The 118212-nt window shown below is 42.9% G+C and overlaps 2 protein-coding genes across 17 annotated transcripts; one reads left to right on the top strand and one right to left on the bottom strand.

The window, feature by feature from the left end:
• Positions 1-813: 813 nt before the first annotated feature.
• On the bottom strand, positions 814-1530 carry LOC128404318 (translation initiation factor IF-2-like). Its single transcript, XM_053369804.1, has one exon. The coding sequence runs from the start codon at positions 1528-1530 to the stop codon at positions 814-816; it is 717 nt and encodes a 238-aa protein (XP_053225779.1).
• On the top strand, positions 1185-117881 carry CLIP1 (CAP-Gly domain containing linker protein 1). Of its 16 annotated transcripts, none has more exons than XM_053369974.1 (28): positions 1185-1307; positions 27165-27357; positions 27777-28351; positions 35727-35851; positions 37273-37489; positions 41139-41336; positions 41665-41768; positions 45147-45207; positions 46793-46825; positions 53968-54072; positions 56151-56867; positions 58702-58818; positions 59888-59945; positions 60092-60175; positions 60964-61120; positions 67307-67472; positions 67981-68196; positions 73737-75866; positions 77190-77327; positions 80125-80231; positions 90782-90896; positions 96047-96099; positions 97855-97875; positions 102528-102645; positions 104344-104494; positions 106381-106430; positions 114726-114850; positions 116069-117881. In XM_053369974.1, the coding sequence occupies exons 2-28, from the start codon at positions 27264-27266 to the stop codon at positions 116289-116291; spliced, it is 6258 nt and encodes a 2085-aa protein (XP_053225949.1). In that variant the 5' UTR covers positions 1185-1307; positions 27165-27263; the 3' UTR covers positions 116292-117881. The 16 variants fall into 16 exon arrangements, with proteins under 16 accessions (XP_053225949.1, XP_053225943.1, XP_053225938.1 ...); XM_053369968.1 differs by having other exon boundaries at positions 56151-57095; XM_053369963.1 differs by having other exon boundaries at positions 56151-57095; positions 73737-76022.
• The last annotated feature ends 331 nt before the right edge of the window (positions 117882-118212 follow it).

The following is a 118212-nucleotide window of genomic DNA, read 5'->3' as shown; positions in this document are numbered from 1 at the left end:
TATGTGTCAGATTCCACTTGTTAGCCAGCCTGTCTGCGGTGAAAATATTCCATTCAAATCAATAGGATGTACATATGGCTTGCTGATTCGTTGTGAGAAAAGCAGGAATGGATGCTTTACAAAAAGAGGTTGTAGGGAAACAGAAGCCTTACTGAAATCAATAGGATGGCCAGGGTTGGTTGTTTCCCTATGAAGGAAAGTGAAAATGAAGGAATTTTTAAAGGGGAAGAGAGAAAGGGTGGGGAAGAAGTTATATTGATATAGCTAATTAATTTATGTTTAGGATTGGGTGGGCCTATGAGGAAACAAAGTGGGAAAAAGAAGGGGATTTTTAAAAAATAGAACTTCTACTGAAAGAGGATGTAAGCATAAGTAGCGAAAGGGGCGCTACTCTGAGGAAACAGGAAAGCGAGAGAAGGAAGGCCGGCCTCTGGCTCTGTGGGAGAGGCTGAAGCCCAATGGTGCAATCCTGGCGTCTCCAGGTGGGGCTTGCTGCCAGTTGGTGTAGACAATCCTGGACTAGATCTGACTTGGCATAAGGAAAGAAGATCAGGCAGATGGCATCCTGTCCCCCCAGTGGCCAACCAGACCTCACTTCTGGGAAAGCCGCAAGCGGGGCCGGGTGCATCCAGAAGCATCCCTGGCTCCTTCGCCATGAACTAGCCGAATCCTCTTTTCAAGCCACCCAAGTTCCTGGCCATCTCCAGGGCCGGCCCGAAACATTTTGGCACCTGAGGCGAGCCCCGAAAACGCCCCCGCCAGCCAGGCAAGAGGAGAGAGGGAGGGCAAAACACCCTTGGGGGGAAGATCAGACTAAAAGGGCGCCGGCCGGCTGGAAGATCTGCTGTCCTTCCGGGGGTCGGGATCCGCGGCCCGAGGGGGCGGCTGGCGCTGGCCCCGTCCCCGCTTCCCTCCTGGCGGAGGGAGTTCCGAGGCAGAACGAGGCCCCGCCGCCCGGCAGGCCGAGTCCCCGGGGCGCTTTCCCCCGCCGGCCGGCCCTCGTCTCTCGCAGGGAGAAGGGGCGTGGGAAGGGGGGCCTGGCGCGCCTGCGGCAGAGAGCGGCGGAGCCGTCGGGGAGGAGAATCCGAAGGAAGGAAGGAAGGAAGGGCGGAGAAGGGGGCCAAGAGCCGCGCAGAGCGGCGCGCGCAGCACGTGAGGAGGCGGCGGCGGCGGCGGCGGGGCTGGCCTGGCTCCGCGTCTCCGCCCGCCCGCCCGCCCGCCTTGCGGAGCCCAGGCAGGAAGGCGGAAGAGCCAGGAGGCGCCGCTGCCGGGAGGGAGACGAGGGCGCTGCCGGCGCGTCTGGCGGGGTGAGGCCGGGGGGGGGTCCAGGCTCGCCGCTCTGTTCCCTCTCCGATGCGCGGGCGCGGGGGGGGGGTCCCCTGCTTTGTCTCGGCTTCGAGGACGGGGCCCCCCGCCGCCTCCCCGCCTGCTCCCCGCCTGCTTCGCCCGCAGAGGGACCGCGGCGTTTGCGGGGGGGGGGGTCTGTTGCTCTGCCGTCTGGTAGCTGTGCCCCCCCCCCCGCAGCAGCATCGCTCGCCTTCTTTCTTCCTTGGTTCTTGGGGCGGGGGAGACCTGGCTGCTCTCGCCTCCTCTTGAAGGCGTGGTGGGTGGGAGCAGGAGGGGGCTCTCCCTTTCGGCGCAAGGGCTCCTCTCCGTCCCGGTGGGCGAGGGAGGCGCTGCGCGAGACTCTTTGTCAGGAGTGGCGGGGGGGGGCTTGGGGGATCCTCGCCCCCCTTCTGGGGTAGCAGCCTGTATCGCTTTTGCCAGGCGTCGCTGGAAGGGCTAACCTCATTTTGCAGCCCCGGGGGTTGATTGCTTTGTGGGGTAAAATATGATTTTTGAGGCGCGGGGAGGGGGCAGACTCTGCTTTCCAGCTCGGACTCTTATTTGTCCTGGGAGGATCGGGATGAGAAGCTTTATTTGCCCCCCAGGTAGCAGCTGAAGCCGATCTCAGCCTTCACTAAAGGGTTAATTGGTAGGTGTTGAAGGCTCCTTTGCAAGCTTGGGGGAGTGGGGGGTGTTTTGTATTTGGAGCCCCTGATGTTTTAATACTCTTAGGTTAAATTTTTAGTTCGTAAATGGGGGGTCTATTTATGTTTTTCAGTTGGCATGGAGGCTTGCGTCTATGGCTGTTGAGCTAATAGGATTGTAAAAGGAGTGTGGCAGAGGTTGAGCATAGGTCGGGCTCTGCATCTGCTCCTCCAGACTGGAGTTGGAAAGGCCCTGCCTTGCCCCTTCGCCAGCCTTGTTCTCCATGCAGACTTTAGGAATGTGTGTCTGGAGGGGTGTGGGCTTCAAAGCTGTCAAGTTCTCACTCTCAGCTTGCCATAAGGAGGGTGGGAGAAGCAGGGCCAGCCCAAAGCATTTTGGGACCTGCCGTGGACCCCAAAATGGAGCCTCCCTCCCTGCCAAGGAAGAAGGGGCGAGGGAAGAGCTACATCAGAAACAAGGGGTGGGAGATCAACATCGAGATCTGCTGCCCCGTGGATCCTGCCACCTAAGGCGCTTGCCTGGCCTGGCCTCATGGTTGGGCTGGCTCTGAGAAGAAGCATTCCTGAGCTCTGCCTGTCAGTCTGCTAATGGAGTCACACAGACTGTGCTCCGTCATCTGATCTGCTCTTGCCTCAGGTGACAGCAGCAGGTTTCTCTGGTACCCAGGCAGCGATCTGGCCTGAGAGAGGGAGACGACGGAGGTAGACCAGCATTGGGAGGTGGAGGCCATCTGCTTTGTGCTGGAGACCCTGTAAGGGTTCCAGATTACTGCTGTAAGCAAGGAAGGTGCTTCCTCCTTGATCCCCTTCCTTCCAACACAAAAGCTCTTGTAAGCCGAGAGGCAGGCAGTTTCATTTGAACTGGGTGGAGAGATGCAGCAGTCAACTGGTGAGCAGTCTGCTGCATGACATCACTGGTTGGGTGGAAGTGCCATTGGCCAAAGGAGAAGAGTAAGTACAGAACTTCCTGCCACGAGTGTTGAGATTATAGATTTCCTTATAGAGCAGCTAGGAATGTATGCTTTTACAATTGGAAATACCTTGATTGCAAGGAACAGCATGTTTAGAATGCTATATTACCCTTAAGTTGTTTCTCAGAGACAATGTTTATTACCAGAGACTGATTTTTCAATTTTCAGATTCATTTTAAGCGATTAATCACCTTTGCTTGGTGTGTGAGAGAGATGTGTGTAAAGTGAAATTAGCACATGACCAGGACTTTGTTGCATGGACAGCTGGCTAGAATAGTTATCCTTGCCAAGCATTTGGTGGTTTAAGAATCTTTCCATTGCTGATATGCATCTAGAGCTTAAATATCCCGTGATTAAAAAAATTAAAAGTGGCATGCTTCTCCCTCACTCTTGTGCATGGTGCAAATAAGTTTCTTCATGCCTCCGTATATATAGCTTTTGTGCAAGGGGAAAATATCAAATAACTCTGATTAAGTTCAAGTACGTCTTGTAACTTCTGCTTTTTGAGGTTTTGTGTTTTAACATCTTTGTGACTTTTAAAACTACAATATGACTGTGAATCCACATTTTAGTAATAAATGTAGGAGAACTAGATTCTGTAGTAAATAAAAGCAGGTAAAACATACCGTATCCTGCCATCATGTAAATTTAGCCTTGTAAAAAATAATCTAGCAAATTATAATCCTGTGTGTGAATGTGAGAGAAGTCAAAACAAAATAAAAAAATTCTTTATTTTGTTTCGACTACGGCAGACCAACACGGCTACCTACCTGTGAGAGAGAGTGCACATGAGAGCATGCACATGTCTAGTACAATGAAAGGGTTGTGTTTTGTTTCTGTTCAAGTTTGAAATGGAATTGTAGGTTACGTAAATGGGAGCATATTAAATGTCCCTTTCATATTGCCCTTAATCCTATAGTATCTTAATCTTTAAAATCTGTAAATACTTAACTGCTGTCATACCTCTGACTACGTGAATGTACCAGAAATGTGCAGTGACCCAGAGTTGGAAAGTAAGTAAGGGGACTTAATTTCCTTTAAGATAGTATTGTTTTCCTACTGTTGGAAGGGCTTCCTCTATTTGTACAGTGGAACCCTGGGTTGCGTACTGTCCTCCTTACAAATGCTTTGGGTAATAAGCTCCGCTAACCCGGAAGTAGATGCTCCTCGTTGCAAACTTTGCCCCAGGATGAGAACAGAAATTGCGCGCTGGTGGCAGCGGGAGGCCCTGTTAGCTAAAGTGGTACCTCAGGTTAAGAATAGTTACTGCTTAAGAACAGACCTCTGGAACGAATTAAGTTCGTAACCGGAGGTACCACTGTACTTCTTAAAGTAACAGTAAAATGGCAGCTCATGCAGCCTGTCAAAATTGTTTTTAGTGTCCCAGGCAGCATCAGATGTGTAATAGCTTTTCATTTTAAAAACAAACAAGGGCCACATTTTTGTTCTACTGAGGGTTGCTGGATCTATTATTGAAAATTAAAGTGTGGAAATAAGGGGATAAGCATGATATCCATGGGACTGTGATGCTGTAAAGGGTCAGTCCTAACCAGGCTTATGATCAAGGCCTGCTTTGGTATGCCTGTATCTGGGGCCAAGAGATACCATACTCATAACCGGCTCTTCTAATTTTATGTTTTGATACTTGAGTCCAATTGAATAAAGGAAGGATGCATAGTTGACTTAGTACAGTATTTCTAAATTGCCCAACTAGAATAACTGGAAGAGAAACACATCTAAATAAAATAATTGCACACTGTTTTCAAAGTAGGGTTAATGTAACCAAAGGCATTCAAAGCTTTGTATTTTACATATAATTTAACTAGTAATTTTAGGTAAGGGAAGCTGATTAGGGTTCTATCTAGTCAGTCTGTTTCTCCCTCTTCCTCCTCCCAGTTTACTCCTCCATGCCATGGAATAACTAGCATTGTTTAATCCTTGAGCTGGTGAAATCATGAGTGTAGAGTTTTCTTAATAAGCTGAATCCCTGATGACGGTGTGTGTCATGTTTTCATGAATGGTATTAAAAATATATAGGGCAAATGGGCATTGACACATAGACCCACCGCTGAGTACCAGTTAATTTTCACCCCACCCCACTAATGAAGGTCTTGTAACTCCTGATGATCCCATTATGCTACATGAAAGGGGGATGGAATTCAAATTTAAATCCCCTTTATTGTACAAACAAGAAAAGTATGATCAATAAATACTAAGGTATGATTCCAAGTTCATCAGGACAAGGGAAGGCAGACTTTGAAACATACAAGGCTTGCTTTTTACTAGAAAACTGTGTTCAGCAATACATTTTTAATTTATCAAAATGAATGTCTAAAAGATCAGGATCTCTTAATAGTTGAGGAGAGACTACAGTACATTTTCTTACCTAAGTCAGAAGTGGGTGGCTTGCTGGACCATACCAAGGCCCACTCAGTCCTACCTCCTTTGCAAGAATCCCAGTAACCAGCTGCTGTTAGGTAGTCCACTAACAAACTGTGGGCTACCTCCTGACCCCTCTGCATTAAGAGTTCTTGGAGATTTCTAACATCCTAAAGGCCATGAATAAGTTGCCAAGAAATACAAGATGCCTTACAAACATCTCCTATCGTTCTTCGTCTTAACTTTAAATAGTCTATATCTGGCCGATCATATCTCCTCTCAGTCTTCTCTTTTCCAGGCTAAACATACCCAATTGCCTTGTAGCGCTTGCTTGTGAATAAACCTGTGTAGACATGGGTTAGCTGCTCTGGAGTCTTTCCGCATCTGCAAGTGGACCCTAAAAAGCTAGATACTGAAAGTGTGTGGGGGTTAAACTATAGGTATATTTTGGGACTTCATTTGTGTCTAATTTACTTCAGTCTTCTTTGGGGGGTTTCATTGGAAGCAGTGATCTAACACAATTAGAGGGCTTGGCACACAAGCCAAAAAATGTCAAAATGGCCAGGCTTCCCTTCCCTAAACTGAAGTGTTCACCAGCCAAAGAGTTTGTCTCCTCTTATGCTATTCCTTTCATCCTGCTTGGTTGTGGCTGAGGAAAAAGCATCGTCTTGGTTCCCCGTCAATAAACTTGCCTTGCCCCTTATTTTGCTCTCCTTTCCTTGTATATCCTGCTTGAAAGGATGAACAACCTTCAGTTCAGTTTAGTTGTTAAAACGAGGGTGCAAGTTCTCTAGTGCCTGGGAATTGGCAGAGGGAGGTGTGCGACTCATGAAAGCCACCTTTGTTTATACCCTTGGCGCTCCTGTGGGGAGTATTTCCTAAGTTGTTGGGTTAACATGTTTCCAGCTGCCTCAGCTGGAAAAGGTTCTTTTGGGTATTTAAATGAAGTGTTTGCTTGCAGCACATGGGCGATGATCTCAGCTTCTCTGAGGCATTTTTTTGGCTAGTGGGGGAGTTAACTGTGAATAGCACTCAGCTTGCCTGATAGTGGTGTCTCTGGAGCATGGCAGCCACCCCTGTTTCTGGCACCAGCTCCACACAGGTTTCTGCTCAAGGCGCTGGGATGCAGAGCAGGAGAATATTGAAAGGCAGTAGAACACAGATCTCCTTCATCCCCCCCCCTTCTCGTTCTTCACCCTTATTAGCTGTTTCAAGTTCTAATTAAATTGGTTGCTTGCTCTGCATCTTGAGTGGTTCCTGACGTGTTCCAAACTCTTCAAAAATTGTGCTGGAATATTAAATTAGAAACAGACATTATAGATGCAAAGGAAGCCTGAAGAATTAGAAATTTTCTTTTAATCTTTAAGGGACTTATTCTTCCCTGTTGTTCATAACCTGAGAAATCTGGATCTAATGTGAGGGGGTAGGTGCTGTTCTGGCACTTTGCAGAGTGTTTTCTCAGGGAGGAAATGGGAAATGAATTTAAAAATTCACCCTAACTAATGGAGCTCTTTAGCTATTTTTATTAATAGAATATGTTCTTAAAATCACCTAGGAGAAGGCTTTGGATTCATCCGGAAATCAGTATGTTAGGGTTAATTTGATGCAGGGGGCCTGAGGACTTAGTTCAGCCTTCTTGACCCTGCTCTCTGGGAGCTGCAGGTCAATGGTCAGTGTGGCCACATCCAACTCTTTTTCTCACATGCACATGCACACACCTCCTGAGCTAATGCATATGCAGATCAGATCAGGTGGCGAGGTTATGGAAACATATAATTTTATTTGAATGTAACCTTTCCACAATTCAAACCATAGTCAAGGTGGCTTACAACAAGAAGAAAATAAATAACTACCACATAATGAAAGTAGTCAGACAGTAAATAAAACATTAAAAAATACCCAACCAAACTGAACAATTTCCACATAAATCACAAAAAGGTCTAAAAGAAAGATACAGAAAAGCAACCGCAACAACGCCACCCCCCCACAAAACCCCAGCCCAAGAATCTGTTCAGCAGCCTCTGCTTTTTTTTAGATAGATAGATAGATAGATAGATAGATTCTTTATTGTCATTACACACGTGCAACATTGCACAAGTGCAACGAAATTGGATGCCATCCCTTAAAAACAACAAAAGCAAAACAACAACAACAACCAACAAACCACATTCCAGCCACACCCACACCCATCAATCTCCCAGGTCACACTATCGAGTTACAGCATTCAAAAGGGCCACAGCTCTCGGGTAATAAAAACTGTTTTTCAGTCTATTTGTCCTTGACTTGATGTTTCTATATCTCCTGCCAGAAGGCAGTAGTGCAAACAGACTGTATCCCGGGTGAGATGAATCCTGCAGGATGTTGTTTGCTTTCCTAAGACAACGGGAACCGTACAATTCTTCCAAAGATGGGAGAGGTTGACCAATAATCCTTTGTGCTGTGGTTATGACCTTCTGGAGCACCTTCCTCTCCCTAGCTGTACAACTGGAGAACCAAGCACAAATACAGTATGTAAGAATGCTCTCTATGGAGCCTCGGTAGAAGGACACCAGCAGTCTCTCACTCAGATTGTTCTTCTTTAAAAGTCTGAGGAAATAAATTCTCTGCTGGGCCTTCTTCACCAGAGCAGTGGTATTTGCGCTCCAAGTCATGCCCTGATCGATAGTTACTCCCAAAAACCTGAATTTTGTAGCTGGAGTCAGTCCCAGGCCAGGCAGAAAAAGACCTGCAAGGCAGGGAACAAGCAGGTTTTCCAGGACTCACAGCCAGGATGCCATGTCCTCCCTCCTGGCTCATCAAATGATTGATTTTATGACTGATAGGGATGAGATATGCATTCCTATCAGGGTTGGGAATTCATATCCTCAACACTGTGTCTACTTTTATCTTTTTGCCATGCCACCAAAATGAGAGGGCAGGAGCTTGTTGTTGTTTAGTCGTGGCCGACTCCATGGACCAGAGCACGCCAGGCCCTCCTGTCTTCCACTGCCTCCCACAGTTTGATCAAACTCATGCTGGTAGCTTCGAGAACACTGTCCAATCATCTCATCCTCTGTCATCCCCTTCTCCTTGTGCCCTCCATCTTTCCCAACATCAGGGTCTTTTCCAGGGAGTCTTCTCTTCTCATGAGGTGGCCAAAGTCTTGGAGCCTCAGCTTCACGATCTGTCCTTCCAGTGAGCACTCAGGGCTGAATTCCTTAAGTATGGAGAGGTTTGATCTTCTTGCAGTCCATGGGACTCTCAAGAGTCTCCTCCAGCACCAGAATTCAAAAGCATCAATTCTTCAGCAATCAGCCTTCTTTATGGTCCAGCTCTCACTTCCATACATCACTACTGGGAAAACCATAGCTTTAACTTATACGGACCTTTATTGGCAAGGTGATGTCTCTGCTTTTTAAGATGCTGTCGAGGTTTGTCATTTTCCCTTCATGGTTCACTGCCTTGCTGTGGTGAAGGGGCTTGAATAACCCAGAGAAGCTATCAGCTATGCCATGCAGGGCCACCCAAGAACTCCAGTATCCTTGCCAAGAAAACTCCATGGACAAAGGCGGGAGCTTGGGCCCCATTAAAAATTGCACATGGACCAAGGGTTCACTACCCCTGCCCTGATTTAGTGTCTTGAGAAATTCCACGTGGGGTAGTCACATTAGTCTCTTACAGCAAACATGATGTCTCGTCTTGTAGCAGTATGCCTTTGATGAAGTGGATTGGGGGGCCTGTGAGCCTCCAAGTGGTGCTGGACCACCTCCCTTCAATTCTAACCATTGGGCAGGTTGGCTCGGTTTGATGGAAGTTGAGATCTGACAACATTTGGAGGGTCCACAGATCCCCCATCCCTGAAGGAGACTCCGCTTTGTACAAGCTTGTGTCACAACAAATGTGTTGGACTGTTCTTTTGTACTGTCTTGCCAGCAGTCTTCTCCATATACTAGGTAAGTTGTCTCTGACAAGTTGAAGGTTACCTGATTCAAATTTACACCCCTGATTTACATAAGCCTGATAGGCCTTATCCCAGAGAAAATATCTGAATGCAATGGTAATACTGGGAGGACTTCCTGAATAAAGTAAATGTTCTGAGGGCCACAGGCCTTGTTTGTGGCAAACCATGGCTTCCTATATATGAGCAGCATTCTGGTTTCATGCTGCTGAAATTGCACCTGAGCTGGGAGGGAACAAACTATAGTGCTGGCTTAGAGTTATGTACAAACCAACACTTGTTTCTTCCAAAACTCACAAGCAATAAGCCAAGAATTAGCCTTGGCTTCCACTCATGGCTTGTTTCAGGGTTATGGCGATGTGCAGACTGTGATCTAGTGGCTAGAGGGCTGAGCTTGGTTATGAGAAACTTGAATTTAACTCAAGGGTGTGGAACTTGTGGCCCTCCAGATTTTGGACTCTTATCTCCCATCAGCCCCAGGCAGCATGACCAGTGGTTGGGGAGGACGGGCATTATAGTCTAAGAACCTCTGGAGGAGCACAGGTTTCCCATTGCTGCTTTAAATTCTCACTCAACAGTGAAGCTTACTAGGTGGTCCTGAGCTAATTGCTACCCCAGAGGACTGTGGTGTGTTTGAAATGCCACACTTGCGTTCTTTGGAGGAAGGTTTGGATAGGAGCATAACAAATATATAGGTTGTAGGACCTGCGGACAAAAACCATGCAGGGGTGGCCCAGCCTGTTTCGCCTCCGGAGGCTGAAGCCCCCCACGCCTCCCTTAACTGGGTTGTGTGACAGCATCCACAAAGCAGCAACAGATTCTGTCAAATTGAACTGGTGTTAGCAGCTCACACTTTACTTTCTGCAAGTCTTAGACTTTTAAAAACATCTGCTGTTTTACCTCCCCTGTTAATAAAAGGTGGGAATTTTCTCAAGTTGCTGTTTTGAAATAGCACAAAGATTACTTTACAGACCCATCATCAACCATCTACAGCAGTCCAGAATGTTTTTTAAAAAACCACACAAAGTGGTTTTTTTAAAAAAAACACAAAGTGGAGGCCTGCAGAAGTCAGGCAGCCTTCAAACGTGTCACAGCTTACAGCTCCTGCATATACTGTAGATATTTTTGGAGGCTCACACCAGGGCTGGGCAACACTCATAACTCAATGAGATTTAAAATCTTTTCTCATTGATTTTATCCATGTCCATGGGCTTCCAAACCCATTACTCTTTAGAGAAAAAGAATATATGTCATTAGCTTCCCAGTCCTGAGAATCAGAGAAAAAACACACGTTGTTGCCTTCATTGCTGCAAAATTGAAGATGGAAAGACGGGACCAAAAAGCAAACCTTAGTATTTGGGGATGATACAAGGAAGACTATTTCTTAAATGACTTACAGGCTGACTGGTACCTTTGCACATGTTTAATCTATTCAGATGTGCACATGGTTGTGCCTGCGGGTGTTTTCCATGTCCACTTGTTTTTTAAAGTGCTCAAGGATACAACAGTGTCTTTAGAGAGATGTCCCCCCCCCACATGTATGTTTGTTAATATCAACTTCAAAAGTTGTTGATGAATAAAGTTCAAACTACCCAGTCTTTGTGTTTATGTGCATGGGCAAAGAGAGAGCCATCCTGACTGGGCTAAATTACCTCACAGGGTTATTGTGAGGATAAAATAAGAGCCACGAACACTGTCTTCAGCAGTAAATAAATATAATAATTATAGAGACTTCATATTGTTGTTAAAGCAAGCACAATAGGCAGATTGTGCCGGATTTCTCCCGGATTTTGCCGGGAGGAGGAACTGTTTTCATATTCTTGTTGGAATGAATTAAATGCTGCTATGATTAGGCAAGGGACTAAAATATAAAAACATTAAAAAGTCAAACAATAATAATCTGATCCAATAAAAAAAGTCACAATAACTTTAAAATAAATCACTTATATCAAATAAAGCAATATTCAGTAATCCCTGTATCGGGAAGTTTTTAATGTTTGATGTTTTACAATGTTTTATATATGCTGTAAGCTGCCTAGAGTGGCTGGGAAAACCCAGCCAGACGGGCAGGATATAAATAATAAAAGTATTATTATCCATTAGAATTTAATAGTAAACAGTAAATTAAATATCAGCAAATAATAATCAAACAGTTTACGATTATCAATTACAAAAAATTACTAAACTATAATCAATAAAAATAATGGCAAGTCACAGATGACAACCTTGAGTTAGATTAAGAACTTTGAGAACTTAAAAAAGAAAAGTCACTTTATCCAGAGCCAGTCTACATATATATTAGCCTATTTTGACCTCTTTTTCTTAATGGTGACATGGACCATTCATAATTTAGGGATATTCTTGACAACTGTGAGCAGGGCAGTGGGGTGGGGTAAGTGAAGACAAGCTACAACAATTAACTATAACGTTCACTGCTCCTGCTCAGGTGGCACAGAAAAAGCATTTTGGTTTCTAAAATTCATTCTGATTGTGCAGATAAAATACAACTGATAAAATCATACAGAATGGGGCATTAGTGTGTGAAAATAGTCAATCTCCAATGATCCCCCAGGCATGCACCTCTAGATGGTGGGGATGTCTTCACTTGGTTGCAAGTGGCCAATAATGCACCTGGCACCTGCCTAATTCGAACACTGGTTGTAATAACAGTATCAGCATCCCTCTCTGCCGCCTCTCTTGCTCTGCAGCATACATCCCAGCTAAACCCTTCATCCCTGCTTCCTGGTTAGATCACTCCCAACTCTTAACTTCATAACTTCCAAGATCTCCTTTTCTAACACGTGGAGAGGCCTCACATTTGCATTCTCACACCCATTTCCTTTGATCCTGTGTAGTGGGAACACACACTGCACTCCCTCTGCTCTGAGCTCCCTTGTTGTTTATTTCCCCCATGTGGTCATCTCACAAAGAAGTCTGTCTGACTTCATTAACACTTGCTGATTGGGTTAGGATTATAATGTCCAATATACAACCCAGGAAGTGTGCCTGCTTAACTTGCTTTTCTCAAGTCTCAAGTCAAGTTTTATTACGGCAAAAGCCAGTGACACTAAACACCACAAGATCAAACAAAAAGAAATCAACAACAACATCAGAAAAAAAAAAAGAATTACACAAGGGAACTTCGCAGTGTGCCATTCACCAGAGGAGATTTACGCTTCCTGATTACTAAAGTGCAAAATTTGGCCACCTCATATGATATTGAGCTTGAGGAATCTTCCAGAAGGTATTTTCGTAGAATTTCGGGGGAGGATTCCAAATAATGTTGTAGGGGTATAAATTTTGATAAAAGCGGCAAAATAAGTTGAACTCGCTCTTCACTATAAAATTCGCAAAATAGAAGGATGTGTGTGACAGATTCTACCTTATTAGACATACAGGGGCAGAGACGCGCATGCATTGGTACCCGCGTGAATTTGCCGTACAGCACTGCTGAGGGCATTGTCTCAAAGCGGGCTCTAGAGAAAGCCCATCTATAAGCTTCGTTAGTGATGTTAGTTAAGTAAGGGGCAGCTGCAAAATTAGGCCAAGCTTTTAAACATCTATACGTCTCCAGGAGTAGGGCGTCTTCTTGTTGTAATTCGACATCGTAAAGTCTCTGAGTGATAATTGCTTTTGCCTTGTTCAGAGTTTCAATAAAAAGGTTTTCAGGGTTTAGGCCAATTTGTTTGATCTTATTAGTTATTTGCATAAGCCAAGGAGGATATGGAACTGCGGCCAGGAAGCAAGGTAACAGTCCCTTAGGATTGTAATGGATTTTCAGCCAGAGGGATATTGCTTGCTCCCAGACTTTTAGAATCATAGAATCATAGAGTTGGAAGAGACCACAAGGGCCATCGAGCCAAGCAGGAAACACCATCAGAGCACTCCTGACATATGGTTGTCAAGCCTCTGCTTAAAGACCTCCAAAGAAGGAGACTCCACCACACTCCTTGGCAGCAAATTCCACTGTCGAACAGCTCTTACTGTCAGGAAGTTTTTGTGCCTCTCATTTTTTTTGCCCAAGTGCAATACTTTACATTTCTCCCTGTTAAAATTCATCTTGTTTGTTTTGGCCCAGTTCTCTAATCTGTCAAGTTCGTTTTGAAGTGTGATCCTGTCCTCTGGGGTGTTAGCCACCCCTCCCAGTTTGGTGTCATCTGCAAATTTGATCAGGATGCCCTTGTGTCCATCATCCAAGTCGTTGATAAAGATGTTGAATAAGACCGGGCCCAAGACAGAACCCTGTGGCACCCCACTAGTCACTCTTCTCCAGGATGAAGAGGAACCATTGATGAGCACCCTTTGGGTTCGGTCAGTCAGCCAGTTACAAATCCATTGAGTGGTAGCATAGTCAAGACCGCATTTTACCAGCTTCTTTACAAGAATATCATGGGGCACCTTGTCAAATGCCTTGCTGAAATCAAGGTAGGCTACATCCACTGCATTCCCTTCATCTACCAGGCTTGTAATTCTGTCAAAAAACGAGATCAGGTTAGTCTGACACGACTTATTTTTCAGAAATCCATGCTGACTATTGGTGATCACAGCATTCCTTTCTAGGTGCTCACAGACTGTTTGCTTAATGATCTGCTCCAGAATCTTCCCCTGGTATTGATGTCAGACTGACTGGGCGGTAATTATTTGGGTCCTCTCTTTTCCCCTTTTTGAAAATAGGGACAACATTTGCCCTCCTCCAGTCTGCCGGGACTTCGCCTGTTCTCCAGGAATTCTCAAAGATGACTGCCAGTGGTTCTGAAATCACCTCTTGCCTTAAGACTGCATTAGGTGTACACTTTGAGGTAGCAAATAATGATCTTAAGAATTTTGATTGTACTGTTTCAAGGGTCTTAAGGTTGGCAGAGGGGCTAATTTGAGATCCATACAGGAGTTGGGCTAAAGATTTTGCCTGAAAAACTTTTAGGGCCATCGGGAGGAAGCCAGCTTCTTTCCTTCTGAATAATCTAAGGATGGCATTTGCACTTCTTCCTGCTGATATAGCTGATGTGGTCAGGTGTGTTGACAATTTGGCATTATAAGAGAAGGTAATGCCTAAGTATTGGAAGGTCTTAGTCTGTTCAATGGCGTTTCCCTTTACGCTCCAATTATCTTTCCTGAAGGAGCGGTTAAAATGTAAAATTTTGGTTTTGGCAAAATTAATTGTTAACAGTTCAGTGTTACATTGGTCACTAAACTTTCCTAAGGCACGTTTCAGACCCACTTTGGTTTGAGAGAGAAGAACAGCGTCATCTGCATACATTAAAACTGGTACTTTTCTGCCGTTAGAGAACACGGGGGGGTGGGTTTCGATTTCACGGCAACATGTGACCAGGGAGTTAACATAGATGTTAAATAAAAATGGGGCTAATAGGCATCCTTGTCTAACTCCTCTTTGGACTGGGATTTCTCTAGAGAGTCTGCCGTCCTGTGCGAGTCTTATCTGGAGGGTATTGTTCTCATGAAGCTTAATCATCAGAAGTAATAACCTTCTGTTAATACCCATATTGGCCAGTTTGGCCCAGAGCCTACCCCTGGATACAGAATCAAATGCTGCCTTTAACTTGCTTTTACATGTGGTGTTACAGAGGATGATGAGTGGTTCTATCACACCTTATTACCCCGATACCACACTTGGGTCTAGCTATTCCACATACCGGTCCTAATTAAATCCTAACATTAATCAGACACAAGAATTTAGCACCCATGGATATGTTCTATTGAGGAATAGTTAATGGCAAAGTTTTGCAAACAAGTAAGTTTTGAGCATGCTGTGTTCTGCATATTCTTGCACTGTGTGTCTGTATCTGTTGCCAAGATCAAGTTTTATTCGTCTCTGGTTTGCACATACCTAACCCAGAATGCCATATTGTGGACCCATGCACCTTGTATCTGGGAGGGGTGTGGGAAGAAGTATTAATAGAAGACAAGCACAACCTGAGTTGGATAAAAGTAGGCCACAGCTTTCTTAGGATAGGCATTGGGCATGAATCCATGTTATCTACCAGCCTGCCTGCTGGCTGATGAGCTTTTTCAACAGCCAGGTTGACGGTTGCTGAGGTCTACCACAGCAAGGATATGATGAACCTCCCCTGGCTGCTGGTGGGAGGCACGGCCTATCCGACTCTGGGCTTCAGGACAGAAAATGCCACCCACCAAGAGGGTATCCTATATATTGGGAAGGGCACTAGCTCAGTGGTAGAGCAGAAGGGTCCACTTCAGTCCACGGCGAGGCTGATTGGCTCCCTTCAGTTGCCAGCCTGGCGGCAAGGCATGCTAAGCGCTTCACACCAGCCATAAGTTCCCCTTGTAGCTGTTTGGGGCTACAATGGCTGCTCCTGGGTGCAAAGCAATTGTGTGCCACTGGGCTCTCCATGTATGGTGTAATAGTAGTCCTAGATGGGTAGCTGAAAGGCAAGCAGGAGGTTCATAACCTCAAAGTTAATTTTTCAAAATTAATTTAATACCAGTATCAAAAATTAAGTTAAAACAACAGATCAGGAGAATAGTTCCTACATGTGTAAAAGTGCATTTTATTATTATTTCATAATTTTTCAAGTGCTGTTAAAATTAATATTCTACTTTAACTTTCTGATTCTTTTTTCATATCGTGTATAAAAAAGAAAAGTATTTGTTCAATGCTCAGTTTTTGGTTTTCCAGATACTTGTATTACGATGTGTGTTCTAAAATGTGCCCAAATAGGAATGCACATTTCGATGAAAAAATTGTTCATCTCATGGAAGGCAGTGGTGTCCATGTGCATTCCAGTAACCATCTCCTGATCCATCCGGTGATATGAGAACAAATCTGTTTAATTTAATTGGGGTTGTAAATGTAAGACATAGGCTGCCATCAAATGATGGTACATTTTAAAGAGTTTGCCTCTTTGAGATGTTGCACAGAGATTTAACACATAGCAATTTGAACATAGGGACGCGGGTGGCGCTGTGGGTTAAACCACAGAGTCTAGGGCTTGCCGATCAGAAGGTCGGCGGTTCAAATCCCCGCGACAGGGTGAGTTCCCGTTGCTTGGTCCCTGTTCCTGCCAATCTAGCAGTTCGAAAGCACGTCAAAGTGCAAGTAGATAAATAGGTACCACTCCAGTGGGAAGGTAAACGGCGTTTCCTTGCGCTGCTCTAATTCGCCAGAACCGGCTTAGTCATGCTGGCCACATGACCCAGAAGCTGTATGCCGGCTCCCTCGGCCAATAAAGCGAGATGAGCACCGCAACCCCGGAGTCGGCCACAACTGGACCTAATGGTCAGGGGTCCCTTTACCTTTACCTATTTGAATATTTATGTACTGTATCTTTGTTTGTCCCAAAAAATAGTTCTTGTACAAGCAGGCCTAGGGTGACCTATGGTGGCATAAAAGAGCTTCAGTATTAAGACCCCCCCCCCATCTTTAGCAGACAGAAGATTGTACAGTAAGCGGAATATTTAAGACTGTGGCTTTGTCTGCTCAGAATTCCCATTTGGAGGCAACATGCTGGGTGGATTCAGCGTATGACTATTTTCTTTGTTGTCCTGGCTCCACATACATTTTTACGTTATATGTAAATCCTCCAGTTACTCTGTGGTTTATATATAATGAACTACAGTTCTAGCAAGAATCTGGAGGTTCCTGCTTTGGAATAATAGCAGAAGACATATAATAAATGGAAACCCTAACTTACTAACAAGCATCTTAATTAGTTGTGGTATTATTACTGGCTGTTGCTATATCAGCTGTTAAAAATTTGAGTTTTAAAAATGGAGAAGTCTGATCTTTTCTCCTGACTTCATTTTTTCCCCCTGTGCTGGTGCTCAAAAGCCTGCTCTTCACTCCTTTCCTGCTTCTGTTGCTGCTGCTGCAATGGGGAGGAAACAATCCAGAGTCTGGCTTGTTGTTTCATGGAATTTGGACTCGTGGTTTTTTCCTGTCCAGATAAACCGTGGCTTTCATTTGTGGTTTGTTCGGAGAGAAACAAACCACAAGCCCATGTTCCACATAACAACAAATATAACATGCAGTTTGGGGCACCAGCATGCTGCTTGATCACATTGTACCATTATTTTAACTGTAGTTTAATGTAATGCATAAACCAAGTTATCTGCATGCCATAACTCAGGATATAACAGGGTGTTGTGAGCTGTTGGCTAATGGAGTGTGCAAATTTTACTGCCTTAGACCAGTGATCTCCTAAACTATCTACCGCCATGGAATTCTTTCCACATCAGTTTGCTCGCGTACATCTGTTGCAGCATTTCTGCAAACAGCAGGGATTTCAAGACATGTTCTGTCTGAGCTGTGTTCGTCTTAGAACATGCTCAGGATCCTGTTTGCAGCTATTTGCTGCAGGGGGGCTATTTTTAAGAGGAGCTTTTAACCATGACTGAGAAACCCCTGGTAAGCTTCCGAGGAGCTCTTGGATCCGCTTAGAGGGATAAAATCTGTAGCTTGTGTAGCTTGTATGAAAGATTCATGTTATAAAACCATCCAAATGCCGTTTATTTGTGTTGCACTAAGAAAATTAATTTTGTAAAGTTCTTTGAGGATTTATTACAAAAATGTTTATCAAATTTGTTTTTTTAAAAATAAACATTTTAATTTCAGTTACATCTTTTTAAATTTCTGACTGCATAAAAACTTTTATGTTAGTTACTGAACCAGTAAATAATAACTTTATATTGTGAATTATCCTGCTGTCACGCTGGTTATGTTGGGATTTTAAAAAAAATGTTTTAGTGTAAAGGGAAAAGGTTTTGAAAAGCACTCAGTTTTTCTTTGATAAACTTAGGAAACTGCACGCCACTCCTCCAGTGAGGAGCAAAGAGGAACAGAAAAGGGCAAGCACTGCTTGCAAATAAAGGAAGTGAGCTGATGTTAATTCATTTTTAAGTAGCAGAAGAGTTGACAGCATCAAATGGGGGGAACTATTCAGAACCTAAGGGCAGATGCTGAAATATCAAGTCACCTTTAATATTGGGGAAAGAACACCTAAACTGTCTCTAAAGGGCAAGATCTGATAAAAGTGCAGTGAGGGTGGCAGCTCAGGTATGTAGATAGCTGAGTATAGATGGCTTACAGGTGAAACTCGGAGAATTAGAATATTGTGGAAAAGTTCATTTATTTCAGAAATTCAACTTAAAAGATGAAACTAATATATGAGATAGACTCATGACATGCAAAGCAAGATATGTCAAGCCTTTATTTGTTATAATTGTGATGATCATGGCGTACAGCCGATGACAACCCCAAATTAACCATCTCAGAAAATTAGAATCTTAAATGAAATCAGCAAAACAAGGATTGAAAAAAGAGCAATATTGGACCTCTGAGAAGTAGAAGCATGCATATGTACTCAGTACTTGGTTTGGGCCCCTTTTGCATCGATTACTGCCTCAATGCAGTGTGGCATGGATGCTATCAGCCTGTGGCACTGCTGAGGCGTTATGGAAGACCAGGATGCTTCAATAGCAGCCTTCAGCTCTTCTGCATTCCTCAGTCTCATGTCTCTCATCTTTCCCTTGGCAGTGCCCCATAGATTCTCTATGGGGTTCAGGTCAGGCGAGTTTCCTGGCCAATCAAGCACAGTAATTCCATGGGCATTGAACCAGGTTTTGGTACTTTTGGCAGTGTGGGCAGGTGACAAAGTCCTGCTGGAAAATGAAATCAGCATCCCCATAAAGCTCGTCTGTGGAAGGAAGCATGAAGTGCTCCAGAATCTCCTGGTAGATGGCTGCGTTGACCCTGGACTTAATGAAGCACAGTGGACCAACACCAGCTGATGACATGGCTCCCCAAATCAACACAGACTGTGGAAACTTCACATTGGACTTCAAGCATCTGGCATTGTGTGCCTCCCTATTCTTCCTCCAGACTCTGGGTCCTTGGTTTCCAAATGAGATGCAAAAGCTGCTCTCATCAGAAAAGAGATTTGGGGAGCCATGTCATCAGCTGGTGTTGGTCCACTGTGCTCAGGCTTCTGTCAGTCATTCAGTTGTCACTGTCTACAGGTGCACACCTCCTTGGGCCCACTGACCCCTCCCTCTGTTCCCTCCCCTCACCCTCCCCACTCCACCCATCGGAACTTCTTCAACCTTCCTCTTTCTGCCACTCCTGCGGATTCTGAGGCCAAGTGGCCACCACTTTTGGAGGCCTCCTCCTCTCCATGCAGCTCCTCTTTCTGCCCTTGCCAACTCCTCATGCTAATTGGTGGTGGCAGTGGATCCCTAGGTTGGCTGAGAAAGGAAGAAGGTAGCCAATAGAGGCACTGGCCAGTCTGTGGATCTGGATCCCAGGGACAGGGCCCCTGCGGCTGGCAGGGGAAAGAGCCAGCAGACTGCTGCAGCCACCACTTTTCACACTGTAGTTCACACTCACGTGAATTACTGTGTGACGACAGGCAAGAGCAAATATATCGACATCATTATTGCAGAAGTTATAGTAGAAGCGCAGTAGATTTGTTGTTTTGACTTGTTTCCCTCTGTCAGGAAAAAATACTTTCCTGTGTTATAACCATACACAACAATATTGTATAACCATTTATTTATTTTAAACATTTATATCCTGCTTTTTAGTCAACAGGCCCCAGACTAGCTTTCATTAATACTGCCTTTCTGTCAAGCACTCAAGACATAACACACTTTAAAAACACTTATGTAGAACAACAGAGTCCTCTCAGGCCAGCTAATGATCTTCAGGAGCTGATGACACAAACTCACCTGGGCTTCCTATCTTCTGCCTTCCCTTAGGGCACGCAGGTTTCAAGTTGCCCCTGGGAAGGTAGGGGAGGGACTTCTGCTCTGGAGGCTAGGACCCAAACCAATGGATTCAAGTTACAAGAAAGGAGATTCTAACGGAATCCCTTGGGACGGTCTCCTTTGGGACGTTGTGGACTCTCCATCTTTGGAGGTTTTTAAGCAGAGGTTGGATGGCCACCAGTCATGTATGATCTGTTTGAGATTTCTGCATTGCAGGGGCGTCAGGCTGGATGACCCTGGGGTCCCTTCCAACTCTACAAGTCTATGATTCTATGAATATATAAGTAATATATTGGGAATTATAGCCCCTGTTCTTCTAAAGAAAGCAGTAACAAGGCTAGCATCGAGGAGCTTTTCCTTCCTTTCCCTGGAATGGCAGAAGCTGGAGAAACATTCCCCCTCTTGTCTCTACTGAGCCTGACCAGCAGTGGCATTCCAAGGCATGTTCTTGCAGACATTCCTGAATGCTTGGCTATGAGGTCAGAGACAATGAAGTCATAATACAAAAGGCCGGAGTGAGGAGAGAGCCCACCCCCTCATGGACTTGACTGTGCACTCTGGTGCTGCTAATTAAAGAGCACAAGCTGAGGGAATTTCAGGCTGCAGCACTTGAAGCTTTCCCAAGCCACTCAAGGATTTGATCCCCTGGAAGCTGTCTTAGATATTAGTGTTGTGAATAACAGAAATAAAGCAACCATATCTCAGTTTGGGTAGGTAACTTATAGAATGACCAGAACTTCAGGCTTTAAATAGACTTTTTGTTATTTCATATCCCTGCATATGGTTCAACTGTTACTTCCACAAAACATCACCTTGTGGCAGAAATCCTTAAAGGTTGCAACTTTTTAGCTGAATATGACCTGCTGCAATAATTCCACTTCTGCTCTTTTGACACCCTGGACTCTCTACTGCTTTCTGTATCAGAGAAGTTCCATCTGTCTTATATTTTCCTGTGCATGTAATATGTTGCTGGGCTTAAAATTTAATTTCCCAATAGTTTGCTTCCACTTAGCATTGCTTTTGAGTGCCAACCTTACTGTATTAAGACTGACAAAAATTAGATGCTCACATATTAATGTACAAGCCCACCAAGCAGTTAAGTTCTGGCGACGGCCTGTTTCATGCACCTCTTCTGCCTGGCGTAAGAAGGGATGGGGAAGCAGAATATGACCTGCCTGCTTTTTGAAAATAGTATGAGAACCTCAATGGGGAGTGGACCCCTTTCCCCTAAAAGCAGCACCTGGTGGGCATTTGATACCTTGGACTTGACAGACTTGTGGGGAGAGGAAGCTGAATTATTTTCTAAGCGAAGTCGAAGCTGGCTTGTATGGCTGTAGTTTTTATTGGTGTTCCTGTCTTCTTTCAGACATGTTAGGTGACCTAACATGCATTTGTGAAAGTGTATTTCACATTTTTCCCACCTTTTTAATCCCTCTTTTTCGTATTAAATCAGTTTTACTCTCAATGCATTGTTTAAATGAGCTTCATGCAATTCTTTTTCCTAATTGCCTAGGAGATGTTGAGCTATCCTACAGTTTATGGAGTTGATGACTCCTTTGAGAAGACAATACACGGAGTTGGTTTAGCTCCTGGACTAGTTACCATTCAATACTAGCATTTGAATGAAGAAAGAGTGGGTGAAGGGAAAATTGGTGAGTGGGAAAATCCCTAGTATTCTGCTGGCATGGAAGGAAATCTGTTCCAAGGCTAAGGAGATGAGACATTCTAAAAAACAAACCACCCACTTCTTATCACCACAAAGAAATCAGCTGAATCTGAACAGCAGCATTACTTCCTCTGACCCCAGGTATCATGGTCAACATAAGTGTTCAAGGTACCTGAATCAAGCTGTTTTCAGTGATCCATTTGGTGCATTATGTTCTTGTGGGTTTGATAAGCAAAACTGAGATGCATAATTCTATAATTCTGTGAAGCTGAAAAAGCTAATGAAAGTGACTTCAGCTCGTAGCCATCTGCACCCTTATCTGGACAGGAATAGCCTAACTCAGGCTTCCTCAACCTCAGCCCTCCAGATGTTTTGTGACTACAATTCCCATCATCCCTGACCACTGGTCCTGCTAGCTAGGGATCATGGGAGTTGTAGGCCAAAAACATCTGGAGGGCCGAGGTTGAGGAAGCCTGGCCTAACTGCTGTTATCTTATGCTCTGGTGATCTCTAGGTTAGATTACTGCAATGTGTTATATGTAGGGCTGCCTCTGAAGATGGTTTAGAAACTTCAGCTAATGCAGAATTCAGTGGCCAAGTTGCTCACTGGCGCAAGATGGCTTGAGCATCTTACATTGATCCTGGCCTGACTGCATTGGCTACCAATTAGTTTCTGGGCCCAATTCAAAGTGCTGGTTTTGACCTATAAAGCCTTAAATGGCTCAGGACCACAATACCTCTCTCCATATGAACTACCCAGACCCTGAGATCACCCTATGAAGCCCTTCTTTGTGTGCGCCCACATGAAAGGTCTGGAGGGTGGCAGCATGAGAACAGGCCTTCTCTGCAGTGGCGCCCAAGGAATGCTCTCCCCGTGCAGGTGAAAACATTCTTCATCAGCCAGGCCTTTGGCTGATTGACATCCGATGCCCTTTTAAATGTGTTGTGGAAGGGGGAATTACTGGGTTGTCTTCGTTCTTACTTTTGTTATGTATTTTGTGTTTTTTGTATTATACTTTTATGTTGTGAACCATGCTGAGACCTATGGGTGTAGGTTGGTATACAAATTTATTAAAGAACAACAACAGCCTAACCCCTACACCAGGCAGCCTGCTGAAAGATTTTCTTGGCGTTTTGCTTGCTGTGCTGATCTATATGTTCAGCAAGATCACTTGACTAAGCTCTCCTTAGACTGCATCATTCCGGACTGCCAGGACAGGGTGGCATTTCTAAATGTTGCCTTGTGTTTAAACAAAAAAGCAGGATTATTGCATGTGAGAAAACTAGCAGCTTAGGGAAAGTGAGATGGTGAGGGAGAGAAGGGAAACATATGAAAAGAAAATAGAAAAGCAAACGGGCAGTTTGGCGAAATGATGCAAAAGCAAAGCTTTTGGCAAAATGGCTTTGATTCTCTTGCTTGTTTTGGATGGTATAGTAAGGTCATCTTTGCAGGCAGTGTGTTGTAGTGGTTAGAATATTGGACTAGGTAGGGGTCAGCAAACTTTTTCAGCAGGGGGCCGGTCCCTCAGACCTTGTGGGGGGCCAGACTATATTCTTTTTTGGGGGGGAATGAATTCCTGTGCCCCACAAATAACCCAGAGATGCATTTTAAATAAAAGGACACATTCTACTCATGTAAAAGCATGCTGATTCCCGGACTGTCTGTGGGCCGGATTGAGAAGGCAATTGGGCCGGATCCAGCCCCTGGGCCTTAGTTTGCCTACCCATGGACTAGGACATGAGAGGCTCAAGTTTGAATCTTGGGCCAGTTATTGTCTACTGCCACTGGGCAGCTGTGAGGACAGGAAGGAGGAGAACCATGTACACCTCCTTGGGCTCACTGAAGTGAAAGGTGGGATATAAATGTATTAATAATCAGTCCCTGGTCTTGGAGCTTATGTTAACCTTTGCTCCTTTTAATATGAAATAATACTGAGGATGTGAGGTAATGTGTAAAAGGGCTGCAAGGAAGGGTCATGAGAAATGGGACAGTGCATAGAGATTTATGTCCAGGGTTGGATCCTCTTCAGACCTTTGATTCTGTTATGCTTAAACAAGGATTACTGGGTTTGTTCAACATGTCCCTGAACTTTGGATTTCTCAAAGCTGCAAGGAAAGTGTATGGAGACTTTTTGTTTGTATCTGGTGCTTTTTGTTTGTATCTGGTGCTGGCTGCTGATTGTCAGATGGCCTAGAGAGACCTTTGGCCTGACTCCATAGGATTGCTGCTGTGCTCTTAGAATTAATGAGATAGTGCGGGGCATTTATCCTGAACACTGACATTCAATTAAAATAATGCTGTAGAATGCGGGTTACCATGCAGAACATCTAAAGTTTGGACCCTCTAAAGGGAATTTGCGGGGAAAACCTGAGATTCTGAATATAAGGTTTCATTTTAGCCCTGTAATTTCCTTGATAGCCATATAAGCATCAATGGAAATCAATTGCTGCTTAAGTTCCTCCCCTTTCCTTGTGACTGGGCTATGGTTTATTCTCTTGTTGATTTCCCTAGCAGATGAACTGTTAATGCTCTGCATGCCAGTTATTCTCCTCACCCCATAAGCACTTCTTGTGGTCAATCTGCTGGAATTATCATTTGAAGGGTTTCAGGGGGTGTTTTAGCTGAAGGGATTTACACTGCTGGCATTAGACTAAATGAATTGTGGCTTTTAAGGGCCTGTGAAATACCAGGGAATAGAAGTGCTTCCCCTTCCTTCCACATGGAGAATCTGTTCTTGGGGACCATCTGTAAATTCTTTTATGCTTTTAAAGGCCTTTTTCATCCATTTTCCCTTGTCACTCTATGCACTCTATTAACAAGTGGCCGATCTCACAACTCACCCATTGACTGCCTTCTTGCAGCAGGGCAAGCCAGGGCTGCAGGATTGTTGGAGCTTAATGGGCAATGTGCTGGTGCTTGTTGCTTGAGTGCGCCCCTGGTGTGAGGGGGAGAAATGGACCAGAGAGCTGCCATTAAAACTAGGCTACCTACCTGTGATGGCCAGATCCAGTACCCTGGTTTGTAGCTCCCTAGCAAGCCAGCATTCATAAACCAAGAACACACTATGGTCAGAGGCGGGGGCAGCACAGTCCATTTTGCCACTGTAGGTGAAATAGGAAGCTGCCCCTCTCTCTCCCCCAACCGCCCCACCAAAGCTGGGGTCCTGGCTGCTGCTACCTTTCCTCACTTCTTGTTGTGGTGGGGTAGGAGGCACTTGTGGAACTCTGGCGCCACCGTAAACATCTCCTGCCCCCCTGCTCATCACCAGGTCATCCATGCACACCCAAGCCCTGACTTTAATATTATTTTGTATAGGGCTTTCTCGGTATATGTGTCACTTCACAGAATAACATAAGCAAAAGAAGATGGGTCCCTGCCTCAAAGAGCATACAATTCAATACTAAGGGAAAGCACAAAGCAGGGTTGGGGCGGGGAGGCCTGTCCTTCAAACTCTGCTAACATACTTATTTTTGGTATATAAATTCCATTATAATTTATCTCAGGATGATTTTACAGCATACTTAAAGCAAAAAAATACAGTAAACCTATTAAAAGTACCAAATAACAATCAATTCAACACACAAGTAAAGTAGCAAAGTTAAACACTTCATTTCCAATGTTTCAAAATACAAAATGCCTTGGGGAATAAAGAGGTTGGGCACCAGGCAAGCCTCCGCAAGGTGAGCCCACAGCCCCCTCCTTTGCTGCCCCCTGAATTGCACCGAGTCAGGATGGCTAGCCTGCCTTGCTAGCAGCCAAACCACGGGTGGCTAAAGCTGTCTAGTTTTTTAGTTTTTAATGTGCTGTCTCCTGATGTCTTACTTTCTGAATTTCTTACTTTAACTCCTATCGTAAGCTGCCTCAGGCATCTTAATGGAAAGGCAGGAACTAAATGTTTTAAATAAAATAAATGATAAGAGAGGTAGCAAGTTACAGTTAGCTTTTGGCGGTGGGCATATTGCTATGGAGGACAGCAAAGAAGAACAGGGTCATCTTAAGAGAATAGGGCAGCTGAAGGCCACAGTTGATGGAGTGAGGGTCATGCAGACAGATATATTGGGAAATAAGGGTGCCGAAAGAGGAGGGGAAAAGTCCCAGGACAGTTTGGGAGGCTCTGATCCAGATTTTGTGCTTAACAGCAGCAAGTCCCTGAACATTGCACAAAATGGTAAAAGAAGCTGCCTGTTTTTGTTTCCCAATAAATATTCAAACAAAAGTTTGAAACCCATCTGGGGGCAAGAGGAGTGGAAGATGTGTGCAGAGTTTGCTTCTGTTCCTATTGAGGAGCATTCTGTCCTCTTATAATACATTTCCATGCCAGGCCAGAATATTGCTAGCAGTCCTAGAGGATGACCTAAAAATGCTGCAAGCTCAGAGACTTGTGCTGCTGCCAGGACACTCTGTGCACACTGTAGACCAGGATCTGCATTCCATAACCTGTATGTCAAGTTCTGAGAAAACAGTTGAGCAACCAAGTTGCTTTTTCGAAACCATTTCAAAACTTCTCTGCCTCCTCTAAGTGCTCCTTGTAGGTGATTTAATTGTTCTCACCTCCACCACCTGTAACCACTAGCACACAAATGATGCCTCTCTCAAGGTCCTTTTGGCGTAAGTTGTGTGTTGACAAACAGCCAAAGATACATTTAGATCACCAGTGCGTTGTAAGTTTTTAAAAGAAACAATCCGCTGCCTTCTTGTTGCAGTTAAAGGAAGCCAGTCCTCAACACGTAGTGAGGAATGCTTGATTAAAATTGATTTAGGAAAAATAATATTGCCACTTGTTTCCTTCTGTAAAGCCTTAGTGGGCCTCTAAATCAAAGCCATTCACTTTTCCTAGAAACGGGGAAGGAGGAAGAGCCTCTTTTATAACTCTGGCTGCAGTGCTGGGGGACTGCATGGGGGCCTGTAGAATGTCTTGTGATCTTCAGCCAGGAATTCCCGTAGAGAAGAGGTGGGTGTCTCTTCATTAGCTGCCAAGGGATAATGCTCTGCTGAGTTTTGTTGTTGCTTTTGTTCAGCTCTTTAAAAGCCATGGTTCCTCTACAGGCCTCATGTGCCATCTCCCTCCCCACCCCACCCCCCTCCACTCTTTTACTCCCCTTTGCTTGCTGGTGCGTTTTGCTCTGCAATGTCACAGCACTTTATAAATACATAGAATTGTCTGAACATCTCACATAGCTGAATATTTTCTATGGTAATGTTAGTAATGTCATAAAGGGCTCTGTTCTCTCTCTCCCCCCCCCCAGCAACCTTTAGATGAAATGTGGAAATTAAGTTTCAAAAAAATCAACTTGTTTTTAATATGAAATAGGCTTCCAATGTGGCAATAGCCAGCCTTGCCCTGCAAATGTTCCTTTATTCTTTTGAGGCTTGTGGGCTTTGTGCCCAGAAGTTTCTTTACAAGTCCTTTGCAAAATGTACTTTAAGAGCAAAAAGTACATTTTATCTTTAATTTTTTGTTTCTCTAATATATACACAGGTATAACTTGGAGGCAAACGGCGTAGAAACCCATATTGCATCCATGTTTGGGAAAAGATAGTTACTGCAGACAAGAGGGGATCAAACGCTGACAAGAAGATGAGTATGTTAAAACCGAGTGGGCTTAAGGCCCCCACCAAAATCAGCAAGCCTGGAGGCACATTACTGAAAATAGCTGCATCAGCTGCTCCTGGTAAGGAAGATGAGGGATGTGGCTTTTCCTTTTTTAACATTTTCTGATAAAAATGTAGTGGTGCACATTTCTGACGCATGCTTATTTTTAATAGCTGCCATGTAGTGGGGTGAATTTCTGAAGATGTTTTGCAAAAACAGGAGTCAGTTGGATGTTTGGTTGTGTCTTTGTGTGTGTGTGTTCTCCCAGCTCCCCTCCAAACCTTTGGGACATGATATCCTCTCATTTCACAGGGAGGTGGGGGGTTGACCTCCAGCCAACACTGCATTATACTGACCTGACTATATAACCTGGTCCTTATTGGTCTGTCGGGACTAGAAACTCTGATTAGGTGATGTGACTGAAGTGTGGATACAAAAGCAGACATACATAGCTTCAGAATAAATATGTCTGACTCTCTCTGCTGTGTTTGGTTCTAGCCCCATCAGAAAAGACAGCAGCCTGTGAGAAGACACCAACTGCACCCACTTCAGAAGCACAGGAGGAGTTTGTGGATGACTTCAGAATCGGGGAGCGTGTTTGGGTCAATGGGAATAAGCCTGGTTTTATCCAATTCCTGGGAGAAACACAATTTGCTCCTGGACAGTGGGCAGGGATTGTTTTGGACGAACCCATTGGCAAGAACGATGGCTCTGTGGCTGGAGTTCGCTATTTCCAGTGCGAGCCTCTAAGGGGAATTTTTACGAGACCCTCTAAGCTAACACGGAAAGTAGTGACTGAGGATGAAGCCAATGGTACGCAGGCCTCTTCTGCTTCCCGGGCAACTTCGCCAACCTCTGTGTCAGCTGCTAGCCTCGTGTCTTCACCTTCTGCAGCAGCGCACCTGCCCCCCACAGGTATTCCCCACAAGACATCGCCTCCTACTGCTAAGGAACTCCCCACATCTCAAATTACCAATCTTTCCAAAACGGCAAGCGAATCCATATCAAACCTTTCTGAAGCTGGCTCTCTGAAGAAAGGAGAAAGAGAACTCAAAATGGGGGACAGAGTTTTGGTAAGTTTGTTTTATTTCCACTAACCAACTAACTGTGCCTCCATGTCAACCTGCCTATTCACTGCCATCATTGTTAGAAGCTTTCCACTGTAGGCCATCAAGAGCTGAGGCAGGTGGCTGCTGCGCGGAGAGACTTCTGGGTGGCGGAGGCTGCAGGTGAATTGCTGTGTTCCCTACCCAGAGTGGATTTCCGGGGGCCAGCTCTGTTGTTTAGGACTCACGTGAAGATTTTTTAATTTATGGAAGATTTTTCTCATATATAAATGAAACGGCCATCTGTGGCCTTTTAGCAGTGGGTGGGATAAGTAGGCAGCCTCCACAAAGGGCAGGCAATTAAGCAACATCTCTTTGTCAGGAGAGACTGCATGATCCAGGCTTACCAAATGCAGATATGGCAGGACCACCTGCCTGTCCAGCAGAGGCTGGTTGGAAGGAAGTAGGGTCATGCAGCAGGCAGCCTCGGCGTTGGGCAAAATCTTTGGGTTGTATCTGTTGTGCCTCCTGCTCAGAGTAGATCAGTTGAAATTAATGGAGATGACTAACAGGTCCATTAACATCCGTGAAACTGCTTTGCGTAGGTCCAAGCATTGGATACAACCCTTTGGGCTCACAGGGACCTTTTGATAGTTGAAACAACTTATTTGCAGCAGCACAGTTTGAGAATTGCAATCTTGTTCCTCCCCAGCATTTCACATCTTGTAGCTAAGAAGTCGAGTTCAGGTGATTCTGTGGCTAAATTGCAGGGATTTAATCAAACCATAGAAGTCCCTAGAATTAAACCAAAGGTAGAAGGACCATAAATCTATGGCGTGTAACCCGCTAGTTCAGAAACTTGTCAGAGCAAAGTCTTCTCCTGGGTCTTAAAAGTTTTCCCCGCTCTCATTCAGTATCCTGTGACCCAGACATTCTCCAGCTGCGTTTGCTGTTCATGCTTGTGGGCAGTTAAGGCCAATTGGAGTTGGCAGTTGCTGGGGAAGACCAGCCCATGACCTGCTGCTGCAAGTCTGAATGACGTTCTTCCTCAAGGCAACATAAATGCTGTTGGGCTTGCCCACTTCAAGGAAGAAGCTCATTTACCTTGCACACACTGAGAGCAGGAACATTACATGAAGTCTGTCTACAGTACTTCTTGTTACTTTCTTGGACAAGTTAAGTGACTCTGTTTGCCTGCTTGTCACAGCTCTGCAGACCTGCCAGCTTCTCCCCAAAAGGCACAACTTAATCTGAGACCTGTTAGATACAAGTAGATGTTTTGACTGGGCTGTCCATGGGAAATCTGGAAAGCCTTTCAGGGCCCGTCATTTGGGAATCATTTTGGTTATCATTCTCATCATGGCCTTGGCCTGTCAAAAGCAGTAAGGATCCATCCTGTCTAGAATTATGGCTTTTGTTTATATAGGCTCTTGCGATGGCACCATATTTTAGAATGGAAGTAAGTGGGTTTGAAATGAGAATTTTAATGTCTGAATTTTAACACATGTATAACCTGAGCAAGAAAAAATCCAGTTTAATCATTGAAAGTGATCCTATACATATCTGGTCTCAAGTAAGCCCCATAATGGTCAGTAAGATTGTCTGCTACCAGGTAAAAGTGTGTAGGATTGCAGCCTTAAGCCCAGTTTCCCACTGATACTACTACATAGATATCTTAACCAGTGGTGTAAATCTGATCATTTTAATTTGCAGTTAAATTGCTACATTATTTAGAATAGGATACTTTGTTTAATTTTTTGAGATAACATGATTTCTTTATTAGTTTTCAGTGCTTTGATAGATAAGTTTGCTGGTTAGCTTTATTATTTGAGCTCCCTCCCCACCAGAGCAAGTGTTTCATCTCCTATTTGTAACCTTTAACTTGTAGTAGCTGTACTCTCTCTCTCTCTCTCTCTCGGTGATCCTGCATGGTCGAGGAAGATGGTCTTCCATGAACACAATCTTAGTGGTGTGTCCATAAATGACTGTGGAGGACGGTTCTGGATCCGCACATCCTTTCATAGTGTGGACATAGTTTACGGGTGGGAGTTGATCATGAAGACGATTTGTCAAATGTGCCTTCCTTTTTGCTTGTTTCTCCCTTTTGTCCTGAATTTGTGCTTCTTCAAAATCTATCACACCTTTTGTACAGGCTATTCTCCATGAGACTTTTTTTTTTTTTGATGGGTTTTGGAAGACGCCTGTGCGCTAATTTGTTTTATGTGTGGAGATCAGTGCACACTGATCCATGCACAGTCTTTGCAGAAAGGCTCTTTTCCGATAGCATGAGTATCACAACGGTTGGTATTCTCTTACTGCTGCAGCCTTCATGCACCTTCACAGCCGTCATAACATATCGCTAGTTATCTTTCACCTGTTTTGCCATTGAGGGCTTTTGGGATACTTTGGGGGGACTACTTGTTGCCCACACCTCTCTCCCCTGTTCATTATAACACAGAGCAAACAGCCCAATGAGATGGTTCTCATTATCAGTTTCCATTAAGGAGGATATTTGATGACAGATGTGAGCCTAAGCATTTGTGGCTTTCCTTCAGAATTGGTTCTTGTCAAAGGAAGAGGGATGCTTCTGACCCAATTTGGTGAATGTACTTAAGTTCTCTTAACGTGTGCTTCTGTAGTAAAAATATAGCTCACCTGAGAGGACCTTGCCTTAAATGGTCACACTGAATATTGTGTAACAAGAGCTATCTTAAATGATCCTGGTACACAAAGGCTGAATCTGCTTTTTAAAAGTCCGTGGAGGTTGTGGCTTTCCTTGTACAGTAAAAGGGTTCTGAGAATATTGTTGCTTCAGGGTGTATGGAGTTCCAGCCAAGTGATACTCTTCTAGAAGATAAGGAGCATAGAAAAGTCAGTGATATGTCTGCTTTTGCATTCAGCAACCAGATGGAGCGTTTGTCCTTCTTAGAAGACAATGGACACCCATATTTGATTAAAGCATGTCCAAATGGGAACAGTCTAAAACATTTGCCTTTCCTGCCATTGTATCATAAGCACGTCAGAGCTTTTGGAAGGAATAACTCTTAATACTGTGTGTTTTTCAACATCTTGTTCATATGAAGTTTCTGTAGTTTGCAGAAAGAAATGGAACTGGTTTTATTTATGCCTGGGGGAGGGGCATCCAAGAAGGGTAATCATGCGCGGCTCAGAAGATGGTGGGATGGTCCAGAGCAGAAGTTTCCACTTAGGGATGAAAGAGGGATAAGGAAAGTGTGCAGCTATGCACAGGCATTTGATTCCCAAATATATTTTTGGGTAGACCAACTAAAATTTCTTAATATTTTGAAAGGAATGTCTAGCCCTTGTGGTTGCATCTATAAGTTAAGAATAAAGGCAATAAAGGAGCAAGTCAAAGGATCACAACTGGAATTAAGAGCCTAAGAAGAAATCTACTGGATCAAGACAAAGGCATCCTGTGGCAAACCAAGTGCATTGGCTACCTCACTGCTATCCCTGAATTCTAGACTAAGGAACTGCTTTTCACTTAAAATGTTATTTCAAGCTCTTATATCACTGTATGAAGACTGAACTGAACACATTAAATCTGCAACCAGGCCATAGTGCATGTGTACTTCACATAAGGTCTTGTTGCAGAAGCTGGCAGGGCAACAGGGAAATGAACAGTTAAATCATTTTGTGGCTTGTTGGATTTGGATACAGTTCTGTGGTCTCTAAACAAGATTGCTCCTGATGTAGGATTTACAGTTGGGTCTTGTATGGCTTTGACATAGCTTGATAAAATCGGCCATTGCTACAGATGAGTTCTAAAGCAGAAACTTGTGCTGCCAGATGTTCACAAAATGTTGCAAAGCAGATTTCCTTGCTTGGGTGGGGCTTAAAAGGAGGCAGCTTTTGGTTTTATTGTGAATTGTTCAGCTCATCTCTCATTTTATTGATCTTCCTCAGAGTATGGATAGATAAGGCAAAGTCCACATTAAATTTCACAGTTGTCGTGCACAGCAAAAAAGGTGGTTTATGTACAGATTAAAATATAATGGAGGTTTGGTGATAGTAACTAAACAGCAGTAACATTTGTACTATAGTATCACATCAAGCATATAATTTTTAGATCAGTAATATAGAAAAAAATAGCTGTTACAGGATAATTTTGGTAATGTTGAGATTGATGAGTGACGTTTTCTGTTGTTACATTGATTGATTGATTGATTGTTAAATTTGTATAATGCCCTTCACCTGCAGAACTCAGGACAGATCACAACATACAAATACAGTACAAGATAAACACTCTGGAGGCTTAAACCACTGGTGTGTGTGAGTCCACCCATCCATTCGCTAGTGCTCTAGTATTTACGCATTCATTCGTCATTCTCAGCTCAGTCCATTTTGTGCTATAGATAAAGTTGGTTCTTGTCTGTGAAATGCATCATGCCCCAATAAACCCATCTGTAAATCTAGCATTTTCTTGGTTTAGATGTTTTACCTGTGCCCTGTTTTCGTGCATGGGACTATTCGAAAAGCCTAGGACATAGGCTTCAAATTTCTGAGCTCCCTGGATGCCTGGGATATAGGGCCAGCCCAAGACATTTTGGCATCTCAAGCAAACTACAAAATGTTGTCTCCTTCCCTGCCAGAGAAGATTTGGTGAGTGAAGATCTACATCAGGAAACAGAGGGAATAAAGATCTACATTGGAATCTGCTGACCAAACTGCAGGAAAGAAGATTCCACCTAAACATTAGGAAGAACTTCCTGACAGTAAGAGCTGTTCGACAGTGGAATTTGCTGCCAAGGAGTGTGGTGGAGTCTCCTTCTTTGGAGGTCTTTAAGCAGAGGCTTGACAACCATATGTCAGGAGTGCTCTGATGGTGTTTCCTGCTTGGCTGGGGGTTGGACTCGATGGCCCTTGTGGTCTCTTCCAACTCTATGATTCTGTGATTCTATGATTCTACGATTCTATGATTCTATGACCCTGTGGATCCTGTCACCTGAGATGGTTGCCTCACCTTGCCTCATGAGTGGGCCGGCCCTGCTAGGATAGTTCTTCTCTCTCAGCCTTGTTCACTCTGAGCCAGCGTTTGAAATTTGGCAGGTGCCAGGCACATTTGGCACCTGACTGTCATCCACTTGCAACCAAGATGGCACCTGACGTCTCCACCACCAGAAAGTGCATCCCTGGAGATCCCTGGATCTGGACTGTTTTCATTGCCTTCTTGCATTCTGCATACCACACAGTCAGTTTTGTGTTCTGCAGGTGAAGAATTTTAAAGACACTTGTTTACATTGCTAGGCTTGTTCATGCCATCTGTTCTCCTCAGGAAGCCTTTTATGTGCTTGTAGAAAAGAGAGATCGAGTCCACATTGTGGAAAATAATGCTACTTTTGAATTTGACAAATGAAGTTTAATCATGGTGTTATCCATGCTTGTGATTAAAAACACGACTGAATACCAAACTAAACTCTTCCTCTCGTCACCCCAGGCTGCAAAATAGTCCCAGTGATTTGCCAGATCAGCTGCTTTGGCTCATTACTATTTTATATCACCCTTTCTGAATTATATGGGGTTGTCATGCTCTGCTAAAAAAAGATTTGGCAGTTCTTCTTATGCTCTTCAATTTTTTAGCACACTCCCTTCATTTGAGTGAAGGACACTAGTGCAGCTATTTTAATCATGTTGCAACATTGCCCTTGTTTTTGCTAAATTTGTCAAGTGGACTTTCTAGAAAAGGGGAATAATACCAGTAACAATAATAATACTTTAATTGTTTATACCCCACCCATCTGGCTGCCTTTCCCTGCCACTCTGGGCAGCTTATGACACATATAAAAACATAGCAAAACATCAAACATTTAAACTTCCTGATACAGGGCTATGTGGTCCGGAACTAAGTTTTCCCATTCAGCAAAACTAAAGCATAGTAGCATGTCAACCAACTATACTATTTTTGAGCTAAGTACTAGCAATAGATTATGTTTCGTCATTTTTTCTGCAAAAACTGTTGAAATTTAATTGACATATTTCTCCAGGGCATGCTGCAGTCTGAATGCAGGCTCCTGTGGTTTGGGCTCCGGCCTATTCTTCTAGGGAACAGGCAGCAATGTTGTGCTGAAGTGTAGACAGGACTCTTGAATTTTCACAAGATTATCAAATCCTCTTTCCCCCTCCCTGGCCGGTTTGTCTTCAGGTTTGTCATAAATTCCTGTTCCATACATTGACCACTTCTGCCTTATTATTTCTTAAGGTTTAGAGCATAAATTATACCACCCGTATCAAGGGTGAGAAAGCCACAACAACAACAACAACAAGAACAACAACAACAACAACAACAACAACAACAACAGCTTATTAAATAAATAAATTTGAGGATTCATCTGAGGATCACATGGCAGTTTATAACATAAAAACACAAAAATACATAACATAGCAGCAAACAAAAACAATACTTGCCCCCCCCCCAGCTTAAAAGGCCATAGATTGTTTAATTATCCAAAGGCCTGGGAGAAGTTGTAACCTGAATCAAATTGTGCATATAGTAGGTGCTGTGAACACAAAGTGCTCCTGGCACCTTAATTTTTTTAAAAATATTTTATTAAGGGTTTTCTTGTTTTTTGACACCTTAATTTATTAAAAATAAAACTTAATTTATATTTTTGTGTATAAATTTATTAGAAGCTCTTAGTATTAGGAAAGTTTGTATTGGTGGGTTGGCCTTCAAATTTCCTGTCAAGGTTAAAAGGGCCATTTCTGGTCTATTGTGCTTGTTGGCAGTTGTAACAGGTAGCTTCCTCTGCCAAAAAGAAAGAAAGAAATGAAATGTCCAAAATAACTAAGCTGAATGAAATATATTTCTTTGAGGAACTAGTTACTATTTTGAATTTGACATGTGCTGAGAATGGCAGTTCCTGACAATTTGTTGTGGGTGCATCTGCAGTGGTTCAGTCTTGTCTCAGTTGTGCAAATGTACAATGGAAGCTTCCAAATATGCGAGTGGGCATTTTGCTTCCATCCCTGCTACAGTTTTGTTTCTATGGCACAACAGCTTCTGGAGGCCAAACAATGGTTTACAAAACTTGAATGTAAGCCATGCTTTGCAAACCCACTTCAAACCATGGTTTCTAATTCTGGTTGCTGGTTGATTGAAAACCTGGTTTGCCAGTTTGGTCGTCTTGCCAAACCAAGATGCCTAATCTGTTGTCAAAGTCTCTGAGGAGTTGTGTGAGGAACAAAGTAACCAATTTGGAAGAATTGTTGGGTGTGCATTGGCGAATGCATGGTAGTAGGTTAAAAATTAGCTAAATATGAAAATGCAATGAAAATGATTAGATATGCAAAGTAAATCTTGTGCTTCCAATTTAGTTTTGGTACTTCTTTTTTAAAAGGAAATTTCTTTTGTTAAAAAATCCTTCTTTCTCCTTGCAATCAGGTTGGTGGAACAAAAGCTGGCGTAGTCCGTTTCCTGGGGGAGACTGACTTTGCGAAGGGAGAATGGTGTGGCGTTGAATTAGATGAACCCCTAGGGAAGAACGATGGTGCAGTAGCTGGAACAAGGTTAGTTCAAAATCCAGGAAGCCCTGGGAGGGCATATCACTGTCTCTGTGCTTTCACACAAGGCCTCTGCACCTGTGCTGAGCCAACTTCTGTCTGTTCCAGCATCTTAGCCAGGGAGCTTGCACTCACTCCACGTCCTACTCAAGAGAAATCTCTTTTTAATCTCAACTGCACATGCATCAAGGAGCGTAATGAGCAGCTACCCACATGGTACTGCTCCAGCTGCAGCTTAGGGAACTTGCTTTCTGTGAGTCACCTTCAAACTCCTATTTTGTTAGTGAGCCTTTCCTTTTTCCTTAGTTTTCTTGTTAGTAGGCCCCCCCTCTTTTTCCACCTTTCCCGTTTCGCATCTTGTGTATCTTGTGTCCCACATTCCCCCCATGACACAGCAAGTAACTTTTTCCATAGATGCGAGGCAGGGGGAGTGTCAAGGGAACATCACCATAGGTGAAAGCTGCCATTTCAGACCATTTGATGGCTTCCCATGCGACAAAAATATATGGCACCCCTTTGGAATAAGCATGCATAAGATGTAGCAGCACATTCAATGGATACCAAAGTAAACAGGAACTGATATTTGGCCCAGTTCCTAAAGGAGGTAATACTAGAAACTGTGGGGTTAACAGAATTTTCACAAGGTTTCCCAACTCCTTCCACTGTACAACCATTCCACCTGCCTCCTGCATAGGGGCCATCTGCCCCAGGTGGAAGCATGGGCACTTACCCCTTACCCGTTTTCCCCACTCCCCTTTTCTGGTACAAATGGCTTCTTCAGATTGTCTGCATTTCTGTGGCCACACACCATCCCCAAAACTTGGCTCCTGCATGCAGGCCGCTCAGAAGGGTCTCTTAAAACAGAAGTGTATGAGAGGTTATGGAAAGTGAAGGAAGGAGAGTGCAAACTGTTCACTAAACATCTCTGGAAATGCTGAATAGTGAGCATCAAGGTGATGCTAATTTTCAAGCTCTCCCCCTAAGTCGTGCAACGTGGAGTCGCTCTTATGTAGACAAGGAGGACCTATTACAACAACAACACTTTATTACGATCGTAGACCAGCATAAGGAGGGGTACAATAATTTAAAACCTTTTTTAAAAAACAACAACCTAAAATGAGTTAAAACAGAATATATATATAAAATCTGCTGAATTAAAAAAATAGTCTCTCCAAGCCATAACAGAGCAATTGCATTTCTTCATATACTGCTGTAGTCCTGTTGACTGTATGGCAATTTAACATGTAAGCATCTCACTGAATTGCTTCTGACCCAAGGTATTTATGACTAGTGCTGACGTGTGTGTGTCTTTGTGAATGTTTGCATGCGCAACATATTTTTACATACTTGAATAGAACTATACATTAGCAATTATGTTTGTCTGTGGAGTATGGCTTTCATTAATGGTGTTCTCTCCTCCCCCACAGGTACTTCCAGTGCCAGCCCAAATATGGTTTGTTTGCTCCTGTCCATAAAGTTACCAAGATTGGCTTCCCATCAACTACACCGGCAAAAGCCAAGGCAGCGGTCAGGAAAGCCATCCCAATGCCCTCCAGCTTGAAACGCAGCCCAAGTGCCTCTTCCGTCAGCTCACTGAGTTCTGTGGCCTCATCAGTAAGCAGCAAGCCGAGCCGTACAGGACTAGTAAGCTTACTTTCTGACTGCATGCTTTACAGAGATTGGCATTGCATGTGGCCTGTGCTTGGCTCCTTGGGAAAGACACGGCCCATTTTCCATGGTCCATTTTCTTCTGTTTTGTCTTCGCTTAAAGCATGCATGAAAAGAATCTTAGCTAGCCCTGGAGAATAGAAGAGTTAGATTATTTTTAAACTCGTAGACTTAAGGTTTAGCTCAAACTAACAGTTGCTACTTAAAATAAGAAAGAGGCATATGCTTTAATTATGAAACAAATGGGTTTCTAAATAACCTGCCTGGGATCTACACCATAACTTCCCCTGGAATGCATTTTGTGGTAAAACTGGGCGGAAAGCCTGAATGCACCTACTTGGAAGCAGTTCCTGCTGGAGCCAGTAGGGCTTACTTCCAAGTAACAGACCTAGGCTTCAGTCTTGAATGCACTTATGAGCCAGTTAAGTCCTTTTGGACAACTGGACTCAGATGCGCAATGGGGCTGCACTGTTAAAATGGTACCATGGCTTCATTCATTCCTTTTTTCAGTTCTGGCCCTCCTTACTTTAAAGAGAAATTATTGGTGGGTGGGTGTGGGTGTATATATATATATATGTGTGTGTGGGTGTATGTGTGTGTGAATGGTGTGTCTTTTTCTTTTTTGTATTTCCACACACTTATTTTCAACACTGTTTTGAAAACAGTTTTTTCCACCTCTTTGTTACAGTAATCATGGTTATATGTAACTTCCTAGTTGCTGAGTACGTATTCAAGTCAGAAGTATTTTTGTGGGCTGAAGCCTCTTTCTTTAGTTTCTAAACCATGTTATCTTATAAGATCTGGACACAAGAAAAGTGTAGAGTTTGTATTATGTTAAAATCTTATATGCTGTAGATAAAATGCTTAACCTTAATATCTAACTTTTAATATTCTAACCTTTGGTCACCTGCAGCAAATGGAAATTTGCAGCTCTGCCAATTAGTTTATACTGATGGATTAAAATTAGGCCAAACATCACAGAAAGTTTTGTTTTTGTTTCATATGACCATTCTTAATAACTTGGTAACAATGATCTATTGCAGTTTGTTATTCCATGCACTATTCCATGCCAGCTATTAGAACAGATGGCATTGACAACATGCGGTTTTTAAAAAATCATTAGAACCAATATATTTTGGTTAATAAGATGGGTAGAATTGTTAATAGAACTAGCATTTAGCCATTCGGCAAAGTGAATGTGACAAAAAATGTGAGTTTTTAATAAAAGCGTAAGTGCTGCCTAATCATAAATAATTCCTTGCTTCTCTGATTCACTATCTTGTGGGATTTGTGGTGATGGAATCCCTCTTTGCAGTGTCTTCTGAGCAAGGGGCAACTGTTAACTAATCACAGAGCCTACTGAGTCAATTTGAGCAGGTTAATTCCAATTTCCACCAGGATCTTAAAAATGGCACTCCCAAAAATTCTGTTCATTAGTCCATTTAAGATTCCTTCCAATTTTGGTAGGGTAGATGCTTCAACAAAGACAGCAAGAACTGGTGATGCATATTTTCTACCCAGAAGTGGGACCCAAGAATATTTTTTTCCACAAGGCCTTGGCAAACTGCTTTTTGCTGCATGTGATCCTAGGTTGACTTGAATAAGTGAGAGAATTCTTTGGCTTAACAGGAGGACGCTCTTTATATTTAGCCAGCAGCCAGGCCAAAGAATGCTTAGCAGCTTAACAAGCTAATCTGCTCTTGAGGCTCGCATCTTAGGTTGAGGCCAGCCCTTTGCTTCCCTTTGAACCCTCTGCTTCCTATCTTCCCCTTGCTGCATTAAGAGTCTAGCTGCACAGGTATGTTTGCTTCCTTTCTTGAGCTACTAAAATGAAAAACTGAACAGGAAAGTAAATACTAGCTTTCTCAGGCAAAAATCTCCCTATAAGGTATACCTCACTGAAGCTGGTGAGCTGGTGCCAGGTATCTTCTTCCCCCCACTGTCTGGTTACACGGAGTAGGCACACCCTGTCCCAGATCTGCTACTGGGAGCTATAGCAGTTTCGTAGAGCTGGTTCCACTGGGTGCCAACAGCATGCCTGGCCGCCTTGTGTGGCTGTTATGACATCACTCGCAGAAGACTGGTGCCAGTGTCACATCTCTCCACTCCGTCAGCCTCCATCCCAGGGCCACCACAGCACATTCATACTATGTTATGTTTACACAGAACAGAAATCTGGGACAGATACTAAGGGCCATTTCCCACAGCCCGTCCTGCCCCTATGAAGAGTTTGGCTGTATGATATATATATTTTTCCATACTTTGTTTTCAGCCCCACCCACCCCCAAAACTATATGCTATACCTGTTAACACTTCATGCATCTGGTAAAGTGGACTTTGGTTCACAGAAGCTTTTGATATAATAAAATTGTTGATGTTCAGGGTGTAGCAAAACTTGTCATTTCTTCTGCAACAGACTAAGACTCTTCTGAGAAATGGCGTACCCCTAAAAAAGTAGTCACAAGAGAGCTGCAGCTCTCAATTTTCTCTGTGTTCTAGATATACTTGTTTGATGCAGCAAAGTCCCAGTGGTCAGAAGCCATCTATGCAAACTCAAGCTTGATTGTTTCTCTTTCCAACATGCCACACCCACCACGTCCACACAGCATTGATGTTGATGATGATGATAATTTATTTGAACCCCGTCCATTTGATTGGGTTGACCCAGGCACTCTGGGCGGCTTCCAACATATATAAAAACATAATAAAACATTGAACCTTAAAAAGCTTCCCTATACATGGCTGCCTTCTGGTGTTTCCTAAAAGTTACATAATTACTCATCTCCTTAACATCTGATGGAAGGGCGTTCCACAGGGTCGATGCCACTACCAAGAAGGCCCTCTGTGATGGAAATCATGTGCTGATTGGACAAAGAGAGGCAGTGATGTTGGCCCCACGGCCGCTGCTCCAATGCAGACTTCTTTGCTGCTGGTAATCTATCAAACAAAGCACATACCAAAAGCCAGGGAAGCATCCTGTATAGCATGCACTTAGGACTGCTAATTAAGCTGTCCACTTCTTTGGACTAAAGTGGTACCCATTGCAGAATGTGCTATCTACCCTCTCGCTTCAGACCAAATCAGTCCATTTGTACTGTGGTGGTCTTGAATGACAAACATACACATGGGTTGGATCCTGTGAACTGTTTATAATCTAAGGGTGGTTCTCCTATCCCTCACTTCACCTCCCCATTGCCTGTTTTTGCCCCATGATGGAAGATCTGCCTGTAAACGTATGCATACTCATGCTGCTTATAGAGGCTGGTGCCCCTCCTTGCGTTGCTTGCCAGTCCCACCTGCCCCCACCTCACTTACCTTTACTCACTCAAGCCCCACATCCTCACAGCTCCTCTGTCTCTCTCCATTCCTGTTTTATACAAACCTCTGCTATTGTTTAAAACTGACATTCTAAAACATGCCTTTTCTTTTGCTCCCCTCCTCTTCCGCATTTAAGATTGTGGTGAAGCACTACAAACCCTCCAATTGGGGCTGCATGATGACAGTCTTACATTTTTATGTATATAAGAAGAAATGATAGATTGACTCTGTATGCTGAGTTAGTGTGCTTTTAATGCTTTTTAAGGTGGTAGCTAGGCTCTTAAAGATGCATGTCTTATCCTTGAAGTTGACAGAAACATCTTCACGATATGCAAGGAAGATTTCAGGCACCACTGCTCTGCAGGAAGCACTGAAAGAGAAACAGCAGCACATTGAGCAGCTCCTGGCTGAGAGGGACCTGGAGAGAGCAGAGGTTGCTAAGGCCACCAGCCATGTTGGGGAAGTAGAGCAGCAGCTGGCATTGGCCCGAGATGGCCATGATCAGGTAGGCCCTTTACCCATTGAAATGTGGATTGTTCTCTTTCCTAGTGCAAGAGGATGGATAAGTAAAAAGACTCTGCCAAAAACTGAGGGAGAAGTTTTGCTTGGGTCTGTTAAAGAGACTCCTTCATTAACATGGAAAAAATGACCCGAACCATCCAACCTCAAACACTTTCTGCACTGGCCAGGATAAACACATTAATTCTGCATTAGCTCAATTTTGATAAGGCATGTTGTTACTTTCTTGATGCAGGCAAATTTAAGGCGTTAAACCACATAAACTGATTTTAGGTAAATGGGTGGCTTATCTAATATGCATCTTTGTTCATCAGCGAATACTGGAAATGGAGGCTAAGATGGACCAGTTGAGGGCTTTGGTTGAAGCCGCTGACAGAGAAAAGGTGGAACTGCTTAACCAACTGGAGGAAGAAAGAAGGTATGCTAAATTTGTAATTTGAATGTATGCAGAAAGATGTATTTTGACATTTTAGAACAAACAAATAATTTAGAACATAATTCTTGGTACTCATTGTGTGGCATTGAGTAAATCATCCTTATAAGTACTTGATGGTGATGCTGATGGAGAACAAAAAGATTGTGGTGCTGGTGAGGAAGAAGAGAAGAAACGAGGCTGGCTAGGTTCCTTTTCCATCTTTGCTGTTGATTTAGTGTGTAACCTCCAGAAATTTCCCCTCTCTGTATCTGTACTACAGGCTCAAATCAGTTTTATTCCACTTTTAGCTGTGAAGGCCTTCCTCAGATCATCTTGGGAATTGCAGTTAGGTTAGGATGATTATTTCTTGAGAAATCTCTTGTCTGTCTTCCTTGGGAGGAGGGAATATGTTGTCTAATCTCTGTTCCTCATTTCTGTAAAAACAGGGAATATTAGCATAGCTAATTTTGCAGGGTTGTAGAGATGAACCAGATAAAGGTGGGAGGTAATTTTGCATCTGAAAACAGTTTTGTAAATGTACTAATACTCTTCAGAAAGTTTTTGAGCAGACTTACTGCTTTATATTTATATTGTACAGCAGTAAGGCATAAACTATTGCAAGTCATGGAAATTCCAGTTCAGTGACTGCTTTAACTTTGTCCCTGGTTGGCCTTGAGCAAGTTGCCAAGCAACCTAATAGTACGAGTGTACTTGGCTGGTACACATTCACTGAACTGGCATTTTGCAGCTCAAGAAATACCCAGGGCTTCGGACGTCTAGTATTTCCTCCACTTCCACGTACCCTTGTAACTTGTAACTGAGCAGCCTCAGAAGCAGAAAAACTATGGAGTCATCAGAAACTGCTGATAAGTGCAGATTTGAAATTGAGTCTCTCTGCATCCCACTGACAAACTAGCTGAGATTCCTGCATTGCAGGGGGTTGGACTAGATGACCCTTGGGTCCCTTCCAACTCTATGATTCTATGAAACCTCTAGAATTCTGCTCCTGCTATGGGTCTTCTTCACACCTTGTGTTTACTGTAGAATTTTGAGTAACTTCAGAGAAATGTCATGCAATGCTCACACACGATGTAGTAAATAGGATTTTCATCACATGCAAGGGCTTTCCTGTGGGAAGCTGTGGGAGGTATTTTGGTGCCCAGCGCAAGAAGTTCATATGGCTAATTAATATAGAGAACAATCTACTGTGAACTCCTGTGAAAGACAGTTTGAAATGAATGAGTTGATTGTTAGTGTTTTTGCATGGCCTTTGCTTGTTTCCATTATGGTTCCACAAGAAAACTTCCCGGTGGGTTAACATAACAGTCTAGGGGGCCATCCATTCTAGCATTCTGCTCTCACACTGGCCTTGGGAAGCCCACAAGGAGGACATAAGAACGATAGCAAACCCCCCCCCCCCCACTTCTGATTCCCAGCAGTTGGTATTCAGAGGTGTAATGCATCCAAAAGTGGAGACAGAACACACCCATTCCAGTAGGTTGTCAGTTCTCCATGTGACTAATCTCTGCTCATAAAGGTAAAGGTAAAGGGACCCCTGACCATTAGGTCCAGTCGTGGCCGACTCTGGGGTTGCGGCGCTTATCTCGCTTTATTGGCCGAGGGAGCTGGCGTACAGCTTCTGGGTCATGTGGCCAGCAGGACTAAGCCGCTTCTGGCGAACCAGAGCAGCGCACAGAAACACCGTTTGCCTTCCCACCGGAGCGGTACCTATTGATCTACTTGCACTTTGACGTGCTTTCGAACTGCTAGGTTGGCGGGAGCAGGGACCGAGCAACGGGAGCTCACCCCGTCGCGGGGATTCGAACCGCCGACCTTCTGATCGGCAAGTCCTAGGCTCTGTGGTTTAACCCACAGCACCACCTGCGTCCCAATCTCTGCTCATAATGGCACCCAAAATGCGGTCTCCGCCAGTCAGCAGCAGCTTACCTCTTTTCACCCACTTCACCCTTTGTTGAGGCTGCAGCAATGAAGAGCGGTGTTCTCATCGGAACTGCTCCTTTCCTCTGGAAATGTGTTGGCTACGAATTTCACTGTGGTTAAGGTAAAGAAGATATATTTTCCCTGTGAACTCCCACATGCTTCCAGGGATTGCCAAAGACATAGATAAACATTTCTCTATATTTAAATGACTTTGAGTTGTATAAATTTCCAGAGGTGTAACAACAAAGATGTGCTGTGTATAGACCAGCTGTGTAATACAATCCACTTGTTTGCCTCAATGGCCTGTTTTGGAAGATGTAACATATACCAAGGGAAGAATTATCTCTAGAACAGTTGAAAGAACTGACACACCTTTTAAACATAGCATGGTCTCAGGCACTTGGATGTGTAAACTGGCAAGTCCTTTGAGCAGTTAGGTGGACACCTGGCATCCAAGTGGTGAAGAGGAAGTACTAGATGTTCTCCTTCAGCAACAACCTGTGTTTGAAGAGGCCATTGACTGTTCATAGAATCATCTAGTCCAACCTCCTAAAATGCAGGAATCTCAACTAAAGCACCCATGACAGATGGCCATCCACCCTCTGCTTAAAAACCTCCAAGGACGGAGAGCCGGCACCCTCCCGAGGGAGACTGTTCCATTGTCAATCAACTCTTACCGTCAGAAGGTTTTTCCAAATGTTTAGTTGGAATCTCCTTTCTTGTAACTTGAAGCCATGGGTTCGAGTCTTAGCTCCCAAAGCAGGAGAAAACAAGCTTGCTCCATCTGACATGTGACAGCCCTTAAGATACTTGAAGATAGCTATCATATCTCCTAGTCTCCTCTTTTCCAGGCCAAACATACCCAGCTCCTTCAAACATTCCTCATAAGGCTTGGTGTTATGAGACAGTGGAAGAGGATTGGCCCTCTGATGTCACCTGACATCAGATGTCCCCCTGAGGCTGCAGAAGTAATGGATGCTGTATGCTGTCTGCATGCCCCAGCTGGAATTGCCTTTGTTTTCCATAGTGGGAACAGGGATCCATTGCCTCCTTCTAATTTTATAGTACTGCTAGTCTGTACCTTTCCATGGCCAGGAGACTGTTACTTGGTAATGACAATATAGAAGTGACTTTCTTGGTGGTAGCACCTATTCTTTGGATTGTGCCCCTCCCCCTCAGTAGCTCTAATTCTTAATTGACTTCTTTCTTTTGTGTAGTGCTCAGTTTTAATCTATGCTATATAGTTTTATTCTTTTTTTACTTAGTTTCTTTTGATAGTTTTTTAAAAATTTGATAGTTGTATACATTATGTTGACCACCTAGAGCTATTTTATTACATGGTATATAAATTTGAATAAGTAAAATAAAGTAGCTGTGATGCTTTATTACCTCCCCCTCAAAAAAGTGAGCCGATCTTTTTCCTTCTCTTCTTCCTTGCAGGAAGGTTGAAGACCTCCAATTCCGTGTAGAAGAGGAATCCATTACAAAAGGCGATTTAGAGGTAAAATGCCTCCAGCTCTGCAAAGCTGATTGTATGGGTTAGGATTATTCTAGCTACTACTATTGCAGATTATAAACAGATGAAAATTACAGGATTTTATGCTCTGTGGTTGACAGTCCAGAAATACACAAGACAAATAGAGATACTATCATATTCGTTACTGGAATATATTCTAAAGTTGTGTAGCTTGTAGGAGTACTGATGGGTTTTTTTCCTAATTCTTCATCCTGCATCTGAACAAGTAACTTAGTTTCATCCATATATTTTTAGTTCCATCATTTATATATTTTGCAGGCACCACTCCAAAATATTTATTACAATTGCAAACTAAAAATCCAATGCTAAAGTTTTTAAAAGTTGCAGTGTATAGCTATATCCTTACTGAAATGAATGCTGAAGTTGGTATATTTTGGTATGTACATTAAGGCGCCAGTAAATAGCCCAGTCCACCATTTATAGTAGATATCACTCTGCACTTCTAGACAATGGCTTTAGTTTCTTAGACTATGTTCTATTCAAGTATTGGATAAAATGTGGATGCTGAGCATCTTCTTGCTTCATTGCCAATACACGTATTTTACCAAAATCTGTAGGCACGTTGATTTGCATGTTGGGCTTAAGCAGAAAAGCTCTGTGCTTACATTGCTGTTTTGGCTCTTAATTTATAACCTTGGCTATCTTGAAGCTTCTTTAACATGTTCTTGCTTAGTCTGAAAAAAACAGAATGTTTAGTCACTACCTTTTCCCCTGTAATATGTGCAATGCAAAATTCAAAACTGACTTGCAGAGCTGCAAGTAGTTTCAATCTGGAAATACTAGCCTTGTATTGAGATGTCCATTTCAATTCTTCTTTAGTTCAACTTTTACATTAGTCTTTCATACACTTTATCTGGAATTCATGGAACACTCATTTACTCTTTTCAGCCTATAGTCTTGTGTCCTTTTTGTGTTATCAGTATATACAAAACCCCCCAATAATTTTATTATTTATTTCAATAACTTCTACCCACCCTTACTTTTTGTGGACTTAGGTTAATAAAGGGTGGAAATGTATTAACTTTCTCCCATTGAAAAGTGGCTGTTCCCTCCCCATCATCGCCACAGTGAGAAGTTTTAAGTACAGTGTTATATGAAGTTGACCTTGGAAAAATCTTAGAAATCAGTTTTGCTGGAAAACACTTCAGCTACATGCCCACTTTGTATTCTGGACATAGCATACAATTCCTGTTGATGTATAAGTTCTAAGAAAAGATCACACTGTGAACCTAGCCCCCCCCTCTTGTGCATGTGTTCACATTTGCACGCAGGCACACACACCCCTGCAACAGCCTTTGGCAACCTGTGGAACTTCCGTATCCAACAGTTTCCATGGGTGGGTGTGCTTGTGGACAGTCCCTCAATTTCAGGTAATTCTTGTATTATGGGGTCACTGGGAGAAGAGGGAAATCATTTCAGAGAGAAAGAGGTGCAATTCTATAAATCCATCCCAGTTTGAAGTGTCTTAATGTACCAACTTTTTTCACTGTATTTAAACTGTAGTGTTAAGCATTCCCATGAATTCTCTTTGTTTTAATTTTGCTGATAGCAAAAGAGGCAGATTTCTGAAGATCCTGAGAATGTAAGAGGACATCTGAATGTGTGGAGATATTCCCCCCAACCCATTTTAACACAGACAGTTTACCAGTAAAACTTCTTTTTGATGATGATGTATTTAAACCACTAATGAAATAATCTGCTGTTGGGGCCTAAGCTTCCCTGTTTGTGTGCATGTAGTTGTGAGAACCACGGCAGCATTCTAAATGTAGGATGTTGTGTAATTCTTGTTAAAAAATAATGCTGTATTCATAGATTTGGTTTGTGTTTTATACCCAGTCCTTAAGCTTCACACAGTGCCCTTAATTCTAAAGCCTTGTGATCTTTTTTTGTAAGCAGTTAATCCTGGGTTCTGTTTAAAACCAGCAGAATGCTCAGCCTCTACCAAAATTCTGTTGGCCAGCCTAGGAGCTCTGACATATGTTCAGTGGATGGCAGTTCAGGAGATGAGACTCCCATGTTCCATGAGAAGAGAGAAAGGCAAAAAGGAGAAGATAAAAAATTTAACCTTCATTTAGCATATCTCCCACCTGTTCAGTTTTAAATGTTTTAGAGAAATAGTTTCACTTCATTACATGGAAGATTCTCTTCCCTCCTTGACTTGTTTTGCTTGTTGCAAAAGGAAAAAAGTTAGTGGCTTTTCTAAGATCCCCAGGGACGCAACCGAAACAAAATAGAAATATGAAGCTTGTTTTCAGCTGTGCGTTCTTCCATGTTCCATTTGCACAGAGCTAAGTGTAGCAAACTTGGTCTCTTCTGTTCTTCAAAATCAGGCCATAGTGTGTTCACATAAATCTGCATGCAATCTGTCCCTTTCCCCCTTTTCTTTTTTGTTTTTTTTAAAAGATTTTTATTGAAGTTTTACAGAAAAGAAAAATAGAAATTCACAGAATAAAAAACCCTAGGTTACAAAAAAAAAGAAAAAAACACAAGAAATACAGAAAGAAAGCACAACTAATTAAGAAAAATTAAATTTAAACAAAGAAGATATAAAACCAATCCATTTTCCCAATAACCTCAATTTCATATGCTTATGTTCTTGACCTCCTCACACCTCCCCCCTTTTGTATTCCCATTCAGATATTTAATTCAGCAAATTCTTACCCTTTTTCAAATGTTTAAACTTTATACCATAACATATACTATATCCATATTTTCAAGCATATCAATACCTTTTTTTGCATAATCTTATTAACTTTTATCACTAATTACCACTTATTGCCAATCCAAGCACAGTTTTAGCATTCATTAATTTTATAGTATTTCTGAAGATAGTCTTTGAATTTCTTCCAGTCTTCTTCCACCAACTCTTCTCCCAGGTCTCGGATTCTGCCAGTCATTTCCACCAGTTCCATATACTCTATCAGCTTCATCTGCCACTCTTCCAGGGTGGGTAGCTCTTGTGTCTTCCAATACTTTGTGATGAGGATTCTTGCTGCTGTTGTTGCGTACATAAAGAAATTTCTGTCTTTCTTTGGCACCAATTGGCCCACCATGCCCAAGAGAAAGGCCTCTGGCTTCTTAAGGAATGTATATTTAAATATTTTTTTCATTTCATTATATATCATCTCCCAGAAAGCCTTAATCTTTGGGCATGTCCACCAAAGGTGAAAGAATGTTCCTTCACTTTCTTTACACTTCCAACATTTATTGTCAGGCAAGTGGTAGATTTTTGCAAGCTTGACTGGTGTCATGTACCACCTGTATATCATTTTCATAATATTCTCTCTTAGGGCATTACATGCCGTAAATTTCATACCTGTGGTCCACAACCATTCCCAGTCAGCAAACATGATGTTATGACCAACATCTTGTGCCCATTTAATCATAGCAGATTTAACTGTTTCATCCTGCGTATTCCATTTTAGCAGCAAGTTATACATTCTTGAGAGTGTTTTAGTTTTGGATTCTAACAACTCAGTTTCCAATTTAGATTTTTCCACCTGGAAGCCTATTTTTTTATCCAAGTTATAGGCTTCTCTTATTTGAAAATAGTGCAGCCAATCTCGCACCTTATCTTTTAATTTCTCAAAACTCTGCAGTTTCAGTTTATCTCCTTCTTGTTCCAATATTTCCCAATATTTCGGCCATTTGGCCTCCATATTGGACTTTTTCAGTGCCTTTGCTTCCATTGGTGACAACCACCTTGGGGTTTTATTCTCCAGTAAGTCTTTATATCTTAACCAGACATTAAACAATGCTTTCCTGACAATATGATTTTTAAATGCCTTATGAGCTTTAACCTTGTCGTACCACAAATATGCATGCCACCCAAAAACATTGTTAAAACCTTCTAAATCCAAAATGTCTGTGTTTTCAAGAAGCAGCCATTCTTTCAGCCAACAAAATGCAGCCGATTCATAATAAAGTTTCAGGTCTGGCAGGGCAAAACCACCTCTTTCTTTAACATCAGTTAGTATTTTAAATTTTATTCTGGGCTTCTTGCCCTGCCAGACAAATCTAGAAATATCTCTCTGCCACTTCTTGAAACAGTCCATCTTGTCCAAAATTTGCAAAGATTGAAACAGAAATAACATCCTTGGCAATACATTCATCTTTATAGCCGCAATTCTACCCAACAAGGAAAGCTTCAACCCTTTTCTTTTTTTGGATACTTTGTGCTTTCCTCATGCTCTGATATGCTGGTTGCCTCCTTTCACTTTTAATGTATGGTAGCAGGCATCTTGCCGCATAGGCGTCTTTGTTTTTCAGGGAAGCTTGCTGAAGTGCTAGCTGTTGGCTTTTTATCTGAGCGTTTGCTAAAAGGTTGATGCCACATCTTATAGGGTTCTCAGCCTCCCAGGACAGGGAATTTGGAATGATCACCACCCCATTTATTCCAGTTTGTACCTGTAGAAAGGTGCTAGAGCAGAAATATTTTTCCTAGTTGTCTGATGCTCCTTTGCATTTACAACACCATAATTGTATACATTTAGGGTATGAAGGTTTTCATGGTATTGAAAGGAAAAACTGCCTTGTTGACTTACAGTGTCTGAAGGCCAAACTGCTATGAGAAGCACAAGGCAACAGCTAGTAAAAAGCTTGTCAACTCTACGCAGAAAGAAGAAAGAGTCCTGGAGTCCACTTTGCATGATGAAACCTTATTCCAAAATAAATTAGTTAAGTTTTTAAGGTGCTAAAGGACACTGATTTTTCCCCCTGCAACCGACTAACGCAACTGCCCCTCTGGGAGTTTTTATGCAGAAATAAAGTTATAGATTTTTATACTGAGGGCCCAAAATAGTGGGTGAGGTATTTTTTGTAACTGCAGAGATGCAGGCCTCACACTTCAAAACTAGAGTGTATTTTTAAAAATTATTTTCTTCCATATTCCCAATTTTGTGTATGTCCATATTACTTGCAACAAGTAAGATACAAGGGCAGCTGCTTTTCTTCTAGAGATTTCATCCCTGCCTCTTTCTGATTTGTATCAGATCTCAAGAAATGGGAGCCATTGATGTAAAACTGAAAACAACACCTCAAAAAATTAGCTGTCTTGAGAAACATCCCTTGGTGGAAAGCATAATTCAGCATAATCTCACATTTTCGTGAGTAAAATAAAAACATTGTACAGCTATCATTTGCCTACAGACAATTTTAAAACAGAATTTAGAAGAGAATGCCATACATGGGACCAAATCCCCCCCCCCAAAAAAACCCCCCAGTAGAACAAGGTAATTTCTTATTAACAGTTCTTCTTGGTAACTAATTTTTGGATTTTTACCATGGAATAATTTGATTTTCCCAGGGTGCTTTTGTGCCTGTCTGCAGGGTTGCCTTACAAGCTCAGCAGTATGCGTATGAAGAAGGAGAACAGGGACTGATCCAGTGACTCGTTTAGATCCCGTTTTTCTTGCTCCTTTCTTTATCTGGGAAACTGAAGAGTCAGACACTGCAATGATTTACATCTAGTCCAGTGATGGTCCTATCGAGAGGACCATCTTTTTCAAGGGGACACTGTTGAAGGAGGGATCCCGGACCAGGTTACCTGAAGGGCTATGTTTGCCCATACGAACTTGCCTGAGTCCTTAAGCAGCTTCAGAGGCACTCTTTGGGTCCCCTCCGTGGGCCATACCATTGGCACATACTAAGCACAGGGCATTATCAGCAGTGGCACCGCAATTATGGAATTCTCTTTGGAGAGCTCAAGTCAGCCACTTTATTTCCTTTCCTGCCTTTAGATCAGGGTTGAGTAATCTGTGGCCCTCCATATCTTGTTGGAGTCCAAGCCCCACCAACAGTGGGAGTTATAGCTCAGCACCCTCTGGAGAATCATGGGTCAGCCACCCCTACTTTAAGTGAGCTGTTAAGAAGTATTTATTTTAGTAGGCATTTAGAATTTTAAAAAACTTGCCTTAATTGTTCTGTTTCTACCTCCTCTTTAGTATAACTGGTTGTAATCTTGTTTAAATTAATTGATTTTAAGGATATGTGGCTTCTTCATTAGTTATACACAGCTGTAGAAAAGTGCTATTTAAATGGCAGGTAATAAAAAGAAATACGTCTCATCCAATTTTTGGGGTATACTTGGAATGGGTTGAGACTGACTGATCTTTTCCAGTTGGTATACTAGAGATGGTGGCTGCTGGTTACCATGGCTGTTATTGTCCCATCACCGCAAATGTATCTTGTACTGAGCTATGGCTGCTTTCCGGTGAAACTTTTCAGAGATGCTCCGCCAACACCGTGTTTTACTCACTTTCTAACTTCCGTTGGTTGAAATATTCTGTGCTGCAAGTGGTAAAAAGTTAGCCATACCTCATTGTTAGCCATTCCTCATTTGTTTTTTACACATAAAAAACAAGTTCTCTATTAATTAATTGAGCTCTTCAAATCAATTTATTTGAAACATTTATACCTTGCGCTTCTGGTGTAAAAATACCACTCAGGGCAGCTTATAAAATAAAATACTGCTGTTTCATAAAATAATTGCAAAAAAGGGACAGTGTCAGCTGTTGAAAAACCAAAGAAACATTGTCTGCCTCATCAACAAAAAAGCCTGTTTAAGAAAAATGGCATTTGGTAAGTGGTGAAGAGCAGGAGGGGACCGACTGCCCATTACAGGACCTGCTGTTCCATAATCTGGGTGCAGCCACTGGGAATGGCCCCCTTTTGTCTCACCCAGCTGTGCCTTCAACAGCACGACACCCCCTTAGCCCCCCTCGGGACCTGTCCCCCAATCCCTACATCATTAGCTGCATGTTCAGGACCGGCCTTAGGTGCTCACAGCGAAGGCACCTTTGAACAAGCAGCTTCTCTTGGATCTGGCTAAGCCTGCCAGGCCTTCAGGGAGGGCAAAATCCAACCAGACCTTCCAGATTCACACCCAGTAATTAATTCTGGAGGTGACTCCTCTACCTGGCATGCTAGTCATGAGGTAAATAACTACTAAATACTTTTGTCATCTATATATAATGCAGGGCTTCCTTGGAGAGCTCTCTTATGTGCCTGTACTAAAAGCAGATATTGCTTACAAGTATTCTGAGTTAAATGTCAGCAACTGAAGGCTTCAGGGCTTCTTAGGATGCAGTCCAGCCATTCATTTGTCCACCTTGCAGCAAAAGAGGTGAGCAGAAAATGGCTTCTATAGGCAAAAATAACTTCTCAATGTTCAACAAGGAGTTTGGTACTTGTTTTGACCCAGCAACTAGGTTTTCCTTGCAGTCCACTTCAAGGATGGTTATTGATGCCCTAGTACATCACCCCTCGCTGGTGCTGGTTCCAGGTTTGGAGGGGCCCTTGGACAAGGTGCCGTGTAGTGCTCCCCTCCCCAAATGAGCCTGCCTCCTCCTGCTCACGGCTGCTGCCACTATGCACTCCCATGTGCCTCTCTGGGCCCAGAAGGAAAGGAGAAGGCATGTGGGGGTTGCAAGACCCTCCTGGAGGGAACCTGGGACTTATAGTGTCAGTGTGAATGTTTTGATCTTCCACAGAGGGCAGCACCTGTTTATGGTCAGGATTCATAGGCATGTCACATGATACATGTTCAAGGCAATTGTGTCTCTTCACATCACAAAATCCCCAAATCCTCCTGCATCACTTTTTGGTTTGAAGCAATTTCCAGCTCTCTGCCTTGGGGAAGGGGGCCCTACCTTTTACCACTTCTGATCAATTTTGTAGTAGTTCTTTTTGGTGGGCATCCTGTGGTAATTCACTAATAAGATGCCCCGAGAAACCCTAGATCAATCTTTGGAAGGAATCCAAGTTACCTTTAGTCACCCCCCCCCACACACACACTTAGATAAATCTGGAACTTAATGCCAATTCATACAATTTCTGCGTTTTGGGTGACAAGTGAATCTCTAATCTTCTACTCTTCTCTTAATAGTAGAAACTATTAAGTACAGGAAGACCTTAAGCAGAAAAGCTTGTAAGTCTCTAGGGATGCATTCAGACTTGTCCATAAGCAGAAAGTGAGTGGATATTTTGCCTGCTACCACAAGCCTTTATTTATTTTTTAAAGCCAGTCAACATTTCACAGTGAGCACCAGCAGTCTTGCAGTGGTGAAGGAGGACTTCAGAGAGTTGTAGGGCCATCAAGTCCCCTGCTTGATGTAGGAAATCCAGAGCGAAAGCATCCCCAGCAGATGGCTGCCTAGCCTTGTCTTGAAGAGGTCCAGCGAGGGAGAACCCCACGTAGTTCATTAGTTCCATTGCCCAACTACTCCTGCTGTTAGAAGTCCAGCCAAAATCTCTTCTCCAATAATTTAGTGGATCTAGTCCTGCCCTCTGGAACAGCACAGAACAAGTCTTTGCCCTCAGGTATTTGAATCGCATCTTACAAAGCATTAACTATTCTAATTTGTGCTGATAATTGTCACACTGATAAATAACTTTGGCTGCATGACTTTACCTTGCCATTTCTTCTTCTTTTTCTTTTTCTTCTTCTTCTTCTTCTCCATGCTCCTTTGTCTCTCTGTGTGCACATCTTTTCTCTCAACATATCAGCCATTTGTCGTCACACACTTTCAAGTCGGTCTTTCTCATCTGCAACATCACGTTGTTTGTTTTTTCTTTTTTGGTTTTGTTACCCACGTGCCTCTTTTGCTGCTCATCACTGGTAGAAGACAACTGGTGGCACATCCTGCATGTAGCTCCTCTTTCCTCTTGTGCTGGCATGTGATGGTGGCACTGTTGTGTTCTCTTCCTTTCCCTTTTTACTAACAGACGCAGACCAAACTGGAGCATGCGCGCATTAAGGAGCTTGAACAGAGCCTGCTCTTTGAAAAGACCAAAGCTGAGAAACTCCAGAGGGAGTTAGAAGACACTAGGGTAATGAACTTCACTGTTTTAAATGAACAAGACCTGATTTTGGTTTTGGGTTTTTTCGTGATGGGGAAGGTTCCTGAGGCTGAAGCTGAATGGGCATAAGATGTCTGGGGAGAAGATCGGATATGTCACCCTGTCTTCTACTGCCATTACACTGTTAAGAGTACAGTGGTGTTGGGTACAATTAAACATACAATTAATTTCTTAAAATGGCTTTCTTACTGTAACAAAATCCAGGTAAGATACTTTCAAATGAAAGAGTAGAGAATAACACATCCAAAAGCACATCCACAGTGAGTGAAGACCTTGCAATTCTACACAGTCGTTCCTCAGCTGATGATAAAATAGTTTGTTGTGAAGACTAATTTTGATGTTTTGGTTCAGTTTGGTGGTGATTCTTCCTGCAGTGATTGATGTTGTAAGGAAAGGGCTTTAAAAGTTCTTGGGTAGCTCAGTGCCGCTTTGCTTACTTGTGGGGCTTGTACGGAAACGTGACCTTTTGTGAAGAACCTGAGGGGATGGAGTTGTATCGTTATGCATTTCTACACACGCTGCCATTTGTCTTGGTTAGAAGCAGCAGCCCCAGTCCTTAAGCTGTTTCCAGTAAGAGCTCTGCTGAAGACAGTAAAGTTAGATGAGGCAAACTTTCCCCCTACACCCTTGGTGCTTCATCTGAATCTGGATCACTTCAGACAGTCAGAGTTTGAAAATATTTGTAGCTATACCCTGAACTTCTGTTTTGTACTTTTTAGCAGACATAACACAACTTTTATTTGAATATTTTGCTTTGAAATGGAATAGTTTGTGGCTAGAACCTGAAGCATTCCTTAAACTTTGAGCCTCTGTCAGTTAGACATCTCACTTCTGGAGGTCAAAACCTGATTCTTAACTTCAGGCATGTCAACTTGCTGCGTCCTGCTCCAAAACCTACTTGCAGCTTATCAAATCATCTTTCTTTTGCATCTGAATAAGACTCTTAACCAAATGGATCATTTTCATCCCAGTCAGAAATGTGCCAGTGTCCAAATATTAGCACATGACACTTGTTCAGAGTCTCATGGGGAGAGCGGGGGGGGGGAAGACTTGGCAAAGTTTAGAGTGAGCTTGGTTTTGGATGGAGGTAGCTTAGTTTATAGGACTGGGAAGGGAAACTCTTGTCTGTCTACCACAGCCAGGATTTTATGAAAAGCTTGTTTTCATTTATTCTAGATGCTTTACATCCTTCTTCACCATCCAGGATGATTTGGACTAGAACACTTAATCAGTCCTATCCAGCACGTACAGTCATACCTCATGTTGCTTCCGCTTCAGGTTACGTCTTTTCAAGTTGCATCCCATGGCAACCCAGAAGTACCGGAACGGTTACTTCCTGGTTTTGCCACTCGCGCATGCGCAGAAGCGCTAAATCATGCCACTCATGTGCGCAGACATGGCACTTCTAGATGTGAACGCTTCGAGTTGTGGACGTGCCTCTGGGACGGATTACATCCGCAACTCAAGGTTCCACTGTATGTGTTTTTAGTATAATCCTAAAAATGTAAAGGAAATGTTAGTCTAAGGCCCCTTTTAGTACGGTTGAAAGGGCCATGACCACATTCTGCCTCCAGCTCCAGCCAGAGCTAGATCTGCCTTGTGCTTTACAAACTGTCAAGTAAAATGTGCTGCCGTTCTAAGCTTTTGACTTAACCCGTTTTGTATTATCACTAACTTCAGTCAGATAACCTACAGATCAGTTGGAGCTAAAGTGTAATTTTGAATATACCTGAGAACTATGTGCTTTTGGAGGCAAGGACTTTTTAAAAAGAACAACTAAATGATGGTCATGAAGCTGTTATAGGCACATGTTCAGTAGCTTTTAATTTATCATTCCTTGACTTCAATTTGCAATATCACCAAAGGTGGAAATTTAAAGTAGATTGCCAAGATTTAGTTAACCTTCCAGAAACCCTCCTGGGAAGTGCTAGAAAAGCCAAGTTACTGTCCTGAGGAAGTGATCCGCAAACCTCTCCACTCTTAAATGAAATCCACTGTTTTAACCATTTCTGCCCTCTTTTTGTTTTTTTTAATGCTTCTGATGCTAGGTGGCCACTGTATCAGAAAAATCTAGGATAATGGAACTGGAAAGAGATCTAGTACTGCGGCAGAAAGAAGTAACTGAGTTACGAGCAAGATTAGAGTCCAGTAAGCCAGTCAGCAACGTGGACACTTCTCTCTCACTGCTGCAAGAAATCAGCACACTGCAAGAGAAGATGGCACTGCTAAGCAAGGAGCATCAGGATGAGGTGAAGTCACTGAAAGAGAAGGTTGGAATCAGTGAAGAGTCATGCCATAAGGAAATTAAAACCTTGTTGGCATCCAATGAAAAGATGTTGAAAGAGAACGAGTCCCTGAAAATGAAGCTGGATGCTGCCCACAAGGAGAATTCAGATGTGATTGAGTTATGGAAATCCAAGCTGGAGTCTGCCATTGCTTCACATCATCAAGCAATGGAAGAGCTGAAGACCTCTTTCAGCAAAGGAGTTGGGGCTCAGACAGCTGAATTTGCAGAGCTCAAGACCCAGATTGAGAAGATGAGAGTGGAGCATCAGCGCGAAACATCAAACCTGAAACTAAAGCAAGAAAACGAGAGGCTGCATCTCCTGAAGGAGGTTGAAACGCTGAAAGAGAAGCTGCTGGAAGTCACAGAGGACAAGGAGAGAAGCTTGGAGGCCTTGAACACCAAATTAGAAAGTGCTGAAGATCAGCATTTGGTGGAAATGGAAGACACTCTGAACAAGTTACAGGAGGCCGAGATAAAGGTAAAGACGCTAGAGGGGCTCCAGGCCAAGTGCACAGAACAAGCCAAGGAGATTGATAATCTTAAAGCAAAGATCAAAGGCACTGAAACAAAGCTCTTGGAACTAGATGCTCTTCAGATGGCAAGTTCTGAAGGTAAACTGGAGCTGGAGAAGCTTAGCAAGGAGCTTGAGGCAGCTGAAAAAAAGATACAGAGTTTAGAGAATGACAGGAATAATGAAAGTAGCCAGGTTTGTACCAACATCCATCCATCCATTTATTTTTTTCATTTTTAAAAAACTTTTATTTATGCTGTTTTGTGGTAGTCTGTTCTTAGAGAAAGGGTGTTATGAAATATTATTTAGTGATGAGTTTTTAAAAATCCAGACATAAAACATATCTATCAGTGGGCAGACAGAACAAAGTCCTTCATGCAGTGCATAAACTATGTCGTTGCTGCCACAAGACGGCTATTAGGGCCACCGCTTATATGGCTTTAGATGGAGATGAGGCGATGTCTTGAAGGATAAATGTCAATGGCTACTAGTCATGATGGCTAGATGCTGCCTGCTGGTTCAGAGGTCGTGTGCCTTTGAATTCCAGTTGCTGGGAACCAACAGCAGGAAAATGCATTTATGCCCATGTTTTGCTTATGGGCCTGCTGTGGGCTTGTGGTTGGCCACTATGGAAAAATAGGATGGTGGGCTAGATGTGTTTTTATTTTGAGTACTATTTTGGTATATGTGTTAACTATTCAGGCAGCAATGAGCACACTTCCTGTTTGTATTGCAACCTACCAGAGTTTTAATCCAGTCTAGAAATCTGCTTGTTGCAACTCCAGAGTTCAGAGTCTGCCTGAACTGCTTATTGGCTCCTGGGAATTCTGCCCAGCGTGAGATGCAGAGGAAGTGTTGTGCTCCGATGCTCCCTCCATCCTCTGCCTTGACCGAGAAGCCATTTTGGCATATAAGCAATATATACAATAATAATATAGCAACAACAGAAATACTTTATCTCCCTATGAGAGAGGTGAAAGATCTTTAAGAAAGAGAGGTTGTTTTTCTTGAATTAGGAAAAAAATAGGTTTTGATTTTCCTAGTTATTTATTGTTCTTAGTTATGCAGGGCTCCTAGTGGTGTTTTGTGCAGCTACTGAGCATGTAGACCCCTGCTTAGCTTTAGCAGTGCTGTAGCACCAGGTGCTCTCAGGATTTACAAGTTCCAACTAGAGCAAATAGCTAGCAGGTTTCCTTCTTGCACAATTAAGCACTGTGATAATAACAGTGCTTGTAATGCCCTATCACAAAACCCACTCACATGATAACTTAGATACTAGCTTTTACATATTTCCTTTCAGGCATCAATTGTTTTTTAAAGTCCTGTGGAATTGCAGATTTCCTGCAAGTTGAACAGTTAGACCTTTATCATCAGAAGGCTGTTCATGACCTATGCAACTGACCATAATTTCAATCATGGGAATGAATGTATGTCCAATGTGACAAATGCTTATTGTTTCACAGTGTGATCAAAGCAAATACCTGCACAATCTTAAGATCAGAAGTAGGCCCCATTAATTTCAGTGGACTAGCCATTTAGTATTTAGTATTGGAGCCTAAAACTAAGACAATTAAAAAAATTCAGTAATCATGATTATATTCCTAATGCAAAAATGAAAATATACATGATACTTCTGAACACAATTCTAATTTAGTTTACATACCATTTTCTGTTTAGTTTATATTCATGCATTTTGTTTATTTTTACCTCCTTTTTATTATTATTTAATACTTCAACAAAATCCTTTGTTTTGTCCTTTTGTAACTCTTTTATTTTCACACAACATAATAATCCTTGCTAGGCTGTTAGTCTGGTCAAAGAACTACAAGCGAAAGAGCAAAAGATTCTTGATCTTGAAAATCACTTGGGTGAAGTAAATCAGCTTAAAGATTCTTTGGGAAAGGAGCTTGAAGATTTGGTAAGTAGCTGGTGGAAATTTCACCTGCACCCCCTGAGCTATGCTTTGCGGCTTTTATAATTGGGATTTATTGGAAATTTCAGATCTAGTCATTTTTACATCCACCTGTATCTTTGGCAAAATTGGACAGGAAACTATTAGCTCTCTTGTTGATTAAAACTCTGTGGCTTGAAATGTTGCCTTGTAGTAAATCCTAAAAACATAATGAAGTGCCTTTCTGCACCATCTATTGGATTCCACTGGTATGTTTGTGTCTGGGCAAGAGCCATGTCTTTTGTTTCCCACTCATTGCTCATGGTCCACACGTTGCTGGTCTGCCTTTCTCAGGGTCACTGCAATTTTTGGAGCTCAATATTTTATTAACCTAGGAAGCTGCATTGTATAGAGTAGGACCACTGCTCTTTCCATGCAGTCTGCAGCACAATTAGTTGCATGCAAAACATGGGTCCCAGTGCTGGGCTGCAGCCCCTATGAGCATCTGACAGAAAGCAAAGACATATCCATTAGTGGCTGACACTCCACACAGATGCTTATATCTGAAAATAGAAGCAACGATGTACTCACTCCTCGTGCCTCCCAGTCTATTGTGCACTTATTGATAGGTGTGATGTTGGACTAAGTGGCAGTTGCCACAGACCAAGAAAAGTGTTATAACAACACATGGTCCATAATGTTTTTTTTCTTTATAACAGCACACCATTCAATAGGGTACAGGCATCTGTCTGTGCAACAGCCCACATGTTACAGATTTGGGAAAACCCAAAGCTGTTGGTTTTAACATAAAATAAGGAGGAGTTCTGCTTCCCAGATGCTCTCTCAGACTCGAAATACACCAAGTCAGAGTTTTCTCCATTGGTCTGTAGCAAAGGTCATTGTGTTGTCCACAGTTTTCAGGTGACTTCATGTCCTTTTCACATGCCCTGTAAAGAAGAGTGAGGTGCTGTGAAGACCCTGTGTTGTTGGCTTAAAGGTGTATTGAACCAATTACAGTATATCTTTTAAAAAATCAGTGTAGTGCCTTACCATATTAAGCCAAATGGTTAAATGTGATTTTTTTTCTACCTCCCAGAAAGAAAAATTTACTGAGGCTGGTGATGAGGCAGAAAGTATACAAAAATCTATGCAAGGTATGGTTCCTAAGAATGCAATCAAATCTTTTTATATGAGTGTGGCAGACAGACAGAATTGCATCCTTTTATCATACATGCCTTATTCTAAATGTAATGTGACATTGTTTAAAAATCTAACCAATGCTAACATTTTATTCTCATAGAAACTGTTGAAAAACTAAACCAAAAAGAACAACAATTTGCACACATGTCATCTGAACTGGATCAGCTGAGATCTAACTTGGCAGGTAAGAGAAGGTGACTAGGTTGAAATATTGGGTTTTTTTATAGTACATTTTCATGTGATGTTCCAACCATTACATGTGGCACATTTTATTTTATTCATAAATTCTGGACAAACAACAGGAATGTTACAGGTTTATTTTTGGTAATTTTATCCTACCTTTAATGCAACCTGAAAGACAATTCTAAAAACAGCATCAAGAAATCCACCACAGGGCATGTGACATCTGGCCTCTTGAAAATGAAGCCTAGATCTTGAAGTTTAGCCTCCTTGCTGCTTAGACATTTGCCGCCACCCTAGATCTAGACAACATTGCTGGAAGGTCAGATCCTCCTCCCAGGACCCCTCGTCTCTGCCCACTTTCCTCAGCCTCTGGACTGGACTTGCTGGTACTCCTCTCCTTCCTAGGGGTCGGCTCCCATCCACCCTCTGAGACGGGGCTTTGCAAACTATCTTTCATACTAGCAGGAGAAGCTCCTCTCTGATCTGTCCTGCCTCCTTTCTTTTGCAGGATTTCTCCAGAGTTGCTTAACTCCAGATAGACTTTTGCTTTTGTGCTATTCATCCTGTTGGTCAAAGCTTTTGATGTCGTTTACATTCAATTCCAAGTTTGAAACTCCACATGTAACTTTCCATTTGAAGTCGGCTGCATTCTTGGAGATTAGATAGACCGATAGATCCTTACTTTACATTAAAGTTTATGCTTTCCATCTCTTATGTCTTCAGAGCATGTGGTTTGTTTTTGAATATACTGTTTATGTACTTGGTTGATCACTTTTCTTCCTTCTTCAGCCATGGAGAAGAAAATGAAAGAAAGAGAAGAGAGAGAGCGCCAACTGATCGAGGCTAAAGCCAAACTCCAAAACGATATAGCCGAAATAATGAAATCCTCAGGAGACAGTTCTTCACAGCTTACAAAGATGAATGATGATCTCCGGCAAAAAGAGAAGTAATTTACCTTTCCTGGCACTTTCTGCTATCCTTGACCTGGTTGCCAGGAGCTGTGCATTTTCTCTGATTTCGTTTTGAGGAGGATGAGTTCATCTTACCAAACTCTCTTTAGTTGTGCATCTGGCTCTTGGGTTATAATACTTTTAAACTGTTCCTCATGTGTGGTGCTGTTGATTTCAACCCAAGGAATGTGGGCAACATTAACTAAGGAATTTTGTTTTGTTTTGTTGCATGTATTTTGGCTAGTAAGCAAAGCAAACCTTAGAGCAAGGTGGGTGGGGATCTCAGTGGCAGATCACCTGCGGAAGTCAGTTCTTGGCATCTCAGGTTCAGAAAGCTTCCTCAAGTTGAAGGTCCTTCCCAGCCCTGCCTGGAGATCCTGGAAGCAGAACAGTCTGCATGCATGTCATTAGGGCTGGGTGATATTTCAGTTCATCGTCTGAAACTGGAATGAAATTCAGATTGCGATACTGGTTTCAGACATTTTGAGCTACCAATATATCACGGCTTCCTAGCCACTGCCAGCACAGTGCATTTAACTCCCAACTGCCTGCCTGCCTGCCTGCCTGCCTGCCTCTACTGTGCTGGCAGCGGCCGGTGAGCCGCAATTTATTGCCAGTTCAAAGTGGCTGCTCACCTGCCTGTGTGTTTGCCTTTGCCTGAGCAAGTGGGTTGCCTCTTTCCTTTCGGTTGGTTGCTCTTCCTGCAGCCAGCCAGGAGGGAAGAGGCTGCCAAATGTGCAGGCAGGCGGATGGAGCACCTTCTCAGGCTCCCCTCGGCTGAGGCCAGGCTGCAGAGGGAGGGAGCAGGAGCTCCTTCGCCCGAGCAAGCAGGCAACCTCCTTCCTTCCCTCCTGGTCGCTCCTCCCTCCACAGCCCAGCCGCTTTTTCAGCCCTTCTCAGTGTTATTTCAGACATCATGATATATCACTATATCACGATGGTTAGCTGGTGATATGTCACAATGTTGAAAACCAGATATTGCCCAGCCCAACGTGTCATGTACTCTAGTGCTGGGCTACATTCCCTCCCAAAGATGGAGTTAGAAGGATATTCAGCAGCACAGGTGGGGAAAGACCTTTGGATCAAGACCTGTAGAGCGGTATTGGGTTAAATGGACAAACGGTTTGCTTCAACAGAAGAAATATTTATCGCTCTGCCCCCAGCAAAATAGGTGTCCTTTGTGCAGACATGCTGGTTGCCAAGGAATCTAGGGTATGGCCAGGAATGATTTCTGCATGCCAAAGGGGTAAGCAGGAAAGTCTTGTTTGTTCGTTGTTTAAATCCCCACCCTCCCAATCTGAAAGCAGTCCAGAACTGCGAACTGTGTGTGCATTGGGGACAGAGAGCTGTGTGCAGGTACCACCTCGTCACCCAGCCAGGGCTGAAAATTAAACTGAAGAGAACCAAATGGCTTGTGCTTAGCCTTAGCTGAAACAATGAAATTTGCTGCCATAAGCAGTGGCGGGAGACACCAACTTAGATGGCTTTAAAAGGGGCTTGATTAGCCAGATTCATGGGTGATAAGGCTATCCATGGCTATTAATCTTGATGGAGGACCAGAGGTGGAAGCCTCTGGATACCAATTTTATGTATTTATTTATTTCATAAAATTTATACCACTTGACTGTAGGAAAAAAACCTCAAATCGGTTTACAAAAAATAACCACTAAAGTTTTTACAACCATAATTAGAAACATACAAAAGGTTAAAATACCAGCAAAGTAAAACTAATTTGAACTCATACAAACTTTCTAAACATCTGGGTAGGCTTGTCTATTCTTTAAAAAAATACTTTATTCTTTGTTTGTTTTTAAAGTATTGTTTCAATAAACAAAAAAACAAAACAATGCAATAACAACACCGAAGAACAAACAAACAAGAAAAAAAATCACATATTCCTTTGACTTCCATTCATCCCAGTATGTTTTCTAGGCTTCTTTTTCGATTTCACACTTCGTATTATCACTTCTTGATTTTAATTATCACTTAATTTATTTGTATTCCATATTGTCCTGCAAAGTTCAGTCTAGGCTCATCAAAGCATTTAAATTTTTACAATGTATCTGTAAATATTCTTTAAAGACATTCCATTCTTTATTTAATCTCTATTTTGAATCATCTCTTAAACTTCCAGTCATTTTGGCTAGTTCTATATATTCTATCATCTACACTCTGCTTTTTAAGATGCTGTCTAGGTTTGTCATTGCTTTTCTCCCAAGAAGCAGGCGTCTTTTAAAATCTCTCACTGCCTCCATTTCTTCCCCTTCTATTTGCCAGGAGGTGATGGGACCAGTGGCCGTGATCTTCGTTTTTTGATGTTGAGCTTCAGACCATATTTTGCGCTCTCCTCTTTCACCCTCAGTAAAAGGTTCTTTAATACCTCCTCACTTTCTGCCATCAAGGTTGTGTCATGTGCATATCTGAGGTTGTTGATATTTCTTCTGGCAATCTTAATTCCGGCTAGGGATTCATCCAGCCCAGCCTTTCGCATGATGAATTCTGCATATAAGTTAAATAAGCAGGGAGACAATATACAGCCTTGTCGTACTCCTTTCCCAATTTTGAACCAATCAGTTGTTCCATATCCAGTTCTAACTGTAGCTTCTTGTCCCACATAGAGATTTCTCAGGAGACAGATGAGATGATCAGGCACTCCCATTTCTTTAAGAACTTGCCATAGTTTGCTGTGGTCGACACAGTCAAAGGCTTTTGCATAGTCAATGAAGCAGAAGTAGATTTCTTTCTGGAACTCTCTAGCTTTCTCCACAATCCAGCGCATGTTTGCAATTTGGTCTCTGGTTCCTCTGCCCCTTCGAAATCCAGCTTGCACTTCTGGGCGTTCTCGGTCCACATACTGCTTAAGCCTTCCTCGTAAAATTTTAAGCATAACCTAGCTAGCGTGTGAAATGAGTGCAATTGTGCAGTAGTTGGAGCATTCTTTGGCACTGCCCTTCTTTGGGATTGGGATGTAGACTGATCTTCTCCAATCCTCTGGCCACTGCTGAGTTTTCCAAACTTGCTGGCATATTGAGTGTAGCACCTTAACAGCATCATCTTTTAAAATTTTAAATAGTTCAGCTGGAATACCATCACTTCCACTGGCCTTGTTATTTGCAGTGCTTTCTAAGGCCCATTTGACTTCACTCTCCAGGATGTCTGGCTCAAGGTCAGCAACCACACTACCTGGGGTGTACGAGACATCCATATCTTTCTGGTATAATTCCTCTGTGTATTCTTGCCACCTCTTCTTGATGTCTTCTGCTTCTGTTAGGTCCTTACCACTTTTGTCCTTTATTATGGTAATCTTTGTACGAAATGTTCCTTTCATATCTCTAATTTTCTTGATCAGATCTCTGGTTCTTCCCATTCTGTTGTTTTCCTCTATTTCTTTGCATTGCTCGTTTAAGAAGGCCTTCTTGTCTCTCCTTGCTATTTTTTGGAAATCTGCATTCAATTTCCTGTATCTTTCACTATCTCCCTCGCATTTTGCTTGCCTTCTCTCCCCTGCTATTATTAAGGCCTCGTTGGACAGCCACTTTGCTTTCTTGCGTTTCCTTTTCATTGGGATGGTTTTCATTGCTGTCTCCTGTATAATGTTGCGAGCCTCCATCCATAGTTCTTCAGGCACTGTGTCCACCAAATCTAAATCCTTAAACCTGTTCCTCACTTCCACTGTGTATTCATAAGGGATTTGATTTAGATTGTATCTTACCGGCCCAGTGGTTTTTCCTACTTTCTTCAGTTTAAGCTTGAATTTTGTTATAAGAAGCTGATGATCTGAGTCACAGTCAGCTCCAGGTCTTGTTTTTGCTGACTGTATAGAGTTTCTCCATCTTTGGCTGCAGAGAATATAATCAATCTGATTTGGATGCTGCCCATCTGGTGATGTCCATGTGTAGAGTCGTCTGTTGTGTTGTTGGAAAAGCGTTTTTGTGTTGACCAGCTTGTTCTCTTGACAGAACTCTATTAGCCTTTGCCCTGCTTCATTTTGATCTCCAAGGCCAAACTTGCCAGTTGTTCCTTTTATCTCTTTATTCCCCACTTTAGCATTCCAATCCCCTATAATGAGAAGAGCATTCTTCTTTAGTGTCACTTCTATAAGGTGTTGTAAGCCTTCATAGAATTGGTCAATTTCAGTTTCTTCAGCACCAGTAGTTGGTGCATAAAGTTGGATTACTGTGATGTTAAAAGGTCTGCCTTGGATTCGTATCGAGATCATTCTATCATTTTTGAGATTGCATCCCAGTACAGCTTTCGCCGCTCTTTTGTTGACTATGAGGGCCACTCCATTTCTTTTACGGGTTTCTTGCCCACAGTAGTAGATATGATGGTCATCCGAACTGAATTCGCCCATTCCCATCCATTTTAGTTCACTGATGCCCAGGATGTCAATATTTATTCTTGCCATCTCATTTTTGACCACATCCAACTTACCCAGGTTCATGGTTCTTACATTCCAGGTTCCTATGCAATATTTTTCTTTACAGCATTGGACTTTCCTTTCGCTTCCAGGCATATCCACAGCTGAGCGTCCTTTCGGCTTTGGCCCAGCCACTTCATCAGCTCTGAATCTACTTGTACTTGTCCTCCGCTCTTCCTCAGTAGCGTGTTGGACGCCTTCCGACCTGAGGGGCTCATCTTCCAGCATCATAACTTTTATATGCCTGTTGTCTTTGTCCATGGAGTTTTCTTGGCAGGGATACTGGAGTGGCTTGCCGGTTCCTGCTCCAGGTGGATCACGTTTGGTCAAAACTCTCCACTATGACCTGTTCATCTTGGGTGCCCTGCTCGGTATAGTTCATAGCTTCTCTGAGTTATTTAAGCCCCTTTGCCATGGCAAGGCAGTGATCCATGAAGGCGGTTTCTTTTATACATTTTGGCTGATTTGGCCGGAGTCAGGTACCATCGGTAAAACATTTTAATCAGATTTTCTTTAAGAAATTCTTCCAGAAATTCACATGCGGTGAATTTTATGTCTACCTTCCAAAGTCTTTCCCACGCCTCCATTTGGATATTATAACTGAAGTCTTGGGCCCATCGAACCATAACTGATTTTACCTCCTACTCCTTGACTTCCCACCCAATCAAGGAGGCATTTATACATTTTGGATAAAAGTTTTTCTTTCGATTGAATTAAATCTTTCTCTAATCTTGATAGCTCTGTTGCAAAACCTTTTTGTTTGTCTTTTCTAAATATTTCATTATGTTGAAAATATTGGAGCCAGTTAGTTGTGTTCAGAGCTCAAATTTCTTTAGGCTTAATTTATTATCTTTTTCTTCCCAAAAGGTTTTATTTCGTTTTTTTCCTCTGGCCCCATATTTTTAAACTAACAAATTTGTGTTTTTTTACATTTAATTTGAAAACCAGCCACTTGTCCAAATTCTTTTGTTTGATTTTTATTTATCTCAGTCACTTTTGGTAAACTTTCTTTGGGGTTTTCCGTAGTAATGATAAGGTCGGCTTGTCTAAATAAGAATGGCTGAAGAACAACAGTAGGGTGGGACTGACTTCCTGCTCGTGGGCTTCCCAGAGACATCTGGTCAGCAGCTGTGAGGACAAGATACTGGACTGAATGGGGCCCTTGGTCTGATATAGCAGCCAGGCTCTTTTATTTTGTTTGCTTCTGTTTAGCTTGAGGCTTGAAGCTTCCTTGAATTCTTTGTAAACCTGTATCTAGTTTACATCTGTAAATTACGGCAAGGGAATGCAGAGGGAGGTAGAAAATGGAAGCATATGCTCCTCTTTTCCCTACTGCTCCTCTGCAAAACATTTTCACATGTCCACTTGTATGATCAGTGGGTAGTGATACCTGCACTGTCTGCTGCCATTCGACCTGAAATTCAAAAGTGTGTAAGCAAAATTCAAATTGTTTTTGTCCTTTGCACCCTAAAAAAGCAACATGGTCACAGTATAAAAACAACAACCTGACCCTGCCCTATGGACTTTACCATCTATTCTTGGAGGGGAAGACAATGGAGGGAGGAAAGGGAAAAGCAAGGGTAAGAACAGACACATAGGGACATGCCGGGCTTTTTTGCAGCAGGAACTTGGGGGAACTCAGTTCCGGTACCTCTCAGGTTGGTGCCATTTTTTAAAGGAAGATAATGCTTTTGTGCTATGAAGCACAGGCTTCCAAGAGTTGCAGTGCTGACTCTCTCTTTTTGGTTATGATTCATTTTAGGCAGCTAGAGGAGCTTCAGCTTCAGCTCACCAAGGCAAGTGAGAGAGCTTCTCAGCTGCAGGAAGATTTGGAGCAGGCGACACGTAAAGCTGAAGAGGAGCAACAGGAAGCGCACAAGAAGCATCAGGCTGAACTGCAAAAGATGCAGGACAAATTAAGCAACCTGGTAAGAGCAGCTGCATGGGCATTTCTCCAGAGCGGCCAGGAAGCAACTATAGGCCAGCACAAGCATTCTTGCTCTCTACTGATGGCTCAAGTAAATAGTGATGCTGGGAATAAATGCATCACTGCTCCTGCTAACTCAATTTCTCTCTCTTTAAAACATTCAAACCTAATTAGCCGTTCTGTAGCTTGAGATATTTATGTTGCAAAACATTGCTGCTTTACCACTGATGCTGACTCTTCATCTCTTTGAAACCATTACACCAATGTTACTTACTTCAAGCTCTCTCTCTGTCGCGCGCACACACGCACACAACCTATTTTACACCTAATAAACCACAAGGCTTCAAAGACCCTGCTTACGCTAGATTTAGCACAGCTATTATTTCAACTCTAATTCAAGAAAAACGTGCTCTTACATGATGAGAAAGCAATTGCAGAACACCATGGCTAGCTGTATAGGAAGGGAGCAGGACACTGTGCTGAACTGTATTGGCTCTCTATATTCACAGGAGAAGAAAATTTTGACTGGCCAAAATCAGTATAAAGATCTGCAGACAACGCACAAAAAAACACATTCAGAGATGGCCGCCAAGCATGATGCAGCCATCAAGGAGCTTAAGCAACAACTTCAGGAAACGCAACAGCTATTGACAACAGCACAAAAGGTGAACAGTGACTTAGAAAAACAGACCAAGGAGCTGAAAAAGGAAGCAGAGCATGCAAAGGTGTGTATTTCTCTGAAACAGGTAGCCAAAGTTTGGACTTTTTTGGTGGCTCAATTACACTGTCCCAAACTCTCTGCATTTGCTTGATGGCTCTTTTAAGTCAATATATGTCCATAGTTGACTGGCCCATCGAGCTGACATGGGAAAGGCATCAATTTTTGAGCCACTCACCCATGAGGGAGCTGTATGACTGGTACCTTGTCAGACTGAACTTTGGCTTCCCAAGCCTAATGGAACAAGCAGGGGCGTTGCAAGGGGGGTGCAGGGGGTGCGGTCTGCCCCGGGTATCAAGCCGGGGCAGGGTGTGACAAAATCTCCCCCGGCGGATCCGCACCAGGTTGCATCTCCCGGCTGGGCCGCACCAAACGAATCATGCCTCCCGGCCAGGCCTCAACACCAGATCATGCCCCCCAGCCTGGCCGCTGCGCCGAACCGTGCCTCTCGGCCTGGCCACAGCGCCAAATTGCGCTTCCAGGCTGGGTCGCAACACCAGATCATACTCCCCAGCCAGGCATGATCGCCCTGCCCCCTGGGTTGGGCGTTGTGGGATGGCTGGAGGAGGCAGGCAAGCAAACAAGGGGGGGGATGGGCGCCATGTGCCCCATCCCGTCCGTTCCTATGGGTAGTTTGCCCTCCCCATGGGCGGTTCGCCCCACCCTCGCCCCGCACCAGGTGCCCGAGAGGCTTTCTCCGCCACTGGGAACAGGAACTCCTGTACAGTTTGCAGAGAGGCTTTGATGTTGATGCTTCCAAATTGAAGCCTGACACTGCCTTATGGGTCACTAAATCGCATAAAGGTCAGTGCTAATTAGCTAATTTATATCTCAAGAGGTGACCAGCACTTGAGCATTAGGGTTTTTGTATTTTTTCATCAGGCCAGTGTATTTATTAAATATTTATTAGCATTTTCAAATAACACACAACAAACAAAAACACAAAATAAACAAAAAAAACCCACAAAAATACATAACATTCAAAACTAAACAACAACAAAAAAAGATAAAAAAACACATAAAGTTTCTAATACTTATTATTCTTAACCTTATTTCTCAGACTTCCTCACACCTCCCCTTCTTGTATTCCAATTTAAATTGTCAGTTCAGCAAGTCCTTAACTTATTTCTTTACCTTAGCTTAAACATTTATTCTAACATACTATTGCTTTACTTTACTTCTTTTTTCCATTTCTTCAATTTATTTTTAACAGCCTTATTTTCAATTAATTTAAAAAGAAAAGAAACCAATTTTACCTTATTAAAATTACACATCAATACTTATACCTCATTAATTATTCTTAAACCTTTTTCCTAAAGTCGACCAAAATTTCCCTTCCACGATTTACCCAATTTCCTTACCACTAACAAAAAATATAAAAAGCAAATTATCCTTATGTACCCTTTGGATTCCCAACCTCCACCCACCCTTTTCCCGGTTCCAGTCCCCAACCAATATCCATCAGTCTTTATGTTATTTATTTAGCCTGGAGATCTCACATCCGAGGCCCTTATATCTCTCTCAGTTCCTTTCTGCCGGTCTCTTTGATAGTCCTTGATGTTAAACCCCAAGTCTCGGAGGGGCTCCGGCCCAACAGAATCCATGTCGCTTCCAGCCAGTCCTCCATACTTAAAGGCAAAGCCTATGGGGTGCTCCAACTCTTGTTTCAAATTTCTTTCAGATCCAGATGTCCCCAAAGCTCCAGCTTTCACCAACAAATTTGTAATCCTCAGGTCTTCAGATCTCCTCCAAAAGGGATCTCTCCATTTTCCAGACTCCCATTCAGACCAGGCTTTCCACATCCAATTTTTATTATCCTTTTTTATCATCATGTCAGGCCTCATATTGTAACTCTCCTTTGGCTCCTGCAAATCTCCTGCTCCTCCTTCATTTTCTTCAAAAACAACATATTGCTCCATCGTATCTACACTTTCAGTTTCATTTATTTGTTCAGTTGAATGGGCTTCCTGTTTCAAGTCCTTATCAGGCTCAAAACTGTTGTTTACTGTCCAGTGTAGTAGTGATACCTTTGTAGACAAAGCATTGTACTCATCTTGCAAGTTTCCCAAGAGAACGAGTGCTCTGTCCAATTCTGCTTGGATTTTACATACTCCAGCCATTTTTGTGATGTAATGTCCCTATTACCCCTCTAGGGGGATTTTAGTTCCTTGATGTTCCTTTCAGCTCAAAACCAAAAGTCCAGTTATTTTGTATCAGCCCTCCTTATTTTCAACAAGTTATACCAAGTAAACCAGCAAAAACAGCAGAAACAATGTTCTCTTTTTCCAGCTGACAACTAGCTGACTAGCAGCTCACTTGACAGCTGTCAAAATCTTCAATGCAACAGGCTTTCTCATAGGACGTTCCCGGGTCTCGGGGGGGGGGGTGAAATTTCAGCTCCCAAAATTCTTTTTATCCTCCAGTAAGTCTTCTTATAGTGTCAAAACCGTAAAGTCAGGATCTTTCATTAAAAAACAAAAAACAGATTCTCTCGACCTTAGCTGCCCAGTCCTTTGCTTTAGATTGTTTACAAAGAGGGGGGGTGAACTTCCTTTTTAGCCCCTTCCCGCTCGTTCCAAATCCAAAATTAAAAGTTTTTAAAGTTCCAATCTCCGTATTACTCACGGGTTTATATTTTAGAGTCCAATCGGTCTTGGAAGAAGTTGGCGCTCTCTGTCAATGGCTTGCGGCTTCACTCCGTAGGCGAGGGAGTACTCTCAGCACCACGCCTCACCCTGCCTCCGTTCCGAAGCCTTTAAAAAGGCTCCGTCGCGGATTGGGGGGGTGCAAATGGTGCCCGCCGAGTCTCTGTGTTCACAGGCATCCGCGCCTGTGATTTTAAGGGTCCCCGCTTCGCCGCAGCGGCCAGACCCAGACGCTACGGAGCCGATTCCCTCCGGAGCTCGGAGGGAATCCGCCATTAAACAATGGCGCCAACCCGGAAGTCGAGGCCAGTGTAATTCTCAGGTGTTGGCTACAGATTTTATGTCCTTTCTTTCCAAAGAATTAGATGCAAGAAAGGAAGTTAAGACCTGCAATCATGGGGAAAATTTATAAAATAAAAATAAAAATGATCAGATAGAAAGAGAAGCTGCTCGGAGGATGCAATATGCCCTGTATTATTACTTTTAAAATTTTCAAGAAGGACAAAGTCTTCCCAAGAAGAAATTTAAGTGCAATTAGGCCCAGTTCAATGACATAGGAAGTACAGTGGTACCTCGCAAGACGAAATTAATTCGTTCCGCGAGCTTTTTCTTCTTGCAAGTTTTTTGTCTTGCGAAGCACGGTTTCCCATAGGAATGCATTGAAAATCAATTAATGCGTTCCTATGGAAACCGCTTGCCGGGCTGGCGGTGCGGAGAAGGGCTTTTCTCCCCACCGCAAGTCTTCAGGGCAGGTCCGGGAACAGAGGGGAAGGCGCATTGCGCTTCTCCTCTGTCCCCGGACCTGTTCTGAAGGCTGGCGGTCCACCGCCAGCCTTCAGAACAGCCATCCGAAGGCTGGCGCAGGGAGAAGGGCTCTCCGCCCCACCGCCAGCCTTCGGAACAGCCATCCGAAGCCTGGCGGGGGGAGGAGGTCTCTCCGCCCCACCGCCAGCCTTCGGAGGAGCCTTCCGAAGGCTGGCGGGGGGAGGAGGTCTCTCCGCCCCACCGCCAGCCTTCGGAGCAGCCTTCCAAAGCCTGGCTGGGGGAGGAGGTCTCTCCGCCCCACCGCCAGCCTTCGGAGGAGCCTTCCGAAGGCTGGCGGGGGGAGGAGGTCTCTCCGCCCCACCGCCAGCCTTCGGAGCAGCCTTCCAAAGCCTGGCTGGGGGAGGAGGTCTCTCCGCCCCACCGCCAGCCTTCGGAGGAGGTCCGAGGACAGTGGGGAAGACGCGCTGCGCTTCCCCGCTGTCCCCGGAGATTTCCCTATGGGCTTTTGTCTTGCGAAGGAAGCCCATAGGGAAATTCGTCTCGCGAAGCACCTCGAAAAACGGAAAACTCTTTCTTCTTGCGAGTTTTCCGTCTTGCGAGGCATTCGTCTTGTGAGGTACCACTGTAAATGTATTCTAGATCCTTTGTAGCCCTGTAATTTCTCATTCCCTTATTCTGTAGGTAACTGACTTTACTTTTTTAAAAAATTCTTTTCATTGGATGCTTAAAAATCCCTTATCCCATTTGAAGTGGCAAAACAAGCTTTAGAGGTGGTTGGTTTTACTGGCATTTCTTACTGCTTGATACCCTGCAAAAAGCTGTCCGTGTTCCACATTGTCCTTAGTGTGACTTGAATAGCCTAATTTTTATTTTTTGTATTTCCTTGACATTGTTCCTTGCGTTCATCTCCTATTCATTGCCTATGTGCTTTGAGCTTTACGTTTTATTACAGTGGTAGCTGCATATGTATATGTTGACACACAGGCCAAAGGGCTATGAGCTGAGGTCCAATACTATATGGTTATTTGCATTTAATTACTACAATAAGGTACATATAAAATGCTCTCCACATAGGGGAGAAAAGCTTGAAATACAGCTGTAAATTGCCATGTTCTAAAGGATGGATTTGCATTGTCACCAAAGCTGATATAAATTAAACTTTGAGACTACTGAGCTTTTCCCCTTTATTTGACATTTCATTAATACCACCATTGTAGGACTTTAACACCTCAGAAAAAATCATTCTAAATTGGAGCTGAGTGAATGACAGCCAGCTCACAAACTGGTGAAAATGCCTTTTAAAGATGGGACACTTTTAACATTAGCTATCATAACAGAATCATAGAGTTGGAAGGGACCAAGAGGGTCATCTAGTCTGCCCCCTGCAGTGCAGGAATCTTTTGCTCAAACCCATGACCCTGAGATTAAGAGTCTCATGCTCTACCAACTGAGCTATCTGCTTCTCCTTATGGAGCAGTTCAGGGAAGTTTCCCCTGTCAGAGTGCCATCGGTCAGTGGTTGTGCCCTCGCTCATTCACCAGCTCAGCCTTGTTTCTTTGGGTTTCATGTTCATTGACAACTTGTCCAGGCACAACATGCACAGTTCTTTCCTCTCAAAATTGGAAGGGGGGTTATATTTCAGCTGCAAAGAGTAGGCCAAAGATTGTGCCATCACTACTGCTCATGCTGAAATATAAATCTCGTTTTGACATTGCAGCAGATGTTGAAACTGTGCAAAGGATCTAATCTTGCTGCCTTTAAATAAGTTAGACTTTTACCTGCCTTGGCAAACACATGATTACAGCTTTTGTCTAGCTAGAATCCCCTTCTATATTCCAGCTGCTGCATTGCCTTAAGCACTCATTTGATAGTTGGGCTGTGTGATCATTTGTGAGCTCAAAAGTTTATTAAAGACCATGCAACTTGTGAGCTTAAGACATTTCAATATAATGGCATTTGTTTAGCATTCAAAAGGATTTGGAAGTATTCAGCAGGGCTGTGTGTGTGTGTCATTATATACTTTTGTTTTTAAAAAACAACAGTAACGCTATTTGTCTTTAATCCACACTTTGCACTAGTCTGCTTGACTTCATTTTTTGTTTTTTGTTTCCCTATTCCCCATCCTTTGTTTCTTTAGTCCTTAACCTCTGTGTTAGCAGCAGCCAGAAAAGAGATTGAACTAATGTCAGAGGAGATGAGGGCTTTGATATCAGAGAAAGAAACCTTGGCACAGGAGGGGAATGCTTTAAAATTAGAAAAAGGTTCCTTGTTATCAAAACTTGTAGAGTTGGAGTCCAAGATTGGGTTATTAAAACAAGATCAGGAAAAGCTTTGGACAGTGAATGAAGAACTTAACCTGGAGAACAAAAAAATCATAAAGGAGAAACAAGAAGCTGAGAATAAAACGCAGCAGGAAAAAACTAAAAATGATGAATTAATTTCTGAGAAAGGAAAGTTGCTCTTAGAAATAGAGGCAGCCCAAGATGATCTTCTTAAAATCACTAGAGAGAATGATGCTCTACGCACCTCAAAGGTGGCTCTCCTCCGCCAGGTGGATGAGCTGCGGACCCATAGAGATGCCTTGGCGCAGGAATGTCAGAAGCATGTCTGCCAAAGGGAAGAGCTCCAGGATTGTCAGAGAAAGCTTTCTGAGGAAAATGCTGCTCTTCTCAAAGATAAGGATGACGTCATTCAGAAGCTGAAGAGTTCTTATGAAGACATGGCCAGGGATCAAAAGGAGCTGCTTGAAGAAGTCACTTCCCTGGCTGCTGAGAGGGACTTGCTTCTGGGGAAACACTTGGATCTCGAAAACCAGAATGTGGCTTTGAAAAGAGAAAGGGATAATCTATTGCAGACTAGCCAGGATCTACAGTCAGATAAGGAGGCTCTCCTGAAAAGCCAGGAAGAGCTGCATAAAAGCTTAGAGCAGGTTCTAGATGAAAAGCAGAAGCTTGATGTGAAAAGTGAAGGCCTGCGCACTGATCTAGAAGCAGCAAATAAGGAGCTGAAAAAGATTACCAAAGACAAGGTTCAACTGCAGGCTGCTCATGCCAGCCTTTCGAAGCTCCTAGAGGAGTTCAAGGCCAGTAGGGAGTCAACAGACTCTGAATGTATTCAGTTGCTGCAAGAGAAGGAAGCCTTGTTTTCTGCTGAGAGGAGACTTTCGAGTGAAAGAGAAGAGCTTTTGAATGAAAACAAGGCCCTTTCTGAAAAGCTGGCTAATGTCTCTGAAAATGCCACTCTTACCGAGAGGATGCTGAATGAAAAGTTAAGCCAGATGAGCGCAGAGAAGGAGTTGGCTTCTCAGAAGTCCTCAAAGCTCAAGAAGCAGAATGAGAACCTTCTGAAGGAAAAGGCCATTCTGGAAGCAAAATGTGCTGAGCTTCTGGCAGAGAAGCAGTCTGTGACCAAAGCCCTATGCGACTTGAAGAGGAAGCATGAATTGGACATCTCTGCAAAGAGGATGCTCACTCAAGAGAAGGCCAGACTCCAGGGCAGTGTTGAAACTTTGAAGCAAGAGCTTGACCAAAAAACGGAAGAAAACCAAGAGCTTGCCAGCTACAAGTGTGAGCTGTCCAAAATCCTGAAAGAGACCCAGAGTGCCAAAACAGTGTTAGAAAATGAGTATTCTGCTTTGCTTCATGCCAAGCAACTGTTAGCAGCTTCATTTAAAAGTAGTTCTTCTGAGAAAGAGCTACTGAGCCAAGAGAAGGTTCGGTTGCAGGAGGAATGTCAAAAGTTGAATAAAGAGTTCAAAACAGTCCATGATAATCTGATAATAGAACGGGACAGTAGGAAGCTGGAAAAAGAGTCCTTTGTGGTAGAGAACACACAGCTTCATAACAGTGTCAGCCAGTTAGAGAGTGAGAAGGAACAGCTAACATCCAAAAACAAGGAGCTGTTGGCTGAGAGGGATAAGCTGAAACAAGAGAAGTTAAAATCTGAATCTAAGCTGGAGGAAATTATGAAGGAAAAGGAGATCCTTAGGGTCGAAACAGATCAACTCGCATCCAATATTGAGAAGTTGAAGGGTGAATTTGTGGCATTGACGAAGTCCAAAGCTGAGCTCCAGGAACTGCACAGCTGCGTCTCCAAGATCCTAGAAGATCTCCGTTCCAGCCATGAAACATCTGAACTGGAACGTGTTAAACTTCTTCAGGAGAATGAGATTCTGCTTTCCGAGCAGAAACATCTGATCACAATAAAAGAAGAAATCTTGAAAGAGAAAGAAAAGTTCTCTGAAGACTACTATAAGCTTCATGAGGAGGTAACACTTCTAGCACAGGTCAACAGTGAGCTGTCAGCCAGCCTCTTGGCATCTCAGAATAAAAACCTGGTGCTCCAGAAAGAAAAGGATGAGCTTATCTTGAAACTGAAAGAATTCGAGAATCTTCAGGCACATGCGGTAATGCAAAGATTTGAGGTATCAAGACACTGATAAATCAGTCGAGTATAGTTACTAACACCCAACACTAACTTCAGTTGTTTCGGTGTCTGCGCTTAATTTTGCACGATCCAGCACCTTGGCTCAGTCTGAACACCCTCCTTAATTATCTTGCTCACAGAGAATTTACCTCTTTGTGAATATCAAAAAAACCTCTCACCTGCTGTAAGAATCAGGCAGGGGAGGAGAAAATATCACACCCAACTTTCAAGGGCCTCACAGCTATTGAATGTTGCAAGGCAATTTTTCAGTTGTGAATAAAAAGGCAGGTTTCCAGATCTGCGGGAGCTTAAAATTACACACACATGTATTGGCACATGTAACCTTCTTAAATGTATACTCAAATTGTTATCCAAAAATTAGTTGTTAAAACTTCCTCCAAAGCCTTCTTACTCTTAATTGGATAAAAGGCAGCAGGACACTCACTGTCCAAGCAGAATTGCTTCTGTGACAAAGGATTTGGCAATGTCTGTTATCTTTTTATTCACAGTAGGCTTTGCATTCTCTACCAACTGAGCACAAAATGGAATTTTGAGACCTTCCTCTCTGGGCTTCATAAACCATAAAGTTTTTATTCCAAGGACTATTTCAGATCATCTTTCTTGGGTCTGAAGCTTTTGCTTTGCTCCCCAAAAGACATCACAGTACTAAAAGTTTGCAACCATATATTTGCCCCATCTCTTAACTTCAGTGTTTTCTACCAAATTCAGATGCAGGGCTGCTGTCCTGATATCTCAGTACTATGAAAGTGCAAAGAGGACAAATGACAAATCTGTTGGTAGTGAATATTGCTGGAACTACTTTTTTTTTTTTTACAAAATTTAAAAGGATGGCATAATTAGGGCTACCAGTCTCACCTGAAGACTGACACTAGCATGGTACTGTAATTTGTGCATGGAATAAGATGACTGATAGAGTTAATTCAATATATTTTGCAAAGTTCTGGAATGCAAACACAGGTAGAAATGGAGTGCTTGTGATTACAACTAGCAAGCGGCTTGCAGTCAGTTTATGTGGCCTCTACATGCTGCTAAAGAGAAATCCCATTGGCTTGAGGAACAATCTGTGGAGTAGGCAATCTATAAATTTGTATCCAGAGTCTGGCATGGTTTTGCACAGGATTTGATGTGGCTTTTTATCTCGTAGACTGCACAAACAGCAGAAGATGCTTTGCAGATAGTTGAGCAGGTGACCAAAGAGAAGGAAGTCCTTCATAAAGAGAAGATGGAAACTTTGACATCCCTGGAGGATTCCAGGCAGGCTAATCAGAAGCTGCAGAAGGAGGTAAGCAAACCCAAATCCTGGCTGTTTGATAAAATGTGTGTCACTCAAAGCTGGAGAGCCTGGTTCTTAAATCTCTCCTGCAGATAGCTGGGTATCCAAGGGCAGGTCAGTGAAATGTTTCTGAATAGTGCATCCAGTCACCATGAGATGGAAGGGGCCGTAGCTCAGTGACAGAATGGGTGCTTTGTTTGCGGGAGGTCCCAGCCCCAATGTCTGGCATTTCCATTTTAGAAAAGGGGTCATATAGCAGATGATAAGGAAGAAGCCACTGCCATTCAGAGCAGATGTTACTGGGTGGACTGCCCCCGGGCACAAGGCAGCTTCTTCGTTATCAAATGACAAATGGGGAGCCTAAATTCTAGTAGCCTTTGGTAGAGGGAATGCCACTCCCTTTTCCCTTTTCTTGCCCCAGGGTGCTGAACATTATAGAGAATGTGTATCTTCTGGTGGTATCTGTAAATAATTTTACCTCGGAACAAATGAAGCTGGTTTATGTAGAGTCAGGCAGAGGTCTCCATTCTGTTTACTCTGAGTGGTGACAATTCTCCAAGATCTCAGGCAGTTTCCCATCCATGTCTGGTTCTGGACCCTTATCCTGGGAGCATGATGTAGGAAGCCCATAAAAAGGAAAGCAGTGCACAGCCTCCGATTATTTTATTTACAATCTGATTTCCTTCAGTATTGTTCATTGGCCACAAACAACACTTAAACTTGAAAGCCTCCCTATTACTCAGTTCACTTTCTGGACTGTGGAGGGTGTGTCAGCTGCCCTGGCGCCCCGCAGACAGTGGCGTTGCTCCTGGACGGAAGAAAGTCCTGGAGCTGCGTTTCCCCAGCCTGGTGTTCCCTGTTCCTACTGCAGCAGCCATCAATGCTACTGGAGATCATAGAGCACTCAGGACCTTGAAGTCAGCAAATGCCAATGGTTGATTGCCAGATAGCTGAAAATTAAAATTAAAATCCAGCAGCTCTGTAATTCTTACAGAGCATCTGGAGATTATCTGTTACATAATAAAACACAATGCTGAGTGCATGTGAACAGACTAGGCTTACCAGCTGCTAGCAAGCTCTTACAGGGAAAATGAAACCGCCATAAATAAAGGCTCGAGGTCAGTTTGGACCAGAAACATCAGATTCATTGAAAGGTTGGTAGTCTCAGCACCGCCAGCTCAGTGCTTCTCTCTTTGATTCCCTCTGTTTAAGGTACTGTAGCAGCTCAGGGTAGAGGGCTTTCTTTTGTCTGGGCACACTCCGTCCGTCATCTGCTGCTAAATGTGTAGGGATGTCAAATTAGGGTTGTCTGCCTTTCATCGTTGCTGCCAATTAATGTTTGATTAATATCTCTCCTTTGATGGGGCTCTTAATTCACATTAGAAGTTTTATGGTAAAACTTCTTTGCAAGATGGTTTATCTAATTATAAGCTAGCTGGTTTGCCAGTTTAGTGGAACTTGTAGCTTATTAAGCTTAATACATTTTACTTTTGGAAGGTGCCAGAAAGGATTTTACTGCCAATACTGTACTGAACCTGTTTTAAAGCAGACTCTGAGGTGTGTCACAACTTTAAAAAATGGAAAAGTAATTGAAATACCAGTGCACTTTGGGGTGTACAACCCTCTTGTTTTCTGACAAGTGTAGCTATATTAAAATGATTCCAAGCAGGCATTACTTACCTTAGATTCAGAAAGGTTCTATCTGCAAGTCAGATTAAAACTATAATTCTAAGGCAGTAATGCTTATGTGAGTTTTATCCTGCTCCCCTAGCAATGTGTTGGGACTTTGATTGCTTCACTGGATTAATATATTTCCCCATTTGCCTTTCTAGTCCTCTCCTTTGAATCATATTTAAAGCATTCAGCAACCCTAGATTTTGTTCTCCCTTACTTTTGATAGCCTGAAACCTGAAGCAGCCCTGTTCTGTACTGTTTAGTATTTACTGTTGGTTGTGCCTTAGGCAGTATACTGTTGTATGGCCAGATTGGGCAAGGTATTGAACAAGGCATTGGAAACGCATGACACAGTCTCCTGAATCTTTCAGGTTTTTAAAAAAGAAGCCACAGGGTTCCTAATTGGCTGAAGATTGTTACACTGTGGGACGCAGAATGCAGGGTTAACCTCTTTTCTTATACTAGTTCCCTAAACTAACACACACACCCTAGACTGCTATTTTCACCATTTTGAAAAACAAGTTGCTTTCTGTAATGTGGTAAATAACAACTTGCAGTTTTTTTTTTAATAATAAAAAATGCCCGCCTATTGCTACAGTCTCAGTCCAATTCATGTAATCCTCCAGCTGCTTTTAAAAGAAAGCAAAATAGATGAGAGCCCGCTCCTCTGGTGCAGAGCAAGCCAGTCTTCTGTAGAGACCTGGTGGTCGAGGGATGACCAGCAGACTGTCCTTTAGTGACAACATGAAAACAGCCCCCCTCCCCCGCAAGGCCCTCCCTCAGGTAATTCATGGCATGGAAAGAATAATGGCCTTTAAACGCCTCTTTAAAGCTTAAATGCTTACCAGTCTTTCCTGGATTCTCCCTTTTTAATTTGTTTTGTTTTGTACACAGATCAGTTTTATTTGTGCAACAATGTTGTGTTGTGTACTTTACCTTGTTTTTAGCTAAAGAAAATGATACTGTTTTTTGTATTTTTATTTTTCTGTAAACTACTTAGCAATTTTTACTATATTAAGCAGTATTAAAAATGGATAAATAAATGAAATGAAATGCCTCAGCCCCCTTGGTCCTTTCAGTCCCCCCAGAATAGGAAGCCAAGCATCCTTCTTGTTTTCTTTTCTCTTCCAAGTTGCATGCCCTTAAAGGAAGTGCCGTAAAGAGCCAGGAAGAGCTGAGCAAGTCTCAGGAGCTCCTCAAAACCGAGAGCAAGAAAATGGAAGAGATGAGAAAGGAACTGTGAGTGTTTAACTCTCTTACTCTTTATGTGAGACTCCGTTTATTACTCGTGAAAACAAAATGTTTGTTCGTGGTGTATGAGGGATGTTTTCAGTTGTTTAAAAAATAGTGGTGAAATTGTGTAGCGAGAACCATTCTTCCTTCTGAAACTTATGAGGATAACAAAGAATGACTAATATCTTTATTTAAAGGCACAAGCTTTTTTGTTTTTAACGAGGGTCCACTTCATCAGATGCATGGTAACAGTTCCTGCGTCAGGAGACAGCAGTCCACAAAAACCAATGTTGAGTCTTTAAAGTGCCACAAGACTCTTTTAAAAAAAGATACAGTGGTACGTACGCTTCAGGTTACATTCGCTTCAGGTTACGGACTCCGCTAACCCAGAAATAGTACCTTGGGTTAAGAACTTTGCTTCAGGATGAGAACAGAAATTGTGCTCCGGCGGCAGCAGGAGGCCCCATTAGCTAAAGTGCTGCTTCAGGTTAAGAACAGTTTCAGGTTAAGAACGGACCTCTGGAATGAATTAAGTACTTAACCCGAGGTACCACTGTAGTGGTAAAAATAATGCAGTTATGGGTCACTGAAAGTTACTGGGCGATACCGATTGTTAATACAAATCATGTTATGTCGACTGCTGTGTTTGTGTTTACTGATTTGAAAGTATGCGTAGTTTGGCCACCTGGGGGCATGAGCACTTTCCAGATAGGGGCTTTTCCTCTCTCCCCACATTGTGCACACACAAAGCTGATCTCTTTCTTTTTTCCATTGCTCTGCTTGTTACTAATCATGATAACAGCATTACTGGTATTGCCTTAGACTTAGAGGCACCACCCCAAGCACAGATACCAGAGAATGTGGAATGCTTAATGCTAAGTGATAAGGGATTTTGTTTGCAAAAAAGCCTTTATTTTTAATTTCCAGCAGGGTGGTGATGATTTGTTTCATTTTGTGTGGGATTTCCCGCCCCCCCCCCATATTTTGCATGAGCAGAAACAAACATGTTGGTTTTTCACAACTAGCTGTGGGAGAGATGCAGGTTCAGCCAAGTTTTGCAGTCTCTGTGGGCAGAGAGGGAGGCAGGCTCTGTCACGCAAAGCACTGTATGCTTCAAATTCAACTCACAGTGGTCCCTCGTTTCTCTTTAAAACCAAGCCAACCCCATATTTGCATATTTGAGAAGCTATTTGATGGTGGGGAGCTCTTGATTTCCAAACCAATTTATTTGCTCTCAGGAGACATCAAGAGGAGATAATTATGTCCAGGGTTGTGTATGCTTCAAAAAGAGCCAGGAATGAATGCTGCTCTGGGTTTCAGAACAGAACAAGTGTGATTGAATCAGTCAGGGTTCAAAACTGTATAGAAAAATGTTATTTAGATTTTATTGCAAGATGCTGAAGGTGGGAGATTACTATCGAGTTGGTTGATGCCTGTCCTAGAGTTATCCTTTATCTATGTGGTCAGATTTTTGGTAGAAGTGGAAAGAAACCCAGGCCACAGAATTCTCAGGAATGTACTTAGAGTGTGCTCCAGATTCTTCTTTTGCAGCAACCATCGATAGAACTTTCCCATGCTGAATGACATCTTTCAGACCCATGGATTGGAGGTTCTCCACTACCCTGTTAAAGCATCTCTAGCTGCTCTACACAGAACTCTTTTGACGTGTTAATACATGCAAGAAATATGCCTTTACAATTGCATGTTTCACACAGCTACAAGTGCCAAGGAACTGAAACTGGCCTTGGCTCCCCACCCAGTGGTAAACATGCTTGCTACCACATAACGTTTGGAGTGACTCTCCAGGTTTTTTTGGGGGGGAGGGGACACCTGTATCTGAATGCTGGTCTAGCCAAGCCAGTCTTGGCCATACTGGGCTGGATGCACAACTGGTCTGGCTCAATAGAAGGCATGGGTTTCTCAAAATCAAGTCATACCAGACGAATTTCATTCCTTTTTTTGATAGAGTTACAAACTTGGTGGATCAGGAAAATGCTGTGGATGTAGTGTATCTTGATTTCAGTAAGGCTTTTGACAAAGTCCCTCATGATATTCTTGCAGAGAAGTTGGCAAAGTGAAGGAAGTAGCTGTTAGGTAGAATTGTAGTGGGTTGATTGACAGAACCCAAAGCATGCTCACTAATGGTTCCTCATCATTCTGGAAAAAAGGGACAGGTGGGGTACTGCAGAGTTCTATCCTGGGCCCGTTGTTGTTCCATGACTTAGATGAAGAAATTGAGAGGGTGTTCATCAAATTTTGAGAGGGTGTTCATCAAATTTGCAGATGACACCAAACTACGATGTACAGCTAATGCTACAGAAGACAGAATCAGGATTCAAGATGACCTTAAAAGGTTGGAGAACTGGACCCAAACTAACAGAATGTATTTCAATAGAGACAAATGTATTCCTGCACTTGGGCAGGAATAACCACAAATATAAGATGGGGTACACCTAGCTTACTAGCAGTACATGTGAAAAGGATCTAAGGGTCTTAGTAGACCACAAGCTTCACACGTGTCAACAGTGTGATGCCACAGCAAAAGGGCTTAACAGAAGTCTCGTGTCCTGATCAAGAGAAGTAATCGTCCCATTTTATCAGACCTCACCTGGAGTCCTGTGTCTAGAAAACAATGCCCGACCTGAAGAATTTGGAGCAAATGATTCAGCAGAGGAAACACAGCCCAGAATAACTAAGGAGATAGTACAAGAATACTTGGCTAGTTTTTGTTATTGTTTAGTCGTTTAGTCGTGTCCGACTCTTCGTGACCCCATGGACCAGAGCACGCCAGGCACTTCTGTCCTCCACTGCCTCCCGCAGTTTGATCAAACTCATGCTGGTAGCTTCAAGAACACCATCCAACCATCTCATCCTCTGTCGTCCCCTTCTCCTTGTGCCCTCCATCTTCCCCAACATCAGGGTCTTTTCCAGGGAGTCTTCTCTTCTCATGAGGTGGCCAAAGTATTGGAGCCTCAGCTTCACGATCTGTCCTTCCAGTGAGCACTCAGGGCTGATTTCCTTAAGAATGGATACGTTTGATCTTCTTGCAGTCCATGGGACTCTCAAGAGTCTCCTCCAGCACCATAATTCAAAAGCATCAATTCTTCGGCGATCAGCCTTCTTTATGGTCCAGCTCTCACTTTCCATACATCACTACTGGGAAAACCTTAGCTTTAACTATACAGACCTTTTTCGGCAAGGTGATGTCTCTGCTTTTTAAGATGCTGTCTAGGTTTGCCATCGCCTTTCTCCCAAGGTGCAGGCGTCTTTTAATTTCGTGACTGCTGTCACCATCTGCAGTGATCATGGAGCCCAAGAAAGTAAAATCTCTTACTGCCTCCATTTCTTCCCCTTCTATTTCCCAGGAGGTGATGGGACCAGTGGCCATGATCTTCGTTTTTTTGATGTTGAGCTTCAGACCATATTTTGCGCTCTCCTCTTTCACCCTCAATAAAAGGTTCTTTAATTCCTCCTCACTTTCTGCCATCAAGGTTGTGTCATCTGCATATCTGAGGTTGTTGATATTTCTTCCGGCAATCTTAATTCCGGCTTCGGATTCATCCAGCCCAGCCTTTCGCATGATGAATTCTGCATATAAGTTAAATAAGCAGGGAGACATTATACAGCCTTGTCGTACGCCTTTCCCAATTTTGAACCAATCAGTTGTTCCATATCCAGTTCTAACTGTAGCTTCTTGTCCCACATAGAGATTTCTCAGGAGACAGATGAGGTGATCAGGTACTCCCATTTCTTTAAGAACTTGCCATAGTTTGCTGTGGTCGACACAGTCAAAGGCTTTTGCATAGTCAATGAAGCAGAAGTAGATGTCTTTCTGGAACTCTCTAGCTTTCTCCATAATCCAGCGCATGTTTGCAATTTGGTCTCTGGTTCCTCTGCCCCTTCGAAATCCAGCTTGCACTTCTGGGCGTTCTCGGTCCACATACTGCTTAAGCCTACCTTGTAGAATTTTAAGCATAACCTTGCTAGCGTGTGGAATGAGTGCAATTGTGCAGTAGTTGGAGCATTCTTTGGCACTTCCCTTCTTTGGGATTGGGATGTAGACTGATCTTCTCCAATCCTCTGGCCACTGCTGAGTTTTCCAAACTTGCTGGCATATTGAGTGTAGCACCTTAACAGCATCATCTTTTAAAATTTTAAATAGTTCAGCTGGAATACCATCACTTCCACTGGCCTTGTTATCTGCAGTGCTTTCTAAGGCCCATTTGACTTCACTCTCCAGGATGTCTGGCTCAAGGTCAGCAATCACACTACCTGGGGTGTATGAGACATCCATATCTTTCTGGTATAATTCCTCTGTGTATTCTTGCCATCTCTTCTTGATGTCTTCTGCTTCTGTTAGGTCCTTACCACTTTTGTCCTTTATTATGGTAATCTTTGTACGAAATGTTCCTTTCATATCTCTAATTTTCTTGAGCAGATCTCTGGTTCTTCCCATTCTGTTGTTTTCCTCTATTTCTTTGCATTGCTCATTTAAGAAGGCCTTCTTGTCTCTCCTTGCTATTCTTTGGAAATCTGCATTCAATTTCCTGTATCTTTCACTATCTCCCTCGCATTTTGCTTGCCTTCTCTCCCCCGCTATTTGTAAGGCCTCGTTGGACAGCCACTTTGCTTTCTTGCATTTCTTTTTCATGGGGATGGTTTTCGTTGCCGCCTCCTGTATAATGTTGCGAGCCTCCACCCATAGTTCTTCAGGCACTCTGTCCAGCAAATCTAAATCCTTAAACCTGTTCCTCACTTCCACTGTGTATTCATAAGGGATTTGGTTTAGATTGTATCTTACCGGCCCAGTGGTTTTTCCTACTTTCTTCAGTTTAAGCTTGAATTTTGTTATAAGAAGCTGATGATCTGAGCCACAGTCAGCTCCAGGTCTTGTTTTTGCTGACTGTATAGAGCTTCTCCATCTTTGGCTGCAGAGAATATAATCAATCTGATTTCGATACTGCCCATCTGGTGATGTCCATGTGTAGAGTCGTCTCTTATGTTGTTGGAAAAGCGTGTTTGTGATGACCAGCTTGTTCTCTTGACAGAACTCTATTAGCCTTTGCCCTGCTTCGTTTTGATCTCCAAGGCCAAACTTGCCAGTTGTTCCTTTTATCTCTTTATTCCCCACTTTATCATTCCAATCCCCTATAATGAGAAGAACATCCTTCTTTGGTGTCACTTCTATAAGGTCTTGTAAGTCTTCATAGAATTGGTCAATTTCAGTTTCTTCAGCACCAGTAGTTGGTGCATAAAGTTGGATTACTGTGATGTTAAAAGGTCTGCCTTGGATTCGTATCGAGATCATTCTATCATTTTTGAGATTGCATCCCAGTACAGCTTTCGCCACTCTTTTGTTGACTATGAGGGCCACTCCATTTCTTTTACGGGTTTCTTGCCCACAGTAGTAGATATGATAGTCATCCGAACTGAATTCGCCCATTCCCATCCATTTCAGTTCACTGATTCCCAGGATGTCAATATTTATTCTTGCCATCTCATTTTTGACCACATCCAACTTACACAGATTCATGGTTCTTACATTCCAGGTTCCTATGCAATATTTTTCTTTACAGCATTGGACTTTCCTTTCGCTTCCAGGCATATCCACAGCTGAGCGTCCTTTCGGCTTTGGCCCAGCCACTTCATCAGCTCTGAATCTACTTGTACTTGTCCTCCGCTCTTCCTCAGTAGCGTGTTGGACGCCTTCCGACCTGAGGGGCTCATCTTCCAGCATCATAACTTTTATATGCCTGTTGTCTTTGTCCATGGAGTTTTCTTGGCAGGGATACTGGAGTGGCTTGCCGGTTCCTGCTCCAGGTGGATCACGTTTGGTCAAAACTCTCCACTTGGCTAGTTTAGATGTATTCAAGTCTCCAGGGCCAGATGAACTGCATCCAAGAGTATTAAAAGAACTGGCAGGTGTGATCTCAGAACCACTGGCAGTCATCTTTGAGAATTCCTGGAGAACAGGCGAAGTCCCGGCAGACTGGAGGAGGGCAAATGTTGTCCCTATTTTCAAAAAGGGGAAAAGAGAGGACCCAAATAATTACCGCCCAGTCAGTCTGACATCAATACCAGGGAAGATTCTGGAGCAGATCATTAAGCAAACAGTCTGTGAGCACCTAGAAAGGAATGCTGTGATCACCAATAGTCAGCATGGATTTCTGAAAAATAAGTCATGTCAGAATAACCTGATCTCGTTTTTTGACAGAATTACAAGCCTGGTAGATGAAGGGAACGCAGTGGATGTAGCCTACCTTGATTTCAGCAAGGCATTTGACAAGGTGCCCCATGATATTCTTGTAAAGAAGCTGGTAAAATGCGGTCTTGACTATGCTACCACTCAGTGGATTTGTAACTGGCTGACTGACCGAACCCAAAGGGTGCTCATCAATGGTTCCTCTTCATCCTGGAGAAGAGTGACTAGTGGGGTGCCACAGGGTTCTGTCTTGGGCCCGGTCTTATTCAACATCTTTATCAACAACTTGGATGATGGACTCAAGGGCATCCTGATCAAATTTGCAGATGACACCAAACTGGGAGGGGTGGCTAACACCCCAGAGGACAGGATCACACTTCAAAACGACCTTGACAGATTGGAGAACTGGGCCAAAACAAACAAGATGAATTTTAACAGGGAGAAATGTAAAGTACTGCACTTGGGCAAAAAAAATGAGAGGCACAAATACAAGATGGGTGACACCTGGCTTGAGAGCAGTACATGTGAAAAGGATCTAGGAGTCTTGGTTGACCACAAACTTGACATGAGCCAACAGTGTGACGCGGCAGCTAAAAAAGCCAATGCAATTCTGGGCTGCATCAATAGGAGTATAGCATCTAGATCAAGGGAAGTAATAGTGCCACTGTATTCTGCTCTGGTCAGACCTCACCTGGAGTACTGTGTCCAGTTCTGGGCGCCACAGTTCAAGAAGGACACTGACAAACTGGAACGTGTCCAGAGGAGGGCAACCAAAATGGTCAAAGGCCTGGAAACGATGCCTTATGAAGAACGGCTAAGGGAGCTGGGCATGTTTAGCCTGGAGAAGAGGAGGTTAAGGGGTGATATGATAGCCATGTTCAAATATATAAAAGGATGTCACATAGAGGAGGGAGAAAGGTTGTTTTCTGCTGCTCCAGAGAAGCGGACACGGAGCAATGGATCCAAACTGCAGGAAAGAAGATTCCCCCTAAACATTAGGAAGAACTTCCTGACAGTAAGAGCTGTTCGACAGTGGAATTTGCTGCCAAGGAGTGTGGTGGAGTCTCTTTCTTTGGAGGTCTTTAAGCAGAGGCTTGACAACCATATGTCAGGAGTGCTCTGATGGTGTTTCCTGCTTGGCAGGGGGTTGGACTCGATGGCCCTTGTGGTCTCTTCCAACTCTATGATTCTATGATTCTATGATTCTAGTTCTGGGCGCCGCAGTTTAAGAAGGATATTGAGAAACCGGAACATGGAGGGCAACCAAGATGGTGAAAGGTCTGAAAACCAAGCCTTAGGAGGAGCAGTTGAAGAGGCTGGAAAAGAGGAGACTGAGAGGAGATCTGATGGACGTCTTCAAATATCTAAAGGACTGTTACATGGAAGATGGAGGAAACTTGTTTTCTCCTGCTCTGGAGGGTAGGACCAAACCAATGGATTCAAGTTACAAGACAGAAGATTCTGACTCAACAGTTGGAAAAACTATTTGACAATAAGAGTTGTTTGACAGTGGAATGGATTCTTCCACCTTCTGAGGATTTTTAATCAGAGGTTGGATGCTCATCTTTCATGGATGCTTTGGTTGAAATTCATGCATTGCAGAGGATTGGACTAGATGACCCTTGGGGTCCCTTCCAACTCTACAATTCTATTATTCTTTCTCCAAAAATGTCTATTAGTGGGCCTCATTCTTACTCTCCAGCAATCCAAGCATCACTCAAGACCACTTATAGAACAAGTGCATGGTTGCTTTTTGAGGTGACAAACCAAAACAGCTAGAAAACTCTTAGATGTTGGAACTCCTAATGCAGATGATCTCAGGGCTCTTCAGTGTTGCTGACACTGATCGTTCACCATAAAACATTTTGAATTTGAGCTGGGTGGCTGAGTCTTTTGGTTATGACCCCTCTGTGGATGGAAATTAACCCAGGAGCACACTAGATGGTGTGCTGCTTGCACTGTGCTGATTCTTGATGCTTCCTGCACTGCTTCTCTCTAGTTCAGTGGTTCCCAATTAGCTAATTACTGAGGACTCCCTATTTATCAAAAGCCAAGCCACAGACCCCCTGCTTTAGAAAATTTTGGTAACTATGGTAGTTACCTCTGCAAAGCAATTTTTTGAACAAAATATGAGGTGGCCCCTAATAAGCAAAGGATTTTAGGTACATAGTAAAAAACAAACAAACAAAACCCAGGGCTGAGCGATATCTGGTTTTCAACATCGGAATATATCAGCAACTAAACATCACGATATTCCAATATATCACAATGTCTGAAATCAGGCGTGGGGATGAGGGAGGGAGCAGCCATAGAGATCGTATGGGAGGAGAGGGGAGAGGAAGCGGAGGCACCTTCATCACGTGGTTTGAGTCGGAGGGCATAGGAATGGAGCCTTCATCGGCAGGGCAGCCAGTGAAGATGCATGTCCTCTGTGGCTGCTGCTGCTTTCCTGCTGACTGAGAAAAGCTGCTCTACCTCAGTGCTAGGGGAAGGCAGTGCCACTGTGTCTTGACGTGAGGGCGATCAGCTGTCCTGTTCTCCGTCAGCATAAGGGGAAGATAGTGCCTCGCAATCGGTTACCCTGGTCTCCCTCAGCATGAGAGAAGGCAGCTCAGATCAGCAGCGTTATCGGCTGAGATCATCATGCGATGTCGGTGGTGCCTTGAAATTGGCTGCCCTGCATTCATATTGCTGTGTCATTTTGCCGAGTCAAAATCGTTAACGCGGTGTGATTTCAAAACCAATTTTGGCCGATATATTGAAAAATTGCACAGTGCTAAAACAGACCATAAAAATCATGATTTTACCATGCAAAAATGACAAAAATGTGGTTCAGGGGGATGCAAGAGATGGAGCTGTGGTACCCCTGGGTGCGTTCCGTGGACCTCCAGGGGGCCCTGGACCTCTAATTGGGAACCGCGGCTCTAGTTGTTTGCCACTAGGGAATGATTAGCAAGCAAGCAATGTAGTAGTGCAAGCCATGAATGTTCTCATATACATGCAGAAGGCAATTTGTGGGCTTTTGCTTCTTAGCCTCCAAGGTACCTGGTTGATCTTGCAACACAACTGACTTAGTTTATTTTATTTTCATCTCCCTCTTTCTTCTGGGTGGCTGTGGAATGTTTGCCATTCACAAGCAGCAGAGAAGCAAAAAGCTGGGAGAGGAGGGAGAGAGTTAGGAGTGGGGAGTAGAAAGCGCTGAAAACCCACCAAAATCAGCCCTAAAACAAGTCTTGACAATAACATAGCTGCCACTTTGTGAGTTGTCTTTATATATAATATACCGTATTTTTCGCTCTCTAGGTCGCACCAGACGATAAGACGCACCTAGTTTGGGGGGGAGGAAACAAGAAAAAAACAATTCTCTAGCTGTTCTGGCTTCTGGGATAGCCGCTGAAGCCTCTCCCGGGCAGCGGGATGAAGGCTCCCCCTGCCCGGAAGAGGCTGCCCACGGGTAAGCTGCCCTCTGTACCTTCCCCCATCTCCCACAAGAACCGCGTGCTCTTTAAAGGGAGTGCGGTTCTTGGGGGCTTTTCTGGGAGGTGGGGGAAGGGACAGAGTTGCGCGTTCTGTCCCTTCCCCCCCACTTCCCGCAAGAGGAAGGCAAAGCCTTCGCAGGACAGCAGGGAGCCTTCGTCCCGCTGCCCTACGGAGGCTTCACGGGGGCTATCCAAAAGCCAGAATAGCTAGAGGGAGCGCTGCACAGCGCTCCCTCTCTCTGTTCTGGCTTCTGGCTTAGCCGCGCAACCTGCATTCGCTCCATAAGACGCACACACATTTTCCCTTACTTTTTAGGAGGGAAAATGTGCGTCTTATAGAGCGAAAAATATGGTAAACCATATTGCATATTTCACCCTGCACCTATTGCAAGATTGTTGAGCGGGGTTTTAATTAGAAACAAATTGCTGCAACATCTGGGGACTGGTTGTGTGTGTGTTGTTGTTGGGGGGGATTGTGGCAGTCTGCTGCCTGAACTCTTCTTCAGTTTCTCTCAGCTCACACCATTCATGAGAGAAGAATCTTAACACGGTTATACTTGACCCAGCCCACTTACAGCTATGATAAATGTGTGTATTTGCTTTTTTAAAAAAATGTTTCAAATGGCATGGAAAGTAATTCATTTAAAAAGAAGTGATTCCACACCTAGCATCCACTGCCTTCCTTTCGAAGATCGATGCTGGACAGAGGAGGGCATTTGGGATGTGGGTCGTCACCTTATTAAATATCTCATCAAGCACGAGATTTTCTCTCCCTTTTTTTTTTTTTGCAAGCTGCAAAGCTGATTTCTCTCCCACTGTTCCCCTCCCTTGCCCTTCTTGTTCCTATGGTAACCATGCGCTCTCTGTCTTCACAGAGAAGTACTAAAGCTGGTAGAGGCTGAGAAGTCCCAGCAGCTTGCCGTCTTGCAAGAAGAGAACATTAAACTTGCCGAGGAGCTTGGCAAGGGGGAAGTCACCAGTCACCAGAAGGTATGTCCTTTCACGTTGACTTTCCAGAGGTGGAGTTTGCTGTAAGCGAGTTTTTAAGAGCTAGCCATGCTCTTCCATTCGTGTGTGTGTGTGAGAGAGAGAGAGACAGACAGAGAGAGATTTCGGCACATGCTGATGATTGAGGGAAATTGTCTTTCAGGGTATAAATGCCAGGAAAGCAGCAGCAGCAACAAGGCAACGAGAACTTAAAATGAATTCAGTGTTTATTGTGGTGTGATCTTTTGTGGGCGGCTGAAGCTAGCAAAAGTCCACCCTGACAGGAAAGCCAGTCTATCTCCAAGGTGGTACGTTTGTGGCTCTTCCATTGGGTTTTAAAGTATTTGAGCATAATATCTTCAAAGATATCCAAGAAAGGGGGAAAATTGCATAATGCCCAACAAATCCCTTGCAGGAGAGAGGAGGTTTGATGGAAAGAAGTGTTGATTGTTAACAGGGGTCTACATCTATTGGCTTTAGAGATTGGTCAGCCTTTCTGTCAGTGGCTTTCCTTACATTAATATCTCTATAATGGGGTTTTCGTCACAGTGACCTTCTGAAGCTGCTTGCTGAACCCGCGCCCCCCCCGCTCCCAAACCAACAACACACCCCAGCACTAATTTGTAAAAGGGATGTTTGAGCAAGTGAGCAAAACTGTTTTTAAGTATTGAAAGCTGTGTTTGATGATTTTGAATTGGAATGTGTGCAAATGAGATTCATTGTGCTTGCTGTGAGATTTGCTTGGGATAGATGTGTGGTCATTTATTAGCTATATAAAATCTACTTCATACCATTTATTAACATATACATATAGTATGGGCCTTTCACGCACAATCTCTGTTGAAATGAATGGGAGTTGGCCAGGATCACACACTTGGTGCTGACTCAAGGGATCTGTGTTCTGCTTCAGCCTTTGCACATCACACACAAGCAACTTTCAGCTAACTTCTAAGTCAGGGATCTAAGAAAAACTCTGCAATGGCCCCAACACCTTAGAGAGCATATTATGTTCACACAATCTGTCATCATCTTTTCATCCTTCTCCTCATTGGGTAGTAAGTGTATTCATTGCAGAGGTAACAAGACGATCCAAAACCTGTAGTCAGAACCAAGTATCTGGGTACATCTACTTAATATCTTTCTAATTTTGCCGCCATGCATCATGTTTTGAAGTAATTTGCAATCATATTTTGATTTGGGTTAGGGTTTTTGTGCGAGAGGAATGAGTAGGAGACAAGCATGGATTCTTCTACAAGCTTTAATTTGCAAATATGAGGACTAGGAACTTGGTTATTCAAAAGAGAAGCAGACGTCCTCAGCAACCTAGGGATATGCAGAACGCCCAAGCCTTGTCATTAGTATCGCTTTGGGCTTGAAAACTATATCAGCAGTAGTTGGGAAGCTGAGAAGAAACTGGGACACTGAGGAGGCAGAGAGCCCAGGCTTTACATTTCAGCCTCTTACAGCAATTCTTGTCCTTTTGTCTCTTGGGAAAACCTGCAGGGGTCCCTGGACTAATTAATGTGAACTAAAATAGTATGTAGACCTTATTGCAAGCACAGGCTCCGATGCTGGACGTGTACCAACAAAGCACTCTGGGTATGGCTTGCAGACATACATTTTTTAAAAAATTGAATTTTAAATTTGATTTGTAAGCAACTTTAAATTGTTGGATAAAGAGGGGGCACTAATAATGGGTATCTGCCCAAGGCATGGTAGTCATGGAGCTAAATACGTGATAAAGCCTAGTGTAGCTAATTAGCCCAGATCAGCCACTTCTGCAAGGCATCCCAATGCTCCCTTTCAATACAGGAGCACCCCCAGCCCAGCAGAAGCAAGTAGCTTACCAAGTTGGTGGGTAAGGATTGCTGAAGTGGAGGCAGCCTAAATTTACCTCTCTAACTTCTTAAAATTCAAAATCACACCAGGAAGCACAATTTGCCAGTCCCTTCTCCTGCACAGGTCCTCTTGCAATAAAAAGAAGTCGCTCACTTATCTGCATTTCCGTTGCCCCCATTACATAAGGCTTCGGAAGGGGCTTCCAGGTGGGTGGGTTGGGTGTTGTGGAAATTGGTTAAGAGAAAGAGCTTAACCCAAAGTTAAATCTGGTCCAAGGACTTTCTGCCTCTTCTTCACCTTCCCTTGCTGCATATGACAGTTGTTGGCAGAGAAGTCCTAGAGTAAAGAAATCTGGTAACTGGAATTGGAGTGCTAGCCTAGGAAGAATATCCCCCTACCAAGTTAGGGTGCCAAGGAATGTGAATTGGCTAGCCCTAAAACATAAGTGAAACATGTTCATTTGCTAAGGTTTTTTCAACAGTGTTGTGAGCAACCCTGGATGTTCCTTGGAACCTTATCAAAAAGATCAGTAATGGCAGCCAATCCATTGGTTTATTATTACCACTATAACTCAGCAAGATGTTCTAGGGCGCACTGTTAGCTCACACAGAGCAGTGATGAAACCTGACCAGCACCCATGTAAACTGAGTGTGTGTACGGTTGTCAGGCCCCTTGGGCCTGAAGTCTCCAGGTACACCCACTGCCCCCAGCTGGCAGGCTGCCCTACCCAGGCTGCCTAAGCAGGTAAGAAGGAGTGATCCTCTTACTTCAGCTGGACCTGGGAATACAGTGGTACCTCGGGTTACATACGCTTCAGGTTACAGACTCCGCTAACCCAGAAGTAGTACCTCGGGTTAAGAACTTTGCTTCAGGATGAGAACAGAAATCGTGCGGCGGCGGCACGGCGGCAGCAGGAGGCCCCATTAGCTAAAGTGGTGCTTCAGGTTAAGAACGGACCTCCGGAATGAATTAAGTACTTAACCCGAGGTACCACTGTACCCCCTTTCACTAAGATTTCTGACTTAAATTCCAATGAGTGACCTATTTGCTCATTTGTTGGACCTTGTGTTTTTTGTTTGAAAATAACAACGACTATGCTTAATGAGATCACTGAGATCCATGACATCTTCAGGAGCCGCCCTCAGGTTTGGCCCTGAAATCTCAGGAGGTGTGAGGCTCCTGCCCTGGCAGCCCTGCGTGTGTGCCCTAAAAGAACTCTCTGGTTCTATGGCAGAGAAGCCAGTGTGGAAAGGGTCCCTGAAGACCTCTGCTTTAGAATGTACGTCAGAGAAGGGCTTGCATAAAATTCAGATGGCCAGCCTTTCTTTGTCCAGAGGAAGTTAGAAAGCAGTAAATGAAAGCTGTCCAGAATGAGCTTATTTTTCGGAGTGAGATTTAATGTCTTTAAAACTAGCAAGATGAGTCTTCCACTTACCTTGCGGGTATTTTTGATTGGTACTGCTATGATAACAATATAAATTCTGGCCAGTATCTGTTAGTGAATCTGGATATGCCTGAGGCATTTTGCAGATTTAACTGGTATGTTTCATCAGTGTTTATATTTACATCTGAAGTTTGTGTATTTGAGTAGAGGAAATATGGGTATTCTCTTCATGGCTGCTTAAGTAATTAGCTGCTTTGTAATTAATTAAAGGATATTCAATCATATATTAGACCCTTACCTTGGGGAAATTTTCTGACTTGCAGTATTTCAAATCTTTGTGTGGCAGCCCTTAATTTAAAATTAGGAAGTTTTATTACTTTAAAAAATTAATCCTTCATTCTACGTATTTTTTGCTGAAAGAATTTCCCATAATCCACTTGGTCCTGCTGGGGGTAGCATATGCAATTTTTTCCGGTTGATGGGGGCAGGGAGAAGGGCTACTGCCAGAAATTCTCAGCAAGAAGCAAAGGTCTTTTCTTGGATATATTAAAAATAAATTGTAAAATAAGTATGTCATATTCAGAGCTTTTGTGGTGGTTATTTATATCACATAATATGTAGAGATGTGGTGTTCCTAAGTAGTAAGTACATGTAGTCTGGCTGCACCATTTGGGTGGGAGAGAGGGAGTTGATACTTTCTCATCAGACACTGTGTACAGCAGACCTGTTCCTCCATGAATACTGACCCAGCTCTAGGGCATTATGAGGATTTTCAGACTGTGCTGAGGTTAAACTGGCAGATGATTATTATTATTATTATTATTATTATTATTATTATTATAGTTAGTAATTTATTAATATTCTTCCACACAAGTGCATCAGAGGCAATGTACAGTAGAAAGAGGAAAACAAATACATTTTTTTTAAATCAAAAGAATACAAAATAGACACCCATGGCAGAGAACCGTTCATCTAGCTGGGAAAACCCATTGGAACAATTGTCTTCAGAAGGTGCTGTCCAGAGGAGACCTTTGAGGGCTCTCCGTGACACCTATTGCCAAAGATGCCCCTTGAAGTCAATTGGGGTGGGGGCATGGCATTGGTGGGTGGAGCAACAAATGTGAATTTTACCTTTTTGCAGTAGGTTACATCTCTGCAGCTTGCAGGAAGGAGATTTCATGGGCTGCCCTTGATTACCTCCGATTTAAGCCCTTGTATCCTCCATCCTTCAGAACAAAGGCACTTTCCCTTCCAAATTCTTCTCCTTCCACCTCTGGAGTTTCAGTTTTCTTGCCTCTACAGCAAGCCTTGAAATTGAGAGCAGTAGCATGTGCAGCCTGCCTGTGCGGGGGAGGCAGATGAGCTGTCCTCTGAAGCTGTCACTGAAAATAGCTATATTAGACTTCAAGCACATTCTTGGCACAATATGATGTCTGTTCTAGGCCAAACCTCCCATGGTTTGCACTTTCCTTCTCTCTCTTGTGGTCTAAAAGAGAGAGAGAGAGAGAGCGCATCAACCTCTCTTGGGAACTGAGGGCCAAAGCTCAGAGCTGAGAGACATGGAGGGGAATGGCTATAGCTAGGGAGATCTGGGGGCCAGGGGGGGATGTATGTGTGATCTGGCTGGCTGCTGTTGTGGGATTAAAAGGGGCAGAGGAGGACTCTCCTGTCAGGATTCAACAAATCCCTCTGGTCAAAGAGAGCATGTGAAGAGGGGAGAAAGAGTTGGGGAAGAGGCAGCGTTGCCTCATGCGCCTGCTGAAAATAACAAATTTCTGTGAAAATGGCTTAAGTTGCAGAGGATCCCCCCCTTTTTTCCACCTCTGGAGAGAAGACAATCTGCAAATTAGGGAAAGTTGCAGGATGTTTGAATTAGAATATAGCACTGTTTGATTCTTAAATGGTAAATGAGACTGATTTTCTCTTTCAGCTGGACGAAGAGAGATCTGTCCTTAATAACCAGTTGCTAGAGATGAAAAAGAGGTAAGCTTTCTCACGGGGGGGGGGGTGTTTGGGTGTATGCACCTACAGACAATTGGGAAAAATAGGACTAAATAAACCCTTAGTGAAGCTGTTTGATTCCATCTACCCTTCTTTAGTTGAAATAACCCAGGACTGCACACTTCAGCTGTTGACAATGCATGTGGAATACTAAATACATGCAAAAAGTTTCATCCTTCTCATCACTAAAATATGTGTGAAAAGGCTTGACCTTAAGAAGCATTTAACATTGCTTAATCTAGCATGTACCATACTCTGTTAGATGTTCCCTTCTATTCTCTGCATTTCAGCACCTAGATAATTGTGCCATTTTTAGCACTAGAGTATTGAATCGCTTTAACAGATCTGGAAACTGCGCAAAGCCTCCCCGTGGATCAGCTTCAAAAGTCTTCATTAAGTGGTTTTGTCAAAATATTGCTAAACTCTACACCCACTTCAGGCAAATAACTCTTAACAGTTTGACTTTAAACCTCCCCACCCCAATGGCACATTAGTCCATTGTCTCTTTAGACAGACAGAGGCCAACAACTTATAAAGCTGGAAGTGAAACATCTTAACATTGACATTTTAACACCTTCAGGGGATAACTAATTTAGAAAAAAAAGCATCCTAGCAAACATAAATATTCTGGATAGAAAATATACTGTATAGAAACATGAATGAGTTTTATTTCTGAAGTATGCTTACAGGGTGCCTTGTAGTTTATGTAACTTTATAGTGATTGAGACAGTTAAATTAACCAGGGACTTTCCAAACAGTTCATTTTCAAGGCTCAGGAATTAGCAGTAGGTTTTCTGCCTAACCTCTCAGGTTTTGTGATGCAAAAACAAGAGATCTTTGGTCAGTTGATATAGAGAGACCTCATGGAGTGAGCAGTCTTGCCCATCACCCTTTCACCCACAATAATTCTTCTTCTCCTGCCCCCAAAATTGTCTTTGTGAAAGTAGGTATTAGAACAGCCTTTTCCAAGCTGGTGCCCTCTGGATATTTTGGACTACAACTTCCATCTGCCCCAGCCAGCGCAGCCAAGGGTCAGCAACAGGGAGCAGAGCAGCCCTCAGGGTACCGGGAGGGTGAGAGGTGAGGTGGCAGCGAGGTTGGTACCATCGGAGCCCCTGGGGCGCTCCCCCCCCCGGCTTTGCCCCTTTCCCTCTCTCCCTGGGTAAGCCAAAGTGACGCACCTGGTGGGAGGTCAGCTAAGTGCCACTGATTCCTACTGGTTGTAGTTCAAAACCTCTGGAGGGCACAAGGTTGATGAAGGCGGAGTTAGAGAATTTTGGGACTCTCTAGCTAAAAGGGGGCTCAGTGTTGCTTCAGCTCATTAGATCCATTGTGGATTTGCTAACTGTCTGACTTGTCTCTGAGCCTGCGCTATTTTCTCAATACTCATTTCACTCCTCTCTCTTCCCTTTCCTACCCTTGCTTCCTTTGCTATATCTGTGTGTCTTTAATGGTAAGACTAAAGAAAGTCTATCCACGTTACAATAAATAACTTTTTTTTCCTCGCCAATAAAAATTGTTGTACATATTTTTCGGCTGCCTTTTTGTTTCCTTAGTGTCTTGCTATTTTGTTTCGTTTTTTGTTTCGTAAAATACTCAGCAGTATTAAATCTTTTCTTTTTTTTTACAACAACAACAGAATCCACTTCAGTGCAAATTTAGTTCTTCCTTTACTGTATTTTGCATTTCTCTTCCATGTTTCTAACATGTGGTTCTTGTTATCTTGCATTTTTAAAGCTTGCCCAGTATCACATTAAGGTACTTGCTTCATTATTTGAATTTCTTGGTTTCTTTTGTGGCAAGCGAAGAATCTGGGTGTGCTTCTAGCTGGGGGTTATTGGAGTCACCCATGTGATCTATTTAGTAGCTGCTTCTGGGCACAAACCACTAAGAATGTCTCCTGCACAAATCTACTTCACTCAGTGGAGCAAATCCCATTCATTTCAGTGGAACTTGCTCAGGAGATGCTTCTGGTGGGGTGAGCCCCTTGCAACCTTAAATGTCACTAAAAAAAATTGGTACAAAACATGGGAATTACTGTACAAAATGGTCATGAGCCCTGCCCTAATAAACCAATTGGAAACTGTTGTTAAATGGGTCTTTTGAGCCATGAAATTATACTTTTCAAGTTGATAATAACTGTGCTCCCATCCTACAAGAAAACGGATGAGGTTTCTCAGCATGACTGAGCTTTCAAATTGCTGGGTGTGGGGGTGTGGGTGTATACATACATACACATACACACAACTACATAGAAATATATATAGTTTGTCATTCAAAGCACATCTTCCAATTTAACCATAGAATCGCCACATTTTTTAACCCAAGGATAAATATTGGCAGAGGTTTTTCAAGCATTTTGGTGCCAAGGCAGAATTTCCAAAAGACTATTTTCCCTTATGTTAGTAAAAACATAATAAAATGATTATTTGCTGTGCCTTACCTTACTGCGGCCAGGGGTGGACTGTCTCATTTTGCCTGATGCTAAGATGGGACGCGGGTGGCGTTGTGGGTTAAACCACAGAGCCTAGGACTTGTCGGCGGTTCGAATCCCTGCAACGGGGTGAGCTCCCGTTGCTCAGTCCCTGCTCCTGCCAACCTAGCAGTTCGAAAGCACGTCAAAGTGCAAGTAGATAAATAGGTACCACTCCGGCGAGAAGGTAAACTGCTCTGGTTCGCCAGAAGCGGCTTAGTCATGCTGGCCACATGACCCAGAAGCTGTACGCCGGCTCCCTTGTCCAATAAAGCGAGATGAGCACCGCAACCCCAGAGTCGGTCACGACTGGACCTAATGGTCAGGGGTCCCTTTACCTTTACCTTTAAGAGCCCAATGGTTCTGGGCCTCTGTTATGTATCATGGGGGTTCTGTGCTGGCAGATCCAGTTGAAGTGTTTGGAGGTGTATGCAAGAGGCATTTTTCAAAGTCAAGGTGGAAGGGAACAAATGTGAGAGGTGTCTGAGAAGAAAGGGCATTTGAAATGTGTATATATTAGGCCTGTCACCTGATTTGAAATAGTTTACCTAATTAATTATATGGGTTCTAGTTAATTGCTTAAATTTTCATATGTGTAAAGAAATGCTCTGATGCAGAAAGCATGCTTTTTAGATGATGTGTGCATGCATTGTAGCTGTACATCATCTTAGAAAAGGCATATATTCGCCCTTGTCTCCCACATTAGAGAGAGACCCTCAGTTAGGATGGTACTTGCCACTTCCATAAGTAGTTGTATTATAAATAATAATATAAATTTGTGTGTGTGTGTGTGTGCGCGCACCTTTTTAGTCTGTCCACAGTTTTATCTGACTAAGCACTGCAGCCCAAGTAATTACTGGCCATGTGCTTTCCCACTTGCAGAAGGGCTTGTGAAATGTGGAAGTGTGGAATGTCACTAGCCAGAAGAACAGTTTGCATGATAAGCTGTGAACACCTCCAAAATTAGGTGCATTTCTCACACACACCCCGAAACACAATGTTTTCTGTCTAGTGCAAAGGCTGGCATCTTAATAATCCTGGCTCTTCTTTTCTGCTTTTCAATCAAGTTCCTAGTCCCCATGGTTGTCAGGAGAAGCTTATACTCTTCTCTGTGTCCTCCTGCCATTTCCTTTCTTCTCAAATTGTGTAAGCCAGTGCAAAAATGATGCAAAACTAGCCCAATATTGTGAATACAACTTGCTTTTTGTGTGTGCAGAGTTTACCTATATGGACACACTTTTACTTACACTCAAGCACATACCCTGAATGCACACAGTTCAGCGTTATACCCAGTGATGCACAGACGGCCCCAGTAATTATGCAAGGCATGCTGCTGTTAGTTTTAGCAGACCAGTGGTCAATGCTTGACATATAGGAGCTGTCTCTCATGTGCTCAACAAGCATTCTGCAGAATCAAAGGCAGACTTAAATGCCATGGAGCTTTTCTGGAACAAAAGACAGCCTTTCTGATATTTAGAAGAGACACTCTGGGCAGCTGTTCGGGGCTGTGGCCTGATTCTGTGCAATTCCTTCTCTGTCTTAAAAAACAACAACCCTGACCCAGCTGTGGTGTGTGCCTTCATGTCTGTACATCCCAGATTCTCCAGTTGCTGCTTCCATGACTAAGACTAAACATCTGCATAACTTCAGATAGAATTCTGTGATGTATTATCACTGTTGTTTGTTTGTTTGTTTTTGCCATATTTCTTGGGCTCCTGCAAGGACTGTGCTGTATTTCACCCGCTGGTTATCGTGGTTCTCACTAACTGTAGATACCATGGACACTTAACAAGCTTTGGTTTAGGGCTATTGATTATCCCTTTCTTCAGTTTGCATTTTGCTCCATCTGGATGTGCATGAGATACTCTCTTGCTCTCTCTTTCTCTGGCTACCTCTGCTCGATTTTAGTTTCCTCCAATAGCAATTGTTGGCTGTCTTTAAAAACAAGAACAAAAAACAGGCCTACTCTCCCAATAAAGGGATTGAACCAATTTGTAGTGTCTCCCATTCAGGCCCTATTTAAATAAGGAGGAATTGCACAGTAGCATCCCGTTATTTTCAGTGCGCCTTTTAGAGGCCTTGTTTTCTGTGACTGCGTTCAGAAAAGTAACAGGGCCCTGCCTCAAGGGTTGATATTGCTGGTCATCTGCTGAGGGCCCGGTATGAACCCATTGACACGAGCCCCCTGGGCTCTTCACCATTGCAGCCTTCTTGGCAGTTCACCTGCCTCTTCCTCTGGCCCCCTCAGCCGTGGGGATGAGAGGCGGCAGGAGCAGAGGCCGCTGCCTGTCAGCCGATTAGGCCTCTTCCCGGCAGGCAAGCAGGTGGCAGAAAGGAAGCAGGAGGAAGAGCAGCAGCCAGGAGCAGCCCAAGCCATTTTGCTGCCTGAGGCAAAGGGCAAGGTGGTGCATTCCCCATTCTGTGCACAAAACCTGACTAGACTGGTAGTTGGCTCTTTCTTCAGCATTCATGGTGGAACCGCAGAGCAGCAAGCTAGCTTGGGGCCACTGGGCAGACCACATGGCACACATTTAAAGCCACCCCCCAAGCAAATGCCTCACTCTGCCTCCTGGAAGGGCCAGTCCTGGCAGCAGCAGCAGTTGCTCGCTGTGGTGGTGAGAAGGTCAATGAAGGAGCCCTGCGGAGTCAGCTTGAATTGTCGGGGAAAAGACAGAAGGGGCCCTTAATGAAAGTGTCTCTTCCTCTCTTCTTCGCCAAGTCATGGTCCTGGCCTGTGGCCTTCTGAAGACAGTAGTCAAGGGGGCTGTCAGAATTGCTACGCAGGGCAGGGCCCACTGTGATTCACGCGTTGAGTCAGTGATGCAGAAATATTGGAAGGCCAAGGCATTTAAATTCTTGTGTTTCAAGTGACTTAACAAATCTGAAGGCAACTTTGTTTTCTTCACCAGTTCCCTGTTTAGTGGCAGCTCCCTTAGTAAACTTAGGCTACGTCAAGTGCTTGTGCCTGGATTTTCAGACTGCCTTCTTCATCTTTAAAAGTTTCTTATCAAAACTAGTGGATGTCAAATGCTTAAGAAGAAAGTCTTAAAAGCCTCAGCTGCCAAGCCTTTCCTGAATGCTGAGAGAGGTATACATTACCACCACCACCACCATCCAAATGCTACAAAACCAATTTTAAGATGCAGGCAAATGTAAATAGCTTCCAGCCGCACAGCTGGGCAAGAGTGTTCTGAAGGCCCCTCAGCCAACTCCTTGGTGGGTTTTTTCCATAGCCATCTATCATGCTATTTGCTTAGGAAGCCACTTGTTGCGATGCAAGCAAAAAATAGAGGTGTTTAGTGTTTTTTATGCTGAATAATAATAGTTTACAACCCTTTGAACTGTACATTTGTGTTTTAGTTTGTTACAGACCGACCAACCAACCCTCTGTTAATACGCTCCCAGTTACTCTGGGTCAAAAAGTTCATTCTCTGGAAATTTGGATGTTAACAGAAATTAGTGAGGACCAACTGATAAGTCCAGCTTCACCCCTGCTTTGCATGACAGCTGTGTACCTGAGCTTTGCATGCACTTTCCGTTGCTTGTTAATAATGGTTCCAAGAAGTAACAAAAGTCTGAAATTAGGCTCACTCTTTGCAACCTTCCCCCTCCTTTTCAGTTTTCTATCTCCCAATCCTATTAACATTTTTCTTTAAATTCAAATGGATACAATGATATGCAGATTCTGGCATGAATCTACATAGGTAAAACTTTTCACTTTATTTCTACTGCTGTAAAATCCCAAATAATTTTGCCAAGTATTAAATCTCAGTAAGCAAAGCTAGAACTGAAACTTCTGATAAGAACCTTTTCTACTTCTATAATACAGTAGTTTTTAAAAATCCACCTCTTCCCCCTGCCCAACTTGGCCTTTTAAGCAATACTAACGGAGCAAGTCTTCACCTAACTCATGAAACCGTTTGACTCTCTCTTTTAGAGAATCTGACTTAAAAAAAGAAATTGATGAAGAAAGAACATCCTTGCAGAAATCCATCAGTATTACTAGTGCCTTGATCACAGAGAAAGATGAAGAACTGGAAAAGCTCAGAAATGAGGTACTATTTTTAGAAGCACCGTCTGCTGACTTTTAGCTGGTTTGCAAAATATACCCTTCAATTCGGGTGATGAGGTGGGCTGGTATGGGATAAGACATATAAAAATACAATATAATTAACCTTTCAAATACAGTGGTACCTTGGTTTATGAACTTAATCCATTCCGGAAGTCTGTTCTTAAACCAAAGTGTTCTTAAACCAAGGTGTGCTTTCCCATAGAAATTAATGCAAAATGGTTTAATCCGTTCCAGACTTTTAAAAACAACCCCTAAATCAGCAATTTAACATTAATTTTACTATCTAACGAGACCATTTATCCATATAATGAAAACAATAATCAATGTACTGTACTATAAAATAAATAAAACAATATTGTAGATGATAAAAATGAAAATTAAAAAAAATTCTTACCTGCACTGATGAGAGTCATTGTTTGGTTGGAGGGCTTTTATCCATTTCCGCAGTCACTCAATCAATCAATCAATCAGTAGCTGAACTGGGTTCCACACAGTTCCCACCCACCCCCCACGCTGCCTTGGGAAATGCTCCCTAGAGCGTGCGTCTCCCACAGCAGCTGGGGGGCGGGGAGTTGCACGCCTGCCAACCAGCTGGCTGGCGGGCACGCAGCTTGCCTCCCTCACGGCTGCGGGAAACGCTCTCCTTCCGCAGCAGCAAAGTCCATTGCCCACGTACATGCACCGGGTTCTGCCCAACTTTGGGAGAAGGAAGCCTGGCATGCGCTCATACATCATGCGGCGAGAGGATGCCCAGTGGGGTCCGTCACAGCTGGGGAGGGGCAGCCATAGGAGGGCCCGTCACAGGTATGAGTAGGCCTGGCAGGGCTCAGCGCAGCCACTGCCCTACCCAAGAAGTGTGCAGAAACACCCAATCAGGCAATTCTAAATTTTCTTGTGCAAATCTGAGGGAACAGAAGACAAGAATATTCATAAAAGTCTAAGCTCCTGAAACACCTGAAGGAGCGTTATACCTGAAAGATGGTCTCCACCCCCATCGTTCAGCCCGGACACTGAGATCCAGCGCCAAGGGCCTTCTGGCAGTTCCCTCATTACGAGAATGAGGTTACAGGGAACCAGACAGAGGGCCTTCTCGATAGTGGCGCCTGCTCTGTGGAACGCCCTCCCACCAGATGTCAAGGAAATAAGCATCTATCCTATTTTTAAAAGACATCTGAAGGCAGCCCTGTTTAGGGAAGTTTTTAATATTTAATACTGTATTGTTTTTAACACTTGATTGGGAGCCGCCCAGAGTGGCTGGGGAAACTTAGCCAGATGGGCAGGGTATAAATAATAAATTATTATTAATAATAAAAACAACAACAACACCCTTACTAACATGCTGAAAAAGAAATGAAAGCGGTTGTAAATTCTCAGCACACACTTTTCAATACTTCTGGTGTATAATTTTTTTATGTAGTTTCCTTGTGCAGTGTTCAAATTTTGCTCAAATCTGAGGGATCAGAAGTATGTATATATTCCTCAGTTCAGGAGCATTCCGTAAATATTTACGTGTACAGCCAGAAAAAAAAAGGAGCGCAGAGGAATTTGTGGGCATGGAAAGGGAAGTAGCAGAAAGTGATTATGGATCCTGAAAGGTTCCCCACCAAAGAAAGGGGCCCTCAGGCTGAAAAGGATTCCCTCCCCTGAGCCACCGCATCCTCTCTTTGTTTACCTTTTGCAGGTGACCGTGCTCCGTGGAGAGAATGCCACTGCCAGGAATTTGCATTCTGTAGTTCAGTCTCTGGAGTCTGATAAGTTGAAACTTGAACTAAAAGTAAAGAATCTGGAGCAGAAGCTCAGAGAGAGCCAGAAACAGCCACGTGGCTCCTCAGGTAAAACCAGCTCTGGTCTGCTTGCTGTATCTTCACTGTGCAACTCACTGAAAGTGAGTTGGCTGCAGGGTATATGGCACCTCGGATCCCATCGGATGACAGAGTTAAGTCCCTTCATGTGGTGGTAAAAACCTGCATCCCTTAAGTGACTTATTAGTTCAGTTAGGGGTGAGATGCCACATTACGTAGGTGGTTGGTGTAACCGCTTGATAACCTTTGGGATGTGAAAGGGCCATCACTGGATTCCAGCAGCAACAGAATCCTAAATAACTGTCTTATATTCTGTAGTACTCAAATATGTTTCTGTGTCTTTGGAAACAAAGTAGGAGAAGCCCTTTGGGGTTGTAGCTCTTCACAGGCCCTTTGAACCTAATATTGCACTCAACAGTGAGAATGTTACCACATGGTAGTAGTTTAACAGCTTGAGTGGATGTGTAATTTATAGACCTGAATTCCCTTCCCTCCCAGATGTCCACTCTGCAACCATGACCATCTCCTGTTCTAACTGGAGAGCGAACACAGATTACCATTCTCCCAAGGGTTGCCACAGTGAGCATGTAATCACGGAATAAACTGTTCAGAATGTATGGTTGTCACATGTACATTTGCACCTATTGGCATAATGATACTGCTGGTCAGTTCCCTGCCTTAGAAAAGTGGGGCTACTTCAGTTGTTCATGCATGGATTTTCAAACAATAGGTTTGCAGGCATTTGGTTTCAGATTTATAATTTGCAGGCTTTGAAACTCTGGAACCTGAAATAATGGTCCCCATATTCATTTATCAAAGCACCCTCAGAAATAAGCAAGGCATTTCAATAGTCAGAGACTTTGATTATCAGTTTAATGCTGATATTGCCATACTGTTAAGTAGCATGAGACTCCATGCACCTAGTAAATTCATTTAACAGAGAGATGGGATAATACGGTTTCAGATAATTGGGGAGGAGTGTTTTTTCCTCATATTGCCATCCAATGCATCACTCCTGTTGCATGTCTGTGTTTAAGTCCTTTCACCCTCACACCACCCACCATGTAATATGCTCTGCAGTACTGACTTGTAGACCAACTTGGGTTTGCATCAAGAGTATCACTTGCAGCCGGAACTGTTTTCTGGTTCAACCATGAGTCCTTTTGCAAAATCACTCCAACTTTGCTGCATTTGCTCCTTTGTTAAAAGGAATATGGGATTTGTATGTGGTTTAAATTGGTGCTTTTACTTTTCCTTGAACAATCAATTTCACTTGTAACAAAAATTGTATTTTATTTATTGTTAACTCACTCTAGTAAGCTAATCACTTTGAGATCTGATTATGATTTCAAAATACTTTGAAAAATAAGTCGCAGAATGCAGCATTTTATAGCTGAGGAATAAAATAAAAGCATATGGAGCACCAGGTTTAAAAAAGATCTAAATTAAAACCTTGTAAGGTCTTTACATGGTTCAATAAACATGGCAGAGTATTCCCTGGTCACCTCAGACATCACTTCCGAAGGCAAGAGATTTGGAGCAGGGTTTTCAAACATTGTCCTAATATATGGGCAGGTTCATGCCGTTTTGAGCTTTAAAGGTAAGAATGAGGAGCTTGAAATGTGCTCAGAACCAGACCAGTAACCCACGCTACAGTTTCAAAGCAGGCATGAAGACTTTGTGTAGCCTCCAGGGGCAGTCTTAGGTACAGCTCACTACATTACTCCAATCTGGAAGTTTTAATCAGCGTATAGATATGAGGCCAGATTTCCTTTTCTTTCTCTCCCTCTCTCATATCTCTCCATTTTTCTCCCCACCCCCTGGTTCTCTCCTAAATTCCAGTTGTATCAGCACATAAGTAATGATTATTTGCTGGAAATATTTTCATAAGTGTTTTTTTCTTCTACTTTTCTAAGATGACACAGCCAGTGATGCCCTCCAGGATGAAAATAACCAAGAAAGCCAGGTATTTCTTTTACCCTCTTGGCCCCATGCAGAAATAGACAGCTGCAGAGCAGCATTTCACGGGTTGGTTACGCGTACGATTAACATGGGATGACTTCTACCTCATTTGTTTCTCATGGGGGGGAAGAAAAATGATGTCTTAATTTGCGTAAAAAAAAGCAACCTGTGAAAGAGCAATTGGTAGGGCAGCATCCCAGAGATGGTGGTGCCTGTCTGGCCGGGTGAAGGATGAGCCACTGGTGGGGGTGAATAAGGTATGGCTGGATGTAGGAGATGCTCAGGTGTACTTAATTTCTGGTAGTGGAACCACGTCTCTTCCCTTCCGACCCTTCTCTGGGGCCAGTGACTTAATCTATGTCTCAGGAATAAGAGCTGGGCCTAACATCAGCAGTGAGATTTGTCGTTTCTCAGATCAGAAAGTATTTGAGTAGAATTATTGCATTATCAGACATTAGAAATTGCCTCCAAAACCTAATAATAATAATAATAATAATAATAATAATAATAATAATAATAATAATTTATTTATACCCCGCCCATCTGGCTGGGCGGCTTCCAACAAAATGTTAAAATACAGTAATGCATCAAACATTAAAAGCTTCCCTGAACACGGCTGCCTTCAGATGTCTTCTAAAAGTCAGATAGTTGTTTATTTCCTTCACATCTGGCGAGAGGGCGTTCCACAGGGTGGGTGCCACTACCGAGAAGGCCCTCTGCCTGGTTCCCTGTAACTTGGCTTCTCGCAGTGAGGGAACTACCAGAAGGCCCTCAGCGCTGGACCTCAGTGTCCGGGTAGAACATATCCATATCAGTTTCTAATCCTGCCCCATAATATGCAAAATCACTGCACCCTGATTCCTTTTATGATGGATCCTTTCCACCCATACTGGAATGGGGAGGGGCCGCAGCTCAGCAACAGACCACTTTTTTTTTTTAATGATATTTATTAAAATGTCAAGAGAAATTACAAAAGTAATAAAGAAATAGAAAAAAGAAAACAAAAGATACAAAATACAGAGAAAATAAAAACAATTAAAAATAAATCCATCTTTCCATGTCTTGCCTTTCATTTACTTGTTTCCCTGACCTCCTCACACCTCCCTTTTTTGTATTCCAGTTCGAATGGTTAATTCAGCAAATCCTTTCCCTCTTTGTTTTTATCTTAATTCTTTATCTTAACATATTATAACTTTATATTTTCATCTATTAACAAACCATTTTTACATACTCCTTTTTAACATTGTTGCTAAAACCGCTTCATTTCATTCTGACATCATTTTAGCATTCCTTAATTTTACAATGTTTCTGTAGATAATCTTTAAATTTCTTCCAATCTTCTTCCACCGACTCTTCTCCCTGGTCTCGGATTCTGCCAGTCATTTCCGCCAATTCCATATAGTCTATCACTTTCATCTGCCATTCTTCCAAGGTGGGTAGATCTTGTGTCTTCCAGTACTTTGCAATGAGTATTCTTGCTGCTGTTGTAGCGTACATAAAAAAAGTTCTATCCTTCTTTAACACCAGTTGGCCGACCATGCCCAGGAGAAAGGCCTCTGGTTTCTTCAAGAAGGTATATTTAAATACCTTTTTCATTTCATTATATATCATCTCCCAGAAAGCCTTAATCCTTGGGCACGTCCACCAAAGGTGAAAGAATGTGCCTTCATTATCTTTACATTTCCAACATTTATTATCGGGCAAATGGTAGATTTTTGCAAGCTTGACTGGTGTCATGTACCACCTGTATATCATTTTCATAATATTCTCTCTTAAGGCATTACATGCCGTAAATTTCATGCCTGTGGTCCACAACTGTCCCAGTCAGCAAACATAATGTTATGTCCAACATCTTGTGCCCATTTAATCATAGCAGATTTAACCGTTTCATCCTGAGTATTCCATTTCAACAGCAAGCTATACATTCTTGATAGTATCTTAGTTTTGGGGTCTAACAGTTCTGTTTCCAATTTTGATTTTTCCACCTGGAAGCCAATTTTTTTGTCCAGATTGTAAGCCTCCCTTATTTGATAGTAATGAAGCCAGTCTCACACTTTATCTTTTAGTTTCTCAAAACTCTGCAATTTCAATTTGTCTCCTTCTTGTTCCAAAATCTCCCAATACTTCGGCCATTTGGCCTCCATATTGAGCTTTTTCTGAGCCTTCGCTTCCATCGGTGATAACCACCTTGGGGTTTTGTTTTCAAGTACATCTTTATATCTTATCCAGACATTAAACAATGCTTTCCTGACAATATGGTTTTTAAATGCTTTGTGTGCTTTAACCTTGTCATACCACAGATATGCGTGCCACCCAAAAACGTTATTAAAGCCTTCTAAATCCAAAATGTCTGTGTTCTCAAGAAGCAGCCATTCTTTCAACCAGCAAAATGCTGCTGATTCATAATAGAGTTTAAGGTCTGGCAGGGCAAATCCACCTCTTTCCTTTACATCGGTTAGTATTTTAAATTTTATTCTGGGCTTCTTGCCCTGCCAGACAAATCTAGAAATGTCTCTCTGCCACTTCTTGAAACAGTCCATTTTGTCCAAAATTTGAAATGATTGAAACAAAAATAACATTCTTTGCAATACATTCATCTTTGTAACAGCAATTCGACCTAGCAAGGAAAGCTTCAGATTTGACCATATTTCTAGATCCTTTTTCACTTCTGACCAACATTTCTCATAATTATCTTTAAATAAATTTAAGTTCTTAGCGGTCATATTAACCCCCAGGTATTTTACTTTCTTAACCAGTGTTAAACCTGTCTCCTTCTGAAACCTCTGTTTCTCAATCGGTGTTAATTTTTTTTCGAGAACATTAGTTTTTAACTTGTTCAACTTAAATCCTGCCACTTGACCAAATTCTTGAATCAGTTCCAATACTCTTTTAGTACTAGATTCTGGCTCCTGTAGTGTCAGTACTAAGTCATCTGCAAAAGCTTTCAATTTGTACTGTTTGGCTCCGACCTGTATACCTTTAATCAGATGGTCCCTTCTAATCATATTTAGCAAAACCTCCAGGACCGAAATAAAGAGCAATGGGGAAATTGGGCAGCCTTGTCGTGTCCCTTTCTCTATCTTAAATTCCTCTGTCACCACATTGTTAACAATTAGTTTAGCCTTTTGTTCTGAGTAAATTGCACCTATACCATTTTCAAAGCCTTGACCAACCCCCATCCCCTGAAGATTTTTCTTCATAAAACTCCAAGAGATATTATCAAAAGCTTTCTCCGCATCTACAAATATTAAGACTGCTTTAGTATTAATATTCACTTGCAGTTTTTCCAAAATGTTAATTATATTTCTCGTGTTATCAGACAAGTGTCTGCCCGGGAGAAAGCCAGCTTGGTCTTTATGTATCTCCTCCACTAATACTTTTTTTAATCTTTTAGCCAAAATATCTGCAAAAATTTTGTAATCCACGTTAAGCAGGGATATGGGGCGGTAGTTCTTAAGTTGTGTCTTTTCAGACTCAGGTTTCGGTATAAGTGTAAGGTAGGCTTCCTTCCACGACTCTGGCGCTTTTTCCCCCTCCAAAATTTCATTACAAACCTCCTTTAGTGGTTGAGTAATCCAATCTTTCAAAGATCTATAATATTTTGAGGTTAAACCATCCGGCCCTGGAGATTTGCCCAACTGCATATTCTGGATGGCACCTTCTACCTCCAGTTCTGTTATTTTATAGTTCAACATAGACTTGTTTTCTTGAGAGATTTTTTGTAATCCATTTGTTTTTAAGAATTGGTCTATATCAAACTCTTTCTGTGGCCCTTGTGTATATAACTGTTTAAAGTACCTCTGGAAACATTTTCTAATTTCCACTGGATTCTGTATATTCTTTCCTTCCACTTCCAAATTAGTAATGGTATTAAGTTTTTGTCTTTTTTTCATTTGCCAAGCTAACAGTTTCCCACATTTATTAGCCGATTCAAATGTCCTTTGTCTCATCTGTTTAATTTTCCATTCTGTTTCCTGATTCATCATTTTCATGTATTGGACTTGGTATAACTTTTTCTCTCAGAATCTCTTGTGACTTTGGTTTCGCTCTCAGTTTCTTCTCACCCTCTTTTTTTTCCTCCAAAATTTTGTCTTTTTTCTCATTTTGAATTCTCTTCTTTATTGCATTCTGTTGAATTAGAAACCGTTTGCGTTTCTAAAGCAACAGACCACTTTTGTGGCCTGGAGAAGGTCCTGGGTCCAGGTCCCTGCACCCATCATTGGCTTAGGCTCTGGAGAGCTGCTGTAAATCAGAGCAGACTGACTACCAAGCATCTGTCTTAGGTAAAAGGCAGTGAGTAGGCCTGGGTGATATATTGACATATTGCCCAGGACCAGTATGAGGGCCAGACCGCGATGGTGACTTCACTCAGTGGTATATGGCTGGTGAAACTGCCGCTGCTCCTGAGCCCCTCCAGCACCCAGCACAGCAAAGGAGAAACAAGCTGTAACCGGATGCTGGAGGCAGTGGGACTCAGGAGCCATGGTGGTTTCACCAGCCATATACCACTGAGTGAAACCGACATCATGGTTGGTCCCTCACACCAGCGCAGAGGGAGAATCAAGCTGCATCAGTGAGGCTCCAATACAGCTTGTTCCTCCCTATGCGTCATTAAACTGCTTGGCTGAGGAGAGCCAGCTGTCCTCTCCTCACTGGCTCTCCTCAGCCAAGAAGTTTTATGGAGCCCCGGACCCGCCACCAGCTCGCACGATACATTGGTGGGGTAGGGGCGCTCCTTAACTGCTCCCACTCCCCAGCTGCTAGTGCGCAAGCGGGAGAAGGACTGGGGCTCCTTCAGCTGGGTGGGGGGCAAGCAAGCGGCCTCTTTCTCCAAGGAGAAGGAGGTTGCTTGCCTGCCCCCTTCCCATTGCCAGCAAAGGCAAAGGAGCCCTGCTGGCGGAGCCTGTCAGGGCTCCCTCCATCTTGGGGCGTGGTCTGGCTCACTCGGCTGTCAGGCGGGAGCCTCCCCACAAGCTGAGCAGCGGACTTAGGCCAGCTGCATTGGCCCTGACCTGCAAGGCTCTGGGGTGAAAGAGCCTCAGCTCCTGTGGTGAGAGCTGTGGCAGTTTACCCAGCACCTCAAGGGATGGGGCCAATGCAGCTTTTTTTCAGCATCGCGGGATATCGCCAAACCACAATGTTTGACTGGTGATGCACCGCAACGTTAAAAACCTAATATCACCCAGCCTAGTGATGAGTTTCATTAGGAACTGATAGCTACCAGCTCAGCAGATTTTACAGGCTTCTTTTTTTGGATACAGCAAGAGTGACTGTATCCCACTGTCTCCCTCACACACACCCCACAAAGGCCGCCATGCACACACAGACTCAGGGCTCACACACACCCTCCAACATTTCTCTGATGAAAATAGGGACATCCCATTCCATATAATCTTACTATTTATACCCCATGCATCTTACTGGGTTGCCCCAGCCACTCTGGGCACCTGCCCATATATATAAAAACATAATAAAACATTAAACATTAAAAAAAACCCTTCCTTATACAGGATTGCCTTCAGCTTGGGGGGGTCACATATCTCCCTGCCCTCCAACATTTCTCCAATGAAAATAGGGACATCCCAAGGAAAAGTGGGACATTCCGGGATCAAATCAGAAACCGGAGCAGCTTCTCTAAGTCAGGGACATCCCTGGAAAATAGGAACACTTTGAGGGTCTGACACACCACGCAAGAAGAATGAAAACACACACAAATAAACCGATACACAATGGTCTCCTGCTGACTCAGGGACAAAGAGCACACTTGTCCCCATCGGTGTGGAAAGTTAATTGAACCTTTACAGAAGCCCAGCTCTGCAGAGCAGAGAGAGAGCAGCTGCGCTGGGAAGAGAGGCTCCTGCACTGGCCCTCCTGAAATCCCTGGAAAGCCCCTTTTCCAGGCTCCAGCTTCATCACCCAAACTGGGGTAAAAGGTTGGAAGGGCAAGCTTAGATGTTGTATCTGCTGGGACTTCTTCAGTGTAATACACTTCACATAGGCTTAATTATAACTATAGTATAATTAACATACTAATGCTTGCTTGCTTTTTCTTCCCCCCACCTTCCCTTGCTTTCATCTGCCTCTGGGAACGTTTTTCTCCAATCAGCATATGGTTTGTTTCCACTTTCTCTCCTTTTTTAAATAGCTTTGTCAGTTTCAAGCTTTTTGCTGTGAGCAGTTCTCACTGTCTTATCCCTTGTGCGGCTGCCCCATAGTTCTCCTCTGCTTTGCCTTCTGTAAGAGGAATAGTCCTGTCTTTAGTGCAAAGAGACAGGGGGGTGCTAGCTATTCAAGCTTAGGGGCACAGGCCCATGGCACAAGGTTGCAGAAAAATGGCATACGCTAATTGATATGGATAGATGCATATTTAGGGCCACTTTCAGGGTGGGGGGTAAACCCCAGCTCTTGCTTCCAGAGCTTACCCTGAGCTATGGGGTGCCCACAGGATTTTCTAGACCCAGTGCAGGTGGCTGCAGTCTCACTGGTACTGCACTTTGCAGTGCACCCAGTGGTCCTACAGGGCAGCGTAAACTGTATATAAAACAGCCCAGAGAGACAGGACCCATGCAGAAGATCCAGGGTTTTGTTCTCCTGGACCACCCCTTGATTGTACCCAAGTAAAGGAGGAAACCTGCACTATTCTGGGAACTTTTACATGAATAAATTGACACCTGTCCTAGAAGGATGCCCTGGTGTTGTGAGCCAGCCTTTTGGATACTGAACCACCAGGGTTAACTATTAAGGAAATCTGCCAGAGGACAGTACTTGGGGGTGTCATATATTCAAAGAGATATCATGGGGGGGGGAGACCCATCGGAATAAACAAGGGGCAGTTTTTTAAAAAATATTGGGAATTCTCCGACACAAAAAGGTTGCAGCTTTGAGGGCTTTTAATTTAAGCAAATGGATTTTTTGGCCCCAAAACAAAAATTAGTCATTTTTTTTAAAAAAAATATAAATTACCTTCTTAAAGCCAAGTTTTGACTGCTTTTAGTGCTCCCCTGCTGTGATGCCAAAAGCCTTGTTCTGCCCCACAAAGACTCCAGGTACACACACACACACACACACATACAAACAAACAAACACACTTTTCTGTTTTTTTCTGGGTGCTCCCACAGGTCTTCTGATGCGAAACACTTTTCTTTTTGCCCCCAAAGCATCCCAGTAATAAAAAAAAATCATTTACATTTTTCTTTTCTATTTTGCTGAGTGCTCCCTTAGTTTCTTTGATGCCAAAAGTTTTTTTTGTGGCTCGCCAGTCATACAAAAATTAAAATTGGCCACATCCACTTTTACACTTCAGCTCTCAGGATTGTTGGTCAATGCTGCTTATGGCCCAAAAAAGTTTAGCTACCCCTGGTTTAAAGACAAGGTGACTTACAGAAGATGTGACAGAGGTCTGTAAGTTTATGTATGTTGTGGAAAGAGTGAATAAATAGTGTGTGGAGAAAGGGATCCTCCATGGTCCATAAGATTTGAATATGGGTTAATCCAATAAAATGAATTGGCAGTAGATTCGGAACAGACAAAAGAAATTACATCACACACTGCAGAATTTATGGAATTCACTAAATCAAGACACAGTGGTTGTCAGTGACTTGGGTGACTAGAGAGATTTGTGAAGAGCAGAAGCAGCTCCTTGTCATGGTGGCTCCATGGAGCCTCTGTGCCTTCATCCCCTGCTGATGTCCTTCTCAGAGGCACCTGGTTCTCTAGGCATATGGAACGTATACTGGAAGGTTTGATCAAGTCCCTCTCCAAAGACTCCCGAGTGAGCTTAGCTATCACAGGATAAGTTGACAGGTCTCCTTAGAAAAGACCCAGAAGCAGACAACCAAAATGTTCCAGGGGGCTGGAAAAATTCCCCTTTGTGAAAGGTTTTTCGTTTGGTTTAGAAACAAGGGAGGGAGCACAATAGGGGAGTATAAAATTATGCATAGTGTTGAGAAAATGGAAACAGAATCTGTTATGATACTAGAAACAGGTCATCAGAGCAAAACATGTTTATCTAAGAGAATTGCTATCCTGTGCATTACGGTTTTCCAGCTCTGACAATTCACTCCTCTACATACCATGAGGTTTATTAATATTTGTTTAATGCTTAAAAGTGTTCTATGTTTAAAAATAAAAGTTACAAGCATTCTATCTATGTATAAATTAAGTCAGCACAATTTCTTTCTGTGCCCAATTTCTGCCCTATTCATTGCTTACATCACATGCTGTATTTTTTAAAACCTTCAGCTTAAATATTCTGAGTTTATAATCCTGTCTCTTCTTTCTTCCACCATGTACCCTTCAGATTGACTTTCTAAATTCAGTGATCGTGGATCTTCAAAGGAAAAATGAAGAACTGAAATTGAAAGTGGAAATGATGTCTGAGGCAGCACTCAACGGCAATGAAGAAGAAGCTATTAATTATGACAGGTTGGTTACTTACAATATCAGCTGGAAATCTTGGTAGCATTTTAGAATTGAGGCTGTTGAACTGGCCTCATCAAATGCCAGCCAGAAATTCCTGAAGTATTACTGTGGTTTTCAAACTGTATACTTGCAAGTAACCCTATTGAAGAACCTCGGCACTGCAGAGGATCCTGGGTCATCTGCAGAGTGCACACTCCGTTCATGGGGCTCACAGAGTGAGCATTTTAGACCTCCCCATGGCCACTAGGTCAATTGAGAGATGACCTCAGACACCCCCAGGGTCTCCCTGCAACTGTGCATCACACAGTTATGGTGGGCAGGCTACCTTTGGGGAGTTATTTCACCAGTATTGACCTTCTAATTGACAAACACTTGGTAAGCTTCTGAGGAACCTCTGAGTGCCCAGAAAGGATTTTTAAATGCTATGGCTATGTCACTACAGATTCACATCATGCACCTTTAATTACTGTTCATCTTTACTAAGCTGAGTGTCATGATTAAGCCACTGTTTTCATGGTGCCAGTGTGGATAGAGCTTTGATTTCCTCCTGCCCAGTGAATTTGATTCCCACATACAGATGGCAGGAAGTGAGTTAACAGCTACCCCAACTGAGACTCGCTGAAACTTTGACCCACAATTGTCAAGGATATAGACAGTTAAGATTTTAACCCTGTTTCTCTTTAGTGCATGACTCCCAGACTAGTCAAGGACATGGGACAATCCTCTTTAAAATTAGTCTAAAACCTTGGTGTGAATTTCAGACTGTTTGTATCCCTATTTCCCCCCCCCCCCCCGCAAATACGTTGAGATATGAGAAATCTCTGCAGTTCACAACAAGCAGTAATGTATTTCTGTGTAGGTTTCAAGGTAAAGTGTGGAAAGCTTCTGCAAAAGGCAGATGATCTTGCCTGCTGGCCCAAACCCTCCCAAATCAGTACAAAAGCAGGAAGTGTTTTGATCTAAAGGCAGCCCTGTTTAGGGAAGTTTTTAATATTTAATGCGGTATTGTTTTTAACACTCAATTGGGAGCTGCCCAGAGTGGCTGGGGAAACTCAGCCAGATGGGCAGGGTATAAATATATTATTATTATTATTATTATTATTATTATTATTATTATTATTATTATTATTTCCTATATATTTCCTGTCTCTTTAGAATCACCGTTCTCTGTAAAAACAAAATGAAATTCTAGTCTTACTTATCAAATTTTGATCTTGGCAGTGAGGAAGAAAACCAAATCAAGAAGAAGCCTCGCCTTTTCTGTGACATTTGTGACTGTTTTGATCTCCATGACACTGAAGATTGTCCAACTCAAGCACAGGCGTTAGACGAACCTCCACATTCGACTTACCATGGCAGCCGAAAGGAAGAGCGCCCCTATTGCGAAATCTGCGAAGTGTTTGGGCACTGGGCTACAAATTGCAATGACGACGAGACCTTCTGATGCAGGAGAGGACCAGGGAAAAGAAACTTTGCTCTGTGCATTAGTCGGACTATGTCCACCCCCAGCCATTGAGGGGCTGATGGCGCCGGAAAGAAAAGGACAGCCACCCTTGCCCTCCCCAACCTCTTCACAACCAACAGACATAGAGATATTTTGGTCTTCCATAGCAAAATAACTTTATACCGCCCTAAGTTAAATGAAAATAGAAATAAATAATTTACTAGGCAGATTGCTGCCATTTTCTTTTCCAACTTCTGGGTTTGCATTATCTTTAAAGAGGAACTTCCCATATGTCATGTTGTTTAGCTGTAAGGGGGAAACAGCAAAACTCTAGTTATGTTTTAGCTTATTTAAAGACCTTAAAATTATGCTGTTAATTTTCATATTTGCACTATGCTCTTAAAGCTGCAGTTGTACGTTTTTAGATTTTGTAAAGTTTTCAACACTGGAATGAGTTAAGAGATGAGCTCTTTATTATTTTCAACTGCTCAGTTATCTCTTGTTCAAAGAATATGTGAGCTCTGGTGCACTACCTAGAGATCAGTAGTGCCTTTATTTCAGCAAGATTTCTTAATGGTGTGAAATTTTGTTTAGAAAAATATCATGAAGCAGGTAAGCCAACAAGCTACTGTGCAGAAACTTTTTATAACACAGCCTCTAAGCTGCGCACATGGACGGACCTTCCTTTCCACGTTCTTTCAGCTTCTGTAGAGTTGTACATAATAAGTACATATATAAATATATTTAAGAAAAAGGTTTATATTTTGAAAAATTCTTGTTGTCTTTAGTGCTTCTTTTCATCTGAACTCCTCAGAGGACCTTTGTGCACAGCACAGTCAATTGATTTAATAACTTTAGATAGCCTCAATCTTGGGAGATTTTTTCTGACTGAGTTTATTTTGTGTGTGTTTGCAAAAAAAGAAAAAAAATCAGCAAATTTGTATCCTGTAAAAGGTTTTTATTAAAGCCCATTCACAAATCAAGACTTTTTAAATGAACAAATAATTTATTTATTTCCCCCTTGGTCTGAATTTAGTTCCAGATGAATGTAAAACAGAAAATTCAATATTTAAGAATTATGGATTTTCTAAGAAGCAAAAAAAACCTTATATGAAATGAAGAAAATGTAAAACCAACAGGCTTGTGCTGTTATGGGTGAAATCGTGGCATGCATTGAAGTGGATGTAAAATTTCTGATGGAGTTAATGCTGTGGGCCACTGAACCCAAGTCAAGGTGACACCGCTTAAGCTGGTTTAGGTCTCTCTTCTTTTGAATGTCTCAAAAACAAATGTAAAAAAGAGAAGCTATATGTTCCCTGCTCTCTGTACATTAGAGGAATTTAACTCTTGTATAACTTTGTGTGTATGTGTTTGTGTATATATATATATATATATATATATATATGCGCACCTCTGATGTATTTTTCCTCCAGATTACAGACAGTATTTGGCATATGAGTACAATTTAATGTAATTGTTGGAAATTTGGAGTAATGAATGTATAAAAGGGTTAGGGAAAAAAGCAGGGAAATCAGTATTAAACTAAACGGAGTGTACTGTAGCTTTAATAAAACGGTTATTCTCTTGTCACCTGTGTTGTTTTTCTTTTTCTTTGAGATTACAAAACCCAGAATGCCAAACTGCTTACAAGCCATTTGGGCATATAAGTGGGTAAGTAAACAAATAAAAATTCTGCAGTGCACAGGTTGAACTGGGACCATGCCCAAGAAAGTGTTAAGTCGGCTCTGTGACAGGTTCTGCTCTTTTTGTTTGTCGTCATCACTTAATGCTAAACATGTTTTTTATCATCTTATTAGGGTGCAATGGTTTTTCATCAGGTTTGCTAAGGGAAATTTGGGTGTGAGAAGCAAGTGTTCTTACTTGTGTCTCAGGCAGGTGTAGGTAGCCAGGTGCCTTCTAG

The sequence above is a fragment of the Podarcis raffonei genome, chromosome 16 (assembly GCF_027172205.1).
Source record: "Podarcis raffonei isolate rPodRaf1 chromosome 16, rPodRaf1.pri, whole genome shotgun sequence".
Taxonomy (NCBI): Eukaryota; Metazoa; Chordata; class Lepidosauria; order Squamata; family Lacertidae; genus Podarcis; species Podarcis raffonei.
The sequence above is the reverse complement of the archived record's forward strand: the minus strand, read 5'-3'. Positions and strand labels throughout refer to the sequence as shown.

Excerpts from the sequence above, each read along its gene's own strand:
- CLIP1 (XM_053369963.1), top strand. The coding sequence starts at position 27,264 with ATGAGTATGTTAAAACCGAGTGGGCTTAAGGCCCCCACCAAAATCAGC. Across the intron at positions 60,176-60,963 it reads GCTGAGATCTAACTTGGCAG|CCATGGAGAAGAAAATGAAA; the intron begins GTAAGAGAAGGT and ends TTCCTTCTTCAG. Across the intron at positions 104,495-106,380 it reads ACAGCCACGTGGCTCCTCAG|ATGACACAGCCAGTGATGCC; the intron begins GTAAAACCAGCT and ends TACTTTTCTAAG.
- LOC128404318 (XM_053369804.1), bottom strand. The coding sequence starts at position 1,530 with ATGCTGCTGCGGGGGGGGGGGCACAGCTACCAGACGGCAGAGCAACAG.